Source organism: Bufo bufo, chromosome 4, assembly GCF_905171765.1.
Source record: "Bufo bufo chromosome 4, aBufBuf1.1, whole genome shotgun sequence".
Classification (NCBI taxonomy): Eukaryota; Metazoa; Chordata; class Amphibia; order Anura; family Bufonidae; genus Bufo; species Bufo bufo.
The window spans coordinates 578252306-578396484 of record NC_053392.1 but is presented as its reverse complement, the minus strand read 5'-3'; the positions used below and the strand labels follow the sequence as shown (position 1 = coordinate 578396484).

Genomic DNA, 144179 nt, shown 5'->3' with positions numbered 1-144179 from the left:
CTGCCACTAAAGTGAAGAGCAAACTGCCCAAGAGCAAACTTGGGGTTCACGAACATTTGATCACGTTCACACGATCGCATTCATGAATCATCCCGGCCGATGTTTGTCCATCAGTAAAACATACACGTAACTTTGAAGTTGCATATGTTTCTAAAAAATGGACACCAAAGTGTATAATCATACCTTAAAAGTATTTGAACAAAGCAAAATCATGTGAACAGCTAACAACGTGCAATGAACATGAAAATTTAAATGTGATTTTAAAGAGATGTTTCTGAATAAACAATAGAAACAAAAAGTAACTATAAATATGGAAATATGTAATATAATAAGATATAATAATATACAGTCTATGTGTAGAGAAATCATGGCATTTACTAGTACATTAAACTTGCGGCCTTTATTTACTCCATAGCAGGTAGGTAAAGATACACGTCTGGCGGCCAGTGGCTGTTTCACATACACAGATGCTTTCTCAAGGCCTGGGAAGAGCCTGGGCCTTTTTGAGGGCTTTCCTAAAATGGTTAGGCAGCAAGCTCCGAGGAGGCGGTGCAGATGATGGGAGTGGTAGTTGTTCTGTTGAAGTGTTATGTCACGGTGTACTCCCTCTAGTCGTTTCTCCCTGGGGTTTGATGTAGTGGAAATGTAGTATTGAGGCCAAAATTAATCATAAAAGTCTTTTTTTACCAAGTGGAATGTGGGACTTCAAATACATTCAATAGCAACAGAATTTGAGAGTAATCTTCTCTGGCACCAGTATGGATTATGGAGGCCATTTAGATGGCTGCAATTTAGTATTTAGGTGGTACTGGCCTAGTAATGTTCTGTTTGATGGGTGTCTTAGCCGTAGTCCCTCATCTCACAGCAGTGTTTTCAAATGCTGGATTTAGCTGTTCACTCTGCTGTATCTCTTCTAAAGTATTCACTTGAGGCTTAGGATAAGGTCGATTTCTCTAGAGAAACTGTAGCAGAAGCATGAGCCCAGATGTGTGCTTTCTCTCCAGTCTGTAGCTACACATAAGCTCCCCCCACTGACCAGAATCAGGACCAGCTCTCTCCTACCTAGGGGGAAGGAACAGGGTGGTTAGTCTTGTTCCTGTCAACCATCCCTTACTGCTAATAATGGCCAAACATACAAAATAAATATTAGCATAGCAATAAAAATACAATACATAAGTATTTACAATGTGTAGCACCCCCAGGTCTGGAGTACTACAATTAACTGTTGTGGAACTACCAGACTCAGCATGCCATCTCCTGATGGTTCATAGGTGGTGCTGGGGGTACTCTACTGTTCTAATATTGTGAAAACAATATACAGGATAATACTCTAAATTATAGGAATATTAGAAGTCACCAAGGAGTTTTGGGATCAAATAGAACAGCAAGTTGAGTGTATTTATACAGTTACAGAACTCCAGAGTAATAATTGTGGATTTAAAGGGGTTTCTTGATTAGTAAATAAAAAATAAAAAATGCTCAGAATTAGAGATGGGTGAAGTTGAAATTCTACATGATTCAAATATACTCCAGTTGACCTGAAAATTGGTATATGACGCTCTTAGGTCTCCTATGACTTTTTCATGATCTCTTTTTAAAAATTGTATGACTTTTTGCTCTCCCCCCTTCTTTTTAAGCTCTTGAACACAATGACAGCAATAGCAAATAATGTCAAAGTGACACTGACATATATAGCTATGGGCAAACGTATGGTTGACAGTGTTAACAAACAGCGTGTTTAAAAACACAGCTTGTTTAAAGGGAATCTGTCACCAGCGACCTTCCTATCAAACTGTTTGCATAGACACATAGCTGTGGTTCACCTGATTAAAACGTTATGTTTCTGACGCTCTGTTCCTGAGTTATGATACTTTTTGTTAATATGCAAACTAGGCCTTTGGTGGAATGAGGGCATCCCCATTACTATTGTAGCACCCAAGCTCAGCTCCTTTCTGTGGCCTCACTGCTTTGATTGACAGGGCCAGGCAGTGGCAATGCAGCCAGGCGGGGGCTGGACACAGAAAGGAGTGGAGCTTGGGTGCAACAAGAGCAATTGTGATGGCCTTATTGCACCAAAAGCCTAATTTGCATATTAACACAAAGAATTATAGCTCAGGAATGGAGCTTCCAAAAATTATGCATTAACGTGGGCAGAATTGTGCGCCGATCTTTAAACACACACGTGTTAATTGTCAGAACAGTGACGTGATCTGAAGTTGAACAAGCCTGAAAAAACTCTCCCTTTTATTTGGGAGCGGAAGCAATACAGTGTGAATGTAGAAAGAGTAAGTTATGTAGGAGTAATAGTGGCAGCAATAGTAGTCCCAGAAGTAGCAACACAGCATAGAGTAAACAAGGCGGTAGATGTGTGTGCTGCTGTGTTGGGGTAGTAGTAGAGGCAGTAATGGTAGAGGCAGTAGGGGGATTAGCAGTGGGGAGTACAAGCTGCGACGGTGGTGGCAGCAGCCATACGGTATGGAACATGATAGTAGGTAGGCAAGCAGTGGCATGATGGGGCCATCAATCAATAGCTACCATCAGCAGATAAGCATTGGGTTCAGGTATAGGTGTCTGAAAATCCTCACAGATCCATGCCTTGCTTCTTTTGACAAAAGTGGTATTTTGTAAACTGGTGGCGGACAACTTTGTCCATTTGGATGGGACACTGACACCTGCCGCACTGAAAACCCTCTCTGAGGTGACACTGGAGGCTAGGCAAGACAGTACAGAGAGAGAAAATTTAGCCTATTCGGGCCACAGTTCCAATCTGTCCAAGGGGTCAGGAAGGACAGTATGCATCGGAAAAAGGCCACATTCCAGTTAGGACTAAACCAGGTAGGACTGAATTAGTTTGCTGATTGAACCGGCTGCTGTTGTTGCAGCACCTGCTACTTGTGGTAGAGGAGACGGTGGGAGGTGGGTAACACAGTGGGGGATGGAGGGGCGGATCCTAGTCAGACACAAGGACAACAGCGTCTGTTCATCGAGAGCTGTGGCAAGCTGCATACACAGTGCATCCTGGTAATTAAGCAATCTGGCCTCTCCTTTGTCAATCAGAAAACATTCCCCCATTTTGCTTTGATAGCAAGGGTCTAAAACCATGGTGGCTATCCAATAATCATCAGATTTCTTCATGCTAACGATATGCCTGCCAGTAAGTAAGCAAGCAAACATAAAGCTTACTATGCTCACCAGTGTGCCTAAGGACCCAGTTACCCCCCACTAGATGGCCCTCATGGTCAGTGTTGTCATTAGCAGTTTAGTCCTCCTGCACAAATGACCCTGCTGTTTTGTCCCAGGACCCGAATGTCCTGCCTGCCAGCTAGATGCAACTGTATTACCCTCCTCAGGACGGCAATACAATTCAATTGAATGCACTGGAAGATCTGAAGGACCTGTGGTGACATCACAGGTCATGTGACCAGTAAAACAGGCAGTGATTGGAAAGGACCTGCGGGGATGTGACCATCATGTGACCAGTGCAGGAGAGGATGGCAGTGAAGAGAAGACCTGGGGGAAGAAGCTGTGGTGATGTCTGCTATATGAGGAGAGGTAAGTGAAGGAAGAGGCAGAGCAATGCTGGGAGTTGTGGTTATTTAACTTGGGTTATATTTTAGGGCTGAAGGGAGTGATGTTATTTACATGGGACTGTATGTTACAGGTGGCTGGGTAAGAAGTCATGTTTACATGGGACTGTATGTTGATGGTGGCTGTAGGAGGGAGTGATGTTATTTACATGATACTGTATGTTGGAGGGGGCTGGGGGAGGGAGTGATGTTATTTAGATGGGACTGTATGTTGAAGGCAGTTGTGGGAGGGGTTTATGTTATTTACATGGGACTGTATGTTGGAGGTGGCTGTGGGAGGGAGTGATGTTATTTACATGGGACTGTATGTCGGAGGGGGCTGGGGGAGGCAGTGATGTTATTTACATGGGACTGTATGTTGATGGTGGCTGTGGGAGGGAGTGATGTTATTTACATGGGACTGAATGTTACAGGGGTCTGAGGGAGGGAGTGATGTTATGTACATGAGACTTAAAGTTGAGGCGGCGATGTTATTTATATTAGACTGTATGTTAAAGGTGGCTGGTGGGGGGGAATTATGTTATTTACATGGGACTGAATGTTGAGGGGGTGATGTTTACATAGGACTGTATGTTGAAGGCTGCTGGGGAGGAGGTGATGTTATTTACATGGGACTGTATTTAGGAGGGGCTGTAGATAGAGAGGGATGTTATTTACATGGGACTTTAAATTGGAGGGGGCTGGAGAGATGGTGTGATGTTATTTACATGGGACTCTATGATGAAGGGAGGGAAATAATGGTTTTTACATGGGACTGAATGTTGGAGGGCCTGAAGGGAGGGTAGTGATGTTATTCACATAGGACTGTATTTTGGAGGGGGCAGGAGAGATGGTGTGATGTTATTTAAATGGGACTGTATGGTGGAGGGAAAAATATAACTACAGGGGGCACTACAAATCCAGGGGACATTATAGGCTTTCTTATTACTACTGGAGGCTCTATAGGAGGGTCTTATAGATCTGCCTTATTTCTACTAAGAGCACTATGGGGGCCTTATTACTACTGAGGGGTCTGTAGAGAGCTTTGTTACCAAAGAGGGCATTATTAATACTGGAGGGCTCTTCTAATAATGAGGGCACTCTTGGGGAGCGCTATCACTGTTGGGGCACTGTAGCGGGCAGTATTACTAATAAGGGAATTCTAGAAGGAAATTACTATTGGTGGGACTATGAGGAGCACTATTACTATGGCTGCACTATTTTTTTTTCAGGATAGTATTTGGGGCTTTAGGGGGGCACAGCGAGCAGCAAGATAACACTGGGGGGACTCCAGGTTGGGGGACGATGATAGAAAAGTGAGGAAGCTAAGATGTCTGTGTGTTACACTCTGCAGAGACGAGGTTGCCCGGACCGAATGGAGGAGATGATGACAGAGAAGATCTACGTCGGAGGAGACGTCACCTGGGAGGCCCTGGATGTGACAGGTATGTGCTGCTGTATAGCAAGTACAGCAAAATGCGGTGTGTGGGGGAGGGGGACGACTTAGAGAGAGACATATTCATTGGGGCTTGGGCCCCGGATCTTTTGAGACCCTAGCAACGTTCCTGCTCCTCATCCTCCACTTTCTCCTCCATCAGACTTTCTGCGTGTGGGTCCAGAACAGCTATAGGGTAGCCATTAAGATGAGGAAGCGGTTCTCTTTCCACCATCCCTTGTGGCATCAGTGTGAGCGTCTACTCTAAAATAAATATGAGAGGGGTGACATAGTTCATTCCGAAGTTGTCCCTTATGACAAATCTGGTGGCTTCTTCAAAGGGTCATGGATTAAAAAAAGGACTTTAAAGGGTGATGAACTGCCATTGCCTGACCTTAAAACAACACATGCTCCCTGCTGACGAGGTCTAGTGCAAGATGAAATCATTCACTGCTTTACTATGCTCATACAGACTCTCTATCATATGCAGGGTGGAATTCCAGTGAGTTGTTCAAAAAGCATTGCTAACTAAATGTATCATTTGCGCCATGCAAGGGAGAGTGTGTTATTTCCCACAAATGCAGTGCAGCCACAATGTTCTGGCCATTATCTCTGACCACCTTGCCTAGGTAGAGGTGGCTGGGGGGCAGGCAGCGGGGTGTTTTCTGCTTGATTCACTTTAGCAACTTTGATGCACTTAAGGACTGTGTGGCTACTTTTGCACAGGTTCATCAGTTCTAACACAGCATGGCAATGTTTTACTTTACATATTTAATGGAAGGGAAGGGGAGGGGGAACAACGGTTTGCCCAGCTTTTGTTGGGGATGGGAGGATCTGAAGATGTCAATAGGACCTGGCCTCGTTGCTAGGGTGCTGCTTCACCACTGCCGTAAAAAACATTGACCCAGTGACATGTACTGTTCCCTGCACGTACTAGCTGCTCCAGGTGTCCACATTGGCCCACATTCTGCACCATGTGACAATACAAGGCAGGAATGGCTTTTTTGGGAAATAGTGATGGCTAGGTATCTTCCAGTGAGACTGAGCACATGCCATCAATTCACTAAATTCAGCAGAATCCACTAAGTGGTATGGCAGCGACTGTACCACCAGCAACTTGGTCAGGTGGGAATGGCTGGACGTGTACAGTTGTCTCCTGGCCAGACATTTCCTTATCAATGGCTGAGGATGGATTGGAGTAGAAGGAAGAAGAGGAGGAGTCTGAGCAGGAGAAGCAATAACTGATGATGACTATGACAAGGACACTGCACTGCATATAGATGTGGTCTGGTTGTGCAAAGAAGACTGGGAGTAGGACACTCTTGTTCCATTAGCTGGTGGCCAGTTTTATTTTCCAACTGGTTCGGATGAAGTCTCTTCATGTACTGTAATAGAACTGTGGTGCCTGATGCCTATGTGATTGAATGCCAACTGCTTATTGTAATCCTGCAGATCTTGCACACACTAATGTCTTTGTCTTCCGGCATTGTGGAGAGAAACTTCCAGACAGGAGATATTTACACAGCCTCTGATGCCACCAGATGTAAGGCTATCCTATAAGCCATATTTCAACCATTTAAATTAGGGATCGACCGATATTGATTTTTTAGAGCCGATACCAATACTGATAAACTGTGAACTTTCAGGCCGATAGCCGATAATTTATACAATATTTTATATCTCATAATATATATTATATTAGCTGGTAGTCACTGAGGTGGTGGAAATTTGCATTTGGCACTAGTATATTATAAATGTAAATGATAAATTAATAAAGCCCTTAGTTGGTAGTCAATTTATAATTTACATTTATAATATACTAGTGCCAAATGACAATTTCCACACCATCCTACTGACTTTATTAACCCCTATCAGACCTCAGATCAGCCCTTTATTAACCCCTATCAGACCTTTATTAACCCTTATCAGACCTCAGATCAGACCTTTATTAACCCCTATCAGACCTCAGATGAATAAAATAAAAAACTCCTCACCTCTCCTGCTCCGCGGCTCCTCTTCATCTCCGGGTCCGGCGTCTTGCTCCCCTAATTATACCCACTGAATTAAACCACACATGTAATATAGAAAAATAACTTTATTACACATAATCATGTCAACACAATATTTCACAAAAGTACAATATAAAATCCACGGGTAAGAACTGTAGAACTGTAGAGCAAAAATCTCCCCCCCCCCCCACACACAGACACTATAGACCTATATTGCATATACAAATCATATACACACCCCGATAGGTACCGCATAATAAAGTGCTAATGCTATAGGGTATGGTACAGTGATCTATGGCTGGTCAATAATAGAAATCCAATACTCATCTCACACATAGTCAGGGCACAAGCTGGGTCCCCCATCATATATGGACCAAACTATGTGGCTCCAACTTGGGGATATCCCGATAAGTGTCACCAACAGCAATCAGAGTGGTATAGACTATGATTACCCAACACAGACAAACGATATACTGACACTGGTATCCGTGGGGAGGAAGAAGGAGGACGACTGTCACGGATGGTGTTGCAGAAAGCTGGAACTTATAAATAAACATCCGACTGGCTTGATCACAAACTAAGGAGCATATGGGTGAGCCCTATACAACCCCTAGAGCTCTCACTGACTGCTATGCCCATGCAAAGGGCATACTGTGTGACACCTGAAAACCCTATAATAGTGAGGGGACACGACCACCGGCTCCCTGCACTTAAAACGGACGCAGTCAAGGTCACCTAGAATCAAGCCAGAAAGGAAACACAAATAAAGGAAAAGGACTTATCTGAGGAATCAGCAGTAGCAGCCTCCAGCAGTGAACAACTCATCCAGGAAGAAGTATAAACCGCAAAGTGAGGCAGTATGGGAGGGAATATAAAGGGAGACAATTAGTGTAAATAGGTGACAGCTGGGAGAAGGAAAGGAGATGACAAAGTGAAACCAAAACAAAGAACCTCATACAAGAGGTGGAGAACGTCTAACAGACCTTCTCACAGACCTGGCGGTGACAGCGACTCCCTGACGTACGTTTTCGCCTTAGCTTTATCCAAGGGAATGAAAGCACTGAGTTGCTATCCACAATATTAGCCCAGCACCCAGCTGGGATCGCTTCATAATTATTAGTTCCCTCCAATCCGGAAACATACATGGAGAAAAGGGGGGGTGTATATCGAGCCGGGCATCTCATCATCTTAATCACGCCCACTGAACTCGCGACGCGTCCATCAGTAGCCGTGGGAGACGCGGCACCAGCTGAATGTATAATTCTGGTCACCCGACCCCGCCACGTAACACATCACGTGACCGGTCACATGACGTATGCTCCACACTAACACATCAGCCAGTTCAGTGAGCCCGCATCCTAGCAAGGGGGATGGACATACCTACAGGTCAGTGTAATGCTGGAAACCATGGCAACATAGTACAATGGCCAGTCACATATTCACAATTTGCCAAGGGGCCTATCCACAGTTCAAGTGCACAATGCTCCAACCGTGGACTATTTAATTGGTATTTCCTTGCCCATAGATAGATATTCATATAAAATATACAAAGATATATATACACTGCTCAAAAAAATAAAGGGAACACAAAAATAACACATCCTAGATCTGAATTAATTAAATATTCTTCTGAAATACTTTGTTCTTTACATAGTTGAATGTGCTGACAACAAAATCACACAAAAATGAAAAAATGGAAATCAAATTTTAAACCCATGGAGGTCTGGATTTGGAGTCACCCTCAAAATTAAAGTGGAAAAACACACTACAGGCTGATCCAACTTTGATGTAATGTCCTTAAAACAAGTCTAAATGAGGCTCAGTAGTGTGTGTGGCCTCCACGTGCCTGTATGACCTCCCTACAATGCCTGTGCATGCTCCTGATGAGGTGGCGGACGGTCTCCTGAGGGATCTCCTCCCAGACCTGGACTAAAGCATCTGACAACTCCTGGACAGTCTGTGGTGCAACGTGACGTTGGTGGATAGAGCGAGACATGATGTCCCAGATGTGCTCAATTGGATTCAGGTCTGGGGAACGGGCGGGCCAGTCCATAGCATCAATGCCTTCGTCTTGCCGAAACTGCTGACACACTCCAGCCACATGAGGTCTAGCATTGTCTTGCATTAGGAGGAACTCAGGGCCAGGAACCCAGGGCCAACCGCACCAGCATATGGTCTCACAAGGGGTCTGAGGATCTCATCTCGGTACCTAATGGCAGTCAGGCTACCTCTGGTGAGCACATGGAGGGCTGTGCGGCCCTCCAAAGAAATGCCACCCCACACCATTACTGACCCAATGCCAAACCGGTCATGCTGGAGGATGTTGCAGGCAGCAGAACGTTCTCCACGGCGTCTCCAGACTCTGTCACGTCTGTCACATGTGCTCAGTGTGAGCCTGCTCTCATCTGTGAAGAGCACAGGGCGCCAGTGGCGAATTTGCCAATCTTGGTGTTCTCTGGCAAATGCCAAACGTCCTGCACGGTGTTGGGCTGTAAGCAGAACCCCCACCTGTGGACTTCGGGCCCTCATATCACCCTCATGGAGTCTGTTTATGACCATTTGAGCAGATACATGCACATTTGTGGCCTGCTGGAGGTCATTTTGCAGGGCTCTGGCAGTGTTCCTCCTGTTCCTCCTTGCACAAAGGCGGAGGTAGCAGTCCTGCTGCTGGGTTGTTGCCCTCCTACGGCCTCCTCTACGTCTCCTGATGTACTGGCCTGTCTCCTGGTAGCGCCTCCATGCTCTAGACACTACGCTGACAGACACAGCAAACCTTCTTGCCACAGCTCGCATTGATGTGCCATCCTGGATAAGCTGCACTACCTGAGCCACTTGTGTGGGTTGTAGACTCCGTCTCATGCTACCACTAGAGTGAAAGCACCGCCAGCATTCAAAAGTGACCAAAACATCAGCCAGGAAGCATAGGAACTGAAAAGTGGTCTGTGGCACCACCTGCAGAACCACTCCTTTATTGGGGGTGTCTTGCTAATTGCCTATAATTTCCACCTGTTGTCTATCCCATTTGCACAACAGCATGTGAAATTGATTGTCACTCAGTGTTGCTTCCTAAGTGGACAGTTTGATTTCACAGAAGTGTGATTGACTTGGAGTTACATTGTGTTGTTTAAGTGTTCCCTTTATTTTTTTGAGCAGTGTGTATATATATATATATATATATATATATAAAAAGGTAATGAATTATAAATCAATAACTAGTCACCATCTCTGTTAGACATACAGTTGCAAGAAAAAGTATGTGAACCCTTTGGAATGATATGGATTTCTGCCCAAATTGGACATAAAATGTGATCTGATCTTCATATAAGCCACAACAATAGACAATCACAGTCTGCTTAAACTAATAACACACAAAGAATTAAATGTTACTATGTTTTTATTGAACACCATGTAAACATTCAAAGTGCAGGTGGAAAAAGTATGTGAACCCCTAGACTAATGACATCTCCAATAGCTAATTGGAATGAGGTGTCAGCCAACTGGAGTCCAATCAATGAGATAAGATTGGAGGTGTTGGTTACAGCTGCCCTGCCCTATAAAAAACACACACCAGTTCTGGATTTGCTTTTCACAAGAAGCATTGCCTGGTGTGAATGATGCCTCGCACAAAAGAGCTCTCAGAAGACCTACGATTAAGAATTGTTGACTTGCATAAAGCTGAAAAGGGTTATAAAAGTATCTCCAAAAGCCTTGCTGTTCATCAGTCCACGGTAACACAAATTATTTATAAATGGAGAAAGTTCAGCATTGCTGCTACTCTCCCTAGGAGTGGCCGTCCTGTAAAGAGCTAGAGCACAGCGCAGACTGCTCAATGAGGTGAAGAAGAATCCTAGAGTGTCAGCTAAAGACTTACAAAAGTCTCTGGCATATGTTAACATCCCTGTTAGCGAATCTACAATACGTAAAACACTAAACAAGAATGGATTTCATGGGGGGATACCACAGAGGAAGCCACTGCTGTCCAAAAAAAACATTGCTGCACGTTTACAGTTTGCACAAGAGCACCTGGATGTTCCATAGCAGTACTGGCAAAATATTCTGTGGACAGATGAAACCAAAGTTGAGTTGTTTGAAAGAAACACACAACACTATGTGTGGAGAAAAAGAGGCTCAGCACACCAACAGCAAAACCTCATCCCAACTGTGAAGTATGGTGGTGGGGGCATCATGGTTTGGGGCTGCTTTGTTGCGTCAGGGCCTGGACAGATTGCTATCATCGAAGAAAAAATGAATTCCCAAGTTTATCAAGACATTTTACAGGAGAACTTAAGGCCATCTGTCCACCAGCTGAAGCTCAACAGAAGATGGGTGTTGCAACAGGACAACGATCCAAGGCATAGAAGTAAATCAACAACAGATTGGCTTAAACAGAAGAAAATTCGCCTGCTGAAGTGGCCCAGTCAGAGTCCTGACCTCAACCCGATTGAGATGCTGTGGCATGACCTCAAGAAAGCGATTCACACCAGACATCCCAAGAATATTGCTGAACTGAAACAGTTCTGTAAAGAGGAATGGTCAAGAATTACTCCTGACTGTTGTGCACGTCTGATCTGTAACTACAGGAAATGTTTGGTTGAAGTTATTGCTACCAAAGGAGGTTCAACCAGTTATTAAATCCAAGGGTTCACATACTTTTTCCACCTGCACTGTGAATGTTTACATGGTGTGTTCAATAAAAACATGGTAACATATAATTCTTTGTGTGTTATTAGTTTAAGCAGACTGTGATTGTCTATTGTTGTGACTTAGATAAAGATCAGATCACATTTTATGACCAATTTGTGCAGAAATCCATATCATTCCAAAGGGTTCACATACTTTTTCTTGCAACTGTATATTAGACACACATAGACCATAACCAGTCAAATGACTGGAATTGGTGTATAACATATAAATTAATGTTATGCTAGGGTTCTACTACAGTTACTGCAGTCACCCTAGAACCTATGGAATGGGACATATATTCATTGTGCTTACTAAAACACATTTAATTAGTGATAAAAATTGCCGCAATAAAAAGGAGGAGAAGCAAAATATATCCTCCTATCTGCATTAGTGAGAACTTACACGAGTCCTACTCAAGTTTATAAAACCAATTACCCTATTCATACATGATTAACCAACTAACAATATATTATGGTAAGTTAGCTCACCATTAGTAGATCCATTACCACCATCCTATAATCCACTGTGCTTGGAAAAATGCAATTTTGGCTATGGCAAATCTTGCAGGTAAAAATAGAGGTTCAAGCAAGAAGCAGTGCAATTTGGTTTCAAACATGTAAGCAGTAGTGTTGATCGAACACCAATGTGCTCGGGTGCTCTGGTGCTCGAGTAGAACACTTTGGGATGCTCGGGAAGTCAATGGGAGAACCAGAGCATTAAACCAGGCACCCCCTGCTCTGAAGAGGGGAGGGTGTCTGGTTTATAGTAAAAGGTCAGAAATTGATGGAAACACCACTGAAATGGTTCGGGAACAGCATAGAGAGGATGTCTGGAGGCATCCTGGACTCCCAGGTCGCTGCTGGGAACGATGTTGGCCGAGTAGTGGGCCACTTTTACAGACTGACAATAATACGTACAAAACCAAAGATAAAATCGATTTTAGAGGAAAAATTGTTAGGAAACCTTCTTTCCTGTATATTTACTTGTATATAAAGTGCAAGTGCTGCCAAAAATTACAAGGAAGAGGCACTCCAATACAACCTGTATATCACTTAAAGGAGGGCCTCATTCACATTGTGGTACAATTGTTCAGGTAGTGGGACTCCTACACTGATAAAGCCTATGCACTGAGTGAAAGGGATGCCAAAAATTTAAAGGAATCGGCACTCCAATACACCCTTTATTACACATAAAGGAAGGCATCATACACACCCTTGAAAAATTATGATTGATGGCCTGCTGGTGACCCTCAAAAACATTAGGAGCAAGGGCCCTCTGGTGACCCTCTAAAACATTAGGGGCGAGGGCCTGCTGCTGATCTGACCATCTAAAATAGGCATCCTCAAACTGCGGCCCCCAGCTGTTGTAAAACTACAACTCCGACAATGCCCTGCTGTAGGCTGATACCTGTAGGCTGTTCGGGCATGCTGGGAGTTGTAGTTTTGCAACAGCTGGAGGCCCGCAGTTTGAGGACGCCTGATCTAAAACATTAGAGGTGAGGGTCTGCTGCTGAGCTGACTCTCTAAAACATTAGGGGCGAGTGTCTGCTGCTGATCTGACCATCTAAAACATTAGGGGCGAGGGCCTGCTGCTGATCTGACTATCTAAAACATTAGGGGGGAGGGTCTGCTGCTGATCTGAGCATCTAAATCATTAGGGGCAAGGGCCTGCTGCTGATCTGACTATCTAAAACATTATGGGTGAGGGTCTGCTGCTGAGCTGACCCTCTAAAACATTAGGAGTGAGGGCAGCCTAATAAGCATGTTGATATGATGAAGGAGGAGGAGGACGAGAAAAGGGAGATTGAACCATATACCCTTTATTGTGGTGAAAGGGGTGCATGGGAATACAATACACCATAAAAGCCACATTTAAAGTGCCTTTATGTTCAGCCGCTTTCCTCTGGTGGAGTAGAGATGTCAGGGCAATCCAGGCCTTGTTCATTTTGATAATACTTAACCTGTCAGCATTTTCAGTTGACAGGCGGATGCGCTTATCAGTTATTATGCCCCCGGCAGCAATTTTTCCACAAGGACCTTATGGTATTGCACCATTTTGCTCGTTCTCTCCACCACAGGAATGATAGATGAGAAGTTCTCTTTGTAGCGGGGGTTGAGAAGGGTGAACAACCAGTAATTGGTGTTGGTCAAAATGCGTATAACGTGAGGGTCACAGAAAGGCAGCATAACATAAAGTCAGCCATGTGTGCCAGAGTCCCAACAGACAATACTTCGCTGTTCTCATCAGGAGGATGACTCTCAATCTCATCATCCCTCTTCCTCCTCTTCGGCCCACCCACGCTGAACAGATGGAATAAACCTGCTGTGGGTACTACTCTCTGTAGGGGAGGCAACAGTCTTCTGCTCCTCCTCATCATCATCCAATTCGCGCTGAGAAGACGAACTTAGGGTGGTCTGGCTATCACCCTGTGTACTGTCTTCATCCATTTCCACCTCTACCACGTGCAAAGCGTCCACCTTCATTGTGAGCAGTGAGCGTTTCAGTAGACACAGAAGTGGGATGGTGACGCTGATAATAGCGACATCACCGCTCACCATCTGTTTTGATTCCTCGAAGTTGCGTAAAACCTCACAGAGGTCAGACATCCATGCCCACTCGTCGCTTGTGAAGAGCGGAAGCTGACTGGAAAGGCGATGACCATGTTGCAGCTGGTATTCCACTACTGCCCTCTGCTGCTCACAAAGCCTGGCCAACATGTGGAACGTGGAGTTCCAGGGCGTGCTCATGTCGCACAACAGTCGGGGAGCTGGCGTTGCAAGCACTGCTGCAGCATTGCCAAACTGGCGGCAGCTGTAGATGACTTTCGGAAATGGGCACACACGCGACGCACCCTCCCCAGAAGCTCAGGCAAATTAGGGTAGGTTTTGAGAAACCGCTGAACCACTAAGTTGAACACATGGGCTAGGCATGGTATCTGTGTGAGCTTGCCGAGCTCCAAAGCTGCCACCAAGTTACGGCCATTATCAGACACAACTATGCTTGGTTGTAGGTTGAGTGGCGAGAGCCACAGCTCAGTCTGGTCCCTTATCCCCTGCTACAGCTCTGCGGCGGTGTGTTTGTCACCTAAGCAAATTAGTTTCAGCACGGCCTGTTGCCGCTTCCCCACTCCAGTGCTACACTGCTTCCAGCTACTGACTGATGGCTGACTGGTGCTGCAAGATGAGAATTCAGAGGTGGAAGTGGAGGAGGAGGTGGAGGAGGAGAAAGGGGGGTTTGCAGCCACTAATGTAGGTGGTGGAGGAAGTCCTGCTGGAAGTAGGGCCCGCAATCCTTGGCGTCGGTAGCACCTGTACCATCCCAGGGTACGACTCGCTCCCGGCCTCCACAACGTTCACGCAGTGTGCCGTCAGGGAAATGTAACATCCCTGGCCAAAAGCACTTGTCCATGTGTCAGTCGCTAAGTGGACCTTCCCAATAATTGCGTTGGTCAGGGCACGGGTGATGACACATGCTGGTGTAAATCTGCAAAAAAAGGGGGTTAGTCAGCACCTCCCAGTGCACAGGTGCACGCTGCCATGGCAAAGACCTAGGGAAAAAAGAGACAATGCAGCAGCACCCTGCAAATCAGATAAAGTACAACAATGCCATAGTCACAAAAATAATAGTTCTAATGCTACGCTTATTTATAAAGTGAGATGCTTGGCCAATGCATTTTGTACAAAACCATCTGAGTCCATCTGCCGTACGTCAAGGTGATCTATGTTAGACGGGTCCTAACACTAAATACTACCTGACGTACGGCAGACGGGCTCAGATGGTTTTGTACAAAATGCATTGGCCAAGCATCTCACTTTATAAATAAGCATAGCATTAGCACTATTATTTTTGTGACTATGGCATTGTTGTACTTTATCTGATTTGCAACATGCTAGTGTAAGGCAGGGACGGCACACCGGGAAAAATAGTGGCGGCTGGGGACTGAGTAACGAGGGACGGCCGCTGCCATAAGCTGCATTCACACGTCCGTGGTGTGTTGCGGACCCGCAAATTGCGGGTCCGCAACACACCAGCCCGGCACCCCCATAGAAATGCCTATTCTTGTCCGCAAGCTGCGGACAAGAATAGGACATGCTCTATCTTTTTGAGGAGCTGCGGACCCAAAATCGGGGCCGCGCTCCGCAATTGCGGCTGCAGACAGCACACTGTGTGCTGTCCGCATCCATTCCGTCCCCATAGAGAATGAATGGGTCCGCACCCATTCTGCAAAATTGCGGAAAGGATACGGACCCTTTTTGCGGACGTGTGAATGGAGCCTAAGGCGGCGGAAAGCCTCAGTGTCCACAAGCCTAAATGGCAACATTTTCAGGGCCAGAAATTTGGAAAGGTGCGCATTTAGTGCTATGGCCTGTGGGTAGGTGGCTGGGTATGGCCTGTGGGTAGGTGGCTGGGTATTTGCGCTTTCGTTCAAAGGACTGGGGTATAGACATCTGTACGCTGCGCTGGGACACAGAAGTGGATGTGCTAGCTGATGGTGCTTGTGAAGGGCCAGGTGCAGGGAGGAAGGAATCCGGGCCTGCGTCTTGGACAGGGGATTGGCCAGCACATAACACAGGGGAAGAGGAGGCAGTGGTGTGACCCGCAGACACTGATTGTGGACCCAGGCGTTCGGCCCACCTGTTAGGGTGCTTTGATGCCATGTGGCAGATCATGCTCATGGTGGTGAGGTTGCTAGTGTTCACTCCCCTGCTCATTTTGGTACGGCACAGGTTGAAAATGACAATTCTTTTATTGTCCGCACTTTCCTCAAAAAAGCGCCAGACTGCGGAACACCTACCCCTTGGCAAGGGAGATTGCCGCAAGGGGGTGTCCCGGGGAACAGTTGCGGGCCTGTTTGGTGTGGCACACCGTCTCCCTTTTGCCACCCCACTGCCTCTTCCAGCCTGTTGCGGATCCATCCCCATCCCCCTCTGTACTGCTGTCCTCGCTCGGCTTGCCACCTTCCCAGGTTGGGTCAGTGATTTCATCGTCTACCACCTCCTCTTCCACTTCCTCACTCTGGTCATCCTCCTGACTTATTGACCTAACAAGAACCTCACTTACTGACAACTGTGTCTCATCCTCATCACATGAACCTCTTGAGACACTAATTGCCGTTGACTTATTGGCAACTGTGTCTCATCATCATCATCCACCTCGTGAAACACTAATTGCCGTTCCCCACCGTCATCTTCTTCTGACTCTGGATGCTCAAGAGTTTGGGAATCAGTGCACAAGATCTCCTCATGTCCCTTTCAAGCGGGCTTGGCAAGAGGCCAAAATCAAGGAATGGCGATGAAAAGAGCTTCTCAGAACATCCGAGTGTGGGATCACTTGTTTGCTAAGACTCTCCATGGTGGGAGGAAGGAGGATCAGGGTGAGGATTCTGTTGACCAGACTTTTGGCTACTGAGACTGGACATTGTGGAAGACAGGGTGGTGCTTAACCAACTGGAAGCATTATCTGCTGCAATTCAACCGACCACCTGGTCGCACTGGGACATGAAGCTAGGTATCATGTATGAGTGTGTTTCTTGTGCTCTGGCAGCAGGCACAGTTTCACCGCACCCAGGGCCACGGCCTCTGCGAGCACCATCAGCAGCACGGCCACTTCCTCGTCCCTTACTGCTCGCATTGAGCATATTAAATGGTATATATGCTTGCAAGTATGTTACACGTACAGTAGCGCAGGTTTTGTAAATGTATGCGCAAATAAATTACACTGAATGTCACAGATATTTAGGATGCGCAGACGTTATACAGGAGATGTAGCGTAGGTAATGTCGCTGTCACCAGCGGCTAAGAAAAAAATACACTGAATGTTATAGATATGTAAGATGCGCAAACGTTATACAGGAGATGTAGTGCAGTTAATGTCGCTGTCAGCAGCAGCCAAACAATTGCACAGAATGTCACAGTTATTTAGGATGCGCAAATGTAACACAACAAATGTAGCAGAGGTTGTGTCACTGTCAGCAGCGGCCAAACAATTGAACGCAATTTAGCACAGGTTGCGCTATTAATATATATTGCAGCAAGATAAAACAATAGTCCTTAAAAGGACTTTTGGGTCTCTAACACCTTTCAACACTAAACCCTGCCTAAAAAAAATATATATATATTTCTGTCCCTACACTATCTGTCCCTTTTTCTGCAGCTCGCCCTGAGTAAGACTGAGCCGAACCACGTGTTATGGGGTGCTATATAGCACCCGATGATGCGTTCTGGCCAGCCAATCACTGTAATGCCAGTAACCAACATGGCTACGGCATTACAATGAGTGCCAGTACTTCTCTGCATGTTTATTGGCTGCAGCCAACAAACGTGCGGGGAGGAGACTCTAGCATCGCGCTTGAGCATCGCGATGCTCGAGTCAAAATGGTGTTCGGCCGAGCATGCTCGCCCAACACTAGTAGGCAGTTGTTTGTTTTTATTCAAGAATGTGTCTTTTTAATGTAATGATCTTGATATTTAATATTTTTTCAAATGATTTCTGGAACTACTATTTTACCCTGCAAGACTTCAACTTTACCAACCAAATTGTGTGGGGTTTAGGCCGCATGTGGCAGCCTGCCCGTGTGTACCCGGCGGTAACGCATAAAATACAAACTTTAAATTGACACTTAAGTATCTATCGTCTCCTCTTTCCAGGCATGAAACAAAGGAGCATGTTATTTTCAGGAGAAAACAGAAAAGCAAATTAACTTTAACAGGAGCAATGTATTTTGGGCCGTAGGTTTCAGCAGCTGAACACTGTTTATTTCATTAGAGACAATACAATGGTAGCTCCACAGCTGCAGGATACAAAGGAAAAGTCATGTCTCAAGTCATCTTCATTAATCAATTTACTTTTCCGGCTGAAGAAATGTGTATTGGCAAGCATTAAGAAATTTTCCCCAAAGTGTTAGTAAAACACAACTCACACCTCTATCTGTAAGAAAGTACATGTTATTCTTTTTAACAACATCGAATGTGAGAGAATAGCTTGTTTCTTCAGAGATGAATGTTCTTGTTAAACTTCTACTGAGTTTTAAAGCTTGAGATGTGCAAAAAAACAATAGGCCTAAATAATAACCCATCAAAGCTACAAATATGTTTGCATTCAAACAGTTGATGTCTGGCCATGGCTGATGCAGTTGCACCAAGTCCCAGGGCTGGCATATAGGGAGGGTACAATGGGCGACTGTTCCAGTGCCTTCACCACCTTACATAACTAAGAGGTCCTAACTACCCAAGCTCCCCAGACTGGCATTTATCAATCTGCAGTATCCACCTTTCTCTTACATATCTATCTATATGACTATTTAAGTAGGCATATATGACCTACAGACTTATGAAGATCCATGAAACCCTCATTCATGAAACTGATGATCCCTTTATGGCTGTTTGAAGATTGTATCTAGCCAAAAAGAGGTGGAGAGGCATGCATGTGATTCTTACTTCCCTATATGACAGTCACTGACTGGTGGTTCCAGCACGAGTGGCCTTATTTCCTGTATGTGGCTATCCTAAGGCCCCTTTCACACGGGCGAGTATTCTGCACAGATGCGATGCGTGAGTTGAACGCATTGCACCCGCACTGAATACCGACCCATTCATTTCTATGGGGCTGTTCAGATGAGCGGTGATTTTCACGCATCACTTATGCGTTGCGTGAAAATCGCAGCATGCTCTATATTCTGTGTTTTTCACGCAACGCAGGCCCCATAGAAGTGAATGGGGTTGCGTGAAAATCGCAAGCATCCGCAAGCAAGTGCGGATGCGGTGCGATTTTCACGCACGGTTGCTAGGAGACGATCGGGATGGAGACCCGATCATTATTTTTTTCCCTTATAACATGGTTATAAGGGAAAATAATAGCATTCTGAATACAGAATGCATAGTAAAACAGCGCTGGAGGGGTTAAAAAAAATATATAATTTAACTCACCTTAGTCCACTTGATCGCGGCCCGGCATCTCCTTCTGTCTCCTTTGTTGAATAGGACCTGGGGTGAGCATTCATTCCAGGACCTTTGATGACGTCACTCTGGTCATCACATGGTACGTCACATGATCTTTTACCATGGTGATGGATCATGTGATGACCGGAGTGACGTCATCAAAGGTCCTGGAATGAATGCTCAATTGCTCACCACAGGTCCTATTCAACAAAGGAGACAGAAGGAGATGCCGGCTACGCGATCAAGTGGACTAAGGTGAGTTAAATTATTATTATTATTTTTTTAACCCCTCCAGCCCTATTTTACTATATAACCATGTTATAAGGGAAAATAATACAATCTACAGAACATTGATCCCAAGCCCGAACTTCTGTGAAGAAGTTCGGGTTTGGGTACCAAACATGCACGATTTTTCTCACGCGCGTGCAAAACGCATTACAATGTTTTGCACTCGCGCGGAAAAATCGCGGGTGTTCCCGCAACGCACCCACACATTTTCCCGCAACGCCCGTGTGAAACCAGCCTAAGGGTCAGGTTGGATCTGGGTTCCAGAGTTGGGATAGGAGCCTCCTCTAACCTTATTCCAGCCACATCCGAGCTCTAGTGCCAGAAAGGTCCAAAAACTTTTCTGCCGAGTATGATGATAGTAGAACTATAAATTGACAATACAGGGCTCAATTAAGGTTGCTGAAAACTCCTGGGCAAAACAATTGTGGTGGACCCTCCCCAGTATCATAGAATACATGTGCTGATGTCAACAAGATCTAATGAAAATATAATAACCCATGTATGTGTTGGGGGAACCAAGGATCAGCATGTAGGATTTTAACAGGAGATAAGCAATATTCTGGCTGCTGCACTTAGCACCATCTTTTCATAACAATACAAGGCACCACTGGATATTTTTAGTTAAATATGTAGGTATCTGAGTTATTTACAAGTATAACAGAGCCCCAACAATTAGTACTAAAAGTTGCGTGTTTCTGGGAGTTTCTGGAAAGAGTTGGAGAGAGCTTGGTGTTGCAGGCCCCTGAGGTCTGCTTAGTCCCCTGGGGCATATGCTCCCTATAATCCAGCACCTCAACAGTATAAAAATGTAGGTACATCATTTTCTGGATATATGATTGACTATAATGTTCTGAATCTCCAGGTAATGCCAAGCAAAGTCAACAGGAGACAACATTTTCCTTTTCACCTGATTTGAGACAAAATGGATACAGGTGACAAAGGAAAGAAAATGCCAGTTAGGGAAACAGTGGCTTGGCTTTTCATTAAGGATCAACATTTTTTCATTTAAATTGTTCCTTCAAGTATTTTAGTCTTCAAAAGAATGTATGTTGTATTTCATTCCCATCACTTTCCTGGGGCTGACTTATTGGAGAGACAGTAGGGTGTGTCAATTGTGGTAGCTCCAATGGAATGGAGTGTAGTGGTCAAACAAAAGGTAACAAACTATTACAATCTCCAGAAAGTGATGAAGTATAGCACCTCTGTCAAAGACCAAATGAGGACACGGGAGCTGTCCCAATGTCACCTTAATTGTGTGTAGATTACATACTGTGACATGTTACAACCTGAATGATCTAGGCCTCCAGCAGTACAATAGAGCATTGATAATCAATATAACAATATAACAAAATAATAGCAAAGACAGGTGCACTCTGCGGTCTTACTAAACCCTCAAACTGGCCTCACAGGTGCACCTAAATGTAGCCTGTAGATGGAAAGCAGGCACATTTAAATTGGAGTTTATACACCTCCAGACTCGCAGACTCCTCCCTCCTCCCATTGCTAGCATGGTTACATGCTGGAGGTAACTGGTGAGTTATTTGTGAGTCAGCCTCATGCTCCTGTAATTTGCCCACTGGCTCCTGGTATTGCCCACATGGCCCAGGTAGGTGAGTGTTAGGTCCCGAGCTACTTGAGAAACCTTGGCGCGGTGCTCGGGCTCAGACATGTCCTACACCGTAGGACATGTTGGCTAATCTCTCAATTTTAAAATCAGTTTGAGGGTTTAGTAAGACCGCAGAGTGCACCTGTCTTTGCTATTATTTTGTTATATTGTTATATTGATTATCACATCCACATAATTGCTATCTTGTGTAGGATGTCTATTGTGGTACTTGTGGTTCGCTGCGGGCATCCTCCACTGTATGCATTTTTGCTGGGGATCGTCAATAGCAATGGGCCACAAGTGCAGGATTTGCTCCCCTGTATATATATGCACAACTGCATGTGGGTTTGAGCACTTCCTGTGTCACAGCCATGGTCATGGTTGTGACTCCTGTTACCGCATGCAGTTGCCTGCGGTCTTGGTGTTGTTGTCAATCACAGGTGAGGGCTATAGTATGTTGCCTCACCTGTGGTTGCCGCTGGCAACATTGTGTATGTGGCAGCAGAGCAGCCTGAGCAGTGCTAGGCAGCTTGCTGCAGTAAGCATGCGGTTGCACCTGGCAACCTCTCTTTATAGGTGTGCCTTTTATCGGTGTGCACGGGGTGTTATAAGTGTGTGTGTGCACTTCCCCTTTAAGTTGATGTCTTCCCTTCCCTGGTGTTGGAAGGGTTAACTTCCTTCCTAGTGTGTGTGTAGGTTTATGTATGGTGTTTAGAAGATGTTTGTTTGGTCTTTGTTTATTGCAGTATATGGTTTCCTGGGTTCCCGTGTGAAGTCTGTGTGTGCGGTGTCCTTTGTGTTGTTTGTGGACAGCAGCACTTGCACGTGGGTTCCAGGTTGTGTGTCTGTGGCAGGTAAGTGTGGTACTAGTCTCACTTACCTGCCATTGCCATATGTCTGTTTCTGTTCCCCTTTATAGCTTGGCCACCTTTAGACTCCTGTTACTCCGTGTCCAGGAGGAACAGGTGGTCTACCCAGCTCCTAGTACAGGGATCGACGGAGGGTCAGAAGGGATCCAAGGTTCCTGAGCATGAGCCCTCCTACCTTCAAGGGCGGCTCATGCAGCTAGGAATCAGGGTCAGATTAGGGAAGCTCTAGGAGGTGACCTGCTCCCTAATTCTGTGGTACTGGTCAAGTAGTGACCTTACATCTCCTGATACCACACGGCTGAGGGTTTTCCCCATCCTCATTCGTGACATCCTGCTTGTTTAATACCACGCCATTCTTTTCAGTTTGTACAGTACAATAGAGCTGTCGTAAGCTTATCCACCCTGAAATGAGATGACTCTGCTCATACTGTTCCAGTCTATACAGCAAAGCTGACAAATAAGCTGAAATACTGTTATCCTATTGTGACTGCTTTAGTGCAACAACTGGAATATTTAAAAAATCATTTTACATAACAAACCCACAACATGTATTGCTGATGTCACTTGACCACCAACAATCAGAAGTATGAGCTGAAGGCAGCAGCTGGAATATGACAAGAACATTTGTTCTGTGTCATAGTTTATTAAGGATGCACGATTTGGCCTTTATACATTTTATTCATTCAGAACTAGTCCTGAGGGTTTCATGCTCTTACAACATTAATTATATTAACATGTGTTTTATCTCCTACTTACTGAGGTCACATCTCCACCCATGTTCGCTAGTGGATAGGACCAGCGGATGATCTGTAAGGTCTCTATGGCTGCTTAATCAGTTTGCTGGTGGCTAGCAGAACGACTTTATACTCAGCCGTCTTCTGTGAGAGCCACTTATTCTTAACATCTAAAAGTAGTCAAGTAAATGAGACATTGCTTTGGTTACTGAGCATGGGAGCATGACTAGAGATAACAGGAACATTTTGAAGTGCTGGATTACATCCCATCCCCCACCCTTGCTGTATAGAAAATTCACTTTTCTGTAATTTTATCATCAGTGCAAAGCTCCCTGATCTTGGAGATTGCTGAACGGAATGGGAGCGACTACATGTGCATTTTTGATGAGCTTGATTGCAAACTCTGATCTGCAATTAGGCTATGCTCACAAATGGTGTAAATGTTTACCACCAAGGATTTGCATACAGATAATCCACAGCAACCTACAGTACCAAAAGCTGAGGGAAAAAAAATCCACAGTGTATATTGGCCTGCAGTGCAGATTTTAAATCTGTTGTACCGTATGTCGATTTATGGTTCGGATTTCCACCCTGAATTTCAATTTGCAGTGCATAGAGTGAAATCTACCACAAAGCCACAGCACAAATCACTAAAAATCCACAGCAGACTTTCTGCTGCAGAATCATGGTAAAATCAGCAGCAGAAATTCACACTGAGCAGTCGTGCGGCACTTGCGAGGCGGCCGCGTCGGCTCTAATTAAACTAATGGAGACTGCATTGTTCAGTGGGTCTGTATTGTTAATGGCTCTGAAGCAGCTTCAATACTGCGCTACCACTGGACGGTGCAGTCTTCATTAGTTTAATCAGAACTAGCTGAGGCCCGTACGGCCACATGGTACTGGAACGCAGCGTGGCCACTTTGCAAGCGCTTTTTGGTCATATCCTAAGGGTATGTTCACCCGTGGTAGATGCGCAGGAGATGTGCCGTCAAGGATAATCATGCAGCAAACCTGCAGCAAAGAAGATGAGATTTTAAGAAATCTCTTCCACGTGCTGCATAAAGAAATCCACAGTGTAAGTTGATCCTTAGCGTACATCTGCATGGGAAGTAAAATACGGCAGAACCATGGCAAAACCAGCGCTCAAATCCACACAACAGGTCCGTTTATGCTGCAGATTTTGCAGAAGTATTTACTCGAATGGGACTGCTGTACCTAGGCCTTGTGACCGATGAACATGACGTCGCTGGTCACTGGCTTCAAACAGGTGATCGGCGAAGGTGCTCAGTGTCGCACCCCTTCCAATCTGATACTGCTGACCTATCCTCAGGATATCTGAATCTCAGAGAAACCCTTTAAGTGGTTGAAAAACTCTCTTTTGAGAAGATCATGGCCTTGGTGCAAAATCTGTAACAGAGCCTCCCAGTTACGTTTCCCATATATGCTGGTGTGGTCTTCTGAGCTACCTTCACAGACGGCTGTCTGAAATCTCTAATGTATTGTCTACTTTAGCTCAGCTGTGAATCTAAACCATCAAAGTACCTACTTGCTCAGTCTTCCTCAACCAATGACTCACAAGTTACATGTGGCTGACAGGCCTCCTGCATTTGGTTCCATGGCTGGTGGTAACTCTAAATACTATTTTACCTAGTGGCATCAGGAATTTCCTAGTAGTACTTGAACTTGATACTATGGGGGAGATTTATCGAACTGGCTTAGTTGCCCATAGCAACCAATCAGATTCCACCATTCATTTTCCGAAGGCACGGTCCAAAATAAAAGGTGGAATCTGATTGGTTACTATGGGCAACTAGGCCAGTTCTACTTTACACCAGTTTGATAAATCTCCCCCTATAGTCATTCCTTGCACCCCTTTCCGCTCCATGATGTAATGGAGCAACATCGTAATAGTTTTCTTCCCAAGAACTGTCATAGTATTATGTCATGGTGATAATGTGGTTAAAGGAGCTGTGACTTCATCTTCAGCAGTGGGGCGTCCAACTGTTACTAACAGCAGTCATCCTGCTGTAACTGCCAGGACTGGCAATAATTCCAATCCATGCCGTTTAACCCATTAAGTCAAATAACCGTGGCATCAGGGGCATAGCTAGAGGGGTCGCAGTGGTCGCAATGGCAACTGGGCCTCTAAGCCATGGGAGCCCACAGGGCTGCTGCACTGCCAATTATATATCGCCATCCTCAGGCGATACAGTTAGATGTTTCTCTGCCCTGCCGTTACCTCTCATAGGCTTCAGGCCGGGCAGAGTACAGCTCAGGAAACAGACCAGAAGAGGCCTGCACCGTATGGGGGACAGCAGCATGGAGGTAAGTATCTGAGTTTATTGTTTTTTATTTAGCACCATGCTGTTGGGTCACCATTGGGGGGAAGAAGGAGCACTATGGTGGCATCTACTTGGGGGACTAAATAGGGGCATTTTGTACTGGCACACATTTGGGGGCATGTTCTTGCACTTTCAAACACTATGGGGGTACTATTGGGACATTGGCTCTACTGGGGGCACTAAGAGGGGGATTTTGTGTACCGGCACACAGAAGTGGGCAATTTTTGCACTGGAACGCATTATAAGGGGGCATTTTTCTGCACTGGTGCATAGTATAAAGTGTTTTTTTTTTGTACTGGCGCACATTGTAAGGGGGTGTTTTTTGTACTGGTGCAGCTAGCTCCCGTGAAAGCTGGTGAATAGGATGTGACTGGTAGTGACTTTGATGTAGTATCGTAATGTCACAGTGTCCTACCTCAGGCTGTCTCTCCCTGGGGCAGGGGCGTTGCTAGGTTAAAACATTCGGGGCCTAGGCCCCAGATGTTTTGTCCCATGCCCCGAATGTCCTGCTTGCCTGATAGATACAACTGTATTGCCGTACACAGAACGGCAATACAATTGAATCTAATACACTGGGAAGAGCTGAAGGACCTGTGGTGACATCACAGGTCATGTGATCAGCAATGCAGGCTGTGAATCTGTGATAGGATGACTTGGATGATGTCACCATCATGTGACCAGTGCAGGATTGGACCGGAGTGAAGAGGAGAAGGAGCCTAATGGTGATGTCTGTACATGAGAAAAGGTAAGTGAAGGGAGAGGCAGAGCAATGCTGGGAGTTGTAGTTATTTAACTGGAATGTATGTTAGGGCTGAAGGGAGGGATGTTATTGACATGGAACTGTGTGCTTGAGGTGGCTGGGGGATGGGGTGATGTTATTTACATTGGACTGTATGTTGAAAGTGGATGGTGGGGGGGAATGATGTTTATGTACATGGGACTTAATGTTTAGGCTACGTTCACACTTGCGTTTGGGGATCCACTTGTGAGATCCGTTTCAAGGCTCTCACAAGCAGCCCCAAATGCATCAGTTTAACCCCAATGCATTCTGAATGGATGCGGATCCATTCAGAATGCATTCGTTCGGCTCCGTACGGCACCCCGTTCCGTTTTGGAGATGGAACCCAAAATGCTGCAAGCAGCGTTATTGTGTCCGCATGGCCTTGCGGAGCCAAACGGATCCGTCCTGTAAGTCAATGGGGACGGATCCCTTTGCATTGACACAAAATGGTGCAATTGTAAACGGATCCGTCCCCCATTGACTTTCAATGTAAGTCAGGACGGATCCGTATTGGGACTTAGAAATTCAAATCGAATACAAACGAATCGGTCCTGAACGTATGCATTCGTTACAAGTACAGGACAGATCCACACAAAGGCAAGTGTGAAACTAGACTTAGGGGGTGATGTTTACATGGGATTGTGCGTTGGAGGCGGCTGGGGAGGAGGTGATGTTATTTACATGGGACTGTATGGTGGAGGGAGGATTTTAACTGCAGGGGGCACTGCAGATCCAGGGGACATTATAGGCGGTCTTATTACTACTGGGGGCTCTATAGGAGGGTCTTATAGATCCGCCTTATTTCTACTAAGCGCACTATGGGGGCCTTATTACTACTGAGGGGTCTGTAGGGAGCTTTATTACCACTGGGGGAACAATAGGGGGCCTTATTTCTACTGGGGACTCTGTGAGGGTATTAGTAATATGGGAGGGCTCTTCTAATAATGGGGGCATTGTGGAAGAGCATTATCACGGTTGGGGCAGTGTTACTAATGAGGGCATTCTAGAAGGGAAATACTATTGGTGGGACTATGAAGAGCACTATTACTATGGGGGGCAGTAATGTTTCTTCAGGATAGTATTTGGGGGTATTGGGGGGTCAGGGGCGTAACTAAAGGCTCATGGGCCCCGGTGCAAGATGCAAGAGTTCAGCTTGGGCCCCCCTTCTCTCAGTGCTTTGTGTGTCTTCTTATGCGGCACAAGTGTCTTTGGGCCCCTTCATGCTCCTGGGGCCGGTAGCGACTGCTACCTCTGCACCCCCTATAGCTACACCCCTGGGGGGTGGGGGGGGGGGCACAGAAAGCAGCAGGATAACACTGTGGGGACTCCAGTTGGGGGATAATGATAGAATGTGAGGAAGCTAAGATGTCTGTGTGTCACACTCTGCAGAGACGAGGCGGCTGAGAGAAGTTGTCCAGACCGAGTGCAGAAGATGATGAGAGAGAAGAGAAGATCTACAGAGAAGATGATGACAGAGAGGAGACGTCACCTGGAGGCCCTGGATGTGACAGGTAAGTGCTGCTGTATAGCAAGTGCGGGGGGGGGGGGGGCCAACATATTTATTGGGGATTGTGCCCCGGATCTTTTGAGACCCTAGCAACGCCCCTGCCCTGGGGTCTGTTGCAGTGAAAGCTATAGCACTTGAACAAAGAGGCCAGAGTTTAATGTAACAAAGTCCTTTTTAATAAGTGCAACATAGATCTTAAAATACATACAGCAGCAGGTTTTAGTGCAATTCTTCTCTGGCACCAGCAAGGATATTGAGGCAGGTTGGTTGGTGGTATTTAAACCCTTGGGTGATGCTGGCCTAGTGGTTGTCTGGTGATGTATACCCTCACTTCACAGCAGTGTCTGTAGAAGCTGAATATAGCGGTCTTTTATCCTCTCAAGACTTTACTTGAGAACAAATTTGGAATACTATACTAGCACACATTATAAGGAGGTATTTTTTGATTGTCACACGTTTTAAGGGATTTTTTTGTACTGGCACACATTTTAAGAATAATTATTACTACTGGGGGACTATGGGAACATGATTACTGGTATGGGCACAATGGGGGCATTATTACTATTGAGGGCACTGTTAACACTAAGGGCACTCTGGCAGGTAATTATTTCTATTGGTTGGACTTTGGAGAGTGCTTTTACTGTGGGGGCACTCTGGCACAGTATCAGCTTAGCACAATTATTTTTTGGGGAAATTATGTTTACAACACTATTAGTGTCAGCACCCACTATTAGTGGGCACAGTTATTTTTAGGGCAATGTTGCCAATAATTATCGAAGGGGACACTAAGTAGGAAGCTAAGATGTTTGTTTGTTAAACTCTACAGAGACAAAAGATGGCTGAATGAAAGCATCATGGAGGTCTGGTCTGAAAGGAGAAGATGAGGAAAGAAAATGTTTACATCAGAGGAGACATGTGTGTGGCCCTGTATTACCCTGCATGTTTTGTAGCGCTTTATGTAATGTTTTCAAAGTATGACCCAACATGCTGGAGAAAAGGGGTTTAGCTTGAGAATTTGGCATTGGTGGTGACATTACATTTTTTGCCTCAGGCAGCAAAAGGGCTAAGTGCACCCGTGCCCCTTGCCGCAAAGCACTGAGGGAAGGGGGGCCCAAGCTGCACTCTTGCACCAGGGCCCATGAGCCTTTAGCTATGCCCCTGTAAGCTGTGTATCGGGGTGGGTTCCCCAGGATACAGCGAAGTCACGAACAAGGAGAACAACTCTGACACCAGCTCTTGTATAACAAACTTTACTTTACTGAAGAGTGATATCAAATATAACCCCACATGCAAAGAGCAGAAAGAAAATTTACCAACACTCAGCTGGGGCTGAGACCATTGTTCGGCATAGCACGGCGCCCCCTGTTTTTTGCTGGGGAACACAATTACTGTAACTTTGCCTATGGCGGGCACAAATACCACTGCCTCGCCGTACCTGTTATTACCGTAAAGTTGGGAACAATTGTGTGGAATGCGGGGTACGGGTTAGCCCGTGGTGCAGCACAAAAGCTTACAATCCTACTGAACTATATATTAATTCCTTAATTCTTCCCCACAACTGGTTCTGTGGCATGTGCCGATGTTACTCCCGATTTAACACTGAACCAGATTAAATTTACGGTTTGTGATCTCCGATGCGAACAATGACTTATAATTAATAAATCCTTATGGCGAATAGTCCACAATCCTGGCGGCAGCCTTACACAGCAACCCTAACTAACTAAATAGCTACAGGCTGTTTCATAGTTTTTAATCTTCCAGGTGCCAATACTAGAACAAGCTGCGTGCACGGTCTGTCTTACCGACCCGGGTCTGCTTTGTCTCCGCTGATGATTGCGAACTGAACAATGTCCTTTCCACACGCATGCGGCACAGTGGCGTCGCTGCTTCGCCTCCTCAGTTCCCACCAGCGATATCTGCAGCAGAAATCCTCCTTCAGTACAGGATCCAGGTGTTGGACGAGATCTGCTTCCCTTGACTGCAGTTTCAGTAGCAACAGAAGGCTCTCACACTGGGCTGTCGATCGATTCATTTTTCTCTGAGTCTCCTTGTCTGCTCTCTAAAATGTCGACGACTTCCTGCTTCCCTGCAACTCGTTAACCACACATCTCATGCATATTGTAATCCGAGCAGTCAGTGAGCTGCAGCTGGGAAACAGCGGCCTCTGGTGGCCGAAACGTAGAATGGCAATCCTAATACTTAATTATACACAAACATTGATCAGTGAGAGCTGTTTCACAATCTCACACCCCTGCATGGCATCTAGGGAGATTAACACATAACAGGAGCTCCTTCTTTCTATCATCTCATTGGCACTAGTCCTGAGGCATGTTTACGAGGTACCAATGGATTGTGATGGCAGCTGGAGGTCCAGCAAAAGGCCCTGCATATACTGTGTACCAGTGTCAGACTGGGCTACCTAGGGCCCACCAGTAAAAATTTATTTTGGTGGCCCACCATACGGATACATTCAAATATAATAAAAATTCTAACAAGTTTTTTATATGAACATAGGCTGGTTGAGGTGCTGTACATTGAATATATGTATGAAGTGCAGTAAGTCTACTGTGTTATGTGCCACTTGTGCAGGGGGTGGGAGACTAGGGGCCCACTTTGCTCAGGGGCCCACCGGGGGATTCCCCTGTACCCCTGTGGGCCAGTCCGAGCCTGCTGTGTACTGTGAACAGCTACTCTTGTCCGTTTAGTAGACAAGAATAGACATTTTTAACATAGGGTGAGATGTGCAGAATGCTAAAATGCGCAACGCACATGGCCAGTATCTGTGCTTTGTGGATCCGTGACTTGCAGACTGCAAAATGGATATGATCGTATGTGTGGGGCCTTACACTGCTATGTCGTATATCGATGACAAAAGTCTGGTTTTTAAACTGCAGACAACTGTGGCTAATGTCTAAGATTGGTGATAACATCGATTGCAGACATTTAACCCCTCAGATGCAGTGGTCAATCGAGACTACAGCATTGGATGCGGCTTTCCACCTTAGAGCTGCACTCTGGGAGCCAAAACAGCTTCCCCATGCTGAGATTGGGAAAGCTGTTCCTTGGTAGTGTTTTGCGCAAATATTCGAATAGCTAATATTTATCGCGAATATCGCCACTTTGAGAATTTGAGAATATTTAGAATATAGAGATATATATTCGTTATATCGAATAATCGTAATTTTTTTCCATCTGAACACATGATTCCTCCCTTTTTCTTGCTTGTGGGCCAATGAGAAGGAAGCAATGTCAAGTTCACAACAATACTTCGTGCACCAATCAGTAATCTGTAGTCAGACCTGCTAAAATGTAAAGTTGCACGTAGTGAGAAAAAATATTCTAATCACTGCCGATTAGCGCAATCGCAAATATATTGGAGCACTTGACTCTATCTGCATAGAAAGCTATTGTAATGTTCTGCCGTGCCAACCATTTTCTCCAGTCTTAGGAAACTTATACCAGCTTGAAAAATGTAGCCAAAGTGACCCATGCCTGTATTTCGGGTTACGAATTCACATTACGCGATTTTTACATTGCAGATTTTTCGCATTCAATAAAATAATCTCGAATTCTCGAAATTCGCGAATATATGACGATTATTCTACAAAATATTCGTGAAATATTGCGAATTCGAATATAGCCCCTGCCGCTCATCACTATTCCTTGGTAGTGATAGGTTGGAGCCTGCTGATGGTAACCAGGCTCATCATAGATATATTACAAAGTAGAACAGTATAATAACAAGGTTGGGCGTCACTCAGTATTTGGGCATCAAATAGACAAGGACAAAATTGATGTCTGAAAGTTATCTTATATTTGCAACAAGTTATATAAAATTGCACATAAAATACATAAAATACTCTAAAACACACATATAACCTCCTGGGGATCGCTCATATAACCTCCTGGGGATCGCTATGCTGGACCACTATATAAGTAACCAAAGTCCATATTGTATCAATGTCCTTGAAAGTTCATGTAGCGATCAGCAAAGTGGAGATAAAAGGAAATTATATAGTTCACAAGAGGTACTTTACCGCTCCTTCAGGCCGCTTGTTATCAGAAGTGCGACTGCTCTGCTTTGAGCTGTAAGGACCTGTGAGTTCAGTCTTTTACATAGGAAGTTCCCCGTTCACTGGATATTGCTTTAGAGTGTAGTCCGTAGCTGAGGAAGGGGCGACCGACCCCGAAACGCGTATGGCTAAGAGACAGTGTGGGATAATATAATGAAGATCTTTAGAATCACGGTCGGACGCTGTACAAGTTCGAAAACCCCGCCTGGAAATTGTAAGTCACCTGACCTATTCAGTGAAACCACGTGGGACGCCACAGGAAGGTCCTGGAAGGTCAAAGCTACGGACTACACTCTAAAGCAATATCCAGTGAACGGGGAACTTCCTATGTAAAAGACTGAACTCACAGGTCCTTACAGCTCAAAGCAGAGCAGTCGCACTTCTGATAACAAGCGGCCTGAAGGAGCGGTAAAGTACCTCTTGTGAACTATATAATTTCCTTTTATCTCCACTTTGCTGATCGCTACATGAACTTTCAAGGACATTGATACAATATGGACTTTGGTTACTTATATAGTGGTCCAGCATAGCGATCCCCAGGAGGTTATATGAGCGATCCCCAGGAGGTTATATGTGTGTTTTAGAGTATTTTATGTATTTTATGTGCAATTTTATATAACTTGTTGCAAATATAAGATAACTTTCAGACATCAATTTTGTCCTTGTCTATTTGATGCCCGATACTGAGTGACGCCCAACCTTGTTATTATACTGTTCACTTCATCAGCAACAGGGAGTGCTGAGTGGCAGTGCACCTACTCCATTAGTAATTAGTGAGTGAGCCACCAAACTTTACTACTGACCATATTCCAAAGTAGGCCTGCAGGAGGCAGCACTGCATTGGAATATACTGACTTTCCTATTCGCTAATGTATTGTGTAGGAAAAGCAATCTGATGATGGCACATTCAGGTTTCCGGGGGGGGGGGGGGCTAAAAAAAAAATTATAATAAAATAAAAAAAGGAACAAAAAGTTTTTAAAAATATAAACAAAATTTAAAAATCGAAAAAAATCATACCGATAAAAATAAACAATAAAAAATAAACATCATAGTCATTTCTGTGTCTAAAAATGCCCGAACTATTAAAATATAAACTTATTTCTAACTTACAGTGAACGCTTTAATGGATTTGCCAGTTGTTTGGTGCTTTACCTCCCCCGAAAAATTTAATAAAAAGTGATCAAAAAGTTATACACACTGCAAAATAGTATACCGTATTTTTCGCCCCATAAGACGCACTTTTTCTCCCCCCAAAATGGGGGAAAAATGCCCCTGCGTCTTATGGGACGAATGCTGGCAGTTTTACATCGCTGGCTGCGATGTATGCGAGAGCGGGGGGGAGGGACTGGGAGAAGGAGCTGGGGGCCGGCGGGGGGGGGGGGGGGGCTGTGGATGACATTTTTATGGGGGACATCTGTGGATGGCACAGTTATGGGCTGGGGGGGTCTGTGGATGGCACTGTTATGGGCTGGGGGGGGTCTGTGGATGGCACTGTTATGGGTTGGGGGGGTCTGTGGATGGCACATATATAACAGTGCCACCCACTGATCCCCCCTCTAACAGTGCCATCCACAGATCCCCCCTGTAACAGTGCCATCCACAGATCCCCCTGTAACAGTGCCAGCCACAGATCCCCCTGTAACAGTGCAAGCCACAGATTCCCCCGTAACAGTGTCCGTCACAGATCCCCCCATAACAGTGTCCGTCATCCACAGATCCCCCCATAACAGTGTCCGTCATCCACAGATCCCCCCATAACAGTATCCGTCATCCACAGATCTCCCCATAACAGTGTCAGTCATCCACAGATCCCCCCATAACAGTGTCCGTCATCCACAGATCCCCCCATAACAGTGTCCATCATCCACAGATCCCCCCATAACAGTGTCCGTCATCCACAGATCCCCCCATAACAGTGTCCGTCATCCCCAGATCCCCAGTAATAGTGCCATCCACAGACCACCATTAGTTCCAAACCCACCAAAAGCACACCTTTTGGTTAAAAATATTTTTTTTCTTATTTCCCTCCTCAAAAACCTAGGTGCGTCTTATGGGCCGGTGCGTCTTATAGGGCGAAAAATACGGTAAATACAAACTATAGATCATTGCTCTAAATGATGAAATAAGCCCCCACATAGCTCTGTAGACATAACTATAAAAAAAAGTTATGGGGGTCAGAATATGGTGATGAAGATTAACCAAATAATTTTTTCCAAAGTTTTTTTTTTCAGTACTAAAACACAAGAAAAACTGTAAAAATATGGTATAGTTGTAATTGTACTGTCCCGGAGAACAAAGGTAACAGGTCAGTTTTACAGCATATGGAACGCCATAAAAACAAAACCCATAAAACTTTGGCGGAATTGCAATTTTTTTTTTTTATTCCACCCCATTTGACATTTTTTTCTAGCTTCCCTCTACATCATATGCAATGTTAAATGGTGACATTAGAAAGTACAACTTGTCCCACAAAAAACAAGTCTTCATATTACCATGTATGGCTGTAACTATTTGGCATGGCCCAAAGAAAAATCCCTGTCTCAAAGATTTCATATATAAAAGTTTCCCAGAAAAGAAGAAAGTAAAATAAAGTTAATTTTAAAGTGAAGCAGTCAAAAAGTTCAGAAGAAGTGCAGTTCCCACTCAAGATTGGCCAAGGTTGACCTCTTAACCCTCAAGTATTTATTCTGTCTGCTGTCATTTTGGTTGGTATGCCTCTGGGCTCAGTTAAATCTAACATTTCTTTCCCTTGTGCTTCCAATAGCTTTTCATTAGTTAATTTATATTATTATTTACTATAATTTTTTCACAGTAGCCTACTTTCATGCATTTTTTAACTTCATCTGAGTGTGCCTACATCTTTTTAACAAATTATTTCTTAATTTAGAATGTGTTTAGAATAGAATAGTTTCTCCCTCTTTGTGTGTCTACCTACTTTCATTTTTGATCATCTACTAGACCAGGATTGCACAACTCTTTTGGTCTGAAGTCCACATTATTAGATGGTAGGGCAGCAAAAAAAAAAAAACTTAAAGGGGTGTTTCATCTGAAGCATATCAACAGTATATGCTATAAATATCTGATTTGTGGGTTTCCACTTGTAAGGCCTCTTTCACACGGGCGTCATGTTTTTTGCCCGGATAAGATGCGGGTGCGTTGCGTGAAAATGTGCGATTTTTCTGCGCGAGTGCAAAACAATGTAATGCGTTTTGCACGCGCGTGAGAAAAATCGACATGTTTGGTACCCAAACCCGAACTTCTTCATAGAAGTTCGGGTTTATGTTAGGTGTTGTGTAGATTGTATTATTTTCCCTTATAACATGGGGAAATAATAGCATTCTGAATACAGAATGCATAGTACAATAGGGCTGGAGGGATTAAAAAAAAAAATAATTTTTTTAACTCACCTTAATCCACTTGTTCGCGCAGCCCGGCTTCTCTTCTGTCTTCTTTCTTCAGGACCTCAGTAAAGGACCTGTGGTGACGTCACTGCGCTCATCACATGGTCCATCACATGATCTTTTACTATTGTACATGCATTCTGTATTCAGAATGCTATTATTTTCCCTTATAACCATGTTATAAGGGAAAATAATAATGATCGGGTCTCCATCCCGATCGTCTCCTAGCAACCGTGCATGAAAATCATACCGTATCTGCACTTGCTTGTGGATGCTTGCGATTTTCATGCAAACCCATTCACTTCTATGGGGCCTGCGTTGCGGGAAAAACACACAAAATAGAGCATGCTGCGATTTTCACACAACGCACAAGTGATGCGTGAAAATCACCGCTCATGTGCACACCCCCATAGAAATGAATGGGTCCGGATTCAGTGTAGGTGCAATGCGTTTAACTCACGCATTGCACCCGCGTGGAAAACTCACCCGTGTGAAAGGGGCATAAGACTTCTAGTTTTCAGGAAAATGGTGTTCGCATCAAATTGACAATTTTTTTATTTCATATTTTCTGTTATGGATTTTGCTGTGGATTTTACCATAAACATGCATAATGGTGAAATACACAGGGAAAATCTGCAAAAATTATTTACATGCTGTTGCATGCTATGTCAGTTTATGTAGCAATAACTTTGCAATGCTTTTACTGATCCAGCTGATTTTGATACTGTTTTTTGTGACACATTTTGAAGTGACCATATATAAATGACCCCATTTTATAAACTACACCTCTTAAATTATTCAAAACTGAATTTAGAAAGTTTGTTAACACTTAAGGCATTCAACAGAAATTAAAAGAAAATAGATGTGAAATTCCCATTTTAATCCATTTTTTCCTGTAACACAGCAAAGGTTAATAGCAAAATAAGCCACAATATTAATTACTCTGATTCTGCAGTATACAGAAACACCCTACATGGTCGCAAACTGCTACATGACAACACCCCAGGGCTCAGTAGGGGAGGAGATATGATTTTTGGAGGGCATATTTTGCAGGAATGGTTTTTGGGAGCTATCTCGCATTTGCAGAGACTCTAAAGTACCTCTACAATGAAAACTCCCAATAAGTGACCCCCAAAGAATCTTTTAAAGGGTGTAGTGAGCACTTTGACCCAACAGGCTCTGATAATGAAACATTTTTACTATAAAATGTCACTTTAGGCCCCAAATTTTAATTTTCAAAAGGGATAACAGAAGAAAATCAACCCATAATATGTTACCTATTTTCTTCTCTATACAGCAACACTCCATATGTGCTCATAAACTGCTGTATGGGCACACTACAGGGCTCAGAAAGAGAAGGAGATCCAGATAGATTTTGGAGGTCAGATTTCATTGAAATGGTTTTCAGGTGCCACGTCGTATTTGAAGAAACTCTGGGGTACACCTAAAAGGACATCCCTCTTGTCCTTGTGCTTAACCAGAAACATGTTCTCAGTGCAGAGAGCCCTGCTGCCTGAGCAGGGACTTAGGAAGGCCTCTATGATTTTTGCAAGCTGAAGTACCTCTGGAACGTTGGGATGGAAACAGAGTAACGCTGGTGTATTAGTTATCCACATAGAGGTGTTAACCCCGATTGAGCAGGGGGTGCTCTAAGTCCAAAACTATTTTCCCATTAATGCCTAGTACAGGGGAGCATTCTTTGGGTTCAATCCAGGTGTCTTTCCCTTCATAAACCTGGAATCTGTGGGTATACCCAAAGGTACTCTCACAGAGCTTGTACTCTTTAATGCCATGCCTTGTCCTCTTGCTGGGCAGGTATTTGCATCATTTTGCCCCCCCCCCCCCCCCTTTAAAATGTATAAGGAACTTGTCAATGCAGATGTTTTGTTCGGGAGTGTACACCTCAGCAAACTTGGTGTTAATGTGATTGACCACTGACCTAATTTTAAATAAATGGTCAAATCTCAGGTCATTCTGGGACTGGGGTTGTGCATTGCCATTATAATGTAAAAATATAAGAATTGCTTCAAATTGTATCTGGGTCATGGCCATACAGTAAATGGGCAGTGGTGGCGAACCTAGGGCATGGGTGCCAGAGGCGGCACCCAGAGCCCTCTCAGTGGGCACCTACCCCCTGGAAAAAGTCTATGGTGTACCAATATGCCTTAGACTTTTCCTGCCATTCATCAGCGCAGGGCGCACTATGAACGGCACAGGCAGCGCATTGAATGTAGGCAGTTATTATAGCTAAATGATAAAGTAGATGGAAGATATACTATAACAGTATTCAGGGTAAATTGCAGTGTTGGCACTTTGCAATAAAAAAGTGGGTTTTGGTTTGCAGTTTGGGCACTCGGTCTGTAAAAGGTTCGCCATCACTGGTTTAGGGTTTATACAGATTCTGACTGACGGAGCAGGGATCAGGGATCTAGAGATGCTGCAGATGAAAAATAAGCTTATTGACCAGTGAAGCAGTTTCAGAATTATAATTATTTTTTACTGTCACTGTTCACCAAACATTAGATTGCTGTGGTGAAACACTACAAGACCCAGCCAGCCAACTTACAGCACAGAGGGGCACAGAACCTCTGTGCATGCAGTCACCAATTCCATATGCCCCTCTACTGCTAGCTGACACAAGTGCCAACAGGGGACCCCAAATACTGGTGTCCACTGTCTATTTCAGCACCAATCACCCCCATTGGAGCTCACCTGCAGATCCTTCACTGATTTTTACAGTGAGGAAGCTGTGTTGGTCTGCATCGACCAGCCAATTGCAGTGATCGGGGCTGAATGGGGATTTTCAACTTCACTGTGCCCGTAGTTATGATGGCTGGCTGTCAATGTCAGTCATCATCTTAGCCCGGTCCCCACGCGATTAGGCACAGTGACTGTTTTTTGTTGCGCCGTACATGTACGGTGCCTGTCCGGAAGGGGTTAACAGGGTTTTCTATGTGTTTTTTTTTTTTTTATCTAACCCTTGGACATCGGGACCTGCTGAGAAGTCTATACTCACCTAGTCCCTGACACTCGGTTTTGGCTCCTGTGCTGTCTTCACTGGACTTCCAATCTCCATTTGTCAACTTCCTGCATGGACAGGGTCATGTGCGCGGCTGCAACCACTGGTTGGTCTCAGCGGCACGTGACTCTGCAGTGACCCGGTTATTGGCTGCCGTGGTGCATGTTAACCTATCCATCCTGAAGTGTACAGACCAATGAAGACTGCCAGGTAGCCGGAACTGACCAGGTGAGTATGGATTTTTCGACATGTCCCAGTGTCTACAGGTTAAATTAAAGAACAGAAAAACCTGGACAACCCTTTTTAAGGTAACACTACAAATATGACTTTTTTATCCAAATTCCAAAAGGTAACCTACAAGTAGAAAGTTCTCATCAATGTCTAATGGCATCACACCGCCTAATGGTTGTTTTCTTTTATTTATTAATTTTGTTTTTGCTCATAAAACCCAAATCTAATCCTGGGCTGAGAAGGTCAAGAAAATGAAATACTTTTCTTAGATCTAGAAACTTTAAAAACATAAAAAAAGGGATGGGAAATGTTTGTAAATGGAAAATTTTGCATGTGGGAATATTGGAGTGCATAGCACAATGCTGGAAGTCTAAGAAGGATAAAAATACCATCTTGACATTAGCATAAAATAAATTGGTTAAAAAAAAAACATCTAGCAACAAGTAACCAAAGTAAATATTCACCACCATTGTGTGTAATCTTCCTGGGTGTTAAGCTGTCACAAGCTGGACCTTGCAATGGTAGGAGGTCTTCACTTGTATGCATGGGTAAACACGGTGCTGGAATCTGCAAACATGCACACATAAAGCTTTCACGAGTCTTTTCTAGAATGATGCGACCAGATGGAAAAAGAAACAAAAACATTTCAATGGAATCTAGACAAAGTGCAAGAGAGGCAGGCTTAGGGCCCAACTTCATGGCCCTATACTCAGGGCAATGATGGGGAAGAAACCATTGATTCCAGTTCACAGCCAGCTTGATAGCTGCATTACATGCAGCAATCATCCCCTCTGTAGGGGGTTAAATTATCACTACTGCGATCATTCATCTCCGTAGAGACTCATTTTTTGTTGGCAGCACATCCATGTTTAAACTGGGCGATGTGCTACCTAGAAACAGTGATTTTAGGTAAAAGATTCAATCACTTGACAAATAAGCATTAGCTTTTTTGTTAGGTGATTGGTGGCATGTTTACCTGGATGGAGCAGTTATTAGGAAGGAACTTCTGTACAGACATTTTGCCCTTATAATTGTCCCAATCCTTGGAATCTAGATGAAGTGCAATAGAGGCAGGGTTAGGGCCTATTTACATGGCCTGTTACTCAGGGCAATGATGGGGAACAAACCATTCTTTACCGATCACAGCCATCTCATCAGCTGCATTACATACAGCGATCATCCAATCTGTATGGGTATGAATGATCGCTACAATGATCATTCATCCTCGCACAGATTCATTGTTTATTGGCATCATATTCCTGTTTACACAGTTGCTGCCTAGAAACAATGATTTTAGGTGAAAGGTTTGATCACCCGACGAATAAGCATTTGTTTTTTCTTTAGTTGCCACGTTCATAGCTGATTGCAGCATCTCACAGCAATAATAACATGTAAAATAAATAAAAAAATAATTTAAAAAATCATACTTACCTCCTCCTCCGGCTGCCGTCATCTTGATTGAAGATCTTGCGTGACCCATGATGTCATCACATCGGTCAGGTGTTAACATCATACGTCACCGCACAGGGGATTTCATGCCAGATCTTCAATTAAAATGGCGGCGGACAGCTCTTTGTGCTCAAACAGAGGAGGTAAGTATGATTTCTTTTATTTTTTACCGCCATTCAGGGAAAATTGATTTGCTACCATGAAGCACGAGGAAATTCAGCTTTGCGACAAAACAAATTTTCCCTGAAATTCAAATCGAAGTCCACTTCATGGACTTCAATTCGCTCAACACTACTGATAATTGTCCCAATCCTTGGAATCTAGATGAAGTGCAAAAGAGGCAGGGTTAGGGCCCATTTATATGGTCTGTTAATTAGGGCAATGATGGGGAACATATGCAACGCCTTAATTCCGGCGTTTGGGGTATCCCTTGCCCCTTAGCAGGTTTTTACGATATATGTCCCTCTTACAGAGCAAGTAGTCGTGACGCCAGTTGCAGTTAAGTAATGAGGACATGGAGTCCCCTTTTGTAGATGGTGTTGGTACTCAGAAGTAGGATTGCGAGAGTGGTGTAGAGTGACCTACAATCTCTCTGAAGGTGTTGTATGCACGTATCACGGTGCTCCTACCTGGATATCCTTGGATTCCAGACGGGGTCGGACGAAGCAGTGCAAAAAGGGATGAATAACTTGGATGATGAAGGAAGTAGAATAAATGGAGTCCAGACTTGTAGTAACGTTGAACACAGCTTTACTTGGCATAAACTTGCATCAAGGAAACAATCTTCCAACTTTATCTTCGTCATCAGCAGGTTTTAGCTTTGGTTTTTGGCAGGCAAACACTCTTAGCTCTGCTACATCTGTGCTCTTTCAGCTCTGCTGTGTTGGCTGGGTTAAATAGGAACTTTTTCTCTTCTGCTGGAACTTAGCTTAACTGTCTGTAGTTTCACTGTACTCCAAGGAACTTCTTCCTGGCTTCAAGCTTACTTAGCTTGGCTTTAGGCAATGCAAGCCCAGGAGGGGACATGCAACCATGTAGAACTCACAGGCAGGGCCTGTCCGGATGGGATGAGGCCTGCTGCTTCCCCAAGCAGGGGGAAAGCTACACGCACAACCTCTCCCCAGAAGGGGTAGGCTGGAACTCCCTCTCACTAACACTAAATTCCTCCCTCTCTAGAGAGGGGCTGGAATGAGATTTCTCTCCAGGGAAACTAACTCTGCTAATGTTTCTGCCATCTGCTGATGAACCAGGCACATTACATGTTAACAGTTACAAAATCAGGAAATACATACACATTATGCAGGACATGATATTAGATGTACAAAATGACACAGGATGCACCATTAAAGATAGTGGAGGCCAGACAAAGGTGGTAATGCCGTTCTGGGGTGTTACACATACCGTTCATTCCTGATGATGCATGTCCTCCACTCCATTCATCTTTGTGGAACTGCCAGAGATATCTGAGTACAAATGCTTGGATACCTCTGACAGTTATTATAGAGCTGAATGGTGCGGCAGCGCAAATGCGTAACCACTGCTCCATTCAAACGGGGGGGGGGGGGGGGGGGGGAGACTGAGCCCCATTCTTAGCCCTAGTGATTGAACCCCAACTCCCCAACTAGACATGACATCTATATAGACAATATATTCTTCATGGGACAAACCCTTTAAGTCCTGAACAAGCCCTGTCATTATTTGACAATGCACATTAATTAGTAGCATTTTTCATGTAACGTGATCGAAGATCCACCAAATTAAACCAATAAGCATATACCAAAGCATCCTGGCAATAAAACCCTGCCAGTATAAGTTGTTCAATATCTCTGCGTTTGATTCCAGGGTCTACACGGTTTGCAAGATGGATTTTAGCCTGCACACCACACCAATAATGTACATCCACATATATAATGGAGTCGTTGAAAGATGCATTTTCCCTGTAATGATACTACGGAGAATTGAAAGGCAAGTGTTGAAGTCTTGAAAGAAAATGGATATAGATACAGTAGATAAAATAGTCTCGGTGATCACCGGTTCCTCATCTGGATCACAGACTTGGCAATGCGCACTTTAAAAAATGGGTCTTGTGTGCTGTGTGAAGACATTAGGATCAAGCTTACAGCGCTGACACAGAGCAGGCCACAGATCATAGCATGATTGGTAAAGATGCATTCTCTAATCTCCATAATCAATCCAAGCAATAATTACCTTCAATAACCCCTGAATCTTCTGTCCACATTCATTACAATGACAGAGGCCAGATAGGAAAGCTATTCATAAATCCCTTTTTTTACGGGACTGGCAGCCATCGAGAGGCTTGTGACTTGGTAAGAACATCCCGAAGTAAACGGAAAATTCAAGGAGATCATCTTAAAAGCTTGAATCCGAAATTTGCTTGACTATTAGCCAAATATTTCAGTAGGTATTTAAAGGGGGTTATCTGGTTTGTGTTGGGTTTGCATGGTGAACTTGGCTGCAGTTCATGTGCAGTGTTGCGCAGCAGTCATGTAGCCCTGCAGCATCGCAACATGAAAGGGCAGGGTGTTGCATGGAGACTAGTGACTTCAAGACTATCGTTTACATAGCGTGGCCCGTTGAATAAAAGTATTTTTGCAGACTTTTGCCGCACTGCCCAGAAAAGACACAGACACCTTTATAATCATACTACAGGCTGCAATAAGGTACTGCTGGCGGTTTAATATGCATCTTCTAGGTGACAGGTTCCCAGGGGCATAGCTAAAGGCTCATGGGCCCTGGTGCAAGAGTTCATCTTGGGCCCCCCCTTCTCTCAGTGCTTTGTGACCAGGGGCAGGGAAGCACATACTTGGTTCTGCCTGAGGCAAAAATTTAAACGACCCCCCCAACCCCCCTCATGCCAAATTTTTGACCTAACCCCTTCCCTCCAGCCAGAGGTGTAACTTGACCAGCATGCACTTTCTATAATACTGGTGTCTTCTTATGTGGCACCAGGGTCTTTGGGCCCCCTGAGGCTCCTGGGCCCGGTAGCGACTGCTACCTCTGCACCCCCTATAGCTACACCCCTGCAGGTTCCCCTTAAAGAGCCTCAAAGTGAATCTGTGAGTAGATACCTTGATATAAATCCAGCTGCCATGGGAGATGTGTGCTGAGCAGATGAATCTTACCCAATTTGTCCCATGTAGATTCATGCTGCCAATTCAGCGATATGAACCATTTCATATTATGCTAATTAGCCTTTTGGTGCAACAAAGGTATTGCCGTTGCACCCGAACAGTGTATGTGCCAGCCAGACCCCCTATGCCTTAAGTGACAGGGCCAGCAGCGTAAAGGAAATGTAGCGGCATTGCATGCACCTCTTTGATCACCACATGTGCTGTACAATAATGGAGGATGGATGCATGCACCCTACTAGTTCCATCCCCCCGGCGAGCTTTATAATTGTGCAGTGCGTGTGCTAATCAAAGAGACGCTTGTACTGCTGAGAGATTTCAGCTTGATTACCTTTACGCTGCCTGGCCCTGTCACTCACAGCGGTGTGGGCTTGGCCAGCAGTTACACTGACTGCAGCACCGGGTGCAACAGCAATGCCCTTGTTGCACCAAGGGGCTAATTAGCATAACATGAAATAGCTAATATCTCTGGATTGGCACCAGAGGTCTACATGGGACAAATTAGATTACATTCATCTGTTAAGAGCACATCTCCCATGACAGCTGGGTTTATATCAAGGTATGTGCTGACAGATTCCCTTTAAGCAATTATCAGGATGGTGCCTCTAGATATGAAGACTGCTGGATAGGATTTAATAGGTGATATCTATGGAATTATATGAGTTAATAGAGAAATGTATTATGGTTGTACACCAACCATACACATAAGATCACTGGACAGATAGCTATCTTCTCTGAACTCCAGATAGATTTGGCTCAGCTTTATCTCAGCAAGAATTGGACATGGTGAAATCCAATAATGCCCGAGAGCTGATGTCCGAGGTCAGCTGGGAGCTGTCAGCCGAATGCTTGTTTAATCGACGGCTATTTCTTATAGCTCCCATACACATGCATGCTCAGCTTCAGCCAAGAGTGTGAATGTTGTCCCTGGGGAGCGAAGAAGAGGCTGCTGCCAGACATCTCTAGGGGCAATCTATCTCTCTTAGTCCTCATGCACATGGCCATTGCCCAGCCATGCACGTATTGCGGGCTGCAAACAGCGGGTCCCAATCCACGGCACCTGTTATACCATAAAATTCTGGCTGCATGCAATCACCATTAGAGGGAGCAAACTGCATTTCCAGTTATACAGCTAGTATAGGGCGCAATTAAAGCTGTATAAAGCGGTATCTAATGAGCTCCCCCTTGTGGTGACTGTTAGGAAAGGGAAGGGAATTATTAAACTGTACGCCTTTTTTCTGGCATTGAAAGGCTGCAGGGCTATTGCATTTGTGTTCTTTTCTTTGTATATGTATTTCGCCATAGCGATGTGCACCTGCATATAGGGTTGTGCTGACTGAATCCCCCACATTTTTTCTTTGTAGTATATATTGGAGGCGAGACGATCTCCATGCAGTCATGCACACCTGACCAGTTAGTCTGCCCTGGAGGCTGGTTTTAAAGTCAGTATAAAACTGAGTCTACTTCTACAGGGCCTACCAGTAGCCATTTGGCTCCAGGAGAAGTATATAGTGGGCTCAGCATGCATGTTGGTACTTGCATCCCTGGATCCGATGAAAGCTGTAACGGCACCGGACGGGGTTAAAAGCAGAGTGTGCCTGGCGTTCATGCTGTACCTGCGCTCCCTGGACTTTGTGTGGCTGTCATGGCCCATAAACAGGTAGGAACTAGTGTTAGGGACCACTCATAGAGGTGACCTTGACGTGGTGAGTGGCTTATTACGCTTTGGCCAAAATGTACACCAATGCCTCATTCAACATCCAGCATGGAGGCAGGGCAGAGTGCTAGTTGCAGAGTGCTATTGCATTTGTGTTCTTTTCTTTGTATATGTATTTCGCCATAGCGATGTGCACCTGCATATAGGGTTGTGCTGACTGAATCCCCCACATATTTTCTTTGTAGTATATAATGGAGGCGTGGCGATCTCCATGCAGTCATGCACACCTGACCAGCTAGTCTGCCCTGGAGGCTCGTTTTAAAGTCAGTATAAAACTGAGTCTACTTCTACAGGGCCTACCAGTAGCCATTTGGCTCCAGGAGAAGTATATAGTGGGCTCAGCATGCATGTTGGTACTTGCATCCCTGGATCTGATGAAAGCTGTAACAGCACCGGACGGGGTTAAAAGCAGAGTGTGCCTGGCGTTCATGCTGTACCTGCGCTCCCTGGACTTTGTGTGGCTGTCATGGCCCATAAACAGGTAGGAACTAGTGTTAGGGACCACTCATAGAGGCGACCTTGACGTGGTGAGTGGCTTATTACGCTTTGGCCAAAATGTACACCAATGCCTCATTCAACATCCAGCATGTTGGCAGGGCGGAGTGCTGGTTGCAGAGTGTTATTGCATTTGTGTTCTTTTCTTTGTAGATTTTTGTAAGAGCCTCATTTGCTAAAAAATATTAGATTTTTTGTGGGGTTTGAACCGTGCTTGCCACTTTCCTAAAATAAAAAGGGGGAGCTCATGGTCGTGCCAAGGCAGCCGGGCATGTTTTTTTTTTTATAGTTTACATAGCAAAAATGGTGACTGAAATCCACTACAGCTCCTAACTGTCGTAGACTTCAGTTCTGTTCATGGCATGCCCAAGATGTGCCACAATTGTTAAAGGGGTGTCTGGGCTTGTAATATTGATGGCCTATCTTCAGGATAGGTCATCAATATCAGATTGGCGGGGGTACGACACCTGGCACCCCCGCTGATCCGCTGTATGAGGAGACAGTGCGCACGTGTCGTCTCCCTTCTCTCTTCTATGGCAAAGCAGAAGTGAAAGGGAAGACAGAAGGGATACGGCATGTGCACACTGCACGCACCGACTCCTCATACAGCTGATCGTGGGGAAGCCGGGTGTCGGACCCCTGCCGATCTAATATTGATGACCTATCCTCTAAGAGCTGTGGGCCAGCGTAACTCAGATTACTACCTTAGGATAAAATACTTGTTTTAATAATTTCCCTGCTATGACTGTGTAACAAGAAGGAGAAGAAGCAATCAGTGCGAGACTCCAAAGTACCGGAGTTAGGCCTCTTTCACACGAGCGTGACGCATTAGGTCCGGATATTAGGTCCGGATGCGTTCAGGGTGCGTTCAGTGAAACTCGCACTATTTTGCAAGCAAGTTCAGTCAGTTTTGTCTGCGATTGCGTTCAGTTGTTCCGTTTTTTCCGTGCGGGTGCAATGCGTTTTGAAGCGTTTTTTGAAGGTTTACAAAACAACATCTCTTAGCAACCATCAGTGAAAAACGCATCGCACCCGCACTTGCTTGCGGATGCAATGCGTTTTTCACGCAGCCCCATTTACTTCTATAGAGCCAGGGCTGCGTGAAAAACGCAGAATATAGAACATGCTGCGATTTTTACGCAACGCAGAACTGATGCATGAAAAACAACGCTCATGTACACAGCCCAATTGAAATGAATGGGTCAGGATTCAGTGCGGGTGCTATGCGTTCACGTCACGCATTGCACCTGCGCGGAAAACTCGCTCGTGTGAAAGGTGCCTTAGTATTTCTCTTTGTGGAGAGAGCCTAGAAGGTGTATGGAGCCCTATAGACCATGCAGTGCATTTCTGGACAAAAAAAGGTATAGAAATCCGCTCTCTTTCCAAAAAAGAAAATAACACTAAGCTTCTGGTACCACCAGTTGGAAGTTAGCTATCCTATAAATTAATGTCGGACCTTTTAAACAGACCTTGAGAAATAACTTAAGACTTTAGCCAAGCCAGTACCTCATCAGCAGAGAGCTGTTTTGGGGTGCCTGCCTCTCAATGCAGAGCAGAGAGAGAACTGGCTTAACTGGCTGAGCAGTCGCAGAGTCTGCATAAATGGTAGGTATGAAACTAGAGTGAGATGATGATTATAGTGTTTTCTTTCATTTGGCTTTTACAGCAAATCCTTAATTAGTGTGAATTTTTAGTGAAACACAATACTCTAGTAATAGAGAGTAGAGATTGGCAAATTTCTTAAAATTCTATTTAGGTGTGATTCTTCCGAATCTGCCATGTGATTGAATTTATATCCAAATCGATTCTACTCAAAATGAATGTACAATACTTAGATTGCCTGGTAAAGTCTCTATATTTTCCTCTCACTCTTTCCCACTCTCTCTTTCCCTCTCTCTTTCCCCCTCTCTCTGTCCCTCTCTCTTCTCCTCTGCCAAAATTCTCCAGAATTGAATCATCTAAAATTCTATAGAATCCAAATGTTTCTAAAAACTTGGGTTGTATTTTGATTTGCTCATCTCTAATAGAGAGCTAAGGTAATCAGTAATTAGATGGTGCCACCATGTGTGATCAAAGCTATGGGGTACTTTGAGATCATTTTATTAGTGTGACTTGGCTTCTCAACACTGAGAAACACTGATTCAGAGATGATTTAGCGCAGTCCTCTTTCGGTGATTTTTTGTAATATTATTCTTCCTGGTTTCTCCACCCTATATGTAGGTTCAATAGGTATATGAAAAATTGATACATTTCTACTTCCGAGTATAAGCTCTATAGGATATGTCAACAGTCTAGCTAATTATTGTTTCCGAAAGTAGCATGCAACAGAGCAGCTTTACACTTCTATTGACCTTAGCCAAGCCACTCTGCTCTGTTTAGTTTTTACGGTCACTTGTATATTCTGAACATTGAGGGTTTTAGTCAAAGATCAAATGTCAAAGCAGCTTGGAAGAGGGGAAAAAAGTCATTGCTGCAAAAATGTAAGCATAGGCCGCTTAAATTGGATTTCCCATTTGCAACCACTGAAACACAAGTTTATCCTAGTCTCTCAGCTACCACGGAAAGCTTTGATTCATGAAGCAAATATGTGACTCCCGAGGGAGCCGTCAGTACATTGCCAAAACCTTTATCTTGTTTAGGGAAGAATCATGGCTTCAATATATCTTTGTTTGACTATTAATCTTATCCCTTTGCAAACACTGACGCCGGGACAACACTTCAGATAGGTCTCGATCCCATGTATTGTCAAAGCTCAGCCTTTTTTCACCTGGGACTCAGTTTGATGCCCTAAACCTGTACCCTGGGCCAAGATAGAAAGTGCTGGTAGTATCCCCTTCTGGCACCTAACACGGGGCATATGTCCCTGTCTGTTATTGTAATGAATGTGTCCTGATGTCCTCCTGAGGAATGTGGAACTTCTGGAGGTAAATGCCAAAAATATTCATATGGATAGATAAATCCATCATCTCAACTAGAGATAAGCAAATTTTTCCAAAATTCGATTTGGCTGGGTCGCCGAATATTTAGAAAAAATTTGGTTAGATCCGAATTTATTCAATGCGAATCGTATTGAAAAACGTCTATTTCCTGGCTGCAGATAGCCTTTATAGTGGTGTAGAACACTGTGCCTTGCAGTAACACGCATAGGGAGTCTGCTGTAGTAGTGAAATAATACTGTGAGTCAGTATGACATGCAGATGAAAGGCGTCGCTCACGCTTCACTTATTTGGGCAGTCACGGGGCCAAAACTGACCAAATAACTCAAGTATGAACTCAGCCAGGTCAATGTTAGCGCCAAGAAGCGCACTCCTTTTACACCGTCGCCAGCTGATTCCAGATAGATGTCTACAGAACCTGTTCTATTAAACGCTTATACAAGAAGAGCCCCTGACAGAGTGGAGAGGGTGTCAGCAGTAAGTTTGTGTTGACGTCACTGATTATTTTGAACTTCCTCTGATCCGTCAGAACAATTACCCCCAAAAAACGGATCCTGTCTGTTTACCATCCGCCTTCACTCGGTCAGCATTTGGTCAGTAATCCATCAGTATTGCTAATGCCAAAAAAATTAAAATTAAAAATTAAAAGGAAATTAAAACACCCCAAAAAAGTCTGTAATTTTCTCACTTCACCACACAACGGCTAATAGGCCCTTTTTTCCCCCACTAATACACGCCAAAAAGGGCCGCAATTTTCTCACTTCACCACACAACGGCAAATGCTTTTTTTGTGCCACTAATACACACCAAAACAAGCTTTAGAACAAATAACTGCACTGCTAAACGGCAAATAGGCCCGGCTTTAGAACATATAACTCCACCGCTGAACAGCAAATATATTTTTCTTTTGCCACTAATACATGACAAAAAGGGTTTTAGAACATATAACTGCCCAACTGAACGGCAAATATATTTTTCTTTTGCCACTAATACTCAACAAAAAGGGATTTAGAACATATAACTGCACTGCTGAACAGCAGATATATTTTTCTTTTGCCACTAATACACGACAAAAAGGGCTTTAGAACATATAACTGCACTGCTGAACAGCAAATATATTTTTCTTTTGCCACTAATACATGGCAAAAAGGGCTTTAGAATATATAACTGCACCGCTGAACGGCAAAAATATTAGATTTTTGCCTCTAATACATGACAAAAAGGGCTTTAGAACATATAACTGCACCGCTGAACGGCAAATATATTTATCTTTTGCCACTAATACATGCCAAAAAGGGCTGTAATTTTCGCACTTCACCACACTATGGCTAATAAGCCCTTTTTTTCCACTAATACAAGCCAAAAAATGCTTTAGACATATAACTGCACCGCACAAAGGCAAATAAGATGTTGAAATATTTCCTTGTAATAAACCCTATTAATGGCTGTATCAAACAGCACTTGCACCCCTAGAACAAGAACGGTTTGCTGGAATTACAGAGCTGTATAATGGCAATTTGGATCCCCAGTCAGTGCAGCAAGGTGTAATTGGATTGTTCCTATTACCCAAGCTGTAACCTCCCCTACTGAACCCTGTTCTACATAAATGCTGTGGAATAATTCCTCCCTATCCTTTCTCTACACCTTGAATAATCTTTCCCTGCACTTGTAAATAGTTATTTTTTTTAGCACAATGAAGTTTTTTCTATCACTGTCCCTAGCGCCTGCTGACGTCTCTCCCTGCACTAAGTACACTGGAAAATGGCAGAATCCAAGATGCCTGAGGCTATTTATAAGGCTGTGACATCACAGGGCTGGCTGGCTGCTGATTGGCTGGATGCATGGCATTATGGTTGATCCCTCGTTCCCAGAGTTCCTTGCTCCATGTCCTAACACGTGCAGCAGCCATTTTAGGAAAAAATGCGATTCGTTACCACGAAGCGTGAGGAAATTTGGCTTCGGTGTGAATCAAATAATTCCTGAAATTTGGATCGAATTTAACTTCATCAGCTTCGATTTGCTCAGCTCTAATCTCAACCTACCTGGACTGAATTAGAACAATCCAGTTGATGGGGAAAACGTTAATGTCCTATGATTCTGGTTCAATTTGTGCCAAAAAACTGGCATACTAAACTTGTGCTAGATTTATTATGTGTTTGGACACAGTGAGCATTGCATCTCAATTCTTTTTTGTGGTGTAAAAAAAGTCAAAAATTTTGGCACAAGTCCCATTTGTACCAATATTTGTGACTTGTTGCCATTTTATGCTTTCTCTCTACTTTTGGTAGGGAAAGTGGGCACGGATAGCTGTGGTAATTAGTTTCTCTCCAGATTTATCTTTTTTCGGCCTTATGTACTATGTTATTTATCAGGTAAATTTTTTTTTTTTAAGTTGCCAAAATGCTGCAAACTGAACTCCAGTAGCTGGTGTAAAAAAAAGCTGCAGTAATAGCTCTAGACAAAATTTCAAAGATCCACCAAATTTATCAAACAATGTGGGACAGTTGATAATTTTCTTTGTAAAATTCAGACTCATCCAAAACTGTCTATGAAAAATTACTCTTATGATAAATTTTCCCCAGTGGATCAAAGGCCTATGCCATTTTTGTGGCGTAAAAAAAAGGTCCAGTATGCTTAGAACTGCAGCTTAGTCTCATTCAATTGAATGGGACTGAGCTGCACAAAGACCATATGACCGATGGACATGACATTACTAGCCAAGGAAGGGACCGCTTCAAACAGCTGATGGAGGATGATGGAAATCAGACCCCACTGATCATATGTTGATGACCTAGCCTGAGAATAGGTCATAAATATTGAATTCACAGAAATTGGAGCATAATTATAGGAGGTGCATAGGTGGCAGCAGGGGGGCCAAAATTTCCTTCTTCTCCTTAAAAATTTTATACATTATGTGTGGTGTGCGAGGCCCAGGAGCTTTAAATAACCCCTGTGGGGTCAAACATTTAGACGATGATTGCGTCAAATAATTGAGACACATATGTTTAACCCATAATTATTTCTCTTCTCTAGGTCAAAAGAATCGATGTTATATCCTGATACATTTACCTGGTCAACATAACATTGTTTTAGGATTTAATGGAGATTTCCCAGTGTCATCAGTAAGATAAGTAACCCTCTTTGTATGAAAATAAGTGCTACTAATTTAGGTTTCCTAATGATGTTGTGTAAATGCAATAGGTTTGCAAATAGCAGCTCATTAATGGCAGAGAGTGTTTGCCCTCATTTACATGTGAATGACGGTGATCATAGACACACAGATGATTCCTTCACCAAAGTTACTGATAATCTTATGGCAGCCATTCACAATGGATAGCTAGTTATCAACTAATTGATCATCTGGTCATCAGTCAGGACCTGCAAACTGAGCTTAGCATTCATTAGGTAGCATTTAAAGGGTCACTGAGATTTCAGGAAACTTTTGAAATGTCATACAGTCACATCAAAAGTTTTGACCAGTGGGGTTCCGAGCTCTGAGACTGCCACTGATTGCTAGAACAAGGAGAGAGAAGCACTCGCATGTCACGCATGTCGGGAAGAGAGACGGGTTCAATAGAAAGTCTAAGGACCTGTCTCACTTTTATCTCCTGCAGCCAGGAGATTGCGTACTATGTGAGCACTTGTGTCCCCTTGTTGTAGAGGTTGGTGGAGGTTTCAGATCTGTGACCCCCACAGATCAAAACATGTGATATGTTATAATGACATATATACGTTTTCTGAAAACTTTAGGAAATTCAAGGTGCCCATACACCTTCAACAGCTATATTCCCCTATTGTATGCGGCATGAGAACACAATGAAACGGAAAGGAATGCATTCTGGTGCACTCCGTTCCATTTAGTATTCATTGTCAATGGGAACAAAACTGAAGCATTTTCCTCTGGTTTTGAGATCCTATGACGGATCTCAATACCGGGATAGAAAACGTGGTGTGAAAGTAGCCTTGTTGACCAGCTGAGGATGGAGTCCTTTAGGCTGGCCATACACATTAGATGTTTGTCTGACAACTATTCCTCCTGAACCCCCTTACACATGCAGGTTGAGCTTAGCCTAAATAGCAAGAGAGGTGTAAGTCAATGCCAGACATCTCTTTTGACTCCTATGTGAACCAAAGAGTAGGGGATGTTAAATTCCAATGACCCAATCCTTCTCTCCTCTCAGATTTGACATAGGTTGAAAGTATGGAGGCCCCCAAACATTATATTGTTGGTCATTCCCTCCAAAATTGGTGGGTTTGGACAAAATGAATCTACTGTGTATAGCCAACTTTATAGTTTTGGTTTAGAAAAAAATTAGGAATTCTGAGCTAGGAGGATCCTCATCTTTTAGCCAGCCCATTATTTTAGTGAGCATTATGTAATTCTTTATTTCTTCTATAGTGGCACTGCAGGTAAATCGAACACTTGAGGTCATGTCTTCCTTCAGTTCCAACCTATGATCAGCTTATTGTTGTGGTCCTTCTAACATTCATTTTTCTAGGGGATTCTAAAAAAGTTTAAAGATTGACATCCACTTTTGAATGGGACATTACTATATCCCCTTCTTCTCTTGACAACTACAATAACGTCCATTAGCTAGTGGGGGGAGCAACAGTGAGCACAAAAGAAAATTGTTCCACAAAAAAAAAAAGCGTCAAATCCCCTCTCCACCTTGATGCATGGTTGAATCTAAAATATGAAATTATTTTGCAATATATTATTGTGTACTGTATGTATATAACAGTTTACCTTAGGAATGTAACACTCTATGACCCGGCATGGTATGTCCACTCCTGACTTTTCATGAATTTCTTAGACGAAAAGAAGTGTTCTGAAAAATTTCGGTAATTTGTTCTATATAATGAGCATTTCCTTGCCTTGGAAAATGAAATGGAACCCAAATAAGAGTAACAAGATATTAATAGAACATTGAAAATTCAAACATCTGGAACAGCAAATAATGTTCACACACTGGATCATTTTCTGGAAAAACTAGGAGACCTCCTGCAGATTGAATGATAATCAGGAACAGACCTACAATACGAGGTAATTAAAAACAGTCATCGGATCTCGAGGATCAAGGTGCTTTAAGATCAAAGTATCTAGATACAGATTGTCAAGAAAGTGTCTTTCCCAGAAAAGACAATGTAAGAAAGCTAGTCAACACTGAATGTGATTTTCGGACCCAGAAAAGAGGAATTTTATAATATTTTGAACCTTTTTGTTCAACTTTTTAATGTTTTATTGCAGATTAAATCACATTAGAATAAAAAAATTATTAATGCCCAATTAGCCCCCCCCCCCAAAAAAAAATGAATAGCCTCTTCATTAGTGCCCGAGTAATAGTAATGCCCCAATTAGGGCTCCCCATAATTAACAGTTATGGGAGTATGGCTTAACACTGGGTGTTAAGTGACTATGTCATAATGTGCCTCCAATTAATAATGCCCACATTAGTGTCTCCTAGAATTGATAATGCCCCCATTAGTGCCCACAGAAATAGTAATGCCTCCATTAATGTCCCCAAAATTAATAATGCCCCCATTAGAGCTCCTCAGTAATATTAATGCCTCCATTAGTGCCCCTCAGTAATAATAATGCCCCAATTAGTGCCTTCAGAATTAATAATGCCCTCACTAGTGCCCCCAGTAATAGTAATGCCCCCATTAGTGCCCCCCACAATTAATAATTCCCCCATTAGCACCCCCCAGAATTAACAATGCCCCCATTAGTGCCCCCAAAATTAATATTGCCCCCATTAGTGCCCCTCAGTAATATTAATGCCTCCATTAGTGCCCCCAGAATTAATAATGCATCCATTAGTTCCCCTCAGTAATATTAATGCCCCAATTAGTGCCCCCAGAATTATTAATGCCCCAATTAGCCCCCCCCCCCAAAAAAAAATAATAGCCTCCTCATTAGTGCCCCGAGTAATAGTAATGCCCCAATTAGGGCTCCCCATAATTAACAGTACCCGCATTAGAGCAACCCAGTAATATTAATGCCCCTATTTGAGCCCCCCAGCAATATTAAGGCCCCCATTAGTGACTCCCAGTAATAGTAATGCCCCCATTAGTGCCCCCAATATTAATAATGCCCCCATGCACGGTGTGCTTTCCATTCACTTGGAGGCCCCATTCTTGAGATAGGAGCTGGTCCCAGAGCTGGGACTCACACTTATTGGACATATTATGACATATCCTATCGATATGCCATAAATGTCCCAGGTGAGGATACCCATTTAAGGAAGCACCACCTACTCCAAACTCAATGATTCTCGATTCCTACAGAAAATTTAACTTTTAATAGGATGTGTAGGTATAAGGCACCTTATTCACGTGATTCAGGACCTCAAATGTGAGAGATGACTCATTAGCAAAAAAAAGTTGCAAAACTGTTCAATCTAAACTACAAATGAAGAAAACCTCTTACTCATAAACATCTATAACGATCATTGATTTCTGTGGAGAGGTGATCACACACCATGCATGGTCATGAGGTTAGTTCCATTGGTAAGGGTCCTTCATTTCAAGAATGAATGTCTATGGTCTTGTGTGGACAGGAGGTGTAAATATTTTAAGAGCTGTAGCCTAGAGCTTGCCCATACCTTGGTATCCAGGGGGTCAACTCCAAGGGGGGAAGTTAAACAAGAAACAGTCTTTCCTTTGCAGGATGCCTCAGTGTGAAGCCTTTCTCATTATCATTTATAATGAAATGAGGCATCTAATTTCTTCTCCCAGCATGAGAGGACAGGGAGACACACACAAGACTTTCCTAAGAAACCTCCAGCTTGACATTCCACAAAGCTTAATCCCAAACCACCCACAGGTAAGATTGTAATGTAAAGTACCTGTGTCAATTCAAGTGTTCCTTTCCCTTCCATTCTTTAAATACAGTGTCCTTGAGCTATTATCTGATAAGATCTTCCTTAGTAGAAACCTGAATGGAGAGTCTTAAGCTGTGTTTGCTTTGTGTTGAAGTTAATAATCCTCCACTAATGATTTCTGAAATGAATTTGTGAGAATGTAAATAGCATTTGGATGGATATAAACACAAGCTGATATTACACTATGCAAATCCTTAAATTACAACCCTGGGTAATGAAAAATCGAACAGTTCATGATTATGCAGGAGGCAATGTGAGGAGCTCTCCTGGACTGATATGTACTTTACTGCTGAATTATTTATCACCAAAAATATTCTTGGGGGAAAAGGTAACAAAAAAAATCTAAGAGGCCTGTGACCCACACCCCAAATTTTCCCATACTGCGATGGTGGGCACTGTAGATAGATATTACAGTAGTGTAATATATCTGCAATACATTGTCTGTATAACGGTGAACATTGTTTCTCCACTTATCTGCTGAGTGCTACGGTTGGGTTTGTTTGGGGGCAAAATTTACTGTCTATGAAAAGTATGTAATATTCTAAAAGGCACCCATGCACATTAGTGTATTGTCAGCCAAACCTGTCGAGAATGGTTCTAATGTGGTTCTAATGTGTATGAGGAGCTCCTGGCTGTTCTTGAAGGGGTTATTTCAGGGGTGAAAAAGATTGGGTGATCTGATTTTTTTCACTACCAGAAGTGTCTCCTCTCTCCCCATTGTCAATACATACATGTGAGCATTTATGTGTATCGGGAAGTCGGGAGAGACAGTTTTCAGCCAAAAGATGGTTCGGCCAGCAGCTATTGACTGCTTAGACTACCTACACACTTTGCAGATTACGCATGGTTTTTCCACGTGGATTCTCATGAGGAAAAACCAGAGCATATTACAATGCCAGCATGGTGTATGGGATTAGACAAAGCTCATGTACACTTTGCTTTTTCTTCCATGTGGAAATAGACCTGCCATATGGATTTTGAAATCCATGGTATGTAAATTCTTTGTTGTAATCCATTGCAATGCAAGGTTGAGATCAAATTTGCGTGCAAAAAAGCACAGAAATCTGTTCAATATATTTATTAATGATCTTGTAGAAGGCTTGCATAGTAAAGTATCAATTTTCGCAGATGACACTAAACTGTGTAAAGTAATTTACACTGAAGAGGACAGTATACTACTACAGAGGGATCTGGATAGATAGGAGACTTGGGCAAATATGAGGTTTAACACTGACAAATGTAAAGTTATGCACATAGGAAGGAATAATGCAAGTCACCCGTACATACTAAATGGTAAAACACTCGGTAACACTGACATGGAAAAGGATCTAGGAATTTTAATAAACAGCAAACTAAGCTGCAAAAAACTGTGTCAGGCAGCTGCTGCCAAGGCCAATAAGATAATGGGTTGCATCAGAAGGGGCATAGATGCCCGTGATAAGAACATAGTCCTACCACTTTACAAATCGCTAGTCAGACCACACATGGAGTACTGTGTACAGTTCTGGGCTCCTGTAAACAAGGCAGACATAGCAGAGCTGGAGAGGGTTCAGAGGAGGGCAAATAAAGTGATAAATGGTATGGGGCAACTACAGTACCCTGAAAGATTATCAAAATTAGGGTTATTCACTTTAGAAAAAAGACGACTGAAGGAAGATCTAATTAATATGTATAAATACATATATCAGGGGTCAGTACAGAGATCTATCCCATCATCTATTTATCCCCAGGTGTGTGACTGTGACGAGGGGACATCCTCGGCGTCTGGAGGAAAGAAGGTTTGTACACAAACATAGAAGAGGATTCTTTACGGTAAGAGCAGTGAGACTATGGAACTCTCTGCCTGAGGAGGTGGTGATGGTGAGTACAATAAAGGAATTCAAGAGGGGCCTGGATGTATTTCTGGAGTGTAATAATATTACAGGCTATAGCTACTAGAGAGGGGTCGTTGATCCAGGGAGTTATTCTGATTGCCTGATTGGAGTCGGGAAGGAATTTTTTATTGGAAAATTGGCTTCTACCTCACAGGTTTTTTTTTTTTTTTGCCTTCCTCTGGATCAACTTGAAGGAAGCCGAACTGGATGGACAGATGTCTTTTTTCGGCCTTATGCACTATGTTACTATGTTACTATGTTACTAAACCCCCACCTGTGTGCAGGTATCCTATTGGGCAACTTTATAGAGATCTTAAATTCTTTTCAATAAAAATCATTAAATTAAAAAAAAAAAACTGTTGCTCACATTTACTAATGAGATTATGGCTAGACTTTTTTTGTAAAATGTGCCAGAATTCGGCTAATTTCTGGCTCGTAATGTCTTCTGACCTATTTATACACAAATAAGCCAAACAAAATAATGAACTTTGCTGCATTTGGCAAGGACATGGTGTAACAGAATAGTAGTTGGCTTAACTTAAAGTGGCTTGGTTTACAATGCAATAATATGTGCCAACATTTTCCCAAAATTTTGGCACAAAGTAAGCCACCCAATAGGGGATATATAAAGTTAGACAAAAGTATCTAGCAATGCACCAAATTTATCATCCAGTCTGAGCCACTGTGATAAATTTGGTACCTCTTTAGACTGCCCCTCTAAGCTTACACTGTCTACATTTTTGACATGATTAGCAAATCTCCCCAATAGTCTGATTGCCCAGTGTTTCTCTGGTGTCTGTATTCAGCTCATGTTGATTGGTACCCTCAGATGTCTTGGCTCATGAAGCACATACATGAGTTAACACTTCCTTTATTTGATTCAATTTGCATTATGGAGACTATACTGGCCTTAGATATCTAAATTTTATGTTGTATATCCACTCTAGACAAACTAAACTGAAAAGTTGTTGTTTCCCCTGAAATATGCAGCATTTCTATGAGCTTTTCCTGCTCCTTTTTATTGTTTTTCTAAGGTCCAGTGTTGCAGAGGTTAAACTAGTACAATAAGACACTGCAATATGTTCTCATACAATGTTTATTGATGTATTACCTACCACCTCTAAGGCAATGGAGAAGACACAGTTGGAAACCCTAGGACCCAACAATAGTACATTTTAAAAGGACTATTGTGCTTTATATTGAAAATGAGGCGGATCAGAAGCTAGTAGACACATCTAGCACAAGCAAGATTCAGCCACCCTTCCAGCTATAAGTGATATCAAACTAGCAAACTCCTGTGGAAAGAACTATGACTGTTCTCATAAGATGGCCATACACAATAGATCAATGTTGAGTGAAGCAACCAATGCCAGATTATCTAATGTGTATGGGGGGGCATTAAACTCACAAAGGCTCAGAAATAAGCCTTGAACATTTTGGATTTCAACATGCCTGACAGAGATGTTTCGAATTGCTTAACATTCGATTAGAGTTTGATTCAGCTGAATAGGTCAACTGATTCAATTCGGATCCAAATTGATTCTACCTGAATCAAAAGTCCTCTCATGGGCCTGATAACTTGTATATGACACTGTGAGGTCTCCTAAGACTCATATTTTTTCTCTCTTGTCACTCACTTTTTTCTCTTGCTCTCTCTCCTCTCCAAAATTCTCCTGAATCGAACCACAAAAAAATCAGGTTCTAAAGGCAACCTAAATTTTGACAAAATTGGATCAAATTTCCTACGTTAAGAATTGATTTGCTCATCTCTAATGCCTGATGCGTTACTTAAGCAGAGATGGCATGTTTACGGTAAAATCTGAAGGAAAAGCTGTTGCCTACATGGGTTTTGGGCTGATAGTTATCATAAGTGAATGGGCGCTCTTGTTGGTATGAGTCTACTGGAGATAATCATCACCTAAAAGATTCATCAGCATAGAATTCAGTTCAAATACATTCTATTAATACATGACGGACCCATAGCTCAATAAAAATGTTGTCCGCCTCCTGGCACCACTGCAAGGGTGTGCAGGTCTACAACTTCTTGTACAGGTATCCCCCCATTTCATCCCAAAACCTGCTTTTAGAAGTAGTAGGTTTTTTACGAGTGCGCTGTTAGACAATTTAGTACGTTTTAATATTCCAAAGACATGTATTTATTTATATGATACAAAAATCATATTTTTTGAGGAGTTTGAGGATTTCAGAAATACCTTTTCTACTGTCTCCTATGCTGATGAGTAGCAGGCGCTTGTTTATATGAGGGGGTATAACACTGGCAAACAATCATTTTCTTGTCAACTTAAAAGAGTCAATCAACGACAAACGTCCGAATTCTCACTGATAGCCCAATCGCCCGGCAGGATTTCACTGGAAAATGATAGGGCACATTTGTCTGATGTAACAATAAATAATTACTCCACGTAATTTTAAGAAAATTTGAAGGGATCCTCCACTAATAAAAAAAGATGGCTCATTTCTTCCAAAAACAGCTGGACACTTGTCCACAGGTCATATATGCTATTGCAGCTTAGTCCTATTCACTTCAAAGGAGCTCAGCATAAATATCAGACACAACTTAATGGCAGGTGTGGGTCTCTTTCTGGACAAAGACATGTTTTCCAAATCCTAGACAACCCATTTAATGACAGGTAGCTCTAGGACCAGGTACCCTACTTCATGAAATGGATTTAATCTATTTACAAATAAATGTATATTGACTAAAGCTGGCCATACACATTCAATAACTATTGGACAAACTAGCTATTCCTCCCGTCTCCATACCATTACCCCCCCCCCCCCATACAAATCCACGTTCAACTCGGCATGTGTATTGGGGCAGTGGCCTATATCTAGGGAGAACAAAAGGATTGGGCAAAAATACTCACAGATGATGTTGGGGGGGAGTCAGGAGCACCTCATACACTTTAGACTGTTGGCACCAATCGGTATGGAAGCCTTAAAGATAATTATTTTTCTGCCAGTTAAAACCAGATAGTGACACATATATTTTTTCTAATCTGTTTTTATTTGATGATCTCAGATTTTTTAAATTCTAATTCCTGAACATCATTATGTGGATTGCCTTCTTGCCTAAGCTGTTGTCAATAGCCTACAGAGGTATGCTTTAGAGAAGCCACCACCATGGGCCATAGACACAATAGAGAGGAGGGGACCTCATTTTCAATGGGGGAGTGTTCTAGGAATGCCTTGTGACCTGTACAGAGGTCAGGAGGGAGCAGATATGTGATATCACCGATAGTTAATGGTGGATACTGTTTTATCTATATGTAGGTGATATCTGTTGTTGTAATACTGTCTGTAATGATAAGGAGATGTCTGCAGTAAAGTGACTTGTGCAGCCCAAGAAGTGTCACCTGTTATAAGGTTTAATGGTCAGTGCAAATACTTCTTTAAAAAAATCTTAAAAAATATTTTTAACACAAATACGTGATTTGAAAAATAGGTCATTTTCTGATGATACATTCCTTTTAAGGATCCTTCTACATCAGTGGTAACCAATGCATGTTACTCTAGCTGTTGGGAAACAACAACTCCCAGCATGGTCTATGGCTCTACGGCAGTTGCAAAACTACAACGCCCAACATCTCCTACCAACCTACAGCCTGGGGCATGAAATAGTACTAAATACATGAAATAGTTTTCCACTTAGGACAGGGCAGTGTATTCATGCTCCTTTGTGTCCTCTCCTTCAGAAGGAATCTTACTGATTTTTACACCTAGTTACCAATCCCCTCATTAGTTTTACTCCACATTTTACAGCTAGGAGAGTAAATAATAGCTATTCATTAAGCCTGCCCAGTCATAAAGCAATATTCATTTAAGGCCCTAAACCAAACGTGCACTTGTTTATCTCAGCGCTGAAAAACCAGCCATTGTATAAGGATGACGACTATAACTGTAATGTAACAACACTGATAACAAACCAGATAATTGCAACACAGCATTCTGAGATCATGCCCACAGTAGGATTACAGCTCTGCTTTGGAGGGAGCTGGACTAGCACTGTCATGGCTTCTAATGATTTTCTTTCTGTTATGTTCTGTCGATTCTTCACAATTTTAATTCATGTCGAATTCCCCAAAAGATCCTAATTTTGACGAATGCAAAACTTTTGTGATTTGTTACACACAAATTTCTCAACCTCAGGGCGCCCTTATTACAGATCAGAAGATATCTGCCACCAAAAAGTGATAATTTTTGGACACATTTCTGTTTTTCATTAAAAAAAAAACCTGCAGTGTATTATTAAACAAGCTGTTTGTTCCCACGGCTTCCACGTATTTACACATAGCTATATAAGTTACTGTCACTTTGACATTACTAACGCTGTCTTGGGGTTAAAGAGCTTGAAAGGGGTTGGATACAGTCCTAGGAGACCTCAGATTGTCATACACCACTTTTTTAAGGGCAATGGGGGCACTTTTGTTGTTTCGACTGGAATCCGACAGCTGATTCGATTAAATTTTGGAAAATGTGCTCATCTCTAGAGGCATGGATATTGTTGTCATCTATATGGTAATTCTCTCTCTTAGAACCATAGTGTAGTTTATGCACGTTGAATAAATATGGTCTTTACTTGCCTACCATCGAGATGGTGTATCGAGGAGATTCTGAAAGGGGAGACTTACAGCAGATTGTCTTGAACAGCTTGCAAATTTTTTGGCTACATACCGCTCCTTCTTATATAAAACATGCCCTCCTATATGACCTACAGTAAGAGTCCCTTTTTTTCTGGGAATCTATGAAATTGGTAAGTATGATATGTTTAGCTATAGCCACCAAATAATTGTCTATGGGTTATTCCTTTCACTGATAAAAGTCCAAAGAACAGCTCTGGAGCACAAACCTCTGCTTCCAAGGGAACTCTGGAACAGACTAAGGGTACTTTCACACTAGCCGCAGGACAGATCCAACAGGCTGTTCACCCTGTCGGATCCGTCCTGCCACTATTTCTCCGTGCCGCCGAACTGCCGCTTCGTCCCCATTGATTATAATGGGGACGGGGGCGGAGCTCCGGCACAGCACGGCAGTGCGCGGTGAGAGGCCGCTGGACTAAAAAGTCGGACATGCAGTACTTTTAGTCCAGCGGCCTTTCGCTACGCACTGCGGTGCTGCGCCGGAGCTCCGCCCCCGTCCCCATTATAGTCAATGGGGACGGAGCGGCAGTCCGGCGGCACGGCAAAATGGTGGCAGGACGGATCCGACAGGGTGAACAGCCTGTCGGATCCGTTCTGCCGCTAGTGTGAAAGTACCCTAAGACAACAGGAATAAAGATGTCCCGAACTATTCGCCAGCGAATAGTTCCTGGCGAACATCGCTTGTTCTCGTTCGCCGCGGCGGGCGAACATATGCGATGTTCGGTCCGCCCCCTATTCGTCATCATTGAGTAAACTTTGACCCTGTACCTCACAGTCAGCAGACACATTCCAGCCAATCAGCATACCCTCCCTCCCAGACCCTCCCACCTCCTATCAAAAAGCAAGGACAGCATCCATCTTAGATTCATTCGGAAGCTGCAGTGTCACAAATTTGACTAACTTGTAATCGCAATGCGATTAATACAGGTTATATTAATCGCATTTCGAATTCAACTTAGAGCTGGGTTCCTAATGGTTGTATTGCTAGAATATAACGAAGATTGAGAATATAGTGCTATATTCGTTATATTCGTCAATTCTAGCAATACAACCATTAGGAACTTCAGATCTAAATTGTAATCGCAATGCGATTAATGCAGGTTATATTAATCGCATTGCGAATTCAACTTACCACACTCAGCGTCAACTACGTAATTTTCCATGGGAGTTTTGCCATGGATCCCCCTCCGGCATGCCACAGTCCAGGTGTTAGTCCCCTTGAAACAACTTTTCCATCACTATTGTGGCCAGAAAGAGTCCCTGTGGGTTTTAAAATTCGCCTGTCTATTGAAGTCTATGGCGGTTCGCCCGGTTCGCACGTTCGCGAACATTTGCGGAAATTTGCGTTCGCCGTTCGCGAACGGAATATTTCATGTTCCCGACATCTCTAAACAGGAACAATCATGAGGTTTTATTATTTAGATGAGATATATCTTAAATCCATTAAGATTGATTAGTGACCACAGTGGTTGCCTATGAATAGTGTTAAGTGAAGTTTACAAAAATTTGATTTGGCTGCTTCGCTGAATTTCACAAAGAAATTTGCTTCATGATGAATTACTTCGTCATGAAACGCATTTATTTGTAAATAACAAATGCACTCTGACAGGGAGAGGCGATTGCGCCGCACCCCCCCTCCCCTTTCCCGTCATTGAACCCCTCAGATGCCACGTTCATCACTGATTGCAGCATCTGAGATTAAAAATGAGGGCTTTGAAGGGTTGAACGAGATTTCAAGCGGGATCTTCAATCAAGATGGCTGTGGCAGCCTTTTTGTGCTCAAATGGATTTCTGGGCAAAATTCGGCTTCGTGGCTAATCGAATTTCCCCTGAAATTCGGATGGAAGTCCACTTTGGATACTTCAATTCCCTCAACCCTGACTATGAAGAACACAGTTTGATTTATTGCCACGATTTTACGGCCACTTGCATGTGGCAAACTGTTGATCAAATGCCTTACAAAACACTCCTGCAGCAAACCATGGCTGGAGTTTCTCTTTAATCTTAGATTTGTTATCCTAAGGCCTAAGATCTCTGTTTATGGAGACTGCACGGCAGAGATGATATTGCTCCCACGGCCTCTGTGTTCTGACGTACATGATCCGCCAGGTGTTGCATGTTACGGAGAAAGCGCCCCCTCGATGCAATACTTTTAGGGAAGAATTCCTCCATACATGGGAAATGTGACTCTCCATTTACCTCTATGGGTGTCCATAATACACAGGGCTGTAATAAGGCCTTAGGGACAGTGTGAGCATCGCTAGTGATTTGGCCCTCGTTCTATGTGGCTGCAGAAATAGTGTTTACAAGACATAACGTGTAATTACCATGTTATGTGTATTGCACCAGCCTCAACACTACCTCTGTATGTGCGTTCTCTAATTGTGTAATGTATCCTGACCTCCGCCATTTCATCTGCTGACTCCCTTTTGATAGTCCTCATTTGCTTAAACTAGCACCAGGAAGGCATTAACTAATGAATAATCGCAGTGTATGGGAGTGCGGGAGGGCCTGGTGAGCGCATTGTGTGGGAAAGCAGAAGCATTGCTTGCAGTGTTTTCCACGTATGTGTATTGAATGAGGGGCGCAGCGGTGGACACTGCCACCTTCTTTTCAGCCCAGTGAACTTTCAGCTCGGAATTCCCTTCTAACGTTTTATGACCCTCTGGTGTTGATGCTCTTTTCTTTGTGAACTCTCCGCCGCCATTGTATTTCTTAATTAGTTGCTAACAGCAGTATAATAGGGCCTTGATGGATAACTATGTCATTAGCACTCACTCCTGCCATTCGCTGTCTCCAGCAGGGCAAGGGTTACCCCATGTAGAGTCCATGATTTGTAGATTTAGTCTAAAGAGGACAGCTTTATCCTTCCACCTCCATTATCCCCGCTAAATGCCCTACAACTATTCTTTCTGTCGCAGAAATGAACCTGGGATAATGCAACGGTGCAAATTCATTAACCCCTGAGAAGCCAGAGAACGTGCCATACATTGCCGGCTATAGACGTAGCTAGCTATTTTGCAAAGATTGCTAATGATTAGAGATGAGTGAATTGCTCAGATATCAATTTGGGTTCAATTCAGCCGAATCGGTTGACCACCCGGATCATATGACACTTGGTGGATGACACTTTGATGTCTCTTAGGACTCGTATATTTTCTCCCTTGCCTCTCATTGTTTAAAAAATGCGTAAAGGGGTTTTCTCATGTCAGACAATGGGGGTATATTCCTAGGATATGCTCCCATTGTCTGATAGGTGCGGGTTCCACCTGTGGGAACCGCACCTACACTGAGAACGGAGCCCCGAAAGTGGTGGAGGGCGCACTGCACATTCGCAGCCGCCCTCTATTCATTTCCATGAAGCCACCGAAAATAGCAGAGCGCTGGCTCGTATATTTTTCGTCGGCCCCATAGAAATGAATTGGAACGGTGCTCCCGTTCACTACTATGGGGAGAGCGCTTGGTGGTGGCCGGACCTGGGGAAACCCGGGGTCCTCCAGCCACCACTTTCTTCAATCCATTCTTGGTGTAGGTGTGGGTCCCAGGGGTGGGACCCGCACCTATCAGACAATGGGGGCATTTCCTAGCGATAAGCCCCCATTGTCTCAGATGGGAATACCCCGTTAAATTTTTTCCCTTCACTCTCTCTTTCTTTCTCTTTCCCCTCCCTTTCAAAATTCACCCGAATCAAATCACCAAAAATTCAGATTCAGACTCACCTCAAATTTTTACAAAATTCAGGTTGAATCCAATTCAATTTGCTCATCACTCCTAATATTGTAATGATTGTAATCACTATGTTATGATTGCATGCAATAAATTCATAAAATTCTCAGGAAAAAATATAGGAAAATGTATCCTCTTCTAGATCCCAGGAATAAAAAATGAATTCAATTGCAGATTGTTTAAAAAAAAAAAATCAGGTCTGTAAGGGCTCATTCACATGGCTGTATTAATAAAGATTTACATGGGGCCACACTGTACTTACACGGGACATGTTATATCAAACATTGGGATCCATAGGAAATGATCGGTATTGCATTGCTATCAATTATAAATTTTATTCACTGGTTTCCTTGATAAATCTAGCAAGTCGAGTCCTGACTTCATTACCACCAATAAAGCCCTCAGCTTTCCCACATTCCTAATAGGTAAATTATAATATCCTCCCTGTTGTTGTATAACCTTTAAAAGGGTTGTCCAGCGGTATTCCATTTTTTAGATATGGCTCACAGTGGGTTAAAAATAAAAAAGAAGCCATATTGACCCAGGCCAATCCCCCACCATTCCTGTTTTTACAGTGTTCTGGTCTAAAACTCCTTGTCAATCGCTGGCCGAAACGTTGACTCGCCTCTGTAGTGGTGAAGGATCGGTAAGGTTATGTCCGGCTTCTTTTTATATTTTTAAACCCTCAGTGAGCCATATATAAAAATGATAAAAGTATATAAAAAAGACAAACTCTTTAAGATTTATCAGTCTGAAATTTAGGAAAGTTGAATAACGGCCATTGTGAACATGACCCAGCTTTCCTAGATTCAGATACAACTAAGAACCAGCTGAACAGAATTGGCTCTGCTGTTTTACATTTCATGCTATAGCGCAAGGATCCCTATACCTATGCAGTACTACAATGCCACCATGATTATTCTTGCATCCGCTAAAACATGGACGAGCTACTACATCTATACAATGACGCAAGAACTGGTGTCCTGTAATAGTGTGCAAAACCTTTCCTGCTCAGCAGACTTTAGTGCAGCACTTCCTACACTCTGAACCTGCTGCGGCTCTCGCCCGGCAACTTCATCATCTTTTCTTGAAGAGATCTAAACATTTAAATGAATTGTCCATTTAATGCCATCAGATAATCATCACCTCCGGGAGGTCAGATAGTCCTGTCCAAACACACATCACTGCCGGGGGGGTGTTTATACAAGAGCTGGACAAATACAAAGCTCCAAGCTTCATTATTCACATGAACTGGATTTATTTTCTTCTGTGAGGCCTCTAAACACGATCACCATTGTTTATTTATGGAATGCTTCATTTTAGGCCAACCCTCTCTGTGTATTTCGGGATATTTATAGCAAGTTGTTGTCTGGTTTATTGCAAATAAAGTTGATTGAAATTGGGGCCTTGTTAAGCCACCAATAAGAGCTCAGCTCTCACTTTGTGAACTGCAAGGTAAAAATGGAACATGGATTCTGATAGGTTCCTGTCATCAACCAGGTTAGGTTACTATTTCTTTTAAAAGGGTTGTCTGGTCTCAGGAGGAAAACGGACATCCCTTGGGATCCGCGCGCAGTAAAGAACTGCTAAGTATTTAACAGATCCTGCTCTTCCAAACTGGCTCCGTTTACCCGGCTGCAATATGTGACTGCTGTAGCCAAACTCTGGCCTGGTCGGATGCACTACTGAAGTCTGTGATTGGCTGCAGCGGTCACGTGTTGTCGACGTGACGTCACCACTGCAGCCAGGTAAATAGAGCTTGGTCAGGATAACCGGAGCAGCGATGCGGGTTAGGTAAGTACTTATGAGTTCTTTACTGTAGGCGGAGCCTGAAGGTTTTCCAGTTTCCTTCTGAAACTGGACAAGCTCTTTTAAGGGTTATTCAAAAAGAACTCAAAAATGTAAAAATTGTTTAAAAAACGGACACAGAAATTTTACTTTTAGTTTTTCTACATTTTTGTAGCATTTTACTAAGGCTTTTTGAGCAACATGCTTTGACATTTGTGTTGATAAGTTATTTTATGGTTTTTTTTTAGGTTAGTCCAACTACAGCTTCCAATTTTTGCCAGAAGTTCCAACTTTACTGGGGCAATCCAACAAAAAAGGCCACTGAACAGGCAAGCCTCTCATCCAAGCCCCGACCCAAGTGGGCTTTGGATGGAAATCTCAATGAGGTTTGAAGGCATTCCCAGCTTTATGAAAAACGAACCGTGTTGCTAATAGCAACCAATCACGACACAGCTTTCATTTCTAATATTGCTCATATAAATCAGACATCATATTGTACATGAAAACCTCTTTCTAATGAAGCTAGAACCAGCCCTATACCTCACATGGATCCAGAGATCTCCACATTCATTGCTCCAGTTCCTCTGCTACATTTTTTTTCAAGCTGGCAGCTTAGGGGGCGTGTCCTGTAGCTGTCACAGTTTGGAACTGAGCATGTGCGTACACCACAGCATTGTGGACAGAAAGATGAGGAAAAGAACAAACAGCAGGTGGCGCTATACTAATACATTTAATTGAATAACTCAGTTACTCAACTAATTTTTTTATTATTTGCAATTACAAAAGAATTCAGATCCAGGTGCTGGTTTGTAAATTGGAGAATATTTTTTGAGACAACCCCTTTAATAATGCAACAAATCTCCTCTGTAGAGTGTGGAGAGCACCATAGTCTCCTATCATGTATATTCTGCATTATTTATTAGCTATATTACTTAAAGCTGGTATATTGTGTACATAAAATACATTATGTATATTTTGTATACTCCACAATCCACATAGTATATTCAGTTAGTCTCTTCCTGTATTTTATGAATACAGTTCATATTGCTGTGTGTACTATCTGGATCTGCGGGAACATACTAATATGACCTCACCCCTCTGTAAGTGACTTCGGTAGCCTCACAACACTACAGTTGCAAGAAAAAGTATGTGAATCCTTTGGAATGATATGGATTTCTGCACAAATTGGTCATAAAATGAGATCTAAGTCACAACAATAGACAATCACAGTCTGCTTAAAGAGGACCTTTCACTAGAATAAAACATCTAAACTAACTATACAGACATGGATCTCCCTGCACTTACTATTATACCTGGGGGCGCCGCTCCGTTCGCCCGGTATAGCCTCCGGTATCTTTATAGTTAGGCTCCACCCAGGGGAACCTCCAGGCGTCTCATTCCCCCATGCTGTAGCGCTGGCCAATCACAGCGCTCAGCTCATAGCCTGAGAGGCTTTTTTTTCTCTCAGGCTATGAGCTGAGCGCTGCGATTGGCCAGCGCTACAGCCTGGGAGAATGAGACGCCGACAGGTTCCCCTGGGTGGAGCCTAACTATGAAGATACCGGAGGCTATACCGGGAGAACGGAGCGGCGCCCGGGGATAACAGTAAGTGCAGGGGAATCCCTGGGCGCTGCTCTCCATGTCTGTATAGTTAGTTTAGATGTTTTATTCTAGTGAAAAGGTCCTCTTTAAACTAATAACACACACAGAATTAAATGTTACCATGTTTAGTTTTTTTAACACACCATGTAAGCATTCACAGTGCAGGTGGAAAAAGTATGTGAACCCCTAGACTAATGACATCTCCAAGAGCTAATTGGAGTCCAATCAATGAGATGAGATTGGAGATGTTGGTTACAGCTGCCCTGCCCTATAAAAAAAACACACAACAGTTCTGGGTTTGCTTTTCACAAGAAGCATTGCCTGATGTAAATGATGGCTCGCACAAAAGAGCTCTCAGAAGACCTACGATTAAGAATTGTTGACTTGCATAAAGCTGGAAAGGGTTATAAAAGTATCTCCAAAAGCCTTGCTGTTCATCAGTCTACGGTAAGACAAATTGTCTATAAATAGAGAAAGTTCAGCACTGCTGCTACTCTCCCTAGGAGTGGCAGTCCTGTAAAGATGACTGCAAGAGCACAGCGCAGACTGCTCAATGAGGTGAAGAAGAATCCTAGAGTGTCAGCTAAAGACTTACAAAAGTCTCTGGCATATGCTAACATCCCTGTTAGCGAATCTACGATACGTAAAACACTAAACAAGAATGGATTTCATGGGAGGATACCAGAGGAAGCCACTGCTGTCCAAAAAAAACATTGCTGCACAATTACAGTTTGCACAAGAGCACCTGGATGTTCCAAAACAGTACTGGCAAAATATTCTGTGGACAGATGAAACCAAAGTTGAGTTGTTTGGAAGAAACACACAACACTATGTGTGGAGAAAGAGGCACAGCACACCAACATCAAAACCTCATCCCAACTGTGAAGTATGGTGGTGGGGGCATCAAGGTTTGGGGCTGCTTTGCTGTGTCAGGGCCTGGACAGATTGCTATCATCGAAGGAAAAATGAATTCCCAAGTTTATCAATACATTTTGCAGGAGAACTTAAGGCCATCTGTCCACCAGCTGAAGCTCAACAGAAGATGGGTGTTGCAACAGGACAACGACCCAAAGCATAGAAGTAAATCAACAACAGAATGGCTTAAACAGAAGAAAATTTGCCTTCTGGAGTGGCCCAGTCAGAGTCCTGACCTCAACCCAATTGAGATGCTGTGGTATGACCTCAAGAAAGCGATTCACACCAGACATCCCAAGAATATTGCTGAACTGAAACAGTTCTGTAAAGAGGAATGGTCAAGAATTACTCCTGACTGTTGTGCACGTCTGATCTGCAACTACAGGAAACGTTTGGTTGAAGTTATTGCTGCCAAAGGAGGTTCAACCAGTTATTAAATCCAAGGGTTCACATACTTTTTCCACCTGCACTGTGAATGTTTACATGGTGTGTTCAATAAAAACATAGTAACATTTAATTCTTTGTGTGTTATTAGTTTAAGCAGACTGTGATTGTCTATTGTTGTGACTTACATGAAGATCAGATCACATTTTATGACCAATTTGTGCAGAAATCCATATAATTCCAAAGGGTTCACATACTTTTTCTTGAAACTGTATGTATTTACATCACAGATAATATAAATTGAAGTGGACCCCTATCACTTTCTTACATATTTCTCAGTTCTATATATTTAAAGGAAGGGAAACATGAAAAAATAGTAATACACATTAATAGTATTTTTATAAGCATAATATTATATTAAAGAGAGTAAGGCTTCTTTCAAACTTCCATTATTGATTGTATTTGTTCTGCTCTGCTGTAGGAAGAAAACAACACAAACAACGGAAGTGCCAGATTCAAACAGAACCAAAAACAGATCCCCTTGACTATAATAGGGTGCATTTGGTTTCTATCCTGGAATCTGCATTTTTTTTTTGCTTAGAAATTAGCAGAGAAAAAAAGTCCTAACATAGTCTCCAATGTAGGTGTGAACAAGCTATTAACAGATAATAGCCAAACCAATCACTTTATCTATCTATCTATCTATCTATCTATCTATCTATCTATCTATCTATCTATCTCATATCTATCTCTATCATTATCTATCTATCTATCTATCTATCTATCTAATATCTATGCATTTAATCTACCTGTCTAATATCTATCTGTGTATGTATCTATCTATCTATCTATCTATCTATCTATCTATCTATCTATCTATCTATCTATCTATCTCTATCTAATATCTATGCATTTTATCTACCTGTATAATTATCTATCTATCTATCTATCTATCTCTCTATCTAGATAAAGTTAATTCCACGGCACTTCCAAAATTAAATGTGTGTTTATTTACCAAATAGCAACGTTTCGGTACACTCAATGGAACCTTTCTCAAGCAGTGACGGACCAGGTCGTCACTGCTTGAGAAAAGTTCCATTGAGTGGGCTGAAACGTCGCTGTTGTCCACTTCATTTTACTAGACTGGAAGCAGTTGATTCCTTTTGACAAAACTTTTATTGCTCTCACATGGGGTAGCCAGGGAGGTATCCCAATCATATATCAATTTTCCATAGAATACCTGGTTCTAATAGTAAATCTTGTATAATACTTTCCAGTCTGACCTCTAGGTATGACCTCTAGTTCAGGAATAGTAGTGTACTCTTATTATGACTGGTTGCACTTTCAGCTTTTATATCATTTTGTACTGACACCTCCATCATGACGTCTTTAAAAGAGTGGCCACTCTTTTTTCTGAATGGCATCACTGGCTTGTTAGGCATCATCAAACATCAGACTATTCTCAACAAGGGCAGAGAAAATAGATTACTACATAACTGGCTATATCTCCAATTCATGCATGAACCCAGCAAAGCCGAGTTACAACTCCTTAGGACGCTATAACATCTGATTCATTGGTTGGTTAAAATTTTCCGAGAGAAGTCACAACTATACATTTTAATGCAATAATAAAAATAAATAAATAAATATATATATATATATTTAATTCGTTTTTTCTTCCATGAAGGTTTATGTTTACATTTTTGCTTTGCATTGGCTTGTGATCAGTGGGTAAATCCAGGAGTAAAGGGGTTAACTCTTCCCTATGTTTCCCATTGACTATGTTTCCCTGTGGTGAGTAAAATAACATACAACTGCTGTGCACTGGAGAGGGAGGTGAGGGATAGCCAGGTAATATGATCCTTTCCAGGGTAATATAGTGGTGGAATCAGTCTGCAGAGAGAGGTGCAGTAGTAATCAAGGCGCTGGGACACCTTGCTTGTTGTCCATGTGTGCACCACAGAGATTGCCTGCATAAAATCCTGCCTGCTTTACTAGGAGTTAAACTGCTGGGGGCACCCGTTGATCTATAATGCAGGTCTCTAGTATGTTGCAGACTGTGGTCTCTCTGCCTATGAAAAAAAAAAATGAAGCAGTAGCTTAATCTCAGCTCATCCTTAAGTTTGGAAACAAGGAAAAATGCATTGAGCCACATGTCCTGATGCAAATGTAGAAACCTTGTACAGTCCAGGAGAAGGGGAAGTGTTTTATCCCTCTATGAATGACTGATGCTGTCACTCAGCAAGAGGCTGGCCTTAAGAGATCCGTCTGAAAACACGCCTTCCCCCTCATTCCTTCTCTGACAGTCTTGCAGTGAACATCCATTCTGTGTAGGATAAGGAGCTGCAGAGAGAAGTCAAGGCACCAGCTTACGAGAACAGGAATTGAAAGCTGGGAAGGAAGAAAATAAAGTTAGAGCATTGGGATCTTTTAAGAGTCCACCTTCTATGAGTGAAGATGTCCAAGGGTGCAAGGATTTAGGAACACAATGTGAAGGAAGACTTCTTCAGCTCCCATCCTTCAGAAGTGCTGAGAGCTGGAGACCCAGACACAACCTGAGAATGAGACGAAGGAAAATTGTAGTTGCAGGCGGCTTCTGCCTGTCCTTCTTCCTTGGCACTTTGTTGAATTTACTATGTGTCCCCGGCTTTGACCATAATCATCACTTACAGGATAGAGGGACTCCTGTACCTTTGGGACAATCTTGGCAAGACAATGAGATATCTATGGACCTACTAAAGCAACTGCAGGATAGGTACCAGGAGGTGATCCGTTATAGAGAACATCAGGTTCCGGTGTCGGCTACAGAAAGGCTTCTGAGACCCTTAGAGCGGAGACTCATGGACCTGGCCCAGCAATCCTCTTCTGAACATAACCAGAAATTGGAAAGCCCAAAGAGATCCAGTTCTGATCAGGACATATTATCGCAGTCACATCCTAGTTCAAAAATTGATCTGTCCCTACAGCCACCTTTGTTGGGTTGCCAGGACATTAGTAAGGGAAACAGCGTACGGTATTTGGGCTCGGGCTACACGAAAGCTGTTTATAAATTGGTGTTGAATGACACTGTGTCGGTAGCACTGAAATCTGTCGATTTTGGGGGACACGACATACAAAATTGCCTTAAACGTTACAGAACTTTGGAAGATTGCTATAGGTTGGCATCCTTCAAGATTGTCAAAGAAATGATCTTGCTGCAAAGACTTCAGCATCCAAACATCCTTCAGGTAAGACTAAGCACCAACATGTGGTAAGCATCCAAAGCTGTGTTTGTGTTTTAACCAATGACTTCAAAACTGTGATATTAACTATTGAATATCTAGAAATGGTTGCTTTATGTATTTCCATACAATATTGCTTAACGTTTCATTTTGATTGAGGCAAGAATCTTAGAATTCCAATTTTACAATTCAAAATTTAGGTAAAAATTAACAAAAGAAACTCCAAAAACAAACAAAATATTTGAAAGACATTTCCCGTGGAAATTTGCCAGTGGTCCTTCAAAAGTTTTTTTATGTGGTAAGATGCTCTGCCTTCTGTTAAGTCCTCCTGGCAATTCCAGGCAGCCTTGTTTGCAAGCAGACTTATTTTTTCTTCCATAATCATTCACGGGACTCCAGAGATTTTTCTCTCTGCTATGATACAAATCATTCTACATTTTTAGTTATGTATTTGGATTGCACATTCCAGATGCGCTCTCTGTATGCCTTGGATATGAAACACATTCTCTCTGTTGACTTATGTTTTCTGGAGACAAGCTTCAGGGATGCATACTAATGCATATATTAGGCACCACAGTATAGATGCCCCCTTTGGGATGTATGCTTTTTCATCCAACATTCCAAAAATAATTGCCCGCCCCATGTAAATTTCATTAAAATTATTATACTGGCGGTCCCATGTAGGACCATCACTCATACGCTATGATATCATGGTCCATTGTGTCAAATGTGCATCTGACAAATTCAGCCTACTACATCTGTACAGAAAAATGTACAATGTCACTGGGCCTCTAGGTGAAACTGTTGAACTATCGTTGGGTGCAACCGGGTCATAGGGCATATTAATACTATAATGTAATGTATTAGTAGCACATGGCCTAGGATTTTTTATGGTTGCAAACTTCCTCTAGGAAAATCCAAGTGTTTTAAAGGGCTACATCTCCCCCCTCGAGAACTCAAAACAAGAAGTCAGCCCTGGAGGTTTATTATATGCAGTGAGAAGTTTGAGCCTCAGCTCATTTACTAAGAGCAGGAAAAGAGTAAATCAAGCCCAGTCTTTCAAGAGAGAAAACAAGGCTATCTGTGTGCCTGAACAACACGGATCCGGTGTAGAATCTTTAGCACCATTGATAATTATAAAAATATTGTGCGGAACACTTTCCCCCGGCGAGGAACAAGTGCCGCATTGTTGATTCAGGCTTGGAGAAAAGGCTCCGACAATGTTCTAATCAGATCTGATTCTTTTTTGTGACCACCTTACCTACACTTCAGATTTTCTCATAGATCCTCCATGTTATGGAGATAGTTAGGACAGATGTTGTAATTTATCTGCTCTACTATTGCCATACTTGTTCATATTCTTACATGTGGATGGCAGATCCTAAGACATCACTTTTCAGCCCTAGACAATGACTGTGCCTTAGGTTGGGTTTACATACTGTATATGTATGTACATTTTTGTGCGCTTTGTGCACTGGCCATAGCCTGAGATAGCCGGACAGATAAACGTTTATTTATATGTCCGGCAAAGGGATACATCCAGTATTGTGGCTGATGCACCGGATGACAGGAACGATCTCAAGTAAAATCATGGCATCAGTTTCCCTCCAGCATTTCTGGACAGCCATAGATGATAAGGTTTTTGGCTCGGGCCTTCATGGTTAATTTATCATACTTGTACCTGCTCACATGCATTTAGGGTGGCACTGTGAGATTACCAAATCCTACAATACAATTGATACAACCAACCATTGCTTTGTATGGACCCTGATTCGTCTAGTCCGGTTCTCCGTTATGGTTGCCTGAAATTGAAAATCATATTGCACCCTTATGGGACTTTATCACATTTCATTAGGCTTTTAAATCCCATCATGCACTTCCCTATGGCCATTCTTTATACTATATTCTAGGTAACCTCTATATACTCCGTAACCATTCGAATAATGCTTCAATGAATTCATCTAAATCCTGAAATGGTTCCAATCACAAATACCGAGGTGTGTAAATGGTGATAGGATTGGAGCGTCCTCTAACAAATTGGTCCAATCCTAGATAATTATCTTCCTGTATATGGGCAGTTTAGACAGTTGTCCTGATAATAAATTGGTCTGAAAAGGGAGAGAAAACCCAGCCATGGTCACATTGTGATGGGGATCAGATAGGGATAGGATTATAATTTACATAATCTGTGGACAGTTTGATTATGTAGCACTATAGTAGGAACTGATTGATTTGTGGTATATTGAGATATATTGGGAATAATATGGGATCCACTGAGTTGCTGGTGTAGTGTAAATAAAGTTTAATGGTTATATTGGTTATATTGTTAGATGATAATATACTATACAGAGTGATGATACTATAGTAGATGTACATATGTACTGGGGTGATCCCATAATAGCTGTAGATAAACTGTGTATAATCTGGTTCTAGTGTGGTGATACTATAGTAGATGTATATGAACTTTATATACATATTGTAGCGATACTATAGTAGCTGTAGATAAACTATGTATATGTATTGTGTCACTATTATAGTAGATGTATATAAACTATGTCTACATATTATGTAGATACTACAATAGATGTAGATAAGCTATGTATATATATTGTGTAGATACTACAATAGATGTAGATAAGCTATGTATATATATTGTGTCAATATAATAGTAGATGTATATAAACTATGTTTATGTTTTGTGGTGATGCCATAGCAAATGTACAGTATATAAGCTATGTATACTTTTGTGGCGATACTATAGTATATGTATTGTGGCGATACTATAGCAAATGTATATAAACTTTGAATACGTATAGTGGTGATAGTATACTATATGTATTGTGGCGATACTATAGTAGATGTATATAAGATATGTATAGTGGTGAGACAATAGCAGATGTATATAAACTATGTACATGTATTGTGGCGATACTATATATATTGTGGAAATATTATAGCAGATGTATATAATCTATATATATATTTATTGTGGCGATACTACAGTAGCAGTGTACTTTACGTGTATAATCCGGTTGTCCTGTGAGTATATTTGGTCTCCTAGGTGGTTTATCCATGGATAATCTCTGATGATGATTTTGGCTCTGTAACTACTGTAAATTGATAGGATAAAAATCCGATATCGTACCGTGGGCTGACAATCTAAAGAGACTTCACTGTATAGTGGTGAATGATTAGGTACAACAGTGGAGCCCCCATTATCTCTGGGCACTCCCCTTGTATCACGATGATACTGTTGTCCAGATAATCTCCATGGTTTCATTGTATCGCTCGGATTATCTGCACATAGCGAGCTTTTCTTAATTTAGCATTAACCACAACAAACGTAATTCAGTTGTCACAGAGCAGATCAGAGGAATTGCTGACCTTCTGGAGATCAAAGCCTTGACATGTGATCCTTTATATGATTTTAATATCCATTCATTACATTAACAGCGTCTGACCCGCTACAGGCTGTCTACACGTATACTAAGTGTACCGATCATTACTGGGGGTTTACTGACAATAAAGGACATTTACAAGTGAGAACGCTAGTATCTGCCAACCGCAGATAATCACATGCACTTCAGTCATCTGTATGGGCTTAACTGAGATAAGTTCAGGTGTCTGTTCAAAAAAAAAAAAAAAATTCCCCTAGGCTTCAGCCTTGTAGCAGAACCGATTTGTGTCGAGGGTGGCAGAGCTGCGTTTGTAATTTGACCCAATTCATTGCAATTTATTGTTGCTTGTCGTTCTACCTAGGACCGCCATTGTAACTCTGCTGTAATGTTTAACTTATGCGCTACCTGTACTAAGGGTATTGGAGAAAAAGCAGTTCTTCAAAGGCTCATTCAGATGCACAACAGAAAGCAACTGAACTGAATACTGACCCATTATAGTTAATACACAGGCACCAGGTTCTGCACAGACCTCGAAAGACTAGTGAAAATCACAGCACGCACCATTTGGGTATGTGCAAAATCCTCCGCATATATCACGGCAGAAACTGCTGCGCTGCAGTTTCTTTCATGGGTTTTTATGTGGACCCTCTTCAGGTTTAGTTCCATCGAATGGAGTTAAACAGCGAGCAGGCTCCTGATGCACTTCGCGAGCGGTCCACGCAGTAACTGCGCCAAAAATGGACCTGTACACTAAACTGTACTCCAAACATCCTCGGCCACGTGAACGGCGCCGTGGCCTCAGATTTAAAACAATGGGATGTTGTTTCAGTGCAGGTTTGTCAGTTTCCGGCACCGAATCCACTCCAAAATCCTCCACCTCAAAACACCTTTTAAGTCCGACTTTCCCACAAGACACAGACAGTCTAATGCAGGGATGCCCAACCTGCAGCCCTCCAGCTGTTGCAAAACTACAACTCCCAGCATGCCCAGACAGCCTACAGCTATCGTTCTACAGCAGGGCATGGTGGGAGTTGTAGTTTTACAACAGCTGGGAGCATCCCTGGTCTGATGAATGGGTAAGCTAGAAAAATGGGCCGCACTCGAATGCCCTGTATTCTGCAGAGCAGGGTAGATGATGGTTGGGAATGTGCCAGAGCGCCAGGAGGGGTTGAGAAATGATTCTGCCTTGGCCAGGGTATTTCGATATAGGGATAATCTGTGGGTGAAGGACCTCTAGTGGCAGGGAATGTAATTGCCCTTCTCCATTAAAAATCCCCCTGCTTGTAAAGTTTACAATTCCACTAATAAATGTATCCTGCATTGTGTCTATTTCATCTATATCTGATACTTGTGCGACACGTGAAATAATTGTGTCAAGGTGATCTGATCTCCTCTCCCACCCTGATAATAGAAGCAGATTGCAATGATTTTGAAATCTTGACGCTTTCCATACAGCCAGACAAGGAATAACATTATAACAGAGCTTATTACTACCATCTAGGATCGCCTAGCAGGCTTGTTAATATGTCATTGCTGAGAGGCACCAACACATTTACACAAAACAGACAGATACACACATTGGGCTTTCATGATAGCCATCTCCAAGCCTGCCCAGAAAACCATGACTTAGCAGAAGCAATTCATTTCATCTCCTCCAGAGCAGCAGCCTTGCTCCCAGCCAATGGAAGAAGGAGAGGTTCATTAGAAACAGATTATGGTTCACAGGACTCAGTACACAGCAATTATGTCATAAATTAGCAGTCACAAATCACCGCTTGTCTCCATGTGTAAGTGACGGTAGCTGTGGCTTCAACAGACAACAGTCAGGGACAAAGTTAGCAAACACAGAGATTAAAAATATCATGTTGTAACTCTGACGTTTTATCACATTGATTTTCTCAGAAATCCTGGAAACTAAAGTTAAAAATGTTCCTCTCTATAGATTATACATGGATTGAGGCCTGTCGCATTTTTGAGATGTTCTGTGTCTCACTACAATGAGAACACAGCCTTCGAAATGTTATTACATTTTACATTTATTATTATAAATCATGATTATTTTTTAGACAATTTTATTGTTTTGTTAATTGGAAATGTTATAATTTCATGGCTTTTAGCAGGTCCACTTTGCGCAGCCAAAAATTAAGAAAAAATTATTTTTTAGAACATTACATTTGTATTTTCCCCTAAGATACGGGTATTTAAAAAAGCTAACAACTCAGTACAGTCAAGTTTCACATACCTGATATCTACATGTGTCCTCAATAACTCCAGAAGGTTGCACAATCTCCCCATGATGTCGCAGTTTTTCTTATACTCAAAGGGTACGGGCACAGGTGGCATTTTTATTAGGAAATATTTTAATGTCACAAAAATGTCAGACAAAAAAAGTAAACATACTCTAATCATATAATTTACAATGTATTTGTTAGGAGCATATGTTGTTATTTTATTTTTCCCCTAATAAAATGTGTATAAAAAGATAATAGTAGTAATATATCTTGCATCTGTGACATTATTTAGTACTAAAAGATCAAATCAGCATGTTGCATTTCCTGTAATCTAACCAGAAGTGCCCATTTATTATTATTTGCAACGATTTCTCCTTCAACAGTCTACTCTTTTTTTCTTTTTTTACATTTTTCATCTTTTTCACATAGATTGATACAATACCGCCATAAATGAGTGATTCGTTCAAATTCGATTGGGACATGATTTGGCTGAATCAGTCTACTGATTTGATTAATCTCTGAATGAATTCTACCTGAATCAAAGGTGCGCCACTTGGACTGAAAATTGGTATATGATACCTTGAGTTCTTCTAGGACTCAATTTTCTTAACTTTTTTTTTAAATTCTCTCTCTTTCTTTCTCTTTCCCCAAAACTCGCCTGAATCAAATCACCAAAAATTCGGTTTCGAATCCACCTTACAAAATTTGATTTTCAATCCATCTCATTTGTAATCAATTTACTCATCTCTAACTTAAAATTTGGTTTATCGGTCCCTGTGTATACATTTTTTTAAATACTGTTCAATAAGTCTAATTAATTCATACGCAACATTTTGCTTTAGATTTACTGATTCGAGCATAGCTCTTGGCTTTCAATTATGTCTTAGTTGTTGCGATACGAGAACTTGAAGCTAAGAATTATACAAGGTTCACATATAGTACATTTGTAGAACCCAGTGTTTATTGCAATATCGTTTTCTTTCACTGGGCCAAAAAGTGTTAATGTGTCCATTTTCCAGAGGTAATAGAGCTAAAATCTGGACTGAACCCTAAAAGGTTCAAGTGAATCATATTCAAATAATTGAAAACATTTATTCTACTATATATCCCTTATTTTCAATGTCTACAAGCTTGTCAAGATAGGGCAGAATTTTTAGAAAGTGTAAGGGACTTATCGCTAGCCATTGACTATTTTGTGCAAACACAGCACCTTCTGTACCTCTTTCTGTCACAATAAGATGGATTAAACGGTATTATCATGTAATCTGCACCATTCTACACTGTAAAATGAGTAAGGGAAACAATGGATTTCATAGAGGTGATGAGACATCTACATAACCTCTGTATCCTGGGACGTAAAAGAGAAGTTTTTGAAAAAATTCTGAATACAGCCCATTTTATTAGGTTCTTTACCCATTTTATTAGGTTCTTTACCCATACATCTTCTTGGCATTACTTAAATTCCTTTAAAAAAAAAAAAAAAAGCTATTGTGATCGGCAGGTGCACTCCCATTAAGATGGAAATGTATTTGGTTGAGAGGCTTGTTCATTAAAGTAGATTTAATAATGAGAGGGCATTTGGGAAAGAGGGGGATTTGGGTCACTGATTTATTTTAACATAAGACTTAGCAGCGCACTAATTGCCTCCCAGTTGCTATGTATCAAATACTCTTGATGGCTGCCTGTCAGGAAGAACTTTTGTTTCCCAACTTGAAAGTTAAACGGTCATTTTCATTCTCATGTTTCGGGCGAAAAAAAAAAACCTTTGTCCTTTCGCATCATTGATGACCTACACCATGTAGTTGTTTCATTCAATTTACTGAGACAAGCCCTCACTATTAATTAATTTTGTTAATGAGAAAAAATAGAGATACACCTATTTGGTATGTATATGGACAAAAGTATAATAAGAAAATAATGATAGAAAAAAACTGCTTTAGAAACAATTTCCAAAAGAGACTCAATCACAGAGACATGTTCCTCAACCAGTTCTCTTTAATTATGTTGATACTGTTCATTTAAATTGAACAAACAAAAAATAAATGACTGATTATTAATTAGGTAATAACACAAATATATAAAAATTGTTGGATGATGTCTTTATGATATTGGATGCTTCCGGTCTTTGGATACCCGATACTGTCTATTCTCCTCTAATATTCAAATCGAGCCATGGCTGATCCTCTGGCCGCTTCCATTTCTTCTTTTTTCTTTCATTTTACGTTCTTGGGTCTTTTTTGTGTAAAAATTAAAGGGAATGTGTCACCGAATTTTTTTTCTGCCAGTCAAAACCAGATAATGACACATATCCTCTTTTCCAATCTGTTTTTAGATTTTTTAATTCTATTTCCTGAAAATGATTACGAGGGTGGCCATTTTGCTTAAGCTGTTCTTAACAGCATTTAGAGGTAACCTTTACAGCAGCCCCAGACAGAGTGGGTATGAGGGGACCTCATTAACTTCAATGGGAGAGTTTTCTAGGCATGCTCTGTGACCTGTGCAGAGGTCAGGAGGAAGGAGATAAGCTGGGATATCGCCTATTGTGAATGGTGGATCCTGCCTATAATGATAAGCAGATAACTACAGTAAAATCATCTGTACAGACCAACAATTGGCAGCTAGTATTAGGCTTGAAAAAGGTTCCAGTGTGCGAACTGAAATGTTGCTATTGGTGAATAAACTTCACGCTTTTACTTAAGGAAGTGCCGTGGATTTTCTGGGATTAGTATTAGGCTTAGAGGTGTATGTTTAACATAAAAATGTGATTTAAACAATAGGTAAATTTCTGAAGACATTCCCTTTAATCATAAAAGAGTCATAATAGCTACAAAAGAGACAAAAACTTCACCATAAAAATGTTTGGATTTTTTTTTTTCATATATTTTAAGATGTTCACAATCGTAATAGGAGATATGTAATAAAATTGTATATTCCCTATTGATAAAATTGTGAACTCTACTGACTCAACAATTCAATAAAATATACATAATATGCACACAATATCTGGGATATTTATAGAAGCTGAATCATTGTCCTCCTCAGCATGATTCTAAGACATGATTTCAATTCATATACACTGTATTTTGCTAAATGCTGACTGCAAAGAATAAGAAAAAAAATATATGGAAAAGTATAAAAGAAAAGTATAAAATATAAATACATTTTATCCATAAATGAATACTATGATAACCATTTCAGATTTGTAATTTGTTTAAAACTTCTATCTATATTTGTGTTTAATAAGCTTTCTTTTAAGGCCCAGTCATGTGACAGAGCAAAATTATTGCCTACAGGCTCACACATAACATATATCTCTAATTTATGAGGGTAATTGTACTGCCTGTATTAGTTAAAGTACTCCGCATTGTAAATCTGCTCTCCATTCATGGGTCTGTGAGAGAATCCTCTTAAACACTTCCATGGGTTTGCAATAAATAACTGTACAAACTATTAGGGGGGGAAAAATAACCTTAGCAATGTATTTCAACCCACCCCGCTAAAGTTACGCTAATAGCTCATTTAAACAGTAGCAATCAATATGTGAGGCAGACATAGAGTTTTTTTCGAAAGAAAATGAGGCAGTTAAGATAGCAGCCATATGATAATACTTATGACTAGGTTTTCCTTACATAAACCACTATGCATAGTAATAGTTGCTTCAAATATTAAAATTGCTGAGTATTATATTATTAAAGAAAGTTAAAGGACTTGCTGGAAAACAAACAATGCCTTTAAAAAGTTTAAATAAGTAAAATTCAACCTAGTGATCCCTTTCCGCTCCTGTCTCACTGCTTACCAATTCTGCTGGTCTGTACTCCCTGGTCATGGAAATCTGATCACTCAGCCAAAGACCCATGAAACAGAATACTACTCTTTTACTTTTTGAAGCCATTCTGCTGCCCTTTAAAAATTTTTTACGATATTTACAGAATTTCCCCTAGTTTCAGTGGGATTGATCAGAAACTAGTGCAGGCTGAGGTAAAGCAGTTTCAGATACGGTATCTCTTGGTTGTTCTTTGCATCCATCAACATGTTATTGGCTGTTGTTTTAGGGCGGTCTATAGTCAGCGATGAACATTCAGACTATGGACTCTTACTCAGGGCTGTAAAGAGGAATAAGTTGAGTATGTAGCCATTGGAGGTGACGAGAACCCACAGAAACTGACACACCCGGTTTACATAGGTGGTCAAGCATTCAGACAATAGACTTACTCAGGGCTGGGAAGAGGAATAGGTTGAGTATGTAGCCATTGGAGGTGATAAGAACCCATAGGAACTGAAACACCCTGTTTACATAGGTGGTCAAGCATTCAGACCAGACCATAGTGTGAGCAGTCAGACCAAAGACTCTTACTCAGAGCTGGGAAGAGGAATAGGTTGAGTATGTAGCCATTGGAGGTGACAAGAACCACTTCAGTGGACTACCAGCAGCCGGGCAACCCACTTATTGATGACTTTATACGTTTGGACGTTACAGAGTTGGAAGGAACAGGGGAGCACATATTACACATACAAATGCAAGGGATTTGTGGGGAAGATGGGCACAGGGGAAATATTGTTGTCCGTCAGCTAGCTAATGTGCTGAATTTCAGGGAATATACAGTATGGCGGCAAAAAGGGTAATACTGATCCATATGCACTGTAAGTGTCAATTCTGCAGGCTCCACATACATGTCTCTGCACTAATGACTTCTGAAATCCTTCTTGTACATTTATTGTGGCAAATTGTCTATTGTCTACAGAAGCGTATACCGTCCTCCCAAGTATTGGTGTTTAAGAATTGTAATTTTTAAAATAAATTTAAATGTATTTAATAAAAAAACTTTATAGAAAACCAATAACTATGAAAATGTAGTTTGATCTGCAGGCAGCATGTTATAGAGCAGGAGGAGCTGAGCAGATTGATATATACCGTATTTTTCGCCCTATAAGACGCACCAGCCCATAAGACGCACCTAGGTTTTTGAGGAGGAACATAAGAAAAAAAATATTTTGAACCAAAAGGTGTGCTTTTGGTGGGTTTTGAACTAATTTTGGTCTGTGAATGGTGCACTGTTATGGGGGATCTGTGGGTGACACTTATGGGGATCTGTGGATGACACTTATGGGAGATCTGTGGGTGACACTTATGGGGGATCTGTGGGTGGCTCTTATTGGGGTCTCTGGATGGCACTGTTATGGGGATCTATGTATGACAGTTATGGGGGGGATCTGTGGATGACACATATATAGCATCTTATGTGTCATCCACAGATCCCCTCCATAAGTGTCCCTGTAGTGAATGACCCTCAATACAGGGCGTGGGGGTCGCATTTGCTTTTATAATGACAACGGGGCCCGTGCAGTGACTGTATTATACTACACGGGCCCCGCTCACTGTATATTATCGTATCTGTAATAGTTCATTGTTATGTATATAATCGGGTAATCAGTGCCTGTATACTTACAACTACAAGCGCTCGGTAGCAGAGAGGAGGGAGGAGGCAGGCCGGGAGGATGGGTGCTGGCAGCGTGAGTCACTACGCCATGCACCCACGCCGCCTGCTTCATTCATAAAGTGGGCGGCGCAGGCACATGATGTAGTGACTCACGCTGCCAGCGCCAGTCCTCCCGGCCTGCCTCCTCCCTCCTCTCTGCTACCGAGCGCTTGTAGTTGTAAGTATACAGGAGCTGATTACCCGATTATATACATAACAATGAACTATTACAGATACGATTATACAGTGAGCGGGGCCCGTGTAGTAGAATACAGTCACTGCACGGGCTCCGCTGTCATTATAAAAGCAGATGCCGGCCCCCAGCCCCTCCTCCCTCACAGCTGATACACACGCCGCGCTGCATCGCGGCAGGTGTATCATTAAAAATTCGGCAAAATCAGCAGCATTCGCCCCATAAGACGCACTGCTATTTTTCCCCCACTTTTTGGGGGGGGGGGTGCGTCTTATAGGGCGAAAAATACGGTAGTTTTGTGGATAAAGATTAAGTATAAGTTAAAAGAGAGAGAAAAAAAGAAAAGTAAAAAAACAAAGAAAAAATTAAGAGACTAGAGAGAAAAAAGTATAGTCCTAGGAGACCTTAGAGTGTAATACACATATCTCAGGGCAATGATTTGGTAGAATCGATTGACATCCAAATCAAATCGGTCAATTGACTCAGCTAAATTGAATCCGAATCAAATTTTGAGCAATTTGTTTATCTCTAATTACAAGTTTTACTGAATCTTTTCTCAAAAAACTATATACCAATCTGCTCAGCTCCTTCTGGTCTAAAACCTGCTGCCTGAAGAGTGCACTGCATTCTTATGACGACAGGTTCCCTTTAATTCACCCATTTTTTTCAATAATAAACTATCTGCTATAATATTATTCCTTTTAAAATGTAATAAATCCCCCTTTCAGTCATTTAAGTAGGACGTCATGGAAATGTTAAATATGAAGAATTATGAAAATGGCGGTTTTATAAAGGGAATTTTGTCAGTCGCCATGTTCTCTAGGTGTCCTGGATATAGACAGACATCTGTCTAGTCACTTTATAAATACTGCTCCCCCCCATTACTGAATACAAACGCCTTCTTTGTGAAGTAATTGACATCTTTCATTTGGGCGCTACAGCTTTACGGGAAGGTCGACGCTTCCATCCATGGAGATTTCATCACCTTTTAATATACCTCCTGATTCTCCTGCTCGTAACATTGCCAAAGTCGTAAGGCTGCAGTTTATATGTCCGGCTGGAGACATCAGGGAGTAATGTATGATAATCACACTAATTAATATTTCACTTTTGTAAACATAAAAACACAGCATAATAAAAATTTAAAAGGGATTTATGGGTCAAAAATATGGCATTTGAAATATCTCCTGTACTTATTATTGCATGGTCCCCCTCCCACCTAAATACCAACTGCTCAAAGAGATCTCCTCTTTTCCTAAGCTAGGGAGCATGATGACACTATTGTAATACCGAGACATTAACATCTGTCCATTATGCCACTTTGGGTCATGAATACGGATTATTATGACTCCATGCAAGCGAGCCATAATACAGCACCTATAAAAGTCTAACGTCTATAGCTGGCCATACAGATGAGATTCGATCGACAACTGTCTCTCCCAATCCTCCCAACTTGGCTGAACATGCATAGGAGAGAGGGGAACGCCACTGCCCTGAGAACAAAAGGATGTGGCAGTTGAAATCCAACATGCCTGATCCCTTATCTCGCTTGATATCAGCCATCGTGGGAGAGTCAGGAGGCCACCATACACATTAGATGGTCAGCCGACCTGGCCAAAATAGTCAGGTTTGGCTGATACACATGAGTAAGGCTAGCTTAAGTCCCATAATGTTTCTAGCAAGAAAGGGATGCAAATGAGCTCTTAACAAGCTCTGCCTCTAATGCCCCCAGATGTAAGGCAGCTATCCTATAAGTCAATAAGTCTTACATCTGGTGGCATTACAGGCAGAGTTTGTTAAGAGCTCATTTGCATCCCTTTCTTCCCGGAATTCAAGAGGAGAATGTATGGCCTATAAGTCTCCTCATGCTGATTAAGGCGCTCTCAAATACTGTTCCTATAAATGACTTTGATTCCACACATAGATCAATTCATGGCTTATCATAAAGGTCCCCTACTCAACTTGAATTGTAAAAAAGACTGAAATGCTGTGCAAAAATGTAAAAATGTTACATATACTGTCATTTCGTAATAAATGTGTTGGTATTAAACAAATGAGCCCCTATCTACACTGGGATATTTTGCTCATAAAAGGGTTGTTTCATAAAGACATACTCTGTCCATATACCCTATTAGGGTATAGGGACATCATAATTTGAGTTCCCTGCTCAGAACCTCCACTTTATGAGTCAGAACTGAAAGCACCACTGTACTCTCATGGCTCTCGCTCTGGTGGACTAAAGCGTCCATGTATTACATGGCTGGCCACCGAACTGAATGGAAACTGCAGGAGAAATGCCTGATTCTCCTCCGCATACCCCAGAATAATTTTTATGGGTCTGCTTTTGAAAGGTGTTGTCTCTGAAGTGACTACAATTCTTTTCAGAAAAAAAACATGAATTTCTTTAAAACATCTTAGATGTTTACATAATGGAGTTATCCAATCCAATCATCTTTCTTACACGATATGATAGTAACGATAATATATTGACCATCAGCGTTAACCCAGTAGTAAGGAGCCTATGACCATTAGTCCCTGGTGGTCCATATCATTCTCAGGCTACCTCTGATCTGACCTTTATGCCCTTGTACACTATGGTATCAATCCATTCTAGGACTTATGACTGAGGCACACGCGATAAAGGTATCAGCCAGGCTATTTTTGCAGAGCACAGGGCAGTGTACTGCCAGACCCCATTGATTATAATGGGATCCATCGGGTTTCTGGCATGTGGGCTGGGTTTTGGTCCAACAAAACCACTGGATCCCATTATAGTGAATGGGATCCTGCTTTGAATGCAGCGGTATCTAGCTAGGTCAGAAACGGTGAACTCCAGCAGGCTGTTTCTCTGCCAGAACAGCCTGCCAAGTGTGAAACCAGTCTGACAATACATATTGCGGACATTATAGTTTCCATAGGGGTTTGCCATCCAGTTTTAGTGGTAGTATAAATCCCCTTTGCCTAACTATAAAAATATACCTAATCTCATATTTTTCTTACTAGGTAGCTTTGCCCCAGGACTCTAGGTAATCTGGACAGTAACCACTATGGATGTGGTTATGGTAGCCATATTGGCTTTGTCAGCCAGTATTCCTCAAAACAGCTTTAACTTTAATTGGATAAATACGTTAGAAATTTGATGGTATTTGGGAAGTTTAACTGTGTACTGCTGCTAGGGGTAACAATGGATCAATCATGGCAGACCCTATGTTTCTCCAAGAGGGTAAGCTGCATCTTTGCTCATAGACATGTATGCTTGGGTTATCTGAGGGTGAGTGTTCTGCTCTTTGGTCAAAAAGTATCTCATATCTTTGGCTATTACACGCCCAATTCTTTTCTCTTCTCATCACCAGAGATGTACAGTCAGTAGAGATTAGTACATTTCTTAAAACTTGATTCAGGACAGATTTGGTTGAGTTGTCCAAAAAATTCAACATGAATTGAAGCTTTGATTGCCAGGAAAGCTCTCTCATCAATTCAAACAAAATTCGGGTTAGAAGTAGAATTTTTAAAAAAATTTGTGTCAAGTTCTGCCAAATTCTAGAATTTATTCACTCATCTCTAATGTCCCACTTAGAAAGCCACAAAATACTCCTAAAACACGATAATAGAAGGCATCCTGATACTTATCGGTACTTTTTTAAGGAGAAATTGCTCTACTTATATGGAAGCCTGTCACACAGGTTTGGATATTTTGCAGGTGAACGCTCCCTCCTTTCCTCTAGTTACCTTGCTGTGTTTCCCGCACCTCGTCTTTGACCTGCATACATGTAGAAAGCATTAGAAGCTGCTTGTAAAGTGCATGTTTGTGTTTTGCAGTAATTGTCCATCAAATGTTATGACATGCTCATAAAAGTGAACGTTCCCACATCCAGATCTGCAGTGATTTTGTTAGGGAAACAATCCTTCATCCGTTACATATTAGGCCTAGGTCTGCCGGCTTTGGAATACAGTTTGCTTTGCTATAAAGAGGTTAAGGATGAAGTAATGTTATAGCCTGAGCGCGTCTAATATGATTAGTTACTTATTTACTGTAATCATATTTGGCATTTACTTCTTCTGAAGGCTGCTAATTCCATAATTTCCGCCCTTAAAGGGATATTGCTTTATCCTTCCTTTAGATCGTGTAATGACGAATAACACGGATATATAATTTACTCAGACCATACAGGTGCAGGAAGGTCTGAATATAGAATACAGATACAATGATGTAATACAGTCCTTGAATTATCCTCAAGTTGTTAGCCTAGTCAATGGTTTCTAAGCTGTTTGTGGGTAAGCAATGTAATGGCCTGTATGTCCACCAAGACAACTACTGCAAAGGTTGTCACCCAGGTTTCATAGACTCCTGAAATGAGATTTTGCTTAATATATTAAGTTAGTTATTTTTTGTAATGCTCCAATTAGGGGAAGACTGACCATTGGGTATTAGGACAGTCCCTGAATGGCTGTGGTCAGAATGCCCTAGGACAGTGATGGCTAACCTCCGGCACTCCAGCTGTGGTGAAACTACGACTCCCAGCATGCTCCATTCATTTCTGTGGAGTTCTTAGAAAAGCATGTGTGCATTTTGGGAGTTGTTTTTTTACCAAAGCTGGAGTGCCGGAGGTTAGCTTTTACAGCCCTATGAGTACTCATTAAAATGCAGTCAATAAATGCCCCTCAAATGATTTTCATCAAATCAAAGCTACAGTAGCTGTTAAAAGGACTATGATATTAATGTCCACAGTCCTAGTTAATTCTCAGCCCTCCCAGGGACCAATATACCCAGTTTGAAGCTGGCTATTCTTTCATTCTGCTAACAACAATTTCCCACCTTGGTTTACATGCTTGATTCGGTTGTGTTCTCAGTGGGTAAACCGTTGCCAGACATCTCTGACAGTGTCTAACTAGCCTCAGAACAAAATGATTAGACATGTTGTAAACCAACGGCCAGATCCTACTTTCCCCCAACATCTGCTGTCAGGGAGAGTTGGGATAATCCAATACACAGTAGGCCAGGTATTCAAGGCCAGATCGGTGTGTGTACACTGATAGCATTCGTGCAAGCATGCAATGTTTTTCTCTCCGGTGCATTTTGGCCTCCTACATGACAACTGATGTCCCGGATGAATGTGCACAATCACATAACAAACTATGGGATCAGTTCTGGCTCATTTCCCTTCCTGCTTCAGGAACTGAGCCAGAGAGCCGGATATATGTGTAGGGGGCCTTAGATGGTCAACCTGTCCTTCTGAAATTGGTGGCCAACATTCATCTATAATGTATGGGCAACTTTACTTTTACTTTATCTCAGTTTATCATTCTGTTGAATATAATTTGTCGTTCACTGTTGTCAGCCATTTCCTGTCGTTACTTCAGTAGGATTACTTACAGGAAGTCAAGATAAATCCCAGCTCCTACCTCTAATATCTCCAGTTCTTAAAACCAACAGAAATATTTACAGATGTGAGTGGCTGATATAATTTCATATAATTTGCTCTGTTAAAACTTTAGGACTTTTAGTCCTCAAATGCCCCCCTACGATGTGGAGCTAGAATAGAATTATAGCTCTACATGAGTATAAAACGATGGACAGGCTCTCCTCCTGAGTAAGCATTACACTAAACGTGCGTCGAGGGTGCTCTCCATCTTCACGCACCCTAAGGTATGTAGTTACATGTAGCAATACTATTCATTCTTGCACAGATCTCTTTATGTATTTCAGTCAGTCATTGTGGTAGTCACATTTAGGGGGGCCTTTGCTTACACTTTCCCTCCTAGTAGTCCTGTTTAGATACTGCCATATTTTAGGTCTTAGGGATAAGGTGCAATATTGGTATATCTGGATTTTTTCGTTGAGTAAAATTGACTGTTAAAGATGGTGCTATATGTTTAATTTGGTTACTATAATTATGATATGTAATTTTTTTGATTATAATAATACATGTTGATGTTTTTAAATGAAAATAGAGCTGTACTCAGTCTTTTTGTTAGTTTAGTATGCAAGTTTTTGTTATTTACTGCTGTACAGTGCAAACATTTTGGACAGAGTAGAAGTACATCTGGAGACCTTGTATAAAGTTGCAAAGAAGAAAGTTCTCATATATTCAGGAGGTCAAGGAGACACCTTGTCAAGTGGAGAGCTTCTAAAAATAAATAAAAACATGGGCTGCTTCTCATGGCATTTACGAGAAGCTGGCATTGACGGGGTCTCTGGCAATTGGCAGCTCAAGGAAATACTTGGAACCAGGAGTGAGGCATTAGATGTCAAAGCCTGTACAGTGTGAGAGAGTGCTGTCTGTGATTACAGATAATACACGACAGATACACATGTCAAGGAAGGAAAAGTACAGGCTATTGAGTTAAGAGCCCAGAAGGAGGATGTGAGAGACCAGGGATATACAGGGCTTGTACACAGGGACGGAACCAGCTGTGAGCAGAGTAGAACATTTATGAGATAACAGAAAATGGACACCGAGATAAGCTGATATCACTGCTTAATGTCGCTTCTCCAACAAAATAAGGACACAAGGATGAAAGAGTAAACTTTTTGGATGACCTTGTGTGTCAACAAGGATGTAGAGGGAAACTTTTATCAAACTTTCATGGTCTAAAATGTGGATCTATTTTCATGTTCTATTGAATTGTCTATCTTTTCCCCTTCTAAAACTTTGCCTTGCCTACCAACCTTAAAATAGTTTAACCATTATTTCTCCAGTCATTTGATATAATTTTTTAATTTACTCCAGTGTTAACTTTCAAATTATTTGCTGCGATATAAAGTAAGTCTTAAAAATGCTTTCATGGGAGAATCCAAAGGAAAAATAACTCCATATGAAATTGTAGACATACGGAGGCGCAGTAGGGACCCACATACCTCTGTGGGTGCTGTATTACAGTTCTGTATGACTCCGGGTAATACGGTAACTTGCATGAGCCCTTGGCATGCATGTTGGCTCAGCAGAATTTTACAAATGAGGAATATTGCCAGTAAAATCAGACTGATCTAGGTCATTTTTCCAACCAGTACAAACTCCCAGGTATTGGCTGACAGATCCTCATATGTGTTAAATCATCTAAGGCACATAATGGTGTTTTGGACAGTGGACACAAAGCAAGCAGTCAGCCCATCACCTAATGACTAAGCTAATTGCTGATTGGTTGCCCTAAGTGAGCATATCTTGCTGTGTATTTGTGATTAATGGTATGTTCACATTTTTAGACGCCAGTCTAAATAAGCCACTGCGGCCACCAGTTCCAAATGTAAGACAGCTTCTTTGCTGTCTTACATTTAGGCCATTTTCTACGCCTAAACCAGGCGTAGAAAATGATGAATGAGATGGGCTTGCCAGCCCGTCCCCTTCCTCTCCATGCCACGTCCTCTTTTTTTAGATCTGGCATGAGAGCGGAAGAAGTCGCAGATTCTACCGCAACATGGCATGCAACAGAATCTTTGCCAGATATACGCCACAAAAGTGGCGTATATCTGTTCGTAAATGACCCCCAATGAGTTTACAAAAATTGTCCTTTCTGATGTGTCCCTTTTAAATTGCCTTTTATCTTTGATTTTGCTATCCTGATACCTCACTGCTCTCATTTATATCCCATGTCTTTCTGCTTCAGCTGGCAATTAGCTCCTGATAAATCCTGTAATGAAAGCAGCATGTAGTAGTCTGTGTTCTTATGCTTTCTTAAATTAGCCTTTTCATTACAATACTTGGAGCAGTTAAACATATGTTGGGAGCATGGCTGCAGAGATATGATTCTATATCCATACAGCGAATGAATGTGCATAGAAAAACATCTCTGTGCTCACTGATGCATGGAATTGCCTTTTTATGAACTTATTTGCATAAACAATGCTTTTTTTTAATTTACCATTTAGATTTTATACTGTGTTTGGGCAATGTTAGGAGTAATAAATCTAATAATAATAATAATAATAATTTTATGAAATGATCTTAATACAAATATTTTATAATATTATTACTAATAATAATACTTTATTATACAATAATAATAATAGTAATAATAATATTTTTCTAAAATGATATTAATACTAATATTTTATTTTATATTACTAATAAAAATACTTTATTTACTTTTTATACTTTATTACTTTAATAATAATAATAATAATAATAATAATAATATTGCTAATTTAGTATTTACCATTTTTAGGTTTATGTTAGGGGCACTATTATTAATAATAATAATAATAATAATAATAATAATAACAATAATATATTAAGGATTCTTCTCTTTATTATTATTTGTATTATTTTGTAGTAGTGGTATACTACTATAATTTCCTATAAAACACATTTTTATTATTTGTAATCACATTTATGTCTGGACTGGCGTTGAAAGCGTAAAAAAATGCACAATTTGAATAGTAATTTTTCCTTGCAGATTTTCATAGCTCTATGCTCTTGCCCATAGTCTGCGGACACGTAAAGAATGCTGAGTGCGCAATACTCTGTAAACAGTGATGATATTCTGGCTAAATAAGGTTTCTTCTTGTATTTTTACCTAGCCACAAATCTAAACCTTTTACTGTTGCTGCTACCTGATGCATTTTAGTGTTCGGTGCTAAGTGAGTGAGACAAAGTGAAGTTACAAATCCCTATGTAATGCAGCCTGAGTGGAAGAAGGGATTTCGGAGTTTGCCTATACTTACAAACCGACGACAGCTGAATAATGCAGTCTAGTTTGTGTTTTGTTCGAAAAACTTGTAGGCCCTTTGTGTGGAGTCTGACCTTTGCTTTTCTTTGTCATGTAAGGGCAGCTGTGTCATTTTAATTTGCGGTAATGTGGAATGCTGGATTGACATGAAATGGCTGGTTATGTCGGCGGGAAGACTTATGAGACATTCACTTGTTACCTAGGAAATCAATTCAGATAATTATATTAACTAAGTCCAGCCTTCGGAATAAAATGTTACTGTGCTGTGTCTGAAGTAGACAATTGAGGCCCAAGCAGACGCAAAAAGAAAAAATTGCAAAAATGTACCCGGCTCAGGCTGCATATTGACATTGGGCAGACAATTGTCTGTGTTTTTAGGCTCCTTTACTGTTTGTGTTATATTAATGGCCTTCAGGTTATTATTACGTTTGAGTTATATAGCAGCAATGGACTCCAGAAGTAAGTGAAACCAGGCAGGAACAGTAGAGAATTGGAGCCCTGGAGAGTTTAGAGACCTAACCAGGTAATAGATAATATATTGGACTAGGAGTTTTACTAATCATTTTTGGTTGTGTCAGAGCTAGATTAAGTTTAACATGGGACAGTATGCAGCACACAGACCTTCACCTTCCCGTAATAACTCACGGCTGTATAAATACTGTATTCTTCCTGGATTAAATTTAGCAAACCCTTCGAGAGGCCCGTTAGTTGGTGGAAATATAATCATTAAAAAGCTGTTTTCATTTTGTGTGATCCGATTAAGGATACAATGTACAATATTCACAATAATATAGCAATGTGTGAAATTTCTTATCTGATAAATAGCATAAAAAAGGCTTATATGTGTATAAAAGCAGTAACTGGAGAATTCAAATGTCAAAAGTCACAATTATCGATAAAGGAATTTCTTAAGATTCAATTTAGGTCTAATTTGACCATATTGGCTGGCTGATTTGATTTGGATCCGAATTAATTTGACCAGAATCTAAGGTGCTTCAGTTGACTGGAAAAGTCTCTCTTTCTTTCTCCTCTCCCTCTCTCTCGATTCTGATCACACAAAATTTGGTTTCATAGGAATCAAAACCTTTTGGAAAGTTCAGGTCACATTTTTGAATTTTAGAGTCCATTCACACATTTTGTAGTCATGGTGGATTTTTGTGAAATCCACTTTTAAGACAGGGTAAACACAGGGTTGTAAAAACTGTTGTATCATACACATTATATATATATGTGGCAAATAAATGTAATGTGTATGGCAAATAATGTAATGTGTATGGGGGCAACCAAACAGCCACCCATATGTCAACTGTTTGCCAATCCTTTACTTCCAGGGGAGATAAGCTCCTGCCAGAGGTGGCTGGTAATGGAAACAGACATGAATATTTGGCTGTGCCATTTAAAGATAGGTTGTAGGAGAGAACCAGTGACCCTACAAGTGTCTGACAGCTATTTAAAGATGTTAACATTTGGATAGGAGCAGAATGATAAAGTTATCGGAAGCACTGATTTAGCTGCATGTCAGACACAAAAGCCACCAAATGGACTCCTTTGACTACAAAGAGGACCGTCAGGTTTTTGTCATGGAACCTAGCGGTCAAAATGGTGTGGCAAGAATTTTTTTGGAATATGAGATGGAGGCACTTAAAGGGGTTATCCGAGTAATAAAAAAATAAAAAAAACTTATAAAGCTCATCAGTACTTACATATACATTAGTTAAGCTTGATTTCTTAAGAGAAAACCCAAACTTACACCTTTGCATAGTTCTGTTATTCTTGCTTTGTTTTCATGCTGCAGCAAAGCTGTGGGGGCGTGTAACAACAATGCCTGAGCTCTCCCTCATAAATATTTGTGGGTGTGAATATTCTGCCCTTCCCCGCCCCCTGCACTGCAGTGCCTGCTCTGCACAACCTAACCTTGCATACAAACACTGTCACATGGTCATCTTCTAGCTCACACAGGCAGAATATCTTCCTGTCACATACCTATCTATCTAGTATCTATCTATCTATCTATCTATCTAATTTTTTTATTTCCCAAAAATGAGGCAGCACTCCAGATAAAAGTAAAAGGTGATGACCCAATTTATTCTCAGGCAACGTTTCAGCCCACTCAATGAGGCCTTTGTCTAGGCTTGACAAAGGCCTCATTGAGTGGGCTGAAACGTTGCCTGGGAATAAATTGGGTCATCACCTTTCACTTTTATCTGGAGTGCTGCCTCATATTTTTAAAATATTGTACAGTGGAATGGTCGCATACCTTCCCTGAGGATTTGCACCCTATTTACTTTTTTTTCTAACTGTGCTGCTGTTGTATTTTTGTTTTTTTTGTATCTATCTATCCATCCATCTCATATCTATCTATCTCCTATCTATGTAAAGGACAGCAGTATATAGTGTATGTATATATATACAGTACAGACCAAAAGTTTGGACACACCTTCTCATTCAAAGAGTTTTCTTTATTTTCATGACTATGAAAATTGTAGATTCACACTGAAGGCATCAAAACTATGAATTAACACATGTGGAATTATATACCTAACAAACAAGTGTGAAAAAACTGAAAATATGTCATATTCTAGGTTCTTCAAAGTAGCCACCTTTTGCTTTGATAACTGCTTTGCACACTCTTGGCATTCTCTTGATGAGCTTCAAGAGGTAGTCCCCTGAAATGGTTTTCACTTCATAGGTGTGCCCTGTCAGGCTTAATAAGTGGGATTTCTTGCCTTATAAATGGGGTTGGGACCATCAGTTGCGTTGAGGAGAAGTCAGGTGGATACACAGCTGATAGTCCTACTGAATAGACTGTTAGAATTTGTATTATGGCAAGAAAAAAGCAGCTAAGTAAAGAAAAACGAGTGGCCATCATTACTTTAAGAAATTAAGGTCAGTCAGTCAGCCGAAAAATTGGGAAAACTTTGAAAGTAAGGGCTATTTGACCATGAAGGAGAGTGATGGGGTGCTGCGCCAGATGACCTGGCCTCCACAGTCACCGGACCTGAACCCAATCGAGATGATTTGGGGTGAGCTGGACTGCAGAGTCAAGGCAAAAGGGCCAACAAGTGCTAAGCATCTCTGGGAACTCCTTCAAGACTGTTGGAAGACCATTTCAGGTGACTACCTCTTGAAGCTCATCAAGAGAATGCGAAAAGTGTGCAAAGCAGTAATCAAAGCAACAGGTGGCTACTTTGATAAACCTAGAATATGACATATTTTCAGTTGTTTCACACTTGTTTGTTATGTATATAGTTCCACATGTGTTAATTCATAGTTTTGATGCCTTCATAGTCATGAAAATAAAGAAAACTCTTTGAATGGGAAGGTGTGTCCAAACTTTTGGTCTGTACTGTATATATATATCCAGCAGTATAGGGAGGGAGTATTTAGTGTGTATATATATATATATATATATATATATATATATACAAAAGGAAAGGATTGCAGCACTTCCAATTGGTGAAAAAATTTGAAGTCCTTTATTCACCCATGTGACGTTTCAGTCCTCTTACTGGGACCGTTTTCAAGCAATACATACATGGTCATTGTGGATATTTATAGGGTGTCAATATACTTATGTAAGTAATAATATACAAAATTCTCACATGATATACATTAAAAAACAAGCCAAACATTATAATACATAGTGTACATGATAAAGTGCACGTGCTATAGTGTCAATACATAATTATAAAAATGTGTATATATATATATATATATATATATATATATATATATAAAAACAAAAAAACATTCCTCATAATTAGTAATTCGTTTACATAGTTATCAGATGTAAGGGGTAGTAAACCGTAGATGAACATAGTCCTCTCACCTAAGAAACACAATCAGCTGACATAATTACATAGCATACCAAGTACTACACTGCACATGTCTGCGCGTCATCATCACGTGATTCATCACATGATCGGACTTGACAACGTAAGAGAAGTATGCGGCTCCCATGCGCATGTCCGCGCGTCATAGACCTGTGATACCTCACATGACCCTTCAATGCGTAACCTAGTATCCTAGTAACCCAGTAATAAATAGAACCGCCAAATGTCACCTTATGGGAAAAGCAGAGGACATGGGAAGTGCTGCAGTGAAGCGCACCTAACTCACCCCCGTATCGAAAGGCACACAAGTCGGACAATTGGCCATTATCCGACACATATGGGCCGATCGATCCTGTCTGCTATCCTTATACAGTGACCGGTTGCAGAGTATAATATCTTAATTATGGATGCTTAGTATACACACTAAAGAGTACCGAGGGCATCGCAAAGTGAATTACCACAAGGCGGTGTCTCCTGGGTCTCTTAGCCTTATCAGGCGAGACGGTCATATGTTCATCATCCAGAACACCCTAGAAAAGTGATAAAAATTGTGTTATAGACCTAAAAACAACAAATACAGACGCTGGCTGAGACATAAAAGAGACAAAAAGCTAAACATGAACCATCAAACAAAAAACAATGGTCTAAAATCAGCATCAAGACCATTAGATCTTAAAGTATTAAGTTTAAATATCCATTCTGCTTCTCGTTTTTTCAAAGACTTAGTTCGATTACACCCCATTCTTGGAAGGGGAACCTGATCTATAATCATAAATTTGAGGTCACTTTCAGTATGCTTTAGATCCATGAAATGTTTGGATACTGGTAAATCTTTATGTTGTTTTCTAATCGAATAACAATGCTAAATCATGTTTTAAAATCACAGGTAGTCTCCCCAACATATAACAAATTACACAGGCACCAAAGAACATAAATGACATAGGAGGAGTCAAATGTCAAATAATATCCGATAGCATATGTTACTGATGTCTTCGGATGTGTGAACTATATATATATCCAGCAGTATACAGGACAGGAGTATATAGTGTATACATATTATCTTATATACTATGTTACTATGTATATAGTGTATGTACACATCCAACAGTACACAGGAAAGGATTATATAGTGTATATATATATATATATATATCCAGCCGTGTACAGGACGGGCGTATATAGTGTGTGTGTATATGTATATATATATATATACAGCAGTATACAGGACAGGAGTATATAGTGTGTGTGTATATATATATATATATATATATCCAGCAGAATACAGGACAGGAGTATATAGTGTATATATTTATATATCCAGCAGTATATAGGATGGGAGTATATAGTGTATATATATATATCCAGCAGTATACAGGACAGGAGTATATAGTGTGTGTGTGTGTATATATATATATATATATATATATATATATACAGTACAGACCAAAAGTTTGGACACACCTTCTCATTCAAAGAGTTTTCTTTATTTTCATGACTATGAAGGCATCAAAACTATGAATTAACACATGTGGAATTATATACATAACAAACAAGTGTGAAACAACTGAAAATATGTCATATTCTAGGTTCTTCAAAGTAGCCACCTTTTGCTTTGATTACTGCTTTGCACACTCTTGGCATTCTCTTGATGAGCTTCAAGAGGTAGTCCCCTGAAATGGTCTTCCAACAGTCTTGAAGGAGTTCCCAGAGATGCTTAGCACTTGTTGGCCCTTTTGCCTTCACTCTGCGGTCCAGCTCACCCCAAACCAACTCGATTGGGTTCAGGTCCAGTGACTGTGGAGGCCAGGTCATCTGGCGCAGCACCCCATCACTCTCCTTCATGGTCAAATAGCCCTTACTTTCAAAGTTTTCCCAATTTTTCGGCTGACTGACTGACCTTAATTTCTTAAAGTAATGATGGCCACTCGTTTTTCTTTACTTAGCTGCTTTTTTCTTGCCATAATACAAATTCTAACAGTCTATTCAGTAGGAATATCAGCTCTGTGTATCCACCTGACTTCTCCTCAACACAACTGATGGTCCTAACCCCATTTATAAGGCAAGAAATCCTACTTATTAAACCTGACAGGGCACACCTGTGAAGTGAAAACCATTTCAGGGGACTACCTCTTGAAGCTCATCAAGAGAATGCCAAGAGTGTGCAAAGCAGTAATCAAAGCAAAAGGTGGCTACTTTGAAGAACCTAGAATATGACATATTTTCAGTTGTTTCACATTCGTTTGCTATGTATATAATTCCACATGTGTTAATTCATAGTTTTGATGCCTTCAGTGTGAATCTACAATTTTCATAGTCATGAAAATAAAGAAAACTCTTTGAATGAGAAGTTGTGTCCAAACTTTTGGTCTGTACTGTATATATATATAGAGAGAAAGATATCAGTAAATATATATCTCTGTATATATATATATATTCTAATATGGACATAGCTTTACTTTTGGGTGTCTGGTCGTGGGAGGATTTCACACTGCTGCCTGCACTGGTATGAATCGCGCATGCGCGATCCATCACAGGAGCCGGCCGGCAGCCAGACACAGAGAGAGAGAGAGAGGGGGGGGGGGAGCGGGTACACAGGCTCTGACGTTTCGTGTACAGAGCCGGGCCACTTCCTCAGGCTGGGATTAGCTCGTTCACGAAAAGTCAGCACAGAGAGACTGAAGGATGACGTCGGGGGTCACGTGTCCCGCATCGGTGCTGCCGAAACCCGATCATTAGGATGAAGACAGTAAATGACAAAAGTACTATTTAGTGTATTCTCAGGCACATTGTAAGATATATATATATATATATATTACTTGGACAACCCCTTTAAATGAGCCTCTAACGCTGATGTGCAGGAAGACTATGGGGATAATTTATCATTTTATTTTTTATTTTAGGCCTCCCTTATATTTATATGAATAGAAATGCCAACAGGCTACAATAATAACATGAGAGAAAAACAAGTGAAGTGCCATATGTTTATTGCAGCCGCCAGCTCTGTCCTTGTATATTATGTTATTGGTTGTTATTCTGTCCTTGTTGTTTGCACTCTGTATTTTTATGTTCCTGGTTAGTGTTTTATAGACAGCCGCTGTGATGATAAGTAGGGCTAATGTATGTTCTTACACAATAGATTTCCTGTCTTGGGAATATCTGAAAGTACGTTGAACTTTCCTATCTTTTACCTCTTTGTTTTTTTCACATTCCCATTAAGTTCATAGTATGCTCTATAGTTGTGCACCTGTCACCTAAATATTCTGGATGCAGCCATCTTTTGGCATGAGTAAATATGAATTTAATAGACCGAGCGATATATCTTCAATATCATGAACGTCAGAAGGCGGCATTACTGAAGGTGGGATAATTATAAAAGTGTAATAAAAAAAAGGTCTGACAATGTAAATACGTACTAAAACACCTTTGTCCCATATGGGTAGTTGTTGGCCTATTAAAACAGTGCTTAATGGAGTAGTTTACTAGCCACTAAGTGCTTTTTATTTTCTTCTGGAAAAGTGTTACCTTTGCAGTGAAATAACCCAAAGTATTCTTCACATAACAATTACATTTGCTTTACTTTAAAAGTGGTGCAACAGCATGACATTTCTACATGTATCAGGGTTACATACATCAACTATATTCTTCTACATCTATGTTTTTTTCTCTCAATTGTTATCCTAAATTAAAAAAAGTGATATTTGCACAAATGTTCAAATTGTACTGTTATAGTGGATATATATACGTTAGATACATGTTGGGAGAACCTGCTAATTTTGATGGAAGCAGCCAACAATCTAATGTGTATGGGGGCCTCCCAATTTTCTCCTGATGGCAGATGTTGGGGGAGATAAGAATCATGCCGCTGTAATTCAATAGTTCATCTAGCAGCTTTCCTCCCTTTCCCTGTTCAGGACCCATGCATGCTTGGCCAAGGTGAAAAGGACTGTGTATGGAAAGGTCGGAAGAGATAGCTGTATGCCAAACGAATGTCTGACAGTTATGTAATTGCATGTCCAGCCTTAAAATGCTTGATCTTGTTTAGAAAACCTAATTTCAAGTACCCATTTAGAGCATTTTAATATATATATCCTTAGTTTGGGACCTTCATCAAGGAGCTGAAGTAGAGCATGTTAGAAACAGCAACTCTTTGGAGGACCAAACAGGTCCCACCATTATGGATTCTGGTTTTGCCACCCAGAACAGAAGGACCTGCTGTTTGTTTTCTCCTCCAAACGTTTTCCATAACCCTTGGGCCAACTTCTGACCACCTTATTTGCTTAATATGTTTCTGGATAAAAGAGTCCTACACAAGTTCTTGTAGTAAAGGACATAGGCCCAACGAGGGCAGGACCTTCTCTATCCTTAAGTCCCAAAGGAACAACATGGTATACGTGTACGGTATGTATGCTCTTGAAATGAGCCACTCTTATAGCTGCTGTTCCCTGGACCAGACCACTCTGACCAATTTCGTAGGAACCCAAGAGATACACTACCCCCCCCCCAGTTTATAAAAGGCCTAACTTTCTAAACATATTATCTTTTACACATGCACCTAATAAACTAAACATAACTTGCTTCAAGTTTTGAAATCATCTGGCCCATACTTTCTACTAGGTAAAAATTGCTTATAACATATGGAACATGTAATAATTTAACATTAAATGGCTTTTTAGGCATTTTAGTGCCAGGGTAGCAAAAGCAATCTCTGGGCATGCATCATGGTCTGCTATGGACTATCGACTATAAGTGATAGTCGATGAGAAATGACCATGATGGGAATTGCTGTGCAAAATTCTGTCTTGTGTTTAACTACTCCACAGTTATTACTGTTCCTTCTCAAAATAACATCTAAAACAATCCTTCTGCCTGTATTAGCCAAATAGAAGAGTTTCTACTCACTGTTCATCTGCTCTACGAACACTTCCCAACACTCAAAACAGATGTAGACAAAAAAGAAGAAGAAGAAAATTTGAGGCTAATTGAAATTCCTGGCAGCTGATCACTGGCGCAATTAATTTCAAATTACATGATAGTACAGTCACGTTTAAATCAAAATCCGAGTCTGGGTTTTGCCAAAAAGTTAAATTTTTATGGGTTTGTTTAATTATCTAATTAATGCTTATTTAAGAAACAAAGTGATATATTCCAAAATGTTTTACATTAAGGAGTGATGTTGTAATAGGCTTCTTTTTTGTTTTGTTGCATCTAATCTAGGAATGACAAGTAAATTTGTGTGACATTTTATAAAATTGAGGGTTCAGACAGAATTTTTCCACGATTTCTTGGTAAATATGGCTCACTAATCTTAGATCATGTGAGATGTTAGATCATTAATATATGTGGTCTGGAATGTATTCATTCACATCGGCGCTTGGCCTGAGTGGGGCTCACAATCTCAACTAGCCATAGACCTATAATGCATATAATTGCAAACTTATAAGTATATGGCTTAAATGAGTGTTTATGACATCAGGAGATCAGAGATAAGGTTTCACATGAGACATCAGCTGACAGGACTGAGAAGTGATACTCTGCAAACAGACAGATTTTTAACCACTGTATCTCAAAAATGCCCGAAGGTATCCATAGCCTTTAACACCAAGACATCATTAGTAATGTCAAAGTGACAGTGACATATATAAGTATGGGTAAACGGATGGTAACAGTCTGTTTAATAACACACTGCACTGTCAACAAATGGTTGAAAAATTCTCTCTTTTAGGTGGCAAATGCTTTCTTTTATGTTTTTGAAGGGTGGTCTCCATTTTGAGAGATTTATGCACAGTGAGTCCCAAACGTTTCAGATTCACCGAAATCTGAATCTTTTGGAAAATTTGTGACAAATTTCATTCATGCTGAATCGATTCACTCATCTTTAATGGACAGGTTTGGCCAACCTAAGTGCAATGTGTTTAATACGATAGGAGTTAATGAGTCTACTCAGGGGGAAATTATTGTCACATGAACCGAGGGACTCGGTCACATGAAGGCGAGAGAGCTTAGAAGAGCTGAGTTGCATTCTCACAGATACCCTAGTAACAATGACTGATGATGCATACCCTTCAAAGAGATTTTTCATTATTTCCACTAAAAACTGTGTCTAAAGTAATCAGTTCAGTTGCGTCTTCTTTGGGTTTGTCCTGGGCAGGTACCTATATAGGATGAATCCCGTTGACCCCTGGTCGATTAGTTTTGCCGGATTTTGTGAGCTATACCATTCCAAAAACTAGAGATTTGAATCCTGAAAAGTAATGTGGTGTATAAATTGTCTCTACTGTATATATTTGACAGGGGTACTTAGATGTTTCAGCACTGAATATCTGTCATCTAGATTGATCTCATCTGCCTGTATTCTGATTTTTCAGCTTTATGGATACTGTTATCAAGAGAACAATGACATATCTGATACTCTGACAACTATCATTGAACTGGGTTCTCCCCTAGAGATGATTCAGCTCTTACAATCTTCTTGGGAGGACAGATTTCGAGTAAGTGGTTCATCTTGATTCACTATGGCTTTCTTTATCTATGATCGTGTGACAAAAATGATCATTTCATTGAATGTAAATTGAAGAAAAGACTATAATGGAAAGATGATGCACATGCATTCACATAGTGTATCCAACTAGCGGGGTTGCCCTACTGGGCAACCTCTTAATCAATCTACATGAGTTGCAGCACTCCTACAGGCTAAATTGAGTATTACAGCTTGATTAAAAGAGATCTTCAGGATATAACATGAAGGGACTACAATTATCTATCCCACCAATCTGGCACTAAACTTTAGCCTGAAAACAAAACAATGCCTTTTATGATAAAGATTATGAATATTAAGCTTCCATGCTTTGTATGGCTTCTTTTAAATAGATGCACTGGGGACAAATGTCTGACTCTAAGCTGGGCATAAGATGGGACTTTTTTTTTTTTTTTAGAAGACACACTTTTTGCCCCTGGAAAAGCTCTAAGGCCTCATGCACACGACCATATTTGCACACATCCGATCCGATGTGCCTATTCTGCAAATCATGAAGCAGGTCCTATCCTTGTCTGTATTTGCAGATCCATCCCGCATCATCTGCAAAAATTACATAGAGTACACAGAAAGCCATCTGTTTTTGGCCATTTTTTGCCAATCTGTTGCTAGATGCTTGGGGAATTTCCTGCACACCTGTGGGTGCTTATAGATCAGAACAATTTGGTGACAGTTTCCTTCATTTCTCTTCTTTTTTTTTTTTTTTTACGGACCATGAAATATTGAAGACCTACGGATGCAATACAGCTGTAAAATACGGACAAATGGAAATGATGTGAAACTAAATAGAATGCAATGTACGTGTGCATGAGCCCTTAGTGTTATCTGAACCCACACATTCCACATCATTGTTTTTGCCTATAATGTAGAACAAAAATAATAGAAAGAAGTCATTAATTAGGTTCTATTTTCCAACTTTTGTATATATTTCAGATTTGCCTCAGCTTAGTACGGTTGTTGCATTACCTGGCCCACTCCCCTCTTGGCTCCATTACTCTGTTGGATTTTCGCCCTCGTCAGTTTGTAATTGTTGATGGCGAATTGAAAGTGACCGACTTAGATGATGCAAGCATGGAGGAGACACCATGTGCAAGCAATGAGGACTGTTTCATGGAATTCCCTGCAAGGAACTTTACACTTCAATGTTCTGTTGAAGGAAAATGTCAAAGCATGAATGAGAAGAGGAACCTCTATAACGCCTACAGGTACAAAATACTGACTTTACTGTGAGATAGATTTGCCTTAAAGGTTTTACACCACCCAAAATAACCACAGTAATTCTAGCCTAAACATATTCTATTGAACGCGATGATGATGAGCCAATCTTGAAATCAACTTACAGTTTTGCATTTTACTTTTACCAATGTGAGCAGCCGAATTCCACATTGAGCTCCCGAATTATGGATGGGATGAGTCTGGTGCCTCTGTCCCACAATTTCCCCGGCTTTGCCCTTTGTGAGGTTGCCTGACTGTCACGATCAGTGTGGGGGAAAAACTCCACACTAAACACAGGAGGGAAGGGACGGAGTAACTGGGTCTGGAAACTAGGGAAGAAACAGGTCACCTCCTAAACAACCCTAATCCGGGCCCTAACTATCTATCAATATGAATAGACCTTGAAGGTAGGAATATTCATATGCTGGATACCTAGGCCCCTATATCCCTATAAGGCCCTGGAATGAGGTTAGGACCAGAGACAACCCATTCCTCCCCAGATGGACGAATGGAAGTCTCTGTCTCAGGACCAGATACAAACAACAGGGAATATAACAAACACAAAACAATAAGAAAAGACAAGACTTATCTGAAAATAGAAAACTGGCAACTCCAGAAGCACCACAAAGTACAACCGACCAGCTAGTTAGAAGGCAGGAAGAAAATATATAAACGGCACCTCCAAGAGTGAGAAGCGGCTACTTATGGGAAAAGTAAATTACCAGCAAGCAACACCTGAAGCAAGGAGTGTGGCATTCACCAAAACACAGACACAATAAGAACCACAGTGAACTTGTCAAATTAAACCAGGAGTTGCCAGTCTCTCTGATCTCCTGGTACCTGCCACGGGAACGTCCGTGACACTGACACTGCTTTGAATCATCACACCTACAGTTCCTTGCGCTTCAGAGAGTGGACATAGCATAGGTGTTTGTGCATGCAAAGAGGCACGAATAAGCGCAGTAGAGGATTACAAAAGATTACTGCGCATGTGCAACCACTAGGCTGAAAATGACCTGTATAAACTAAATTGATAACCAAAGGAGATACAGGAAATACCAGTGAGAGAAATACCTTGAATCCTGCAATGTCAAAAATTAAAAAATATTGCAAACACGTTTATTATTGTACCCAGGATAAATTTAGCTGCATTTACATTTATGGAAAACCTATTTAAAGGGAACCTGTCAGCGGCAAAACCCATCCCAAACCGCCAGCAGTACCTTCAAGTAGCCGGCAATGAGTTTCGAATGATGATTGTCTTACTGCATTCTGATGAGGCAGAAGTATGAAAAACGTTCTTTTATCCTCCGTCCAAGCTATTTTCCAGTCAGGCTTGAAGTCAAGGGGGCAGCAGCCTCCTTGCTTCAAGTCAAGGTAACTACGCCCCCTTCCCTGCCCCTTCTCCTGTGACTGACAGCCGGCTGTTCGGCAAAGCCAGTCGGCTGTCGGGCATAAGCGCTGTCAGTCACAGGAGAAGGGGCAGGGAAGGGGGCACGGTTACCTTGACTTGAAGGCTACATACCATCATAGTGCAAAGACCCTCAGGAGAACCGCACACCCCAACACACGTTTCGGCGAAGCCTTCCTCTGTGTTGTTTGAGTGGGAGCCCACTTTTTTAACCATATGTTTGTTTGGTTATTATGTCCCGGCCCTTGCACTTTATAGGCAGCTAGTATCTATTTATGATATATGGGATTAACTTACTGCTAACTTTTCACTGTGCACTCCCTTTGCCACAATATATACAATACTATTGCAGGGCCATCCCATCCTTTAGGGGAACCGTACCTTTTTTCTACTGTAGTTTTTATCTCTGTTAAAGGTGGTAACCAGGCCTAGTTGGTTTCTCTCAGTCATCTAGGATCTGTACTTAGCTCTCAAACTCTAGCATCCAGACATAGGGGTACAACTTCTCTTGCTGCTCTTTGTACTATATCACTTTTCCTCACTTAAATTTTGTACTCACAATTTGACACTACGAGTTTCCCACTGTGGGGGTAGTCCTTAGTAGATCCTCAGTCTGCTAAAGTATGTCCAGGCTCCCAAGGCCTTACATCTCCTGGACAAGCCTTCTGCGAAGTCCAAAGGTTGCACACAACTTCCCTCCGCAGTTTGTTTTGCATGCACCTCCTCTCAAAACTTGAATGCTCCATAATGTCAAACTTTTCCTTCTCAGAAAAGTCTACCACACTGGCTGGTTCACTACCCAGAGATGTTCTCTGCTGCTTCTGCTCACTTCTCAGGCCTACTCTCTTGGAACAGCCCCACCTAAGAACTGTTACTAAACGGCCTGTTATCCCAGTCTGCACCTTGTGGACAGAAAATGCATATAACACACACCAGAACACATCTTTTTCCTTTAACCCCTTAAACAGTGGGACACTGCATATTTCTCTGGAAAACCCATTTAATACCATGAACATAACAATTATTGTTATAGAATAGATAATTCATTGTTATTTTTTATGATTAGCTAATGTAATGACGGATATTTTTGAAACCATATATTTTGCAAGTAAGACTTTGTTGGGTTAGTGTATGATCTTGGAATATTTTCTATGCAATTTAGATTTTTTTCTTCGGTCCTAATTTATATTCTGGATTTTAAGGACATTCAGAATCTGTTGTTGACCTTGCATAGCTTACCTCATGATTAATACACGACCCCGTGAACTTTCCTCTTACTTGTCTTTTTAATCTGCTGTGTTTTCCCAATCCCCTTTGAACTAACAGAAGCCGGCCTTGTTGCGGCTAAATCAGTGTTCCTAAGACAGAGGGTTGTGGCGAGAATCCTCTTTCTTCCTTTCAACAGACAGTGAGCGTGTGCTGATTTATGACACTTTGCATTAGGACAAGGTTGATGATTTCAACAAGCTAAAAGGCCATGATGAAAATGAACTGCAGTAAATGGACTTCTTGTGGAAACTCTTTATTCATCGCCACCCAACCGCTAGTAAATAGATTATAGGGGTACTTGGCAAGTCATGGCATATCAAAACTCTGGCCCGACTGGGAAGTCACACTGGAGGCAACAATAGGTTCAGTAGGGAGTTATTTTATTAATAAACTGTGCAAAAAGCTTCAGTAGCTCATACAGTAGAAATTTTTTTTACTAATTTTGCAAGAAACTCCTACAAAATTTGTGAAATAATGGCCGGTGAGGGGCATAATAATTGTACTGTGTTTGCAGCAGGGGGATCTATGCAAATAATAAATAAATGCATGAAAAGCAATACCATAGTGCAGTGTTATTCCCAGAATTACTGTATTAATTGGCTACAAAGAGTGTCTCTGGTTTTGGAGGACCCATCATGTCTGTGTATTACATGATAGATACATGTGCAATACTTCACTTCCCCTGTGGAGGCACTGCAGATGAAATGAACACTTGTTATTGGGTTCTTGCATAGATTTCTGCTGATCACTGGGGGAGCCAGTGGGACACCCTGTAATCAGCTTATCAGAGGACCCTTTTAAAAAAGGGATTGTTTAACCCCTTTTTAATGTGAAACTTTTATTTTATTTTTTTAATTTTCTGTTTCATCCATCCTAATCTACTATATAAAGGCAAAGCTAGGCTGATTTTCTGTTTAGATCTAAAGATTCTAGTGGCTGGACAGAAGAAGGACTGTGGATTGTGGGTCATCCAACTGTCCAAAAGCACTGTGAATTATGGGTCGTCTGACTGCTGGGACGCCATGTGATCCCGAGAACGAGGGTTTCCTAAGTCACCTCTCTAAGTGGAGAGGTAGTGTGAAAGTGTGAATGTTGGTCTATCGCTTTAGTTATTTCTATGGGACTGACGGAGCACTGTTTACAATCAGAGACGAGACTCAGGAACCCTTCATTCTTGGGATAGTGGGAGGTACCAGGAGTTTGACCCCCCCCCCCCCCCCCCCGCAATCCGATATTTATTACCTAACCTTTGCATAGGTGATAAATATTTTCATGGGATAACCCTTTTAAAGACCTTGATGGAAGAGGGCATTTTATAAAGACAGCTGTATATAAGCTCGATATATGCACACTTCTCTCTCCCCATTCTAGGTATTGGTGGGGGCCTCAATGCTCAGACCCCTACCGATCTGAACCTTTGACGCTTTAAAAAAAAGTTATTGACCTCTGAAAATATATATAATATATATATATTTTTTATTTTCACATTTTAAGACCATTTACTATAGCTTATTGTTAATGTGCCAGGATAATGAGGAAAGTCCATTCACCCCTTACCTATCCAGCTACCATTTATTTACAAAAAACCCTCTATGAGTTTATATCAACCTTTTTTCCAGGAATTTCATGGATTTTGGTCTCTTGTTCCTTGATTTATATATGTTTTACTTGTGTTCGTTATAATTTCCATATCCTTTTCCAAGTTTTCTGGTCTTCCCAGCTTCAGCTAGTCATGGAACACACCCAAAAATGTAATCGTCTTCCACTGGTGATACAAGTGCCATAAATTTTATCCAAGTACCAGACATCCTTACAAATAGCCACAATCCTCTAAGCTCCAGAGCAAGCTGCTGTGTTAATGGAGCCTTTACAGGTGATTACAAGGCAGCTTTGTGTCTAGCCGGCCTTGTTTTTTCTATGGCAGACTGCTGGGTTACGGTCACTTATGGATTTTTTTTTGTTGTTGCTTATTATGATATATGACTATGTTTCCTGAGGAGTTTAGTCATTTACTGCTTGTTGGATTTTTTGGTGACCGGTTTATTTGTATGTTGTAAATCTACCTAAAATATTATTTCCATTCATTAATATGGATTTTTTTTTTTTTTAAGGTTTTTCTTCACTTACCTCCTTCCTCACAGTGCGCCACCTTCCCTCAGGCCATTGCTGGATGTTATAGTGAATGCAACAGGTAGGTGCCAGACAAAGTGCTGCAAAATCTGTCACAGAACCCCACATACTATTTGCCATTTATAATAGTGAGGTCTTCTTATGTGTCAGAGTGGCTTTTAGACCCTCTCAGGCCTAGGTGCTAAGGCTACCACTGCACCTCTAGAGCTATACCCCTATAAGATGAAACCATAGCTGCAAAAGTATGAACTTACAACCTACCAGACCTTTGGATTGAAGTATTCATGTTGGCTCAAGCTAACATTCGTCCCAGTCCGCCTTGGCCAAGTGTGCATGGTGGTTTCAATGGGGAAATGTCAGACAACTCTGGTGGTGGTTTATCTTCCTTGGGAATAAAAGTATCGGTCATAGAATTTCAGCTGCCCGATCCTTCTTTCCCACCAACATCATCTGTCAGGGGATAGTCGGCACAACTCTAAACATATAAAGATAGTTCTGCGATCGTACCGAAATCAGCAGGATTTGATGACTTTATTCTTAAATGTATGGGTGCCTTACTAATGCAATGAGGTTTCAGGGCCCTCTCTGGAAAGAAGAGGGTTAAAACAACATACTAATGAGTATTAAAGACTCCAATTAAAGCTTTTCCTGCTGCAGAGTTTGAAATTGTTAGCTCTTTCAATTCTAGAGAACACAACTTAGAGGAAACAGTGTCTGGGAATTAAGTATGATGGCCTATCTATCTGTCTGATCATGGGGGTTCTATGGATTAGGCGTCTGAGATCACATATTGCTGGTCTGTCTTACAGGGAATCTGTCTCCATGATTGTGGACTATCTGCAGTAATACGTAAGTCCAGATCGATATATATTCCTTATTTTTCTACTGCCCCCATTCCCCTTCTATCAGCACTCAAGGCTGTGCTGAAATGCACATCAGGACTGCTGTGCTGTGCCAATATAATGGAGAGGTCTTGTGTGCATGCACAGCAGTCCTGATAATATATTTCATTGCAGCTTTAAATGCTGACAGGGAGGGGACAGTAGGAAAAATTTTGAAAAATTTGGACTCCTTGCAGTCTAACCCATGTATTACTACAGATAATAGTCCAAAATCGTAATGACAGATCCCCATTAAAGGTATTATTTGTCCTTGGACCTGACAAACCCTGGAATCCTAACCTGTCGCCCACTCACCTGTCCACGATCTCACCGTTGCTTGGTTCCCAGCATACATCAATCCAATATGACCACTGAGACCTGCGATTGGCTGCAGTGGTAACGATACCAAGCTGCTTCATGGTAGTGGGGTACCGAAAGTGGCCAGGAATGGAGCAGTGGGAGGACCTCAGACAGGTGAGTGAGGTTTTTTTAGGTTACAGTGCATAGTTTAGGACCTCAGGGGTTGTCAGCTCCGAGGACGGACAACCCCTTTAAGAGGAATATTTAAAGGGAATCTTACCCTATATCACAATATGGTGACTGCCTTCATTAATATGCAACAGTTGGAAGTGCAATTTCTCGGTCTCGCCTATGCCAATTTGGACCATGTGTGCCCCAAAAACCTCTTCATTTTTTTTTTATATCTAGACACTCCCTAGCTAGTTATTATAAGTGACTACTTAAAGTCCTACAGGAAAAGGAGGTTTATATGAATTAACTTTTCAATGTTATTTAGGCGAACTGCGCTGGGGAATCGATGAAACTGCTGCACAGTTTGAAAAGGCCCTTTACTTATACAAGAGCGGCTTATACCTGTCAAATGTTACACATGTACCTACAGCTGGTAAGTATTTGCTCTAACTGATACTCATTTCATTGTCTGCTGAGTGATAGCTGTCATCACCGTGTAATTACGTCTGCCATAGCTAAAATAATACAAACATTCCATTGCACCGCGTTTAGATAGTAGATGTTGGCCCTGTCTATTAGGACTGCGCTGGTGGAATTCACGTTTTATTAACTACAGGTTGTCACCATGAAAAATAAGAATTGTGAATAAAATGTAAAATATATTTTTATTCCATAATTAAAATAGAATAAATATTCAAAGGATAAATCCATAGGAATCTCAGATCTTATTGGTGATTCCAAAGATTTCCAAAATTATTTAAAGGTGTTAGCTCATCTCAGACATTGATGGCATAATAATAATATATCTTTATTTATACATATTCCGCGAAGCTTTACGAGCAGAGGGATCATGTACAATCAGAGTCATAAATAATTTATCTAAAAACTGAAAAAAAAAGTCCTGTCGACAGGACTTTTTTTTCCATCATACAGAACAGAAAAAAGCTGAACAGTTTTTTATGCCCATAGAAATGTATTAGGACGGAGCAAAATGGAATTCCTCTTAAAGGCATTGGTTTTGCATTCCGTCTTTGGTATAATGGAACACTATATTGGAATTAGAAACACTAATGCGAACCCACCCTGAGTGCCAGCTGCTCTGGGCGTTTGTGCACCACATCACGGACGTGGACTCATTCACAGAGGCACGGAACCCCACCGCGAAAAAAATAGAACATGTTCTATTTTTTTGCGGTGCAGACAGATTGCGGCCCCATTCAAGCTGAATGGGTCTGGATCTATCTGCGGCAGCCGAACGGATGGTGCCCGTGCATTGGGGATCGCAACGAGGCCTTAAGGACAGGCCCTCAATATCAAAGTCCTGGAAACTCTCTTAAACATTCCTAGGATGATTTAATAATAGATTTTATTAATATCACATTATTTCCTTGTTTGCTTGTCTACACTGACTGGAAGTATACTAGAGAAGACGCTGTAACTGCTTAATGTGAAAAAAATTAAAGGCAACAGTTGCTCCTAATTTCCATGGGACAGATGGTGATAACAGAAGATAACACTCGTGTATCTCCGTCAATCATATAGATGGTGAAATGGTAGCATGCATGACCAGTCCATTTAAAGGTGATATATGTTGCTCAACCCCATAAACATGGCTCCACTTTGGAAATTCATGTCTTGTAAGTCACGCTGTTTTTGGGTGTAAGAAGTTATTTTCTTGCCATGAGGAGTTTTCCTGGCATCAACAACAACGTATGAAGCATAGATATAGGGGGCACAGTGGTGCCGGTTGCCCCAGGCCATAGAGTCTGAGGGCCCTTGGCTTCATACGAGAAGGCCCTGGTACAGATTGTACTTTGGGGCCCAGCTACAATAAATGTAAACCAAGGAAATGAAACTGTTTGCAGTAAAGAGAACACATGCCTTTTAATGGCTGATTTATCCTCCCTCTAGCGTTTCAAATCCTTCATAAAAATGCCTGCTCTACCAGAGGAAGAGAGAAAAAAGAGCTAGCAGTATAACATATGGAGCGGTTGCCCTTCACGCGTCACCCCACTGTTTTCCATAGGAAAAAAGCGATTTCTTTGAACAACACCAAGTGTGAAAAGTGATATTAACAATTACTCTGAAAATCCAGTGAAACAGCATGTGAAGCCCAGCGTTCACATAAAACAAGGTTTAACAAGGTGAACCCTGATCGGGTTACAAAAAAATGTAGGTCTTAAGCTTTAAAAATGTTTGAGTTGTAAAACATTTATAGTGCTTTAAATTCTAATGTACTCCAAGCGTTGTGCGAGCAGCAGCCCCGGCGCACTGTACTCAGCGCCTTACATAGCTGCTCCTCATGTGCAACTTCTGACCGAACTACCCGGGGAGAAATAGAGGCCTATGGTTAGTTCTTTCTTTTGTTGTAAAGACATTGAAACGCCAAGCACAATAGAACGGGTTTTATAGCTTAGGTTTGAGATTTTTTTTCAATTTTTAATCCACTGGCTAATTGGCATTTTGTTTTAGGCTACATTCACAGGAGAGAGAAAAAAATGACCATGAAAAAATGGTCACAGACCGTTTTCCATGGCCATTTTCTACTACTTATGCTCCTGTCTTATGGTCATCTGGCTATTTTTATTGGCTGTTTTGCATCCGTTTTTAAATGTTGTTAAAAAACTTCCATTAAAAATGCCCCCATAGTGGCCCCCAGCATTAATAATGTCCCTCATAGTGGCCCCCAAAATTAATAATGTCCCCCATAGTGGCCCTCAGCATTAATAATGTCCCCCATAGTGGCCCCCAGCATTAATAATGCCCCCCATAGTAGCCTCCATCAGTAATAATGTCCCCCATATTGGTCTCCAGCAGTAATAATGTCTTCCACAGTGGCCACCAGCAATAATAATGTCCATCATAGTGCCCCCCCAAAAAATAATAATGTTCCCTATAGTGGCCTCCAGCAGTAGTAATGCCACCCATAGTGGCCTCCAGCAGTAATAATGTGCCCGCCAGCAGTAATAATGTCCCCCAGCGTGTCCCCCAGCTGTAATAGTGTCCCCCATAGTGGCCTCCATCAGTAATAATGTCCCCCACAGTGGCCACCAGCAGTAATAATGTCCATCATAGTGCCCCCAAAAAAATAATGTCCCTATAGTGGCCTCCAGCAGTAGTAATGCCACCCATAGTGGACTCCAGCAGTAATAATGTCCTCTATAGTGGTCACCAGCAGTAATAACGTCCACCATAGTGGTTCCCAGTAGAGATGAGCAAAGAGAGCTTCGGATGTTACATCTAAAGTCGCTTTGTTCATATCTTTGGATTAATATTGTACGGAGATCCACCTCCTTACAGTATTAAAATGTATGGATATGAATAACTTCGGTAATTGATTTTTAAGGTGGAAAACCATTTTAAAACTTGAAACCAAACTGGGCTTCGTTTCCGATTGGCCCCCAGCAGAAAAATGTTTCTCATAGTGGCCTCCAGCACTAATATTATTCCCCATAGTTGGTCCCAGCATTAATAATGTTCCCAATAGTGACCCCCAGCAGTAACAATGTCCCATATGTAACCTTACATGTGGATGTAGCCATACATGTGAAATCTTGATAATATATATCTCTGTAAAATCAAATCCCCGTCGATCAGATACTAATGACCTATCCTTGGTCATCAACATAAAAGTCTTGGAAAACCCCTTTAAGTAAATAGGGCCGAGCAGTGAGCAGCAATACCAAAAACAGCCTGTGGGCAGCAGTGCCTCTATCTCTGGGAAAAATAAGCCATTTTATTCTAATGTCATGCAACCCTCCATGAAGACACTTGCAGATAACACTAGAGATAATTCTGAACTGTACATTATAAAATACGCAGAGGAGATAAACTTAATTTACTGACTTCCTTTCACAAACGATAGGAGATAAATACAAGCTATGATAAGAGAAGTTCACGAACTCGTTCACACAGAGACACGTACAGGGTGGACTTTCATGAAATGACACGTCATACAGCCTTGGCGGTCACTGACTTAGAAAAGAACATTGGGCGTCTTCCAGTTGGTAGCTAAAGTTGGTAGTAAAATCCAGTAAGGTTTGTAGGGGCTGAAATAACTGGTCATTAAGAGTGATTAAAATCAGATTGAAGTTAATTCCAGCTATTTAAAACATTGGAAATCTGGTCACAAGGCATTTTTGGTTGAGAGACAAATCCTCATTAGAGTAAATTCTATATTTAAACCAAAGAAAAGAAAAGGTTGAGTAAAGTACAGATCAGTGGGAGATGTCTCGAGAAGCACACAAAAAATATTTAAAGGGCTAATGCACTCAATAAAATGGGTTTTCAAGCAGGGATCGACCTGTAATAAAGAATACAGTAGACGATTACTTACCTGACATATGCTGCACCTCTCTGACACAACCTCTGCAACCAATCACTGGCCTCTGCGGTGCACTGAAAGGGACAGTGATTGGTTACAGTGGTCACCTGTCCCCGCTGCATCCGGAAAAACAGAGACCTACTGGGAGAACCAGAGTGACTGATCTGTCAGGTAAGTAATCATCTATTCTTTATGACAAGTCCGGTTTTGTCTTGAAACCAGAAAACCCCATTAAGAGATAATGACTCGGATTCACTGTTGACTCCATGATTTTGTGTGAAAAGTTGGCGTATTTTGATACCATTTGGTGCAAAATGTGTCCTGAAATGGGAGGGAGGATGCCTAGTTGAGGCTGATTAGCAAGAAATGGTCTAAACTGGGACTTTTTACAACATTTTTGCCATAAAAATCTAAAAGTAAGACAGCTAAAATTTGTCTTAAACTTTTGGATAGGCAATCAATAGATAGGCCAGATCTATCATTATCATACAACCTGATTCGCTATGATAATTCTGACGCCTGTCTAGATGTCTTCCCTGTCTAACTCATAGTAACTCTGGACCAGTTTATGTAAAACAGGGCATTGAAGGTACATGCTAGAGATTGTATTTTATTATTTATTTCTTAAAGGATAAGACCACCATTTGGAAATAACTAGTATTCCAAAATATTATGGACCTTATATTCATCTATTATAGTATAATAGATGGATATAATTTAGAGTAATTAAGAGGAATTTTCCTTCCCATCATACCTATCCTGAGGTGTGATGGGAAGGAAATTAGCATGAAACATATTATGAAAAGCAAATTGTCATGATTAAATTTATTTTTCATTTGACTTTCTGCACCATTTACGTTAGTATTAACTGTTAATGGAGCCGCCCTTTAGGTGGGATAGTCTTTCTCAGTATTAGCTTCTCTGTTGAGTTGTGTCTACAACTTCTATGTAGGCCTTTGCATCTCCATGGTTATCCTGTTTAGTCTGATCCTGCAGTTGTACTGTCGTACTTTTTATGTTGAACACATTTTTTTGAGAATGAAAATAATTTTTCCAAGTCACTATCTATATTTAAAAAAATTACTAAAATAGTGCAGCTTTCGCACTGGCCACTAAGACTAATAATATGTTAAGACTTCCTGTTCTGTACCGGTAACTTACCAGTAGCTATCACATTATCATCACAGGTAGGATTAAAATGATTGGTATCACCATTGTATAGATAACACAATATCCACCATTTACAATGGGTGATGTCAGAGCACATCTATTCCCTCCTGACACCTGAAAAGGTTAGAGAGCATGCCTAGAAAAAACTCTCCCATAGAAGTCACCTGCTTTCCATTGTGTCTATGGCCCATGTGGATGCTCTCTCTTGACATACTTTAGACCTAGTAGCCAGTGTGAAAACTGTATGAAATACGGATCTTTTCAAATACAGATAGGGGCATAGAAAGCTTGGAAAAAGTCACAAAAATTCTAAAACAATGTTTGACATTAAAAAAAACTTGATTTAAACAATAAGTAGATTTCTGATGACACATTGACTTAAATTTTTTTACATCAGGACTACATACTAAGTTGTTCCATTTCTTTAGTTTGTATACATTAGAGCAATAACAAATATATATTGCCATAACCTTTAAGCCTACCATGTTAATCTGAAATAAGAACTACTTAAGAATTCCATGATCCAAATCTTGGATCTTCTTCACGTTGTTTTTCTTTGCCAGTTGAATGTTCACAGTTTGACGTTTGCCACCTTTAAATTTATGACTACATTTCTTGTATTAGGCAAGTATTTATTTGTTTTAAACATCATTAGTCTGGAAATTGACCAGAACTTTGACCTTTTGATGATGTGATTTACTGCCGGGAGACTTCAAATTCCATTGACTTCATTTAAATAAGTTTCCTTTCTAGGGAGACAAAGCCTTGATCATCAGTGGTAAGTGATCAGTTCAGAGCTTAGTTTACAAAGGCAGTGAAGGTATTTTCCTAAGCTGAACCCTTTGTGCCTTGGGGGAAAAAAAAAACACTTTTGACGAAATTTTTACAAAAATCTATATTCATGATTTTTTTTTTTTCGTTTCTGAAAAGAATGGTCAAACCACTCGACTCATATTGGTCAAATAGAATGTGTTTCTTTCAGTTAGAATTTTTCCAGTCCACATTGGGAATGTTTTTGAAAGGGCAATATTTCATACACAACAGATGTATTAAATGGGTTGTCCAGCCTAGTAGCCAACTTAAACATGAATATGATTGAAATCTGTTGTGCTTGAAATCTTGCCCTGTCAAAAACAATCCCAATATGGACTGGGGAAATTCTAACTAAAAGAAACACATTCGATCTGCCGAATATAAGAAACCTGTGCCCAAATGAAGAAAAAAAAATACACTCCCCTGTGTACATGTTGCCTGACCCAGACCAGCTTCTATCTCATGGTCTCCTCTGGACCAGAATTGGTTTGATCCCATGACTGTTGAAGCCAGCAAATGGTTCCAGCAGCCATGTATTTATTTGCATGGTACATCACTGCTAATGACATACCATTCAAGCACATGTGACTTCTGAAGCCACATCTGCTTGAACGGAACTATGGTGTTTGAATGGTGGCACTGTGGACAGGTGAGTATAGTTGAGGATGTTAAAAAAGTGCAACTATTATATTGAAGTCTCAATAGCTTTGGATGGTCATTTTGGAGGCTTGTAAAAGTTATCACTCCCCTTATCCTATATGAAGGAGTGAATGGTGAAAGTGGAGATCCCAGATGAGTAGATGCGTTGCCCAGGCAAGTGCCAGTTAGAATTTAGTGCCTTACCAAATTACCGTGGGACTGACTTGAAAATGTGGTGTATTAAAGTGGACCATGGACAGTTATGGTATATCTGTATAATAATGATAGTTGTGTTCCAATTAGGAGAATAGTGTTCTTGCTGGTTTTGACCTCTGTTTAATAAATCCAAGGTGGCTGGTATGAGAAATGGAAAGAGAAGAAGTAGGAGAAAGAAGGTTGAGCATGTTCACAACTCTCTCCACTACAGTCTATGGGAGTCATAGGAACAGAAGATCTATAACTCTTATATATTCAAGTGAATGGGATGAGCTGCAGTACCAGACACATCCATGAGTGGCACTGTCTCTTGTAGAAAGCAGATGGTTTTCCAATCTTCAACATGGTGCCTGTTGGTAGGGAGATTGGGTGTGGATTCAGCACTGCTGCCTCTGCCATGTTGTTGTGTAACATTATATGGCTCTACAGCACTGCTCCTAAGCCTTGTGCTTTTCCAGTTTTGATAATCTGATATCCTTTTCTAAAACAGTGCCACTCTCATACTTGGGCTATATATGGTATTGCAATATTCAAGGATTGTAGCTGAGCTGCAATAACTGACACAACCAGTGAATAAGAGGGGCACTGTTTCTGGAAATACTTTTTTTTCCTAATCCCATGCAATCCTTTATAGTGTGTAAAAATTGAATAATTATGTCCATCATCATAGCAAGCAAGTCAAAATCTTATAAAACGATTTAGCCATTTTTTTTTGTTATCTACACTGTGTAAAGCAATAACATTTATTACTGATTTAATTGCAAAAATGTGAATAGAACAACTAATATATACTGATATTTGTACAGACAATAGCGTAAGTCAAGCTCGATTGAGAAGAAGCATGCGCTACTAGGTCTAAATATACAAGACTTTTGTTTCCAATTAGCTTTCAATTGGCATCAAACAATTATACGGTATTTGAAAAGCCTTTAGGGCAAAATTAAAAGGTAAATATTGATCTAATCTACAACCATTTCCTAGCTGCAGTTCCACTTCCAGAATAAAAAAGAAGCAGAAACAGACGTCTCAAATATTCTCTATGGTAGGAGGAGGAAAAGTCTTAATTCAGAAAAGTTTTTTTCTGTTATCCACCAAAATATCATAACTCCTGGCGTTCTATAATGTGTTCAGGGAGAAGCAAACCATATTGAAGTGATCTGTAATATAAAAAATATATGGTAAATATTTTTATTATTAAAAATTATATATATATATATATATATATATATAAATATTTTTTTTAAATTATTATTCTTTTATATTATATTTTTACTATTTTATGTAAGCCTTCAGCCCCTTTCACTTTTTTCACATTTTTTTTATGTTGCAGCCCTTTGCTAATATTAAAAAGTTTTTCCCCATCATTCTGCTCTCAATACCCCATATTGATAAAGTGAAAACAGAATGTTCAAAATCTTTGCCAGTTTATTGAAAAGGATAAACTAAAATCTTTACTCTTTACTCGGGACTTAGTTGAAGCCCCTTTGATGTTGTTTCAAGGTTTGCACACTTGGATTTGGGTATTTTCTAGCATTCTTCTCTGCAGATCCTCTCAAGCTCTGTCAGGTTGGTTGGGAACCATTGACTGACAGCTATTTTCAGGTCTCTTCAGAAATGTTCGATTGGATTCAAGTTAGGGCTCTGGCTGGACCACTGAAGGACAGTCATAGAGTTGTCCCTAAGCTGCTCCTGTGTTGTCTTGGCTGTGTGCTTAGGGTCATTATCTAGTTTGAAGGCAAAACTTTGTCTCAGTCTGAGGTCCAGAGCACTCTGGATCAGGTTTTCATTAAGAATATCTCTGTGTTTTTTTCCAGTCAGTTTTCCCTCAACCCACCCGCTGAAAAACACCCCCACTGCATGATGCTGCCACCACTATGCTTCACTGTAGGGATTGTATTAGGCAGGTGAAGAGCAATGCCTGGTTTCCTGCAGACATGACACTTAGAATGAAGACTAAAAAGTTCAATCTTGGTTTAATCAGAAAAGAGAATCTTGTTTCTCACAGTCTCAGTGTCCTTTAGGTGCTTTTTTGAAAACTCCAGATGGGCTTTATTCAGGGGTGGACTGGGAACTTAAAGTGCCCCTGGAAAAAATAGTAAAAGTGGCCCCATTTTGTAGTCGGGTCCAAATTGATGGAACGCAGGGCCAGCAATACCATATTGTGGTACATTGTACTACCCTAATAGAGCCAAATGCCACAGTTCATCACAAAATACTGCCAGCAGCACAAAATGCATCCCCAAAAACTTCCACTGGCTGGACATAAGGAGGGCCCAGGCGGCCCCCTGGGCATTGGTCCACTGGGAAATTTCCCTGTAAGCTCTATGGCCAATCCACTCCTGGCTTTATTGTGTGTTTTACTGAGGGGAGGGTACTTTCTGACCACTCTGCCATAAAGCCCAGATTGGTGGAATGCTGCTGTGGTTGACCTTCTGGAAGTTTCTCTATCTGCACATAGGATCATTGGAGCTCTGCCAGAATGACCTTTGGGTTCTTGTTCACTTCTCTTACCAAGAACCTTCTCCCCTGATTACTTAGTTTGGTGGGGTGGCCAGCTCTAGGAGGCCACTGTGATCTTGGGAAATTTCAGTGCAGAAAAAATCTTGTGTGCCCTTTTCCAGATCTGTGCCTCCACACAATCCTATCTTAGAGCTCTAAAGGCAGTTCTTTTCTTCTCATGGCTTGGTTTTTGCTTTGATATGCATTGTCAGCTGTGAGACTTTATATAGACAGGTGTGTGTATTTCCAAATCATGTCCACATCATTTACAAATCATGTCCAAATCAAAAATTTGTGAAATTTTTCTACCAGAAATCTAGCAAAACCGAGATGATAAATTCACCCTATGTGTCATTTTTGCCTCTCCCGGGTTAGTCAGGGGTACCGGGTGGATCTACGACTGCTATGGAGAGTTCAAAATACTATAGGTACCAAGGATCACAGGGCTCAGGTGGGGGCTTCTACTGCTGTGCTCTTATGTTTTGTTTAATAACAGTTACTCTTATGGTATCATATGGATTCTACATTTATTTGTACATTTTAATGCTGTCCTGATTATTAGTATGTAAAAATATTATACAATATGGAACATTTTTGGGGTTGGCATAAAAAATTGGCGAACAGTCATCATAGTCAAGCCTTAAATAAATGCTTGCTCAGAACCCCAGTTTTGCTATGTGTATTAAATTATGGACCAAAATGGCACTTTTGAAAGTTTTTTTTGTCCCAGAAGTTTTTGGCTTCTTTTTTTCTATTTATTATATGATGTAATAGTGACGGCAGCGGGAAGCAATCGCCTTGGCACATAAGGTTTAGCAACTTCTAGGGCACACACAACTGGCATATGTTTACACTGACAAAACATACACTTTCAAGTCTTTAAAATTACCAAAAATTCTTAAAGGGGTTATCTGGGATTGAGGACTTTGTTACATTAGTACAAAACAGACAAACATATAACAGACATCCATGTCCTACCTTTTCTATATGTTTCTCAAGCCCCGTTTTCTTATAGGAAATTCTTTGCCGGATGTGAACTTTTCTTAGACTCGGTGACGTACCGGGTCCCTTGCAGGAGCGTTGAAGCCTCTTCTTCCGGCTGCTCAGGGAGCCCGGTGATGTCACCTGCACTGATGGGCGGGCGTTAGCGCTGCTCTAGCCAGTAAAACGGCTAGGGCAGCACTAAAGCCCGCCCATCAGAGCCGGTGATGTCACCGGGCAGTGTGTTATTATAAACAAAAGAGCCTTTGCCCTGAGCGATTTAGCGCAGCGCAAAGGAGAGCATCGGACCATGAACTGCTCCGATGCTCAAGTCAGGGGGGCAGCCTGGGTGAAAATAGAGGTTTGTCCGGGTTCAGCTCTAAACCCGGACAACCCCTTTAAGGTATGTAAAAGTTCAATATCATCTTAACATTCTCATATCTCCTGAGAAATCTATTCATTGTATGGCTTGTACATGACATCACCGAGAATTTTTCACGTTATTTGCACTCACCATGAAATTTCTGTAAACATGGTTGAGATGAGAACCCCATACGAGAGAGGCAAGGACCGTCTTACTGGAGTCGTTACTATGTCCTCATTAAAACTGGGGAGTGATACAGTGTAGTGGATTTAAATTTCGACCTTTACAAACATAAGCTTGGCATAACCCACTATTTACTTAGGCTTTGCACAACCCCTAGCTCTGTGGTTTACATGGCGCATGTTACATGCAACAGAAAAAATATGAATCCTCTGAGTTATTACATCTAAATCGCATGATTATAAATGAGCTCAAGTTGTTATATTTAAAAGTGATTAATTCACTGATGGTTTTGAGAAATAAAGGAACCTTAGTGATGGCCAGAGAACTTGAAGGAGCTGTGAACAGGGAACAAGAGGGTGGCTTTTACATCCATCTGAGACTGAATGGCAGCCAAGACCGGCTGGTAATATATTAGTCAGTAGAGAAAAGGAGGGTGAGGAAACTAAGTGACATATTCCATGTAGTCCATAATCTACTAATGAGAGTGTTAGGAAATTTCAGTTCATTAAGAGAGTCTATTGAACTTGTTTCTTCCTGACATCAAAAATGAAGACCGTGCTCTTCTGAAGTAAGAGGAAATCTCATGCCATGGTGAAGATTTCATGTGGGGCGAGCTTGAGCAATTCATTTGGCTTTTATCAAGTGATAGAGGGACATATTTATCGACCAGTGGAAACAAACTGCAGCCTCATTTGCCCGTGCTTATCAGGCATTAGGATATCTAGAGCTAATGTCAGCGCTTTGACTAATTTGCAGCCTGTGTTAATTTATTATATATGCCTACAATGCTTTTTGACTCGGCTGCTAGGAAAGTTCTTGTCAGCAGCCAGCTTATACTACACTAACTAAAAAATATGTCCAGTAAAAGGAAAATCTTGACAACAGTGTCGTTAAAGGGAAGGTGTGGTTAAAAATGATTCTACATTTTTAAGTTTTCATGCTAGCAAGCATGGGGGGGACTTGCCCAGAACAATGGGGTGTTAAAAAACAGTCCTCCAAGGGCTCTGGCTGGCCCCTTGGTACTTGCACCAGCTCATTTGTATATTACTAAAAACACTGATATCTTGGCTACGGTTCTACCTATAGATATAACAAAGGTATGATTTTAATCAGAATGATCATCCTTACCAGGCACCATGCCTGGTAAAATAGGGTTGATCATACTGACAGATGCACTTTTAAGATAGGTGTGAAGCAGCTCTTTATCTGGGGACACAGGAAGGAAATCTCTGTGTGAGAGCTGAGTGGAGAAGTCTATGAGAAATGTTGCTGAAGTATGGTTTTGGTAAGCTGGCAGAGAGAAGCTCTCCAGCTGTCAGATAGGTACATCTGATGTATAGTAAGGGTTGAACAAGCAAGGATTTAATTTCGTTGCTGTTTTGTTTTATTTTTTAGCATGCAACCTTTTTAATAGAACCTGACTACGAGTCAGCTTAGACATATCCTTCACTGTTGGACTGATTTGAATGAAACCAGATCTGTGTCCTTTGACCTCAGCAAAGGCAACCCCGAGCAAATCTTACACTGTTAATAGAGAACCACCAAGTTAAAAGTAAATCTGAAGCTGAGGCACCATAAGTAGGAGTGCCTATGGCTATTAAACTGTACCTGTACTTTTAAAAATAAAATAAAATTCATATGTGATAGTGACATATCAAATGTTTTGATGGGTGGAGATCTGAATGCTGAGATCATCCCCAATGATAGTGGAGGAGATGTGAGAAGTTCTCATAAGAGTGCTGTACCTCCTTGCTGCTGAAGACGAGTTCAATAAAAAAGCATATGAAGCCATCTTCAGTCTGTCTCCAACAGTGAGGAGAGACATTGCTGTGTGTGTGTGTGTGTGTGTATGTATGTGTGTGTATGTGGGGGTGGGGGGGTCTCAGCACTCAGATCCCCACCAATCAAAACCTTGATATGACATGTCAAATGACATATCAAATGTTTCTTAAATGTATGAGCACACTAAAATAACCATAGATACTCCTACGTATAGTGGCTCCATATGGTACCATATTACGAAAGTATTCTCACATTCTCCCCTAGAAGCAATATATCCAATGGAGCATGTGAAAAGCTGTATGTATATTATGAAAATCAGAGGTATGCAGAAGTACAATGTGGTCCTTTAGACTTCTATGAAGGCTGCATTAAAGCTTTATACAACTTGGAGCCTGTACAAAGCTATGCCAGCCATGTAGATGAGCTCTTATTATTGATATTTGGTAATCTACCAGCAGCTACCATATAATATCAACAAATATTAGCAATTATTGTAAATTCTTCATGGTTTTCAATATAATACATTCAGTAACCACAAACCTTGTTTTGCATCTTTCAGAATATAAGCAAGTGGAAGATGTTTCAATACTTGACGAAGACTACAGATGTTGGCCATCATACCATCATAATGGATGTCTCCTTTCCGTGTTCAATATAAATGAAGCCATAGAAGTTTGTGAAAGCCATTCACAGTGCAAAGCTTTTATTTGGATGAATCAGACAACCTGGACTGGTAAGCATATATTTATGTACTGTAGGTCACTATGGGGACTTTTGTAGATTCTGTTGAGTTGATTTTGTTTAGGTTTTTACAATCAGGTTTTTTCAAGAACCTCCATAGAAAAAAGTGAATATGATGTAATCCAATTTTAGAATATTGTAGACACAAAATAGTTTGGAGATCAAAAACATTCGACATAAAAAGTAAACCCGCTGCACAAGAAAAGGTGAGAGTTCCCTGTGTCACTGCAAAAGGCATAGACTTGGATGCAGACTACAGAGTTGGTGCCCAGTTCAACAGTCATTAGATCAGACTGAAGTATCTTGGGAAGAAAAACATACAACACTTCCCTGAAAGATAGGTTGAAATGAATGTGAATGTGAAGAAGGATTGATTGTGTAATTGAAGCTAAGCAGAAAGCCAGCCGTTCTCAGCACCTGAGTACAAGAAAGTAATTATTTTTGGTTCTACACTGGAGAATAGAGGCTGGTCTCATGAATGCTAATATTAAATCACTATAGCAATCCTGAAATTACTTTGCAAATACAAGTTACTTGGAAGCTAAATGAAAAAAGAATTCCATACACTACATAAAGACAATATTGTGGGGCTAGTCATGGCTAAGTGTGCTTATCTTGGAAATGGGCACAAAAGTTGATACAAAAATCCTGAGAATCTAGTACACCAAAACACTTGCTATGTTCAAAACTTTTTTCATCCGTTTTAGCCATAAAACTGAAAATACACACAATTTCAGCTATCAAAAGGCCACATTGACCTGTACATTGTTATATTTTCTGCTTGGTTCCTTCTCAAATGGATTCATGAAGCTTTGAAATAGGTTTCCTTGAATTTCCCAGATTTCTAAAGTGGTTTATAGTGCCTGGAGAGCCAAGGGGATTATTAAAATAGTTATCTCAGTTTAGAAAAAAGGGGCTGCTTTTTTTCATATACATTGCCACTCATGTCCATAGGCTGCATCTGATATTACAGCACAGCCCCATTCACTTAATTTACCTCAAAGAAAATAATTGCCGCCTTAGTAGCAACGGTCATAGGTCAGTTTCACATGAGTGTCTTCGGTTCAGAAAATATGGTCCGAAACACATTTCCCGGACCAACCTCTGCTCAGTTGACCAAATTCATTACATTATAGGGAACTACACTGCATGCAGAATTATTAGGCAAATGAGTATTTTGACCACATCATCCTCTTTATGCATGTTGTCTTACTCCAAGCTGTATAGGCTCGAAAGCCTACTACCAATTAAGCATATTAGGTGATGTGCATCTCTGTAATGAGAAGGGGTGTGGTCTAATGACATAAACACCCTATATTAGGTGTGCATAATTATTAGGCAACTTCCTTTCCTTTGGCAAAATGGGTCAAAAGAAGGACTTGACAGGCTCAGAAAAGTCAAAAATAGTGAGATATCTTGCAGAGGGATGCAGCACTCTTAAAATTGCAAAGCTTCTGAAGGGTGATCATCGAACAATCAAGCGTTTCATTCAAAATAGTCAACAGGGTCGCAAAAAGCGTGTGGAAAAACCAAGGCGCAAAATAACTGCCCATGAACTGAGAAAAGTCAAGCGTGCAGCTGCCAAGATGCCACTTGCCACCAGTTTGGCCATATTTCAGAGCTGCAACATCACTGGAGTGCCCAAAAGCACAAGGTGTGCAATACTCAGAGACATGGCCAAGGTAAGAAAGGCTGAAAGACGACCACCACTGAACAAGACACACAAGCTGAAACGTCAAGACTGGGCCAAGAAATATCTCAAGACTGATTTTTCTAAGGTTTTATGGACTGATGAAATGAGAGTGAGTCTTGATGGGCCAGATGGATGGGCCCGTGGCTGGATTGGTAAAGGGCAGAGAGCTCCAGTCCGACTCAGACGCCAGCAAGGTGGAGGTGGAGTACTGGTTTGGGCTGGTATCATCAAAGATGAGCTTGTCGGGCCTTTTCGGGTTGAGGATGGAGTCAAGCTCAACTCCCAGTCCTACTGCCAGTTTCTGGAAGACACCTTCTTCAAGCAGTGGTACAGGAAGAAGTCTGCATCCTTCAAGAAAAACATGATTTTCATGCAGGACAATGCTCCATCACACGCGTCCAAGTACTCCACAGCGTGGCTGGCAAGAAAGGGTATAAAATAAGAAAATCTAATGGCATGGACTCCTTGTTCACCTGATCTGAACCCCATTGAGAACCTGTGGTCCATCATCAAATGTGAGATTTACAAGGAGGGAAAACAGTACACCTCTCTGAACAGTGTCTGGGAGGCTGTGGTTGCTGCTGCACGCAATGTTGATGGTGAACAGATCAAAACACTGACAGAATCCATGGATGGCAGGCTTTTGAGTGTCCTTGCAAAGAAAGGTGGCTATATTGGTCACTGATTTGTTTTTGTTTTGTTTTTGAATGTCAGAAATGTATATTTGTGAATGTTGAGATGTTATATTGGTTTCACTGGTAAAAATAAATAATTGAAATGGGTATATATTTGTTTTTTGTTAAGTTGCCTAATAATTATGTACAGTAATAGTCACCTGCACACACAGATATCCCCCTAAAATAGCTAAAACTAAAAACAAACTAAAAACTACTTCCAAAAATATTCAGCTTTGATATTAATGAGTTTTTTGGGTTCATTGAGAACATGGTTGTTGTTCAAAAATAAAATTAATCCTCAAAAATACAACTTGCCTAATAATTCTGCACTCCCTGTATATTGCCATGAGTTCCAGCCTGACTGTGGGTCTAGTGTACTGTACTCAAATGCTGCTGTTTGTGGAATACAATTGACCCACGGTCAAGCTCGAACTCAGAGGGCCATAGACTCCTATGATGCAGTGATTTGGGGTCAGTCGAGATGCAGTCGGTCTGGGAAATGCGGCCATCACAGGTGTTATACTGCCATGGCAGATCCACAAGTGTTAGCTTAGTTGCACAAATTTCTGTGTCTGTATCATTCATCTGAATGGGTTTTGCAGAAATTCATGTTCTTCCCATCAAGAAACCCCATTATCAAGGCAAGTCAGATGACGCCAAAAGCTCTTAGTCATTTAGAACACTTCTTAAAACTTTAAGATGTTCTAGAAGATTTTAACATTGAAGGCTTATCCTTAAAATAGACCAGTAATGTTTGATTGGTGGGTGTGTGAGCTCAGGACTTCCACTGAGTAGCTCAATTAAGACCTGGTGATTTCTTCACTGCAGGGCTAAATTATAAATTGCAACTAAAATATATATTGTTTGCAGTCCCCTCTGACTAAAATAATTTTACAACCATGTTGTATGGTTTTGTTGATTAATTTTTTTTATTTATTTTTTTAGGGCGGCAACTTGTCTTCTTCAAAACAGGCTCAAAAAATGTTGTGCCTGATGAGAACAAAATAACCTACCTGAAAATGACTGCTTGACGGAAGTGATCCAATTATGGTCATTTAGAATGGATTGAATCGGAGAAAAATGCACTATTATTCATTCTAATTTCTAGAGTGCTATTCAAATTTACCTGAATTTACCAGGGTGGATGTGCAATAATTAGCATTTTTTTTAAAATGTGATTTGAAAGACAAAACAATGTGACACACTGTTAGAAATGAAGATAATGAATATAGTGATTATCTTTAACTGTATATAGTGCTATTTCTGCAGTGAAGAAGATTGGCATTTGGTGATATATGGATTGACACCAATGTCAGTAGGCTGCTGGCTTTTCATTCTGTGTGACTGTCCAATGGTGCACTGGCAATTTGTGCCTAGTGTGTAATATTTCCTCTTTTTTCTACAGGGATGAATAATTATTTGTTATGTTATACGTGTGTGTTACTTTAATTGTAAATTATGAGATTTCAATGATAAAACATCTTAATTTAAGATGTTGAACCCTGGGAATTCTAGCAAAACAAAGCCATAACTCATATGTGTCAAGACATCCAAAGAGGTATAAAACCATTATATGGATAAAAAAAAATTGACCCATATAATGGTTTTATACAAAACTCCTATACAAAGTCCAAGTACTTGTTAAAGGGGTTCTCTCATCATGGACAATGTGGGCATATCGCTTGGATATGCTCCCATTGTCTTATAGGTCCGGGTCCCACCGTTGGGACTTGCACCTATATCGAGAACGGGGAGCCAGCCACCACCTTCCAGGGCTCTGTTCTCGATATTGGTGCGGGTCCCAGCCGTGGGACACGCAGCTATAAGACAATGGGGGCATATCCTAGCCATATGCCCCCATTGTCCATGATGAGACAACGCTATAACTACTGTGGAAGATGTATAGCAAATACACCAAAATACTGAAGAATTCAAAGAGGTTAGGTACGAAATTCCAACCACACATCATCTTCTTTCTCAAGAATTTTTATGAAATATTTAACACCCAGCACATTCTGAACTATAAATTCAAAAGAAAGCATTTTTCCAAGGAAAATCGATTGGTTCCATAGGTTCAGGCTTGTTAACAAGCTGTTGGTTATGTGGCTCCCTAAAACAGGTTTTTCTCTGTCTTCTTACTAATAACATTTACTTTTAGGCCTCATGCACATGACCGTTCCGTTTTTTGCGGTCTGCAAACGGCCCATAATAGAAATGCCTATTCTTGTCCGCAAAACAGACAAGAATAGGACATGCTATATTTTTTTTGCGGGGCCACAGAACGGATCAAAGGATACGGACAGCACACGGAGTTCTGTCCGCATCTTTTGCGGCCCCATTGAAGTGAATGGGTCCGCACCCGAAAAACGGTTGTGTGCATGAGGCCTTAACAGAGTGAAGTTCTTGTTCTATGTCATTAGATTCGGAGAATGGCCTACGGTCAAGGACAAGGTTTTGGGATTTGACCTTAAATTAATGGTCCTCAAATATGTCTATGTTTATTGATGAATTTTAGTACATTTTGCTATATTTTGGAAACATTGATCAAAAAATCACCATAAACTTCAGAAAACATAGAAAATACAAATTTGTGCTTTATTATCTATAACATTTTGTTCTTATAATATTACCCTAACACTCCATCTCTCTCTTTCTCTAAGCCATATGATTCAGTCTTGTTTAAGATAAATAGCTCACTAACAATACAAAAGACTTCTACAGGGAACAATGCACAAAGTTCATGGTTTTCTACAAAAAAATGCCAAAAAACAAAGCAAAAAGCAATGTCATGTTATACTAACCAAAGTTATCGCTAATCTTGTACCAAAAAACATACACTGTATGCTTTTTCCAGTATGCAACCAAAAATGTAATATCTTCTCGTCAGTTGTAAGTTAAATGGTGTGTCTAATCTAGACCACTACTTCCGAGAATGAAACTTCCATGGCGATCCACTGATTGCCATGCTTCTGGTGAAACCCCCCCAAGTGGTCAACTCATATAGCTGGGGGAAGCTTCAGGCAAGACTGCTACAGGGGACCTGGGTTATTATATGGTGCTCAATTGATAGTTTTATTGAGTATAAACAATTGAAGCAAATTCAAATCAACTCAATTAGTTGAGTCTTCCATAGCAGAAGCTATGTCTCACAGAGATGGCCCCTGGGCCCGAATTATTACTTCAATATGCAAAGAGGATTTGGAAACAGGTTGTAAAGATAGGGCAACCCCTTTAAGCCAAAACTAGAATGGAATAAGTATGACCACGTTTAACAGTTACCTCACAAAATGTACCAAACACAAAAGGAAAAGTCTTAGATTGGGTTAGGTTAAGAATTTTACCACAAATGGTCAAAATATTAGATATCCCAAATTTATATATAATAATTTCTCGAAAAAAAAGATTCAGATAGATCAGTTTTATTACAGATCCTAACCCAGCTTCTTTAGGTGTAAGTTGAGTCAGAACAGTTTGTTCGTTTCTATATCCCCGTGTGAATGTCTCTCTATAAAATCTTATCTAGCTCCAAAAGAGATAGACCAATGTCTTCTAGGACAACCATGTATAATGATTGTATAGAATCTTCATCAAATCAAAGATATTGATAGTTTTAGAATGTTATAAGTGCTTAAAGAGGTTGTCTGGAACTTTATATTGTTGACCTACCCATCTCCCGGCTTCCAAACACATCGATCAGCTGTTTGTAGAGGCTATAGCACTCAGGCGAGCATTGTGGCCACTTCTTTACCAGGCACAGCGTTATACATTCTGTAGTGGTTGACCCATTCAGTACTATGAAAAGCCTTTACAACTCTGTGCCAAGAAAACAAAGAAGAGGCTGCAGCACTTGCCCAAGCACCCAGCTCCTTTAAACAGCTGATCGGTTGGAATGCCAGATTTTGTACTTCACCAATCTAATATTGATTGCCTATCCTAAGGGAGGGCCATAAATTTGAGCTTTCCAGGGAATCCCTTTAATATCTTCCCCTTATCATAGCTAAAGTAATGTACCCCAAGTAATATGAATTTGCAGCTAAAAGCCAAAAAATGTCCAGCACTCGATAATAAAATCCAAAAACTTTAAGACACATACATTTTTTTTTTAATTCGAGTCACCAAAAATGTTTCACCTCCTGCATGTTACTGAGACATATGTGTAAGAATAGTCAATAGCTTCTTTAAATGCTACCTAATTTATACATGCAATGCCTTGCCCACAATCAAATCTATTTATTAAATGGAAAACCTTTACATTATTTGATTGAAAAAAAGTGCATTGTTGTATGAAGATATTTTTGTCGTAATCGTCAAACTAAAAGATTTTATTTATAACAAATTTGGAGATTATGATTTTATTTTACATCCTGTAGGCGTCATGGAGGCTACTGCATAATATCATTGCATGTAATCAGTGACTGAGTACACCCTGACATTGACAATAGGGATGATTAATAAAACCTTGTGCAAAAGAAAAGTTGTGTTCTCTTAGGTTTTTAGAAAAAGTTGTAAACTGTTGATGCCTAATGATGATCCCTTTTTCTAATAAATTGAACGACAATTTATCAAATATATTTTATGTTATACAGCAGTAAAGAAATCTGATTTCGTTATCTGATGTTCCTTATGCTCATTGGTGCTGAAGGTTGTTATATTTAATAGGTACTTCTGGTATCTAATGTATTTGCTTTCAATGAAAGCTGCCACTGACATTTATTATGCTGTTTTATAATTTGTACAGACAGATTGTTTTTGTACTTCTGCTTTAGAAATGTTTATTTTTCTAAAAAATTAAAGTTTTGTAAAAATACTTTGTTGCCTATTAGCCTTTCTTTTATAGTTTTTTTTTTGCATTTTTATCTTTTAAATTGTAATGTTTATATTTTATCATTAATAAAACATGTTTAGAGGGACACAAAAAATAATCACTATCCCAGTCCTTACTCCCTTATTCCACCCCCCTTTCCTATGATTCTATTTTACATTATATTCAATTTAAAACTAAGAAATATATAACCAAATCTTCCCTCTGTATGCCAGAAGATTAGCCATGCCCCCCCTACTCTTCCTCCTTATTCTCCTGAAAAGTCGTGATTGACACTCTGAGTTCTCCCAGGACTGTATTCAAGCATTTTAACGCCAAGACAGCAATAGTAACATCAAAGTGACAGTGACACATAAAGCTATGGGAAAATGGATGATAGCATGTGGTAACGAACAGCTTTTTTAATAACACACTGCACTGTTGGATTTTTTTAAATTCACAATGGTTCAAAAAGTATCCCTATTTGGTTGCAGATGCCTTCTTCTCTGTAAAATTTTGGCCAGAATTTTGACCGATTCGTGCTTGACAAATCACAAAACTTTCAAATTCATTGAACTTCAAATTTTTGGGGAAATTCATAACAAATTAGATTCATGTACAGCTGCTTTGCTCATCCCTACTAAAAAAAAATAATAATAATTTGGGCACAGGCATGAATCTCAGAGTGAAATTTGGGGCCCCTTAAGTACCAGGGTCCAGGTGGAGCTACTACCTCTGCGCTCCTTATAGATACACCCTTAACCTTGTGGTGAAGTATTATCCTATATAATAAAATCTCTATGTGCGTGCGCGTCCGTGCGTGTGTGCCGATTTGGTAAGTGCACATGCGCGGCGCGCTGGCCAATCGGCACGCACGTACGGACACCGCCTGCAGAGCCCATACATGTGCGTCCGGCGGCAGTCTCTGTGAGAGGCCACATCCATCCCTATGTGCCGTCCCCTGTCATCCCGAGCTGCAGGCAGCTGACGCGGGGAGACTTCCCTGCCCCCTTCCTCCCCCTATTACTCTGACTACATCTGTACACTCCGGCCATGACATTAGAGAGATTTAGGGAGGGGGCTACAGGGAATATATTGTAGAGATAGAGGGGGATACAGGAGGAAATACATTGTACTGTATACATATTACACTCCAACCCCCATCATTGTACACATATTATACTCCAACCCCATCATTACACTACAGCCCTCATTGGAGTGTAATATGTGTGTAATGATGGGGGTATAATGATCCTGATGGGCACTCACACAGGGATTTTATGTGATGGGGGCTGAAGTGTAATCCTACATAATAAAATCCCTGTGTGAGTGCCCTGTGTCCGTGTGTGTGTGCCGTTTGTTATACTGGGCATGCGTGGCACGGGGACCTATCAGCACACAGTTCTCCACACGCCGCCCGCACCTGCGCCCAGCTCCGCTGTGACTCCTCCTCCCCCTCCATCTGCAGATGCCTTACACCCCAGGATCCCCATCATTATACACATAGTACACTCCAACCCCCATCATTACACACATATTACACTCCAATCCCCATCATTACACAAATATTACACTCCAATCCCCATCATTACACTCCAATGAGGGCTGTAGTGTAATGATAAGGGTTGGAGTGTAATATGTGTACAATGATGGGGGTTGGAGTGTAATACATGTGTAATGCTCTCTGCCTGTGATAGCTTCCCTCACTTGCTACTGTGCAGCCATTTCCTGACTTTAGTGGGCGGGGTTAGGGTGAGATAGGAGCGAGTAACATGTGCCCCCTGTACTGACAGATACCCAGGGTCCAGAATCGGAGGTCCCCATCCCCAGTGCTCCCAGCTTTGTCCTCCCAGGCTCTTTGGGAGTTCTATGAACTCCAGGATGCAATGCTGCAGCAGGTACGGGCCACTCTCTGCCCGGTGCGCAGGTGTGGGCAGTGCGTAAGGGTGTCGGTGTAGGATACGTTGCGGCAGGCGGCGGTTGTTGGGCCCAGATCCCGGGGTGTCAGTCAGCTGCAGAGGAAGCCGGAGGGGTAGGAGGAGGCACGGTGGAGCTGGGCACAGCAGCGGGCCGATGCGCAGGGGTGGGCGGTGCGTGCAGAGTGCCGTGTGTTGATTGGCCGCCGCGCATGCGCACTTAACTAATCGTCACACACGCACGGTCGCACACGCACACAGGGACTTTATTATAGAAGATATATATCTACTATAATATAAGCCCTGTGTGCATGCTCACGGCTTCGTGTCCGTGCTTGTGTGGCGATAATTGAACTGTGCACGTGCCGCCCAATCACCGCCGCCCTACATGCAACCGCGCCGCCCACACCAGCACGCACGGCGCACCGACCAATCATCACACGACGCTCCGCATGCACCTGCGTGCCAGCCAGGCAAATCGCCGCAGCTCGCAGGTTATGGTGTGCTCTCCACGTCGGAGCGCCGCCATTACTGTTCGTGCATCACACAGCCGCACAGTCCCAGCACTCTCAGCCACAGACAGCAGTTGCTGCCAGCGGTCTCAGCCATCAGTCAGTGCCACCAGCCACAGCCTCCAGTCACAGTACCAGCAGTCTCAGCCATCAGTCACAGGCACCAGTCACAGTGCCAGCAGTCTCAGTCACCAGTCAGTGCCAGCTGTCTCAGCCCTCAGTCAGTGCTACCAGTCACAGTGCCACCAGCCACAGGCACCAGTCACAGTGCCAGCAGTCTCAGTCACATCATCAGTCTCAGCCATCAGTCAGTGCCACAGCAACCAGTAACAGTGCCAGCAGTCTCAGCCACCAGTTAGTGCCAGCAGTCTCAGCCACCAGTCAGTGCCAGCTGTCTCAGCCATCAGTCAGTGCTACCAGTCACAGTGCCACCAGCCACAGGCACCAGTCACAGTGCCAGCAGTCTCAGTCACATCATCAGTCTCAGCCATCAGTCAGTGCCACAGCAACCAGTAACAGTGCCAGCAGTCTCAGCCACCAGTTAGTGCCAGCAGTCTCAGTCACCAGTTAGTGCCAGCAGTCTCAGCCACCAGTTAATGCCAGCAGTCTCAGCCACCAGTTAGTGCCAGCAGTCTCAGTCACCAGTTAGTGCCAGCAGTCTCAGCCACCAGTTGCTGCCAGCAGTCTTAGCACCACCAGTCAGTGCCAGCCGTTCCAGCCACCAGTCACTGCCATTTAAGGCCTCTTTCACACGACCGTATGGCTTTTTCAGTATTTTGCAGTCTGTTTTTCATGGATCCGTTGTTCCATTTTTTTGTTTCCGCAAAAACGGAACGGATACGGAACACATACGAAGTACATTCCGTATGTGTTCCGTTTTTTTTGCGGACCCATTGACTTGAATGGAGCCACGGAACGTGATTTGCGGGCAATAATAGGACATGTTCTATGTTTCAACGGAACGGAAAAATGGAAATACAGAATGCATACGGAGTACATTCAGTTTTTTTTGCGGAACCATTGGAATGAATGATCGTATACGGAACGCAAAAAACGGCCCGCAAATGGAACAAAAAAAACGGTTGTGTGAAAGAGGCCTAATATAGACTGTTCCTACTGTTCTAGCGCCCGTTATTGTAACGGGCTTAATGTCTAGTATACATATAAATCAAGTATTCGTATAGCCAATTATTAATGACTTCCTAAGGGAAATACATTTGCCTAAATGCAGGAAACCATTTGCAATTAAACAACTTTGAATGACTCTATAACCACCAACCCCCCAACCTCCCACCTTACAGCACATGGATTTTGTAATCTGTAATCTTTATTTCATATGTTACATGAGCAAACAAAGCCATATGATTTGGCAAGAAGGTACACAGTGGGAATATGTTTTGATTAGTGAGGTGTCACAGACATAATCAATTTCATTTATGAAATGACCTTTACTGTAATACAAATGTATCACTAGGTTTATCTTACAGGCTTGTGAAATGGGAATTTCTTTTATCTTTGCTATACTTGTGAAGACAAAACCAAAAAGTAAGGGAGGAATCATATGCAGTGTTTTTTTGTGTCAGTTCTAAGTCCATGTAAGAAATGGTGCAAAGTAATATTGAACTTGGCTTAAGTGTAATGTGGTTTAGCCACTGTCAATGAAAGTGCACCAAGGATTGCCTGGCATGGAATTGCGACTTTAAATAAAATTGCACATAGTAGATGCGCCAGAAAACCGGTGTAATCACAATAGTAGCTCTAAAACGAAAATCACTTTGAAAAGTGGAGAGATCTGGGGTTGGTGGCTAAATGTCGCAGGATTTTGCACAAATAAAGAGTGCGACAATGTGCCACAAAAAAAATATACTATGAATGATAAATGGTCCCCCAAGCGTGTTTATACTCTCCGTTAATCTCCATAGCTCAAGATAGGAATTGACGAGTAAATTAAACTCCATCCACCTACTGTATATAGTTTAAAAAAAGATAGTAGCATCATAATTGGAGGCTTCCCAAACAACTCAGGCAGGGGTGGAAATACCGTACAGGTACTAATAGAATACAAATCACTTCAAACAGATAATAAAGGATAATGCTGGAGTCCTCATAGAAAGAGGTATACTTAACATTGGAAAATTGTACCCTTAAAACAACTTTTAATGAAGATATAACTAAAATCGCCCTATGTGAAGTAGCGAATAGCTACTTATTAATCGTGGGCAAACATATATAGCCCAACTACCACTGTACATATAACATCCACTCAATAGCTCGGATGATGAAATGTATAGGCACCATAAATTAGGGACAAAGCACTTTAGTCAGGTCCTGGGGCATTAATACTAATGCCGGGGAAGACTCTCCCTGCACGAACCCTGACTGGACCTTTGCCCAGGGACAACCCCTGATCGTGGGATTTCCCTGTCCTCATGCCTGCCCTAAGTGGCCCTTTAAGGCCCTAGATGGTAATAGGTAGAAGTTGAGTTGGTAATAATACCCCGACGCGTTTCACCCAATCGGGTTCCTCAGGGGGTCAATACAATCTGAATACACTCAAACTACATGGATGGCATACTTTATCCAACAGATAATAGCTGAGTACAAGCTGAAAACACTCAAAGTATAAAAACGCCCCCTCCTTGTAACTATGAGTATATTGATATCCAGTGGCGTTCCTAGGGCTGGTGTCACCCGGTGCGGTAGAAAATGGTGTCACCCCCCAAGCCCCCCCAAAGCTTAGAGACCAAGCACCCCCTTTCCCCCTTGGCAGCAGCTCACCTAGGTCAATTGCATCCCACTTTTGCTGGCTGGCTGACCGAGACACCAAATGCTGTTCAATTTCTTCTGGTGACCGCTTCTTCGTGTGGTCATCGTGTTCTGACCTGTGCGGATGAGTCACGTAGGGGACATCCATCAAGCTCCGTCCTGCTGCCGCGGCGCCGCTGACATCCCTTCACATCCCTCACTGAGCATGCTGACCGACCAAAGCGGTAATGGGGGGGGGGTTTGAATAGTTAGCTGACGCTGGTGTGGGGGGGGGGGGGGCTAAGCAGACAGTTCACTGACGGGGGTGGGGTAGGCTGTTGGGGGTGCTAGCAGGCAGATCTCTTACCAGGGGGGTGGCGTTGGGTCCGGCCAGGGGCATGTGAGGCCTGGGGCTGTCTACCCCACATGGGCCCCTCCCTCCCTTTTAGTTTAATCTTTTTCTGTATGAAGAGGCTGCGGTGCTTCGTGAGCGTCACAGTCTCTTCCTAGGCCATATGACATCATATTCATCGTTCACATGGTCTAGGTGCAGTGATTGGGGATGATCTGCAATACCAAGCACAGTGCTATCAAATGGACAGAGCTGTGCTTGGTAAGGAGCAAACAGGCTGTGGCGCTCACTGGAACATTGCTGTCTCCTCAAACAGCTGATTGTCGGGGGTGCCAGGTGTCAGACCCCCACCAATCTCACAACTCTCTGTGTATAGATGTCATAGATCTTACCTGCAGTCCTATGTAAGAGCCCACATAACACAGTGAATTATTGTGTTATGTGGGGTGTTGCATAGGACTGCAGGGAACATCTACTACATTATCTGCACACAGAAGGTTAGCACTGTTATCTGGGCTGTTACATAGGACTGCAGGTGACATCTGCAAATTAAAATATTAGCCCGCTCTACATATAGGATAATACAGCACCACATACCTCTTACTTCCAGTGACATCTCCTGTCATGTAGACCTTCTCTTTCCTCTTCTCCTCCGTTTGACCCAGACCACCATGACTAATTCTTTCAGCCGCATCTCGTCTCTGCAGAGTTTTTTACACAGACACGTTATATTTATCATAATTGGGGTCATTTATCAAACTGGTGTAAAGTAGAACTGGCTTAGTTGCCCACAGCAACCAATCAGATTCCACCTTTCATTTTCCAAAGAAGCTGTCAAAAATGAAAGGTGGAATCTGATTGGTTGCTATGGGCTACTTAACCAGTTCTACTTTACACCAGTTTGATAAATTATCCCAAAGGTCCCTGTCTACAGCAGTTATAATGTCCTCTAGAGTGCCCCCAGTAATAACACCCTATATTGTTCTCCAAGTAATAATGTCTGTATAGTGTACCCAAAAATAATGTCCCCTAATTTTCCCCACACAGCCCCCATATTGTAATTTCCCCCACACTGCCCCCATATAATAATTTTCCCCACAATGCCCCATGTAGTAATTTCCCCAACACTGCCCCATATAGTAATTTCCCCCACTCTGCCCCATATAGTAATTTCCCCCACACTGCCCCCCATGAAGTAATTTCCCCCCACACTGCACTCCCATGAAATAATTTGCCCCCACACTGCCCCCATGAAGTAATTTACCCCCACACTGCACTCCCATCGAAATAATTTGCCCCCACACTGCCCCCATGAAGTAATTTGCCCCCACACTGCACTCCCATTAAATAATTTGCCCCCACACTGGCACCCATAAAGTAATGTGCCCCCAAAGTGCACCCCCATGAAGTAATTTGCCCCCACACTGCACCCCCTGAAGTAATTTGCCCCCACACTGCACCCCATGAAGTGATTTGCCGCCACACTGTCCTACATGAAGTAATTTGCCCCCACACTGCACTCCCAGTAAATAATTTGCCCCCACACTGGCACCCATAAAGTAATTTGCCCCCACACTTCAACCCCATGAAGTAATTTGCCCCCACACTGCACCCCCTGAAGTAATTAGCCACCACACTGCCCCATGAAGTAATTTGCCCCCACACTGCACCCCTTGAAGTAATTTGCCTCCACACAGCACCCCTGAAGTAATTTGGCCCCACACTGCCCACCATGAAGAATTTGCCCCCACACTGCACCCCCTGAAGTGATTTTCCCCCACACTGCCCCCCATGAAGTAATTTGCCCCCAAGTAATAATCTGCCCCCACACAGCCCCCCATGAAGTGATTTGCCCCCATTTAATAATCTGCCACTTCTGAACTGATTTGCTACCACACTGCCCCACGTCCTCCTCTGCCCCTCCCCCCACCAAAGTTGGCACACACAGAAAAAAAAAATATATATTTAAGCTAATACTTACTTGTGTCCGGCATGGTGAGGCAGGCGCGCATTCTTCATTGTCCTTCATCACGCATGCCTGCGCCGGGATTTCTCTACCGCATAGGCCTCAGACCTACTAGGCCTGAAGCCTATAGAGATGATCGGCTGTTGGGCAAGGAACTATTCGCTACCGTGCCCCGCCGCAGTATGTGGCCGTTTAGGTCGGTGTTGGGCCCCCCAGGGATGCCAGGCCCGGGGCTACCGACCCGAACGCCCCTATTATGATCTGCCACTGGGTCCGGCGGGTGACTCACCCCATCAGACTGGTGTCACCCGGTGCGGCCCGCCGCACCCCCCTCGCAACGCCACTGTTGATATCTTTCAACAACTGGTGACTTTCGAACTTGAGCAACTGAAGGTTCCCCCCTCATGTCACAAGAATTTGTCCATGATAGAATCGCAAGCCTTGACAATGTTAGAGAATGATAGATCTATAATCATTAAGCCATTGGGCAAGGGTGGGAACCTTGTGATTATGGATCATGACAATTATTGTAAAATGTGTCTGGATCTCCTGAGGGACAAAAATGATTTTAGCAAGTGATCCCACCAATACATTCCAGGTGGAACTTCGGTCCATCCTTCAGTCTGGACTAAAAAATAAGGTTATTAGTAAGGCTGAATGCCATTTTATGTTACCTACCACACCGCAAATCGCTACGTTTTATGGACTTCCTAATGTCCATAAAGGTACGAGTCCCCTTAAGGGTCACCCTATAGTATCAGGTGTCAATTCCTTAACACAAAACTGTGGGTTATATTTAGATCAGATCATGAGGGATTTTGTTCTTTCCCTCGCATCATACACGAGGGACACAATGGATTTTTTGAATAAGGTAGAAACGCTGGTCATTGATCCCTCATATCTACTCGCCAGTATTGATGTTGAGTCTCTGTACAACAGCATCCCACATGACAAAGGACTAATGGCAGTAGCGTATTATCTTAGTACAAGGGGGACACATTTCAATATCCACAATCAGTTTGTTATGCTTTTGCTCGAGTTCATTCTCAAACATAACTTCTTCCTGTTCAGCGGGCAGTTCTACCACCAGCTCAGGGGGGCGGCGATGGGGTTTTCCTGTGCCCCCAGGAACGCCAATCTCTTCCTGGGCTGGTGGAAGAACAACATTGTCTTTCCCGGCCACAGTACATGGTGGCACGAGAAAATAGCCTTCTGGACAAGTTATATCGACGACGTGTTTGTGTTGTGGAGTGGGAATAAGGAAGAGTTCACCGAGTTTGTTGATACTTTAAACATGAATGAAATAGGCCTCAAATTCACATATGAAATGCAAACAGAATGTATTAATTTCTTGGACGTGAAGGTATGTAAACGAGGGGAAAAACTCACTACCAACATTTTTAGGAAATCCATGGCAACCAATGCAAATGCAGAAAAGGGGTATTCCAAGAGGTCAGTATTTGCGGTTGCGCAGGATGATTTTCATCTGGAGTCAAGAAAACTATATAACAGACTGATAGACAGGGGATACCCCAAGGCCACTTTGAGACAGGCGTTTCAACACTCCTTAGCCACGAAGAGGGAGACCCTACTCTCCCCAAAAAAACAAGTAGAGGGAGAACAGACACAGACCCGCTCATTTCTACCTTGGACGCTGCGAGCGTGGAGGTGAAGACGATTCTAAATAGATACTAGCCTGTTCTTAGGATGGACCCCAACATGGCACAAAATATCTCCATCTGCCCCAGTATAACATATCGAAGAGGCAGAAGCCTTAGAGATAGATTGGTACATAGTCAATATGCACACCAGGTACGTGGCTAGATCGTCGACCTGTGGGTATGTTCAGATGTGGGGCATGCAAAGCATGTGTGTCCGTCTCTGTATCCAAAATGATCACGTGTTCGGCCACCAATAAGATCTTTACTATCCGTGATTTCATTAACTGCAAAAGTAAAGGTGTGATATACATCTGTCAGTGTTCCTGTCCCAAGGATTATATCGGAAAGACCTTTAGGGAACTGAGGAAAAAATATATGTGAGCATATCAATGATGTAAGGAAGAAAAATATCACGGCAGTTGCAAATCATGTAAATGACTACCATGCAGGGAATCATCAAGTCCTCAAATTCTCGGTCCTGGAGCTTGTCCCTATGTCTCCTAGGAAGGGAGATTGGGACAGAAAGATCCTCCAGAAGGAGGCAGAATGGATTTATAGATATAGGTCACAGTCACCTCTTGGTTTAAGTGAGAGGTTGACTTTTACTTGCTTTATTTAGTATATTGGCGAATTTTTTGTTTCTCCCTAATTTAGCATTTTGTTTGCATTATGATTCCCAGGTCATGTATAATCACAGAAAAATAATATCTTTCTTTTAACCACCTCCGGACCGCCTAACGCAGATTCGCGTTCCGGAGGTGGCAGCCCTGCGCACAGTCACGCATCTACGCGCCATCTCGCGAGACGCGAGATTTCCTGTGAACGCGCGCACACAGGCGCGCGCGTTCACAGGATCGGAAGGTAAGCGAGTGGATCTCCAGCCTGCCAGCGGCGATCGTTCGCTGGCAGGCTGGAGATGTGATTTTTTTAACCCCTAACAGGTATATTAGACGCTGTTTTGATAACAGCGTCTAATATACCTGCTACCTGGTTCTCTGGTGGTCCCCTTTGTTTGGATCGACCACCAGAGGACACAGGCAGCTCAGTAATATGTTGCACCAAGCACCACTACACCACCCCCCCCCCCTGTCACTTATTAACCCCTTATTCACCCTTGATCACCCCTGATCACCCCTGATCACCCTATATAGACTCCCTGATCACCCCCCCTGTCATTGATCACCCCCCTGTCATTGATCACCCCCCTGTAAAGCTCCATTCAGATGTCCGCATGATTTTTAAGGATCCACTGATAGATGGATCGGATCCGCAAAACGCATACGGACGTCTGAATGGAGCCTTACAGGGGCGTGATCAATGACTGTGGATGATCACCCCATATAGACTCCCTGATCACCCCCTGTCATTGATTACCCCCCTGTCATTGATCACCCCACTGTAAAGCTCCATTCAGATGTCCGCATGATTTTTACGGATCCACTGATAGATGGATCGGATCCGCAAAACGCATACGGACGTCTGAATGGAGCCTTACAGGGGCGTGATCAATGACTGTGGTGATCACCCCATATAGACTCCCTGATCACCCCCCTGTCATTGATTACCCCCCTGTCATTGATCACCCCCCTGTCATTGATCACCCCCCCCTGTCATTGATCACCCCCCTGTCAGGCTGCATTCAGATGTCCGTATGATTTTTACGGATCCACGGATACATGGATCGGATCCGCAAAACACATACGGACATCTGAATGGAGCCTTATAGTGGGGGGATCAATGACAGGGGGGTGATCACCCCATATAGACTCCCTGGTCACCCCCCTGTCATTAATCACCCCCCTGTCATTGATCACCCCTCTGTAAGGCTCCATTCAGACATTTTTTTGGCCCAAGTTAGCGGAAATTATTTTTTTTTTCTTACAAAGTCTCATATTCCACTAACTTGTGTCAAAAAATTAAATCTCACATGAACTCACCATACCCCTCACGGAATCCAAATGCGTAAAAATTTTTAGACATTTATATTCCAGACTTCTTCTCACGCTTTAGGGCCCCTAGAATGCCAGGGCAGTATAAATACCCCACATGTGACCTCATTTCGGAAAGAAGACACCCCCAGGTATTCCGTGAGGGGCATATTGAGTCCATGAAAGATTGAAATTTTTGTCCCAAGTTAGCGGAAAGGGAGACTTTGTGAGAAAAAAATAAATAAAATCAATTTCCGCTAACTTGTGCCAAAAAAAAAAAATTTCTATGAACTCGCCATGCCCCTCATTAAATACCTTGGGGTGTCTTCTTTCCAAAATGGGGTCACATGTGAAGTATTTATAATGCCCTGGCATTCTAGGGGTCCTAAAGCGTGAGAAGAAGTCTGGGATCCAAATGTCTAAAAATGCCCTCATAAAAGGAATGTGGGCCCCTTTGCGCATCTAGGCTGCAAAAAAGTGTCACACATGTGGTATCGCCGTACTCAGGAGAAGTTGGGGAATGTGTTTTGGGGTGTCATTTTACATATACCCATGCTGGGTGAGAGAAATATCTTGGCAAAAGACAACTTTTCCCATTTTTTTTATACAAAGTTGGCATTTGACCAAGATATTTATCTCACCCAAAATGGGTATATGTAAAATGACACCCCAAAACACATTCCCCAACTTCTCCTGAGTACGGCGATACCACATGTGTGGCACTTTTTTGCAGCCTAGGTGGGCAAAGGGGCCCACATTCCAAAGAGCACCTTTCGGATTTCACAGGTCATTTACCTACTTACCACACATTAGGGCCCCTGGAAAATGTCAGGGCAGTATAACTACCCCACAAGTGACCCCATTTTGGAAAGAAGACACCCCAAGGTATTCCGTGAGGGGCATGGCGAGTTCCTAGAATTTTTTATTTTTTGTCACAAGTTAGTGGAAAATTATGATTTTTTTTTTTCCTTACAAAGTCTCATATTCCACTAACTTGTGACAAAAAATAAAAACTTCCATGAACTCACTATGCCCATCAGCGAATACCTTGGGGTGTCTTCTTTCCAAAATGGGGTCACTTGTGGGGTAGTTATACTGCCCTGGCATTCTAGGGGCCCAAATGTGTGGTAAGGAGTTTGAAATCAAATTCAGTAAAAAATGACCGGTGAAATCCGAAAGGTGCTTTTTGGAATGTGGGCCCCTTTGCCCACCTAGGCTGCAAAAA

The 144179-nt window shown here is 41.7% G+C and overlaps 1 protein-coding gene across 1 annotated transcript; it reads left to right on the top strand.

Moving 5' to 3' along the window:
• Positions 1–72244: 72244 nt before the first annotated feature.
• On the top strand, positions 72245–128819 carry PKDCC (protein kinase domain containing, cytoplasmic). The gene is made up of 7 exons (XM_040430356.1): positions 72245–73289; positions 103448–103570; positions 104548–104819; positions 109621–109700; positions 111317–111424; positions 124522–124695; positions 128019–128819. Exons 1-7 carry the CDS (start codon positions 72510–72512, stop codon positions 128102–128104), a joined length of 1623 nt encoding a protein of 540 aa, XP_040286290.1. The 5' UTR covers positions 72245–72509; the 3' UTR covers positions 128105–128819.
• Positions 128820–144179: the final 15360 nt, after the last annotated feature.

Bases quoted from the DNA above. Each gene is read 5' to 3' on its own strand.
- PKDCC (XM_040430356.1), top strand. From the start codon at position 72,510: ATGAGTGAAGATGTCCAAGGGTGCAAGGATTTAGGAACACAATGTGAA. The intron at 103,571-104,547 runs GTAAGTGGTTCA...TATATATTTCAG, and splicing joins CTTGGGAGGACAGATTTCGA to ATTTGCCTCAGCTTAGTACG. The intron at 111,425-124,521 runs GTAAGTATTTGC...TGCATCTTTCAG, and splicing joins TACACATGTACCTACAGCTG to AATATAAGCAAGTGGAAGAT.